Source organism: Rattus norvegicus, chromosome 10 (genome assembly GCF_021556685.1).
Source record: "Rattus norvegicus strain SHRSP/BbbUtx chromosome 10, alternate assembly SHRSP_T2T, whole genome shotgun sequence".
NCBI classification, from domain to species: Eukaryota; Metazoa; Chordata; class Mammalia; order Rodentia; family Muridae; genus Rattus; species Rattus norvegicus.
In genome coordinates this window covers 43612546-43744844 of record NC_141543.1, presented here as the reverse complement: position 1 = coordinate 43744844, position 132299 = coordinate 43612546, and the positions used below count along the sequence as shown (strand labels likewise).

At 47.4% G+C, this 132299-nt stretch overlaps 4 protein-coding genes and 2 long non-coding RNA genes across 45 annotated transcripts; 3 read left to right on the top strand and 3 right to left on the bottom strand.

The window, feature by feature from the left end:
• The first annotated feature begins 16116 nt into the window (after positions 1–16116).
• Il13 (interleukin 13) lies at positions 16117–18678 on the top strand. The gene is made up of 4 exons (NM_053828.1): positions 16117–16260; positions 17493–17546; positions 18117–18221; positions 18539–18678. The coding sequence occupies exons 1-4, from the start codon at positions 16117–16119 to the stop codon at positions 18629–18631; spliced, it is 396 nt and encodes a 131-aa protein (NP_446280.1). The 3' UTR covers positions 18632–18678.
• A 686-nt stretch (positions 18679–19364) lies between these two features.
• Positions 19365–23345, bottom strand: LOC148002867 (uncharacterized). The gene is made up of 3 exons (XR_015631611.1): positions 23223–23345; positions 20528–20625; positions 19365–20382 (listed from the first exon to the last, which is right to left on the bottom strand). It is a non-coding gene; the product is annotated as an uncharacterized LOC148002867 (long non-coding RNA).
• An 8676-nt stretch (positions 23346–32021) lies between these two features.
• Positions 32022–37564, top strand: Il4 (interleukin 4). Its single transcript, NM_201270.1, has 4 exons — positions 32022–32183; positions 32446–32493; positions 36257–36409; positions 37453–37564. Exons 1-4 carry the CDS (start codon positions 32052–32054, stop codon positions 37561–37563), a joined length of 444 nt encoding a protein of 147 aa, NP_958427.1. The 5' UTR covers positions 32022–32051; the 3' UTR covers position 37564.
• Positions 37565–46452: 8888 nt separating this feature from the next.
• Positions 46453–82759, bottom strand: Kif3a (kinesin family member 3a). Of its 3 annotated transcripts, XM_087574678.1 has the most exons (19): positions 82634–82756; positions 79234–79507; positions 70255–70399; positions 70058–70142; positions 69227–69332; positions 66226–66365; positions 65704–65901; positions 65259–65433; positions 63180–63278; positions 61763–61834; positions 57012–57168; positions 56461–56641; positions 56143–56253; positions 55443–55568; positions 52485–52538; positions 52126–52194; positions 51563–51687; positions 47475–49631; positions 46453–47346 (listed from the first exon to the last, which is right to left on the bottom strand). In XM_087574678.1, the coding sequence occupies exons 1-18, from the start codon at positions 82637–82639 to the stop codon at positions 49583–49585; spliced, it is 2172 nt and encodes a 723-aa protein (XP_087430804.1). In that variant the 5' UTR covers positions 82640–82756; the 3' UTR covers positions 46453–47346; positions 47475–49582. The 3 variants fall into 3 exon arrangements, with proteins under 3 accessions (XP_087430804.1, XP_087430805.1, NP_445829.1); XM_087574679.1 differs by lacking the exon at positions 61763–61834; NM_053377.1 differs by lacking the exons at positions 46453–47346; positions 61763–61834 and adding an exon at positions 59806–59814 and having other exon boundaries at positions 49533–49631; positions 82634–82759.
• A 12263-nt stretch (positions 82760–95022) lies between these two features.
• Septin8 (septin 8) lies at positions 95023–123797 on the bottom strand. 38 transcript variants are annotated; one of them, XM_087571668.1, is made up of 13 exons: positions 123644–123797; positions 120739–120827; positions 118413–118477; positions 116181–116338; positions 111707–111827; positions 109933–110128; positions 109424–109610; positions 108317–108478; positions 107718–107814; positions 107125–107293; positions 106835–106967; positions 106524–106714; positions 100249–103039 (listed from the first exon to the last, which is right to left on the bottom strand). In XM_087571668.1, exons 4-13 carry the CDS (start codon positions 116262–116264, stop codon positions 103033–103035), a joined length of 1347 nt encoding a protein of 448 aa, XP_087427794.1. In that variant the 5' UTR covers positions 116265–116338; positions 118413–118477; positions 120739–120827; positions 123644–123797; the 3' UTR covers positions 100249–103032.
• On the top strand, positions 122849–124903 carry LOC148002866 (uncharacterized). The gene is made up of 2 exons (XR_015631610.1): positions 122849–123032; positions 123348–124903. It is a non-coding gene; the product is annotated as an uncharacterized LOC148002866 (long non-coding RNA).
• Positions 124904–132299: the final 7396 nt, after the last annotated feature.

The window sequence follows — 132299 nt, the reverse complement described above, 5'->3', positions numbered from 1 at the left end:
ACTGAAGATAGATCATAAGAAAAATTACTTTAAAATAATTCTTTGGTATATATATACATATATGTATAACATCATTTATTAAAGACAAAAGCAAATATTTGTATATTCATGGCGTGGATGGGCTTGCTTTCCAGAGTTAATCTTCATGGACTATTTGATACTTCAGGGGGATATAAACATCTTCAGTTTTTTCAGAGTTGATTAGTAGTTTAATTTTGTAATCAATTTTAAAGTTGCTTCACATAGCCAGGGATGATATCCCAGCTGAGGAAGGTGTGTCTGTGTAATTCAAGGCCAGCCTTGTATACATAGCCAGACCTTGTCTCAGAAAACAAATTTTTTTCCACAATTATGCAAATGTTAAGGGAAGTTTATGACAATTTTATAAGTTTTTGGAAATTCTGTCACTCCCAAACCAAAATTTATTTACTCTGTGAGAAAGGTCCTCTAGCCCAGACTGGCTGTGAGCTTCTGATCCTCTGCCCCCCAAGTACTTGGATTACGGCGTGTACTACTATGGCTGGTTTATGTAGTGCTGAGAATTAAACCCAAGGTTTCATACATGACAGGCAAGCACTCTACTGACTGAGCCACATTCCAGCCAAAAATCATTTAATGATTGATTCTACTATGAAATTCAAATCAACACTCAGAAATTTTAAAACAAGTCTAACACAGCCCAGCCAAAGCCAATTAATTTGGTATCTGCTGCCTTAGTTATTTTTTCTATTGCTGTGATAGAACACCACCACCAAGGCAACTTAAAAAGCAAGTGACTCGGGTGGGGATTTAGCTCAGTGGTGCTTGCCTAGTAAGCGCAAGGCCCTGGGTTCGGTCCCCAGCTCCGAAAAAAAGAAAAGAGAAGAAAAAAAAAAAAAAAGCAAGTGACTCCAGGAAGTTAGAATTGTGATTTTGGAACAAAGGCAGCAGGAACAGCTGAGAGCTTACATCTCAGGTGGGTGGCAGAGAGCAAGCCCCTGGGAATGGTGGGAGACTTCAGCAGCTGAAGGATGATGGCGGGAACATCTTTATTTTCTGCAGTTCAGACCACACATTCCTAGAAGTTCAACTAGGTAGATCGGGAACGCTGATGTCTTACACGGAGTCGTCTTGGCTTTGAGCCAGAGTATTTTACACAGCATCCGTTGTGTGCAGCTATCCCTTGTACCAAGTGCACATATGTGTTCACAGCCAGGCTGCAGTGAAGTTGAGCGTTCCTTTGTGGGCACGCACTGCCGGGAAAGCCTTGGTTCCATAAGACAACTGGACTTTGAATTTTTGGTGACTCACTCTGGAGTGGTAGCCCGAATTTGACAAGCCGAGGGCTAGACTGCCCTTCTTCCAGTCCTCAAGACCTGCTCAGCCCCATGGTACCCAGATCATCATTACAGCTGAGCTTCCTTGCATGGTAAAGGATGTTCTGAAGCAGTGATGAAAGCTAAATATCTTGACTTAGAGACATTGTCCCAGGAAGGTCCTGGGTGTCATTTTAAGCATCCTAATAAGATGATGGAGGGAAAATGGGATGTGGAGGGAATAGTGCAGTGTTCTTGGAAATGAGAAAGGTTTCCAAGCAGAGTGATACAGATAGACAGCTACTAGAAGCTGAAAAGAGCAAAAGCATTTGTCCCTCAGAGCCTACAGAAGGATTGGGTCCTGACAACACCTGGACTTAGGCCAGCCAGTGTGCTGATCTTGAACTTCAGGCCTGGGTGAGAACAGGCTCAGGAGGGCCACACAGCAAGGCCACAACTCTCTGGGTCCTCTGCACCTTCAAGCCCCTTTGTGACAAAGTTCATCCCTCCAACTCTGTAACACTAACAGGCTTCAAAGGAAAGCACAGCCATCCATTCTCACAGGGAGATTTCACTGAATTCCTGAAGAGTGTATTGATTCTGGTTGAGTGTTAGACTAATTGATGGCCAGACTGTCTATCCCAAGAACACAGAAAATGAAGCCCGCCCATTAACCGCCGCAGCAAAGCTGAAGACACCTAACTGGGCAGACACCTAACACAAATATTTTCTTGTGGAGTCGGAACTTAGAGCAGCAGCATTGTAATGGGACACATAAGCCAGGAGCATCTGCCAGTAAGCTGTAGAGGCCCTGTCTGCAGTGCGGGGAAAAGCAACAGCCAGGTGTGATGCACACCTTTAAATCCCAGTGCTCAGGAGGCAGAGGCAGGTCGGTCTCTGAGCTCAAGGTCAGCCTGGTCTACATAGTTCCAGGACACCCGGGGCTACAGAAAAGAAAAAGGCAGAACAAGCTGAGTGTGTAGTAAGAGCAGCAGCACACACACACCCCCGTTTCAGGTCTACTGCACACACAGGACACAGCTTTCCTTCAAATCCCCGTCCAGCAAGCTTTGAACTGGGATAGGTGGCTTTCTAGTCACCCAGGGGCTTAAATTCCAATGCCATTGCTTGGTGGCTGAACCGCCTGGGGGAAATAGTCACCCTCTGGCCTCTGTCACCCACCGTGAAAGGAAATCTGGCTTGTGTTGCAGGGTTGTTCCAAAGGATCAGTGACTTCATATTTATAAACTCGAACAGTACTTGGTGCCAGCTGAGCATCCGCACACGGAGCCCTCGTCCATCAGTTTGGTCCTGCTACAGTGTTCCTTAGCCTCAGCTTCGGCTCACACCCTCCATCCTGGCTCCCTTTCTGGCTGTGATAAAACACTGACAAAAACCAGCTTGGGGAAGAAAAGGTCATTTGACCTTTTCTCCTACAGAAGCTCATGGCAGGAACTGAGGCAGAGGCCCTGGAAGGACGAACACTACTTAACTGATTCTCGCCCATGGCCTGCTCAGTTTACTTTCTTAAACAGCTCAGGCCCCTCTGCCAAGGATGGCACGAGCCACAGTGAGCCGGATTCTTGAAGATTCCCTCCATCAATGAAGAAAACGCCTCGCAGACTTGCCTGTTCCTTAACTGAGGGTCCGTCTTCATAGACAATTCTGGGTTGTGTTGGAAACACACACAAACCAGCCATAATAAACCTTGTCAATAGGCACTATTAAGCTATAACGTGTCCTTTCTTTTTTTTTTTATTATTCCTAAGACCTCACAGTAATAACACAATATCAATCAGTAGTCTAACTTTTTAAAAGTTCCAGTCGTGGCATCTCCAGTAGTGGCATCTCCAGTATGCTGGAGTCTCCATACAGCCGAGGCCACACCTTCACAGATGACTACCAGGCCACTCTGCAGGTGCTCTCATTTTTCAACAAAGGGTCACGCCTCAGCATCTCTCCACTATCCCTTTAGGCCTCCCAAACCAGCATCGCGTGAGAGTCTCTCACCCATTACCAGACGTGGGTCGCCAGCTTGAGATACAGCCTTGGCCCCTTTGAATCACAGTTGAATCCAGAAGACATTGCAACAGATTCTTTTTTCTTTTTTTTTTTTTTTTTCTTTTCTTTTTTTCGGAGCTGGGGACCAAACCCAGGGCCTTGCGCTTGCTAGGCAAGCGCTCTACCACTGAGCTAAATCCCCAACTCCCCCACAACAGATTCTTAACTCACAGTGTCACACGAACAGCCCCAGTAGTCTTTGCTTCTCTCCGAGACTTCACAAGCCAGACCTCAACCATCTACACCTCTTGATATTTCTATATTCGAAGCTAAGCTCTGCACACTCAATGACTTTTCTGTCCCAGGGTTCCCAATGCCACCACATTCCTCCTCCAAACAACACGGTCAGTTCTGTCACAGCAATACTGTGCCATCAGTACCGACTTCTGTTTTAGCTCGCTTTTCTACTGCTGGGCTAAAACACTAACCAAAAACAACTTGAGGAGGGAAGGGCGTTTGGCTTGACCTTGCCCAGCACTGTCCGTTACCAGGTGAAGCTGGAGGGAGGAGCTTGCGGCAAGACCTGGAGCGAGAACTGAAGCGGAGGGTGGAGGAGTAAGTGCTGCCTCTTGGTTCGCTCCATTCACTTTCTCACACTGCTTAGGGCCACCTGCCCAGCAGTGGCCCCACCCACAGGGGTCTGGACTTTCCCATATCAATCATCAAGAGAATGTCCCATAGGCCAATCAGATGGAGGCAGTTCCTCCACTGTGGCTCCCTCCAGGTTCCAGGTGACTCTTGTTTGTGCAAAGTTGACAAAAAACAAAAACAACAACAACAACAACAACAAATACAAATGAATTAACAAAAAAGAACACACCTTTATGATCATTGAAGAGTTTTGGCTTCCACTTAAATCGCTCCAAACTAACTTTATCATCATGGTGATTTCAGTATACAGGTAGGGATAACATCCAGCTTCCCAGCCCCTGTTCTTCTACCCCACGAGGAGGCTAGCACTGGAGCTAACCACTACCTCAGCATTAAGCTTCATCCCCAGGGAACACTGAGACCCCTGCAGTCCCAGATCCTACTGCAATGCTATTCCACTGAGTCTAATGCCTTCCCACCTTTTGTTTTCCTCGTGCTTTTACTTCACCCCTCACAGTGTATATCCCATGGCCCATTGCCATAGCTCCTAGCTGTGTAGCCTGTCTTCCATGCTCACAGTCTCCTGGCCACCCAGCCCCAGATAAGCTTAACTGTCCCCTCGAGTTCTTTGCTGTTCCCTAGACCTGCTGTTGGAGCCTTCAGCCTGTCTGCACTTTCTCTCCGCACTCATTTATTCCCTGACATTGAGCCTCACAGCTTTAGAATTTAGCCTCTTAGTTTGTGTCCCCAAAGCACAGCCTGAGCTGGCTTCAGATGAAAGCCATCAGGCCAGGGTGAGAGCCAACTGTGCAGTGGGAGCTTGATCCCACAAGGAGCCTCTGAGACATGGTAGGATGCATTTCAATATACTACCCGAAGGCATGGCTCTTCGTGCACTGTTAGTGGGGGAACTGACTGTGTGGGCCCTCAGAGCTACACCCACAGAAAACAAGGGGCTGGAGAGATGGCTCTGTGGGCAGAGCCTCACACGTGAGCAGGCTCAGAACTCCTGCTCCAGTGGCCTATATGCTGATGTCCGTCAGTGTTTGTCTGCAATCCAGATCTCTTCTAAACTGATTCACCCGGCAGCCTGTGGACAGCTGGACATCCAGACACACCCGACTATCTAACGAACATCTGAAACTCACGACTCAGCCCACTTCTCCTCCAGAAACTCCAAACTGTGACAGGACATTCTTCCAATTTCTTCAAGCCCAGCGCCTTATGTTTAAACTCACAGTTCACACCCATTCCCTCGGTTTAAAAGTCAACTTTCAGAAGGTTTCCAAGGCCATCAGGATAGCTCAGCAGGTAAAAGCACTTGCTGCCGAGTCTGACAATCTGAGGTCATTCCCGGGCCCCACGTGGCAGGAAGAGAGAATCAAGTCCTATAAGTTGTCTTCTGACCTCCACATATGCGTATAAATACACGTACGTATGAAATACACAATGGAGGCTGGAGAGATGGCTCAACGGTTAGAGCACTGACTGCGCTTCCAGAGTTCCTGAGTTCAAATCCCAGCAACCACATGGTGGCTCACAACCATCTGTAATGGGATCCGATGCCCTCTTCTGGTGTGTCTGAAGACATTGACAGTGTGCCCACATGCATGAAATAAATAAATTAAAAAAAAAGAAATACACAAAATGTCCTTTTAAAACATTCTTTAAAGTCATCTAGAATCTGGCCACTCTTTACCCATCAAAACCAGCAGGGCTCTGGCCCAGGCATCATCATCATCTCGAACCTGGATAATTTGAGTAACTACATCGCTTCTCACATTCACCGAGCCCTACTCAGGTTGGTTCCGTCAAGGCAGCAGCCAATGATCCTGTAAGTGTGCCCTCGGCTCTGAAATTGTTTTCTATGCAAAATGCCCCTGAACTGATAGCAGCTACAGCCCTCCAAGCACACTGTGAGCTGGTAATAGAAATCAGAGAGGCAACAATGACCCCTGTCCTGCTGGCTGTCCCGCCCGGCAGCACGGCGAAGGTTGTTTCCTCATCTAGACTTGCAGCGTTAGAACATATGGGATAGTGTGACTGGCCTAGGAAAAGTAAGTGTGTAAAAACACAAATCTTAAAAGGACAGGTCGGGCTGGAGAGATGGCTCAGAGGTTAAGAGCACTGACTGCTCTTCCAGAGGTCCTGAGTTCAAATCCCAGCAACCACATGGTGGCTCACAACCATCTGAAATGGAATCTGATGCCCTCTTCTGGTGTGTCTGAAGACAGCTACAGTGTACTCATATATAATAAATAAATTTTTTAAAAAAAAAAAAAAAAAAAAAAAAAGGACAGGTCTACTCCGCACACTCACGGTACTTTTTCACCATCACAAAGTCGAAATCATTTTAAAACCCTGAGTCGGTGCTCAGCGGCCCATGCCAAAGCCAGGCACACTGCGGCGGTAACACGTCATGATGCTAAGCTAGTAGTTAAAGGGCGGGGGTGCAGCTCTGTTGGTAGAGGACTTGCCTGGCATGCATAGAGCCCTGGGTTCCTCCTCAACACCATACATGCATAAGCCAGGCAAGCAGTCTGTTTCTGTAACCCAGGCACTTAGGGAGAGGCAGGAAGATTGGGAATTCAAAGTCAGCCTTGGCTACATAGTAAACTCAAGGACAACCTGGGAAACAAGAGACCCTGTCTCTAAATAGATAGGTAAGTAGATAGGTAGGTAGGTAGAAGGAAGGAAGATAGATAGATAGATAGATAGATAGATAGATAGATAGATAGATAGATAGTTAAATACTTACCACAAAGAAAGGCCCAGGGCCAGTGTCTTCATTAGTGATGTCTGTCTGACATGTAGAGTAACACCAATATTTCTCAAACTCTTTAAAAACAGAAAAGGAGAAAGGAACACAGTCCAGGTCATTCTGCAAGGTCTCTCTTCCGCAGGTAGCAGCCAGGAAACTAGAAAGCAGCCCCTCTTTTTGTTAATACACTGGGCCAGCAAACAGAGTAGCTGGTGTTTCCAGGACCCTTGCCTCTGTACGTGGCATTAGACCTCCCCCTGCCCCTGACCCTCTGGAGGGTCCCCTTCCTTCCCCAGTTACTCCACTCTGCTTCCTTATCTTGTGAATTCCATCACCCTTCCTTCTCCTACAGCGCACTATCTGATGAAAACGTGCTAGCAAGCCAAATATCTCAAAACAGATCTATGCCAGAAGCCGGGGCAGCCAAAGGAAATGCAGATACACGGAGCATGCCAGTGCATGGAAGGACCTGGTCAATGGAGCTGAAAGGAAATGTGTGGCACAGGGAGAAACATCAGCGACTCAGCGACACGATGTGAACTGACAGCCCAAACAAGGAGGGAACCCTTAAAGTGCAGGAACAATGTCTAAAATGAAGTTTTACTTTCTGCACATGACTGTTTGCCTGCGTGTGTGTCTGTACACCGTGTGCATGCAGTGTCCATGGAGGCAGGGAGAGGGCACTGGGTCTACTGGACCTGAAGTTCCAGACCATTGTAATCCTCCATATGGGTGCTGGGTACTGAACCCGGGTCCTCGGCAAGAAGAGCCAGCGTTCTTTCACTCCTAAGTTCTTAGCCATCTTGCCAGCCTCCACAATGTGGCAATTCTTGAAAACTGATTTTATAAAATGAGCAAAGAAGTCGAATATATATTTTATTAAAGGAGGGGAGCAGTGATAAAAGCCAGGATTGGTGGCTCATACACTTGGGAGTAGCAACAGTAGGATCGGTAACTCAGGGACAGCTTGGGCTACATAGTGACTTCGAGGGCAACCTGGGGTACATGAAACCCTATCTAAATAAGCAAATAGACTGATAACCCCACAAGTGATTTCAACATCCTCGAATAATAGGGAAGTGAGAATCAAAGCCACAGCATGGGGCTAGAGAGATGGCTCCGTAGTTAACACGCTGGATGCTCTTCCACAGGACCCAGGTTTGGTTCCCAGCATTCACATGCTGGCTCGTAACTGTCTCTCACTCCAGTTTCGGGATCTGACGCCCTCTTCTGACCTCTTTATGTACCAGGCATTAATGGTGCACATATATATGCTAAGGTACAACACAACACTTTCACAGCCGTTAGGATGACTGTTCTCTCTCTCTCTCTCTCTCTCTCTCTCTTTCTCTCTCTCTCTCACACGCGCACACACACACACACACACACAATGAATGGAGAGGTGTAAACAATGTGAATTCTTATGTGTTGTTAGTAGAATGCAAAACAATTCAGCTTCCTCAAAACAATGAAGACATTTAGAACAATTCTTTTTAAACATTTAATTTTTAATTATGTGTTTTGTGCACGTCTTTGTGTGGGTATGTGCCCTTAAGTCCAGTTCCCTCAGAGACCAGAGGTGTCAGATCATTGGTTGGGAGCCGGAGTTAGAGGTGGTAATTCTTTTTTTTTTTTTTTTTTTGGGGGTTCTTTTTTTCGGAGCTGGGGACTGAACCCAGGGCCTTGTGCTTTCTAGGCAAGCGCTCTACCGCTGAGCTAAGTCCCCAACCCCGAGGCGGTAATTCTTAATTATGTTTTAGTTGCTGGAGACGGCTTGGTGGTGAAGAACCTGTATTGCTTTTCTAGAAGAATCGAGCCTACTTCCCAGCACCCACACGGCAACTCACTGCCACTTGTAATTCTAGCTCCAGAGAACCTGACAGTCTTCTAACCATGGGCACCCACAGGTATGCACCACACAGAGACACAGAAGTACAAATAAATCCTTTTATTAGCGTTTCTGGAATAGACCTAAAGCAACAGAAAGCACTCTCAAAGATCTAGGGTTGGCACAGCAGCCGAGAGGCAGGAGTAGACCACACTCTCACAGATCTTCATCCTGTGAAGTTCTAGTCTTCCTTGCAAAGGAAGGAATTTCCGGTGCCCACGGCAGCGTGGATGAGCTTTGAGGCCTTTAAACCAAGTCACGAAGCCAGTTGCAGAAGGGAAACAACTGTATGAGTCCATGAGCACAGGTACCTGAAAAATCAAGTTTATAAGACCAAAGTAGGGGTTGGGGATTTAGCTCAGTGGTAGAGCGCTTGCCTAGAAAGCGCAAGGCCCTGGGTTCGGTTCCCAGCTCCGAAAAAAAAAGAAAAAAGAAAAAAAGAAAAAAAAAAAGACCAAAGTAATGGGGTTCCAAGAGCCCGGGTGAGGGGGGGATCTGGAAAGCTGAGGGTTGGTTCTCAGGATGGAGAGTTCCCACTTCAGGCACACAGCATGAATGTTTAACAATTCTGAGCTCAACACAAAAAATGGGAGAAGGTAGTGGTTCGGCCTCCCTTTAAGCCCAGCACTTGGGGGTAGAGGCAAGCAGAACTCTGAGTTTGAGGCCAGCCTGGTCCACAGAAGGAGGTCCAGGATGGCCAAGGCTACACAGAGAAACCCTGTCTCAAAAACCAAAAATAAATTAAAAAAATGGGAGAAGGGGAGGCTTATGTGTATGTTGTCAAGAGACGTGGGGCTGTGCTACATGTTGATCTCAAAACTTCCAGAAAACAAGCCAGGCCGCTTGATGAAGCTGATTTGAGGGCAGAGGAAGGACAGTATAGAGAACATAGTGTGAGGCAGTAGACTGTGCCACCAGACAGAAGAACTGGCAAGTTCAGAATGGCAGGAGTTCGAACTGGTCCCTGTCCTGGAGCATGTGACAGCAACCCCCCACTAAGAGGACCGTGACAACAGGTCATGGAGGGGAGAACCTAGAGTTAGTTCTCTGGGCTAATGAGGTATCTAGATAGGCTCTGAGTTTAACCAGTGAGCTTCCCTTCTGTGCATCCCATCCTGCAAATGGCATTTAATCTCTGGTTCTCCCTGAGTAAGACCTATGCACCCTCATCCGCCATGAATAAAACAGTTTGGACAAGCAAAGACCGTCCTTCATCAAGGACTACAGCATCAGGGAGGCCTTTGTCATTCAGAGCCACACCTAAGTCTCCCTTAGAAACCTCTCCACACTCCTAGCACTCATCCGGAGCTAATCTGGATCCCCATCCCCACACCAGGCTCATTGTAGGCCAGTGGCCCCATTCTCAACTCCTTGCCCCAGTGGAGTCTGGGTGCACAGGAGTTTGAGCACCACAGCCTCCGTCCCAGCCCCGGCTGTTTCTCACCCCGAGAGACATAGGCTGGGACTCCTATCTGAGCATCCTGTCAGTGACCCAGCACTCCAGTGGTAAGGAAGAAGTGCAGCCAAGGCCCTGTGTTTTACCTCCCCGAGATGCTTATTGGCAGCGTTCTGAAACCCCAACAGCGAGGAAGAAACACAGACTCACAGCATAGGCAGGACAAGATGGCTTCAGACTCAAGGTCATCCTCCTCAAATCTCTTGAGCAGTGAGATTATATATATGGCTACATTACCTGGTTTGCTGCCAGAAATTTTAAGTAATTTTAAATAAAAAGTGTTCAACTTATCAAAAACAAAAATCATAGGAGTACCACCTTGGGAGTGGTGGCACAGGCCTTCAGTTCTAGTGCACAGGAGGTAGAAGGTGGGAAGTTCTCTGTTGAGTTCAAGGCCAACATAGTCTAAACATTTGAGTTCCAGGCCAGCCAGGATTACAAAGTGAGACTTTGTTTTAAACAAACTAACAACAAAAACAAACAAACAAACAAACAACCACAGGACCTAACCTTTAATTTCTAACATCGAAAATTGGACGTGTGGCTCGATTGGTAAATTAAAGTACTTTCTGGACAAACATAAGGACCTGAGTTCAGATCCACGGCACCCACGTAAAACACCAGCACATCCCTGTGTGGCTCTCATCAAGTTCTGGGGCGGCATAAGCAGGACAACCTCCAGTTAGCTGGCAGCCATTCTAGAGAATCAGCTTAAAGAATAAGGTGGAGAATCCTTGATGAAGACTCCTAACATCAACCTCTGGCCCCCACACACATGTGCATGTACATGTGCGCCCACACATACTCAGAACTGTCTTACACACACACACACACACACACACACACACACACACACACACACACACTCAAACACAAAAGGTGGAACGACTGCAACTGGTAATGCATTCTTACCTACAATCCAAGGGAAGCCTGTTATACAAAAGGACTGGGGTGTGGCTGAGCCCCAGAGTGCTTACCTGGCATGTGTACTGCTTTTGGATCAATTGCCAATACCAGTAAGCAAACAATCAATATTGGAAGAAAAAAGACTAAGTATGGAGAAAAAATAAACAATTCATAAATTCTTGATTGTTAAGAGAAGATCTCACCAAAGAAAACAGGAACACGGTTCTCTCTCTCTCTCTCTCTCTCTCTCTCTCTCTCTCTCTCTCTCTGTCTCTCTGTCTCTCTGTCTCTCTCTCTCTCTCTCTCTCTCTCTCTCTCTCTCTCTCTCTCTCTCTCTCACACACACACACACACACACACACACAAAACCCCAAAGAATAAAATACTCTTGGGACAGAAAAGGAAAGCTAGGGAAATGCAGCAGCAGTGGGAATTTTTCCCAGGGGAAAGAGAAGAGAAATGATAAGAAAAGTTGAAGACCAGACCTCCAGGAAGTGTAAAACACAACCAAACAAACAAACCCACAGCAGTTCAATTAGAAAAGGGGATAGAGGAGGAATGCCATCCACTGTCTCCCCACCCCAGACCAACTCGTGTGTGTGTGTGTGTGTGCACGCGCACACGTGTGTTTATAGGCACATATAATAGCTCTAAAGTATATGCCATGTGAGGGGTGAAAGGAGGGAAAGAAGGGAGGAAGGAAGGAATAAAGGAAAAAAGATAAAGGCATATGGAGTCCTCTGTGTGTGTGTGTGTGTGTGTGTGTGTGCATGCGTGCACAGTTGTGTCTCTAAGGTATATGTTATCTTGTGTGTGTGTGTGCATAGTTGTATCTCTGAGGTGTATGTAGTCCTCTGTGTGTGTGTACTTGAGTGACTTGCTTTCCCTGATCAGGGGCCTTGCTCATGTCTACCACAGCAGATAACATCGGCCACTCCAAAGTACATCACTGAGAATTAGAGCACAAAGACCAAGAAATCCATTCGCTTCCCAGAGAATGGCTGAGGGAGGACATAAATTCAAAAGGACTTGGGCTCTGGAGGCTCAGAAAGACAGACAATTAAAATTCTGAAAGAATTTTTTTTTATTTGAAATGTTATATTTAGCTAAACCGTGTACTTACTTGATATTAATATAAAGATATTTAGATGCACAATTTCTGACAAACCTTACCTCATATACCTTTAAGTAGAAAGCTTCAGAAGGGACTTGGGAGGTGGCTCAGTGTGGGTAAATGCTTACTATGCAAGAGTGAAGGCCTGAGTTCGGATCCTCCACATCCACGGTGGAGCCCGCCTGTAGCCCCAGGGTTTACTGGCCAACCAGACTAGTTAAATCAGCAAGCTCGGGTTTCGGTGAGAGACCCCGTCTCCAAAAAATAATGGAGACCAATAGGAGATAGCTACAGTCAGCCACCAGCTTGTGCATGTGCACCATACATGGAAAGACGTGCACATGCATGCATTCACTACACACACACACACACACACACACACACACACACACACACAGAGAGAGAGACAGAGAGAGAGAGAGAGAGAGAGAGAGAGAGAGAGAACCACCCAGTAACCCATACCTGGAATCCCAGCACTCAAGGCACAGGCAGGGGAACAGCACTGAGTCTGAGGTCAGCCTGGTCTACATAGGGAGACCTTGACCCCAAAACCACAAACAGGGACAATAAGAAACCTTGGAGGACTTGAGTTTTGTATCCTACTTGAAAGCTAAGGAAGCCCACAGCCATAGACTAACAGAAACCAGTAGAGGAGGTTTCTTGGGTCAGAGACAGGTGTCTGCCACAGCCAGGGTGGTAGAATGCCAGTTCTGTCTTTATGTCCTGGATCCCAGTTCTAGCAAGGTGCAGAGCGCCAGACCAATCGGTGCACACGGTGGGCTTTAGCAGGAGAGTGAAAGCCCCAGGGTAGGGACCTGGCCTTTTGTATTGAGAATTAGGCTGCCTGCCTTTTGCTCTGAAGAAGACTGAATGTCTTACTGGATAATGTGTTTTGCAGACACCCTTAAAAGCTAAGCACAAGGGGTTGGGGATTTAGCTCAGTGGTAGAGCGCTTGCCTAGCAACCGCAAGGCCCTGGGTTCGGTCCCCAGCTCCGGAAAAAAAAAAAAAAAAAAGCTAAGCACAAACGGCTCACTCTGGGTTTAAGGGTGGAAGACCCTGTTGAGAACCGAAAGCCACCCTGCTGGGTATCTCTCTTGAAATTCCTGGCAAATAAAACTTCCCTGAAAGTCGAATAAACAGTTGTACTTAAGGAAACAACTCACAGAGTCCGCATTCATACCGATTTATCTCCTTTTCTTTACAAAAGAGACCCTGTGCCTGGGGCAATCCAGAAACACAGCAGAAGCTGTTCTGAAATTACAACTGGTTCCAAGGCGAGCAGAGGGACAGGCAGGAACATTCCCATGACCAAGTTACTTTTGGAAACCCACAAACTGCCCAGCTGCAGGCCATGGACTCACAAGTGTCCTGAGCCCAAGCCACGCCCTCCAGTAGTTTGTGTATATTGGTTTTCCGTGGTGTAATCGGTGATTGGAGCTGACTGGATACGAAACACAATCTTGGCACTTATCCCAGCACTCCAGAGGCAGAGGCAGGAGGATGGCCCCAACTGCAAGGCCATTTTGATGTAAAACACATCCAACCTTTTGACATTGTCATCTACAAAGTTCGCACTCAAGAACAGAAATGAAGGTTTACACACACACACACACACACACACACACACACGAGAGGTGGGGAGAGTCTTATTTTATTTATTTATTTTGTTCTTTTTTTCGGAGCTGGGGACCGAACCCAGGGCCTTGCGCTTGCTAGGCAAGCACTCTACCACTGAGCTAAATCCCCAACCCCTAGAGTCTTATTTTTAAATCTTCACATATCAGTAAGATTGTGTGCTTGGTTGCTTTTGTAGTGGCAAGTTGGACATACTTGCCAAAACTGCAGGCTAGCAAGCTAAGCAAATCTACATTTTGTCTCAAAATAACCAGAAATCAAAAGAGGGGATGGTGGTGGTGGCGGTGGTGAAGCCAGGTAGTGGTGCCTTTAACCCCAGCACTTGGAATGCAGAGGCAGATGGATCTGTGAGTTCAAGACCAGCCTGGTCTACAGAGCGATTTCTAGGATACTCCGGGGTACACAAGGAAACTCTACCTCGGAGGGGGTAAAAAAAGTTCTCAATTCTCCCCACTGCAGCAGGGCGGTGGCCCCTCTCCTGATGGCGTGGTGGTGGCGGCAGCAAGGGGCAGGTGCAGGCGCGCGATGTTCAACAGAGCGCAAAGGCGCTTGGGACACTGATCCAGCGGTCCAGCCGGGACGGTCCCGTTTTGCAAGCGGAGTGGTGGCCGCTTCCCCGCGGGGCAGCTCTGGCCGCGCCTTCCCGGAGACCACGGAGGAGGCGGCGCGGGCGTCCTCTTATCGACCCCATCTCCCGTTACATAAGGCCGCGCCCCTATCTCTGCGGGCCATCGCCGCGCCAGTGCGCCTTCTCCCACGCGCGGGGGGCGCCTACCTGCTGCTCCCCGCACGCCTTCTGTTTGAGGGGCAGGGGCTGTTGACTCACCCAAGCACTGTCCAAGGTGTTTCCCCGAGCCTTTCCCCACCCAAGGAGACCTCCAAGGGATCTGCCACCTGCCCTGTTCTCCAGATTGAGAAACAGAGGCCTCACAGGGGTCACTTGGCTAGCAAGGCACTTCAACTCCCATGAGGGCATAAGGGACAAAGGCAGGTTTCCAGTTCCCAGGTCTGTAGACCTGGGGAAACCTCCACCGTGGACAAAAAGCTGCCATGCAGTTCCCAGTGGGAAGAGAGCTGGGCGAGGCTAGGTCCTGCAGGAACGAAGGCGTTAAGAGTCCCTTGAGGAAATTTGTGAAAAGACAGTGTCTAGCTGAGGAGAAGAAATGGGTGGGGGAGAGTCTGAGAAAGAAGAGGGGCCATGGAGGGGCCGCTGCTGGCCTAAGGGAGGAAGTGGGTGAGGGTGCATCTTGACATCACTACCCAATAGGCAAATGCTGTGGCCGCCGCAGGGGTGGGTTGCTCAGTATGAGGAAAGAGTAGGGAAAAGGCTATGTGCGGGTGTCTGCAGCAGAGGAGCTGCCCCTCCAATCGTTCTCCACATTCTGGGAAATTTGAGGCCCTTGCAAGACCAGCGCAGCTTCTGTGTAGACTGGGGGAGGGGAGGGGGAGAAGGGGATGAGGGATATTGGGGAGGGGGGCAAATGTGGTGGCCACAGACTCGACCATATCAACAGCATTCATGCTCTTTGGCCTAAGCTAGAGTTTGAGGAGCCTGCTGCCTACCCAACCCAGATATAGTGTCCCAGCCAAGAGAAGACACGGGTGGGCCCTTGTCCAAGCTGCATATTGGCAGCATTAGTATCGAGAGTTTTCCTCATTAAAGGTCAGGGGAATACCTGAGCTGGCTGCATCTCAGTGAACCTTCGGGCAGTACAAACCCTCCCGTGAGGCTGAGGAGCAGTGGGGGGGGGGGGGGTCGGAAGTGACTTCTCCTTATTCTCCTTATCCTATTCGGATTTTGTATCCAAACCATGCATCGCTTTGGTGATGTATGAGGTATGTTCACTGAAATTAAGAAAAACAAGGAAAGAAAGAATGAATGAGAGAAAGAGAGAAAGAGAGAGAGAAAGAAAGAAAGAAAGAAAGAAAGAAAGAAAGAAAGAAAAAACAAACTTCCCTAGTTCTCACAGCTAGTAGACTGATACTCACCTGCCCAGAGGCTGACCCGTACTTAGTGACCCAAAGGGGTCAGTATTGGGCTGCTTGCCCAAGAGCTTGGGGCAGTCAGTGGGTGGAATTACTGGGGCGGAAGTTAGCTTTGCTGATGCCCACCGTGGAAATAAGTCACGCAGAACTTGGAAATTCTGTCCCAGACCCTTCTCAATAAATCCACTAAATCAGACTCTTTCCTTTAGAGGGCACTGGATTTTCCAAAAAAGAAAAAAAAAAAATTTAAGATGAGTAAAGATGTGGTTTTCAGATAATGCCCAACAAAGCAGAGCCCAGGGGTGAGGCGTCATCATTTTGGTTTATAAAAGCTGCTTCAACAGGCTAAGGCCACAAGCCAGCAGCCTAGGCCAGCCCACAGTTCTACAGCTCCCTGGTTCTCTCACTGACTCTGGGCTTCATGGCACTCTGGGTGACTGCAGTCCTGGCTCTCGCTTGCCTTGGTGGTCTTGCCACCCCAGGGCCAGTGCGGAGATCCACATCTCCCCCTGTGGCCCTCAGGGAGCTTATCGAGGAGCTGAGCAACATCACACAAGACCAGAAGGTGAGTAGCACACACACACCCCTTCCCCGGAAGAGGTCATGAGCAGGCTGGGTCTGGGCCTGTGTGAACGATGACACAAGCTCCAGTCCCCGGCTCAAAAATGAAGAGCAGCTAACTTGGGGGTGCAGTGGTGAAGAGTCCCCAAAAACAGACCTTCACAACAGGACAGGTTTAATCTAAGAAAACCAGTGGAGGACAGGTCTCTGGATGGGGAAGCCAGACAGCTCTCAGACTGCTCATAGGCTAGGGATAGTTATAGGAAAGGTTGGGGATGTTGGTCCAAAGCTGCTAGGGGTCACCAAAGAATGTCGAGCAAGAGGGACAGGTGATCCTTATCGGATCTGATAATGACTGGCTAGTCAGTATCAGGGTCTGCAGGAGTCAGTGGCCACTGCTTATCCAAAATGGAGGGTTTTCTCAAAATGGCGTGGCCAAGGCTAACCAATGGAACTTGCGTGGGTTGGCAGAGTCACTCGGGGCCTAGCCCCACTTCTACCAGATCAGGACTCTTCCACAGAGGAAAACGGGAAGGTCAGCAGCTTCCTGCAATTTTGGCGTCTGCCAACTAGATTTCCCATGCCACGTCCAACTGGATTTCCTACCCCATGTCCCCATCACGATTTCAGTCAGTGGGACAGGAGGACACTGTAACACCAACTCCTCTCCCTGCCTGCAAAGGAGTTCACAGCATCTGAACATGGATTGCTGAGCCTGGCCCTGGGTGCTGTGTTATCCCTAATCAGACCCCCAGAGGCAGGCGTGGTGGTTTCACTTTGTGAGGTCCAGGGAGGTTAATGTCAGACTCAAGCCTTCCAGGAATCACCTGAGGCCGTGTGTGTGTGTGTGTGTGTGTGTGTGTGTGTGTGTGTGTGTGTGTCCCTAACATAGTGTCCTATTCTGAGAAAAGTGGTACATTAGGCCTCACATCTGACTTGACTAGGTCAACAGCAGCCTCTCTGGCCTTCTCTGTAGACCCCCATCCTCCTGTCCAGACTGTGGCAAGCTTCAAATAAGGCAATTCCCCTGCCAAAAGCCACTCAGTCTCCCTCTCTCAGCTCCAGGACTCTAATTCTTGCCCTAACTCCTCGTGCAGACCAGACCCTGGAGTGTAGGATCTTAAGGGGTTGTCAAGCCAGACTCTACGCGACACTAGGGGTGCTTATGGGCCTGGCCTGGCTGTGCTACCTGTGACACCTGCTACCATTCTACTCATGGTCTTTTTGCTTCCTCAGACTTCCCTGTGCAACAGCAGCATGGTATGGAGCGTGGACCTGACAGCTGGCGGGGTAAGGAACCTGGGCTGAGGAGGGGATGTGGCGGCAGCTCTCGGCTTCTTTTCTCTAAGCCCTACGCATGTAACTAAGGCTTTCCAAAAACACCTTCAAAGATAGGTATGCCTGGCATATCAGGACATTAGAGATTGAGGCAGGAGGATTACCATGAGTTTGAGGCCAGCCGGGACTATATGAGTTCCTGGCTAGCTTAGGCTACAGAAAGATATCCTGCCTCACAGAAATCAATTAAAAAAGCAAAATCTAGAACAGCATGTCTCAACCTTTCTAATGCTGTGACCCTTGAAGACAGTTCCTCATGCCTCGATGACCCCCAACCATAAGCTTGCTTCATTGCTACACCGTAACTGTAATTTTGCTGCTGTTCTGGATCATAAAGTAAATATTATATGCAAGATATTTGATATGTGGTTCTCAAAGGGGTCAAGACCCAACCTCCACTCTAGGAGCTACTCCTGTACTCCCCATAATTTAGGCTCCTCCTGCTACCAGTACCCACCCGGCCAGTTCAATGGCCTTCCTGTGACCTGAGCCAGGCCCGACATCTGCCCTCTTCCCCCACAGTTCTGTGCAGCCCTGGAATCCCTGACCAACATCTCCAGTTGCAATGCCATCCACAGGACCCAGAGGATATTGAATGGCCTCTGTAACCAAAAGGCCTCGGATGTGGTAAGGCCTGTTCCACCCCTAACCCACACCTGCTGGCCTGGATGAGCATCCCAAGTGCATGTTCACCCAGGAGCGGGACCACTGTGGCAGTAGGGACCCAGACTTAGGGTGTTACATGGCTTGGGCTCAAGGGCTCCCAACTTTTACCTGAGCCTCAGTTTCCACATTTGTAAAGTAGAGGCAAAACCAGAACCCACCTGGTAGGGACTTTTGGGAGCATCATAAGGACCAGTCCCTGGAAAGCCCCTGTTGAATGCCAGCTGTCCTTGATCTCGGCGTCGTCCCTCTAATGGATGGGCCTCTTGGTTGTTTTGCAGGCTTCCAGCCCCCCAGATACCAAAATCGAAGTAGCCCAGTTTATATCAAAACTGCTCAATTACTCCAAGCAACTTTTCCGCTATGGCCACTGAGGGGAGACCGGCCCTGGACATCTCAGCTGTGGACCTCAGTTGTGGATTCATTTTCCTTTCTCACATCAGACATTGCTTGGGGGAGACAGGGAGGAGGGTTGGGGAGAGACGAAGTTGCCTCAGCTTTGACCTCAGCCTGCACTGCCTGCCTAGTGCTACAGGTCCCACCCATTCCCCTGCCCCATCCCTATAGCAAACTGACAGTGAGTCCAGCCTGTGGCCTGGTCAGCTGAGGCAGACGGCAGCTTGAGCACATTCGTCTCCATCTTATTTATTATGGTTGTATGTTATTTAAATGAGTCTGTTAGTAGTGGGGTGGGGAAATGGTTTGCTGCCTATGCCCTAGGGGCTCCAGCATTGAAGCAGTGGGCTCTGGGGTCCCTGGTAATATTACTGTACACACAATTCTGCTACCTCACTGGAGCCTCTAGGTCTCATCCCAGGCAGGAGACAGGAGGGAAGGCCAGAGCAACACTCCTGTCTGCCACGGCAGCAACTAGCCCTCAGCCATGAAGTAACTTATTGTTTTGTTCTTATATTTAAAGTATTAAATAGCTTAGCAAAGAGGTAATAATATATGGGAGAATGGCCTGTTACACTCAGTGTGTGGGGAACAGGGGGGAGGACAGCAGGAGGGGGGGGGAGATGGTAGGTTTGTCATTGAACCAGTTTTTCATTGACTGTCAAAACTAGAAACCGGAAATAAAGATGGTGACAGATAGGCCTGCCTGCGTTTGCTGTCTTTTTTTTTTTTTTTTTTTTTTTTTTGGTCCTTGGGGATGCTGCCTTGTGGGCTCCAAACTGAGAAGCCCAGTGTGAGGCAGGCTGCTCAAAGGAGATGAGAGGAGGGAAGGGCAAGCCTGGGCTGAGGGAAAGCAAAGCCTCTGGTCTGTGGCAGACCGAGGAGATACGCCCCCTGTCTACTGTTGGTGAGCAGGGGGAGTTTGGGCCAGGAAATTGGGGTTCAAGGGGATGTCTGGGGCAGGCGGGGAACCTCTTGGGTATCTCCTGACAACTGGCCAGCTTTGTCTGCACCACCCACACAGTCTCGGGTCTCCCTTACCACCCTGGGAGGCACATAGCCTGAGGCACGGGTGGGGACAGGAGACTGGTCCAAGGCACAGGATGGGAGGAAATAAAGGCCACATTCTGCCTCCTCATTCAAACGTCACCTGCCCAAATGCACGGTTCTTCTCCTGTGTACTGCCTGTTTGGATATCCCCTGGTGATGAGACACTCACGACTTAGCTTCTAGGGACAAGCTGTTCAATTTCTGGAGCCCACACATTGCTTTGTAAGCCGGGATGAATCGGTAGACATGTGGAGACTGGGGTAGACAGATAAGACCATGGAGACGGCACCTCAGAGCAGGTGGCCTGCCTCTCCCTTGCTGGCCTGCAAGCTGGAGCGGTGGGAACATCTGCATCAGTAAGCGAGTGCTGGATAACAAGATGCCTCTTGGAGTCCTTGTGAGGTGCAGCCCAAAGCAGAAGAGGCCACCAAGAAGGAGAGGAGGCTTCTGCAGCAGGTGTGAGTGGGGTCAGGGACCAAATTCTGAATGACAGCAGAAACCCTCCTGGGGCAGGCAGAATCTGAGATTCCAATACTCACAGTCTCGAGCCAACCAAACAGCACCAGAGGACATAGCAGGAACTTAGCCAACTCATGGGGAATCAGTCTTCCCTTCTTGCCTCACTGCCAACAAAGAAGAGACAGAAGAGGCCAAGCCATAGCCCTGGGAGTCGGCCACTCTGCACGAAAGAGGGGACATGTATAGCAGGGCAGGACGGGCTCCCAGCTCTGCCAGAGGTCGCACTTTCTGAGGACCATCTGTGCTGGCACAGCACCAGCCACCCAGACTAAGGGCTGCAAGACATGGTACGAGACAGAACTTACGAAGGTAGGGAAGAAGATGCTCTCCTCCATCCCTCTGGGAGCACTGTTGTAGAGACGGGGGGAGCACTGGTCTTCTTGCCTCCTTCTCTACCCATAGTCTAAAATCAAAGATTAGATGGACTTTTTTGTTCTTGTTTTGTTTTTGAGACAAGGTTTTTCTTTCTGGCCCTGCCTATTCTGAAACTTGATATGTAAACCAGGCCAGCCTCAAACTCACGTTCACCTGCCTCTGCCTCCCCAGTGCTGGTATGAAAGGTGTGTGCCACACTGACCAGCTTGGTTTATTGTTTTAAAAAAGGGTGATGTGTGTGTGTGTGCCCATGTATGTACACGTGTGTGCATGTGTATGCATGTGGATGTATGTGTGTGTGACTGTGTGTGCATGTGTGTACATGTGTGTATGAGTGTGTATACATGTGTGAACATGTGTGTGAGCATGTATGCATGTGTATGTCTGTGTGCATGTATGTGTGTGTTGTATAAGAAGCTAGAGGACAACCTTGAGTGTTGTTCCTTGGGAGCAATCCACCGTGTTTCTATGTCTCTCATTCACTGGTCTAGAACGTTCCTTGTTAGGTTATGCTGGCTGGTCAACAATCCCCACAGATTTTTTAGCCTCTACCTCCCCAGCACTGAAGTGTGCACCCTCCTGCCCTCCTCCTCATGCTTGCACGGTAAGCATTTTACCCCCTGAACCCCCCCCCCCGCCAGGTCCCAAGAACAATATCACTTAAAAACAGAATCATTTTCTGTGCATAGATGATAGCTTCATCTTTACCTAGGCCCCCTCTAACTGATGAAGGTTTTGGCCTGTCTGGCTGAACTAAGGGAGATGGTTCAGAGGATAAAAACACTTTCTGTACAGGTCTGATGACCCAAATTCAATCCCTGGTCAGACACAGTGGGAGCAACTAGAATGCCAGCACTCTTACAGTACGGCAGGAGATAAAGACAGAATTGCCCGGAATGCGACGGCTGGCCCTCAAAAAAGAGGGAGAGACAGGGCTGGAGAGATAGTTCAGAGCCTTCTAGTTAAGAGCACTGGCTGATCTTCCAGAGAGCCTAGGTTTAATTCCTAGCCCTCACCCACACGGTAGCTCGAAACTGACTCTAACTCTAGTCCCAGAGGATCTGATGCCCTCTTCTGGCCTCCTCAGGTACTACACACACATGGTGCACAGAGGTATACATGCAAGCAAAACCTAATCATGTAAAATAAGAAAATAAAATCTCAACCGGGCATGGTGGCACACACCTTTAGTGCCAGCACTCAGAAGGCAGAAGCAGTCAGATCTCTGTGAATTTGAGGTGCAGCCTGATCTACAAAGTGAGTTCCAGAACATCCAAGGCTGCTACATACAGAAACCCCGTCTTGAACCCCACCCCAACCATCTCAAAATAAAATAAAGGTCAAAAGAACCAAAAGTTGTCCTTTGACCTCCATCCACATGTACGGTACGGAGTAACACAGGTGCATATACACTTAAACGTTTGTGTACACACAGACACATGCACGGTTTTGTTTTTTTAATGAAGGAGGGCTCTCTTCCAGTCCAGTTCTTAAGGGAGCCTTCACTCTGCAAGGTGCGTGTGGAGTCATTCCAGGTCTCACCACTAGGGGTCCACAGCTAGTCATATCCTCATCCTGTCCACAACTCTAATCCTTCACACTGTGCCTCGGTCAGAGGCGGAGGACCTGTGGTCCTCAATAAGGAGCCCTGGGACCCTCAAGGACAAAGGATGCCTTACATTGTCACAAGGCAATGCTACTAAAGCTGAGAGCAAGGGAGTGACTCAGTGGGGGCAAAAGCAGGAGGAAGAAGCAGGAGAAATTTAACTTTGAAGCATCACCTTGACTCTGGGTCCTAGAGGGACCATAGGACACCTCGAAAGCTCCCGGGTACTTTCTCCCATATGCAAAGGAAACTCTCAGTAAGGCCAGAGACAGGGGAGCTGAGGAGAACTGAGAGCCCCTGGTGAGCAGGAGACAGAGCTGGTCAGGGCGTAGGATGAGCTGCCCCTTTGCACCCCAGGCTCAGGAGGTTTCGCTGAAGGTGAGAGGGATGGGGGCGGGAGGGGGGGGCTCAGGTGAGAAATGAGAATCAGTTTCCGTTGAATGCCACAGCAAACAAACACTTCTGCTACTCAGGCAAGGTGTTGAAAACACAGTCACTTCAGGGGTTTCTCTGAGGCCAGTCCCTGAGGTGCTCAGTATGGAGAGGAGTTGCGCAAAGGACTAGGCCTATGTCTGCCCCACTGTCTGAGGACAACTAGGAGGATGGGGCTAATCAAGTCATCCACTGTAACATTTACGCTACAGCCGCGCTTTCCCCGCGAGTACCACGTCAGTGGGCACCAGGCTCTGCTTTGCTTCTCTCTTCTGAGATGGTGGCAGGTAGCTGGCCATGCACCAGGCCGAGCATCCTGGGTGGGAAACCCTGGTTGTGTGGTCCCGCACTTTAGGCTGGTCAGGCCTAGGGCTGTGTCCACAGTCACCCTCCCCAACACTGCCCTCTGTCACTGTGAAAACTAAAAGTCACGAGGCCTCATTATCTTCATTCAATTCTCGGCTCCACCCAAAAGCGACAGAGCGCATGGCTTGCAACGAACTTTCCCAGATCAACTGATTTCTCGGCAGCCAGGGAGGGCCCCATGACGAAGCCACTCGAAATCCCAGAAGCAATTTTCTACTTACGACCTCACTTTCTGTTGTTCTCTCTTCCTCCCCCTCCATAGTGCCATCTTGAGTGGAAAGTGATCCCCTCACAGAGGACCTAAGAAACGCCCCCAGCCCTGCCCTGTCTGGGCTGCTGTGTGGTCAGAGGTGACGCAGGCAGCAAAATTAAATATAGCAAACGTCGTCATCTCCGCTCTGAGCAGCATAGTGGACCAGTGCGTGGGGGCTGCGCTGCTCTTCCTGCAGCTCTCGTGCCTTCGTGGCCACAGCCTTCGTGGGGCAGCAGCTCTGGTGTCTCCTGCCACCGGCCACCTAGACCTGTAGATCTCTGATCCCCGGCCGTACTTGGACCCACTCTTAAGGAGTTCCAGGAATATCGGGGAAGGAAAAGCAATTTCTCATCTATTTACTCCTCCATGTTCTCATCCCCGCTGCGCACTCTTGTACAGTGAATGTACATCCATCCCCTAGCTTGGCCAGGGCCAAAACCAGACTTAATATAGAAAAGCAGCGCATTCTTGAGGTCCATAGAAGGGACAGATCAGGACTTGGGCTGGAGACAGGACAGCATCTCAGGACCCTCAGCGCTTCCAGGAAAGGATTCAGTCTGGGAAGACACAGTAGTAGCCCAGCCAGAAGCGCCATCTCCTCTCTTGGGCCTCCAGGTCTTCAGATCCTCTGTGGGAAGAAAAGACACAGGTGGAAGATGTGCCAGGGGACCGCTCATCAGCTCTGAGTCTGAGGCTGCAGTGACATACGGCCCTGAGGACAAATGAGAGTAGCTGCTGACTTCAACTGCTATTATCTATCTATCTATCTATCTATCTATCTATCTATCTATCTATCCATCATCTATCTATCATCTATCTATCATCTATCTATCTATCTATCTATCTATCTATCTATCTATCTATCTATCTATCTATCTATCTCTATCTCACACGAGAGCGTCCCTGGCACCTCAGGGAACAGAGGAGCCCAAGGCCACACACTCTCTTCTCTAGTGCACGTACATTGGCGGGGTCCTCTCTATGTCTGTGATCATGGTTTGAAGACATAGGCAGACATGCAGCCAAAGACTCAGGGCACGAACTCACGGTTAAATCAACTCTGGCTTTAAGTCCCATGGCGCTCCTGATTGCAGAACTTGATGCTTGGGCCAAGACTCAGGTGCCGCTCTGAGGCAGAGCTCCATCTATCTATCTATCTATCTATCTATCTATCTATCTATCTATCTATCTATCTATCTATCTATCATCTATCTATCTATCCATCCACCCACCCATCACCCACCCATCTATCCATGCATCCATCCATCAGCAAGGATTCGCTGCAGCCTTACCAGGTACCTCTGATATGGTTCCTGAGCACAGCAAGTCACACAGTGAGACAGCAGAGCAGAGCAATAGCACAGAGGTGTCAGGCACCTGGGAAGCCACAGAGGAGAGAAGCCGGCCAGTGGTTGGGACAGAGCACAGGAAGTCAAGAGCACCTCACTCATGAGATGGGTGAAAGCAGAGGTCTGGCTGACTGGATAGTCTGTGTGAGAACAGCTCACTGCATTAGGAAGAGCAAAGCATCAGATGCGAATACCGGAATGGCCCAAGTCTTGACCAGACAGACGCACATGAGGCCTAACTCTGGCACTCAGGAGGTGGAGGTGGGAGGAACAGGAGTTTGAGGGCTTCGAGAAAGATCCAGGCCATATCTCAATCAAATTTTGGTAGAGCCATTCTAGCAGCTAGAGCCGCAAAGGGCAGAGCCACGGAGACTGCTTTCCAGGCTCCTGTAGACTCAGGAGGGAGAGGATGGCGGTAGAGGGGTGAGAGACGTCTAACTCTGGAGAGGTGTATGTGTGTGCAATATATGTGCAAATTATATATTTACACTTTATATTAAATAAAGTAAACATGGATGAGATATCTACTGCATGTTAATACATACATGCAGTTCTATGATTTCTACGTTTGTGTGGGGGGCGAATGTCTGTGTGCAGCATGTAGAGGTAGATGAGACTGTCACATGTCCCCCTCTTTTGAAGACAGTGTCTTTCACAGAGCCTGGGGCTAGGCTGGCAGCCAGCAAACCCAGTCATTCTCCTGTCCCCATTCTCCACAGTGAGGGGGTTACAGATGCATGTGAGGCCATGTTGGCTTTTTTTTTTTTTTTAAGATTTATTTTATTTATATATGTACACTGTCACTGTCTTCAGACACACCAGAAGAGGGCATCAGATCTCATTACAGATGGTTGTGAGCCATCATGTGGTTGCTGGGAATTGAACCCAGGTCCTCTGGAAGAGCAACCAGTGCTCTTAACCACTGAGCCATCTCTCCAGCCCCCCATGTTGGCTTTTTTTATGTGGGTGCTGGGCTTCTGAACTCAGGTCCTCATGCTTGGTCAGCAAGCTCTCTTACCCTAAAGACATCTTCCCGGCCCTGTATTTAAATTTATTACCTCACACACACACGCTATTCTACGGATCTTCGCTCATAGCCATGTGTTCTACCTCTGAGCACCATATCAACTTTTTTGGTTTTGTTTTGTTTGTTTCTAAGATTGTTTGTTTGTTTTGAGATAATGTAGTCCTGGCTGTCCTGGAGTTTGCTCTGTAGACCAGGCTGGCCTTGAACTCAGAGATCCTCCTACCTCTGCCACCCAGGTACTGGTATTAAAGGTGTGAGCCACCATGCCCTGCCCCCAAAATCAGCCGAAATCAGTTTTGTTTTTTTTTAAATCTTTACATTTTTAAAATGTATGTGTGTGCAATGCTCCCAGGAGGCCAGCAGAGGGCATCAGATTCCCGGAGCTGGAGTTACAGGTGGTGGAACGTCATCTGATGTGGGTGCTGGGAACCTAACTGGGCCCCCGCAAGCACAGAACACACGCTTAACTGCCGAGAAACCTCCCCACCCTCTACGAGATTTATTATAAAAATGTCAAATATCTACAAAAGTGCCCCTGAGGCATCCATTACTCGGCCTCAGTGGTTAGCGTGTGAGGGCCGATTTTGTCTCATCTCTACGCTCCTTACTGACAATGACCAGACCCAGCATCCAGGTGGGCTTGATGCAGCCGGCGAGGTCTGTGTGCACCATGCGTGGGCTCAGAACCTGAACTCCAGGACACCATCAAGGCTGAATTGTGGACTCCATGGTCCTCCCTGGAGCATAGCACAGCCTGGCCTCCCTAAGGCCACAGCACAGGGACTACATCATTGAGGTCCTCTTACCGCCATTCACACTGCACAGAGAAGCCACTTTGCTGATGTCACCATTTTGTCAATTCATCACCCTTATCTCTTGTCACCTCCCACGGGCCACGGTGATCGTGACCCTCACTTCTGCCTCTTGAGACACTCACTCCCTGGGGTTCTGACCCTGCCTGTGCTGGGCTCCTGGTCAGGCCGCCTATCTCTCTCCCAGTATTACTGGTGGGTAGTGGGTCACTTCCCATCCCCCTTGCCTCTCTCAACCCAGTATAACTCTGTCTGTGGAAATGCCTCCATGTTCAGAGCCACAGTGACCCCTCAGCTCACCAATGCTGACCTCCGACTGTATCTCACACCTTCTATCTCCCAGAATGGCCAGAAGCTCCCTGGGCCAGAAACCTGGGTCACCTGCAGCTGAGTCCTCCCTCAGCCCAGGGTGCATTCGACATGAGCAGTGATCTGCTACTGCCACCACTGTTGCTGGTTTTGATCACAGCTCGGTTTGGGGTTGTTTTATGTTTTTCTTTCAAATGTTGAATGCTTAAATTTTTTTTCTAATGCGCCAGATACCACACCAACACTTGACACTTAATACCACACATGACTCTCTCACATTCCTTTTCTACTGTCAGCCAGTTTTACTGGGATACCCAGACAGAATGCCTTTCCCAAAGCCACTCAGAAAGGTGTCTGGAGCAGGTTTAGAGATGGTTGACTCCAAGTCTCTCTTTGCATGTGTGTGCATATGCATGTGAGTATAATATGTGTGCATATGCATGTGTGTATAGATATGTATGCAAATGTATGTGTGTATAAATGTGTGTGCCTATGCATGTGTGTATAGATGTGTGTGCATATGCATGTGCATATAGATGTGTGTGCATATGCATGTGCATATAAATGTGTATATATGTATGCACATATAGATCTATACATACATGCATATATGTAGATATGTGTATAGCTGTGTATATATGCATGTGTACATAGATGCACATGCATATATGCATGTATGTGTAATGTGTGTGCACATGTGTCTGTATAGATGTGTGTGGAAGTCAAAGGAAGGGAGTCAGCTACTCTACCCCTTCCTCTGTGTGGGCCCTGGGGATTAAACTCAGGTCATCAGATTTTGATCGACTGAGTCACCTCACTGGAACCCTGACTCCAGGTCTTAACTCTGACATTGATACTACTAAGCTGCTCAAAGCCATGGGGCTCCTTCCCACCCTCCCACTCTGACCACTCTCAAGAAAACTGCAGATTCTAACTGCCCCTGTCTGTCTGCTCTCCCTTTCTGACACCCTTCACTTTCTCTAGGGCTTCACAGACACCACGCTGGGCCTTCCACATGCTGCCTCTTGCCTGGTTCTGACACAGCCACACAATGCCAACCCCAGCTCCTAGCCTCTGAGGAGCTGGAAGGGAAGGCAAAGACTTGGGCAAGCAGGCTGTGGGGACAGCCAGCCAGGCTTAAGGGCACAGCGGTTTTGCTTGGTTCTCTCTCTCCCTTTATCCTTCAATGGTGCCTGTGGCTCTGTGGCTTGACTCTTTCTAGTGGCATGTCTGAGCATCCGCTGACGTGACTCTGTGTGGAGATGGTTTCTCCAGAGTGCTAGGCCTGGCAGAAGGAAGGTGACGCTGTCCTCTGCGCCCAGTGGGCTGTGAGGATGCCACGCTGTCTTCTGAAATGACTTGGCAGGTTGAAAGGTCATCGCAGCTTCATCTCACCATCGCATCACCCAAGTTCCAGGCCCTCCTCAGAGTCTGAGGCCCAGTGTGCGTCCACTCCTACAGCCCTCTCAACACTCCTGTATCCACCCCCCATTACTGAATAAAGGGCTATGGCACGTCAGAGTCAGCTTCCTCTGCTCTCTGGATCCATAAATCTAGGGATTGAAGACCAGACACTGAAACTCCTCAAAAACAAGTGTGGGGACCAAAGCTCGAATGTACAGACTTGAGTACTATAGTCATTCACCCAACCCAAATGTGACAAATAATAAATTATTCTGGCACAGCACCCACTGTGTGCAGGGTGCTTACCTAAGTACCCGAACTCAGTACTTAGAACAACCTCACAAGACAAGTACAACTGTCATTCCTTAGTTTGGGGACTGTGACTGAGGGTATGCCCAAAGTCATATGAGAGGACACAGAACAGCAAGGTCTGACAAGCAGCGAGGGCTTTCTTTCTTTGTCATATGGCAACCGTGTACCCCGTGGTATACAACCGTATACCATGGAGACACGGGCCATGCGCTCTCCATGGATCTCAGACTTGCCTCTTTCTCTGACCTCATTCAACCATTGAAATAAGCAAGGCAAACCAAACTTTTCTTCTGAGCAGACTTCCCACGCCCTATCCCTTTCTGACACAATATCTTCCCACAAAGCCCGGGGCAGTTAAGGCACTAAGAGGAAAACCTGAATGGTTTATTCTTTGCCCCCGGGACACTGTGGGATTCAGCCCTCCCCTACCTGTCTTTCTGATCTTAGCAGGATTGCTCCAGCTCTGGATGACAAACTCCTTCTGGGTCTCAGTCTCCCAGTGCCCCACCCTGGCTCATACACAAGCTCAACCCCAGCCAAGCTCGACTGAGGCAGAAGAGCCGCTTATCCGAGAGGCAACCTTCCAAATGCTCTTCTGGAGAAGCCCACCCTTCGAGATGACTCCTTAGTTAAGAGCACTGGCTGCTCTACCAGAGGACATTGATTCAGTTCCCAGCACCCACCAGGAAGTTGGCAACCATCTGTAACTTCAGTCTCAGGGCTTTCGACATCCTCAGAGGCACCACATGTACGTTTGCTACACACATGAAAGCAAAATACTCAGACGCGTAAAACATAATAGTTCTAAAAAGCCAAATCAAAACCAAAGACATGGGCTGGAGAGATGGCTCAGTGGTTAGGAGCACTGACTGCTCTTCCAGAGGTCCCGAGTTCAATTCCCAGCAACCACATGTTGGCTCACAACGTTCTATAAATGAGATCTGGTGCCCTCTTCTGGCATGCAGGCATACATGCAGTCAGAATGCTATATTTGTAGTAAATAAATCTTAAAAAAACAAAACAAACAAACAAAAACATCTGCATAGTGAAGGGTCAACCTCAGAGCCAACGAGATGCCCACTAGTAGAACCACACAAAAGTGGAAGGAGAGGGTTAGGGATTTAGCTCAGTGGTAGAGCGCTTGCCTAGCAAGCTCAAGGCCCTGGGTTCGGTCCCCAGCTCCAGAAAAAAAAAAAAAAAAGTGGAAGGAGAAAACCGACCCCAAAGTCATAAGTAAATAACTTACTTATCTATTAATTTTAGGTTTTCAAGACAGAGTTTCTGTTTTAGGTTTTCAAGACAGAGTTTCTCTGTATAGCCCTTGCTGTCCTGGAACTCACTCTATAGACCAGGCTGGCCTGGAACTCAAGCAATCCCCCTGCCTCTGCTTCCCAGTGTTGGAATCAAAGGTATGGGTCACCAATGCCCAGCTTAATTTTTTTGTTTTTTAAATGAATCCCCTTCACCCAAAGAGAGCTCTGGCCTTTCCTGGCTCTTGGCCCAGGGGAACAGACTTGGAAATTGCCTGTTGCTTGTCACCAGTGCCTGGTAGGTAACAGTTTCCCAAGTGTTGACTGTGCTGTAGGCCTACAGAACACAACTGTATCCAACTTTACAACAGTCATAGTTAATATATATATATATATATATATATATATATATATATATATATAACACCTCGGACACCTGTGACCTCTTCCTTCATTGTACAGTTAATATATATATATATATATATATATATATATATATATGTTTGTAAGTAGGGTGTGGTGGCTTATACCTGGGATTTCAACACGTGGGAGGTGGTAGAGGCAGGAGAATGACCATGAGTCTGAGGCCAGCCTTACCTACATGAGTTCCAAGGTAGCCTGGACTTCAGAGTGAGACCCTTCCAACTTTTTTTATTTTAAAAATTAGAAAGCAAGAAAAAAAAAAGAAAAAGAAAGAGGGGCCTGGAGAGATGGCTCAGTGGTTAAGAGCACTGTCTGGTCTTCCAGAGGTCCTGAGTTCAAATCCCAGCAACCACATGGTGGCTCACAACCATCTGTAATGGGATCTGATACCCTCATCTGGTGTGTCCGAAGACAGCTACAGTGTACTTATATATAGTAAATAAATAAGAAAAGTAAAAAAAAAAAGAAAAAGAAAAAAAAGAAAGGAGGAAGGAAAGGAGGAAGGAAGGAAGGTTGGTTTATGTACTATAAACATCTTCAGTGTTTATTAATTCAATGACAAGAATGGAAAAAGTAACAACACAGGAGGACAAGCTGAGCAACAGGTGTTTCTAGATGACCTTCTAGAAACTAGAAGTCAGAACTAGAGGCAGGAACCTGGGGGGAACCCTTTCAACTGAGGAAAATGAAGGGGTCACTGTAAAAAAGACCTTCACTTCCAGAAAGATGGCAGAACAGGGCATTCACTGCTGGTGGGAGGCAGTGAGTGTCTCACCAGGGCCCTCCTGCATTAGATTAAGACAATGGGCGCAAGGCCCTGGGTTCGGTCCCCAGCTCCGAAAAAAAAAAAAAAAAAAAAGACAGTGGATTGGGGGCAGGGTGCAGGCTGAGGACCGCTGGGGAATTAATTGGTGAGAGACAGCTCTGTTTCTTGACCAGTGGAGGGCGTGTTTAAACTCATTTAAATAGCAGCCAGCCATTCTTGGGCCGGTGAGATGGCTCAAGGGGAATAGGTGCTTGCTGCCAAGCCTGAGAACCTGAGTTCAATCCCCAGGATCCACACGGTGCAAGGAGAGACCTGACTCCTGGGGGTTGTCCTCTAACCTCCCCCCTGATGCTGTAGTGTGCAGAGATACACACATCCTCCCATGAAATAAAGTAATCTTTTAAAACTTTTTCTTTTTTAAATCAGCCATTTCTCAGGCTTCCGCCTTGGAAGGAACAATCGTCAACCTTGCCCAGGACCTCCTCATAGGTAAAGGCCTCATTTCATGGTCCTGCCTGCCCAACCCAATGTCATCTCTCTGTCTCCAAAGACCTCAAACTGGTCAGAACAGCCGGGCTGGGCTGGGAAAAGGTCTGTCTCCTTCATCCTTCTATGAGGAAGGAGCCAAGATTCAGCCTTCCCAAGATATCAGAGTTTCCAAGGTGCCCCCCAGAGCAGGAAGCAGCTAGGCCTTGATGCTGTGCAAGGCAGACTTTCTTGATATTACTCTGTCTTTCCCCAGGACGACACCAGCAACCTCGGACACCTGTGACCTCTTCCTTCCCTGCAGAAGCAGAGCCAGCGGCAACCCTACGCTGATAAGATTAATCTGCAGGGCTGATTATGGTGTAATTTCCTATGCTGAAACTTTGTAGACTTTTTTTTTTTTTTAAGGGTTTCATTTTCCAATTGGTCTGATTTCACAGGAAAATTTACCTGTTTCTCTTTTTTCTCCTGGAAGAGAGATGCTGATTGGCCCGAAATAACTGACAATCTGGTGTAATAAAAATTTCCAACGTAAACTCATTTTCCCTTGGTTTCAGCAACTTTAACTCTATATATAGAGATGTCTTTGTCACCATTGCATTGTTAGCATCTCTTGGTAAACTTAGTTGTCTCACGTCACTGACTGTAGAGAGCTATTGATGGGTCTCAGCCCCCACCTTGCTGTCACCCTGTTCTGCTTTCTCATATGTACCGGGAACGGTATCCACGGATGTAACGACAGCCCTCTGAGAGAGATCATCAACACTTTGAACCAGGTCACAGAAAAAGGGGTGAGTACCCTATCTAGCACCATCTCTCCAGACACCCAGGTGATGCTGCGGGCAGGTCTTGGCTCCGAGGGCTGAGCTGCTAGAGACGTGGATGGCAGGTGGTTGGGGCAGGACTGGGGACGAAGCTCGGCTTCAAGAGACCCTGCTGCTTCCACCTCGGAGGCACAGGGAGTCTTCTCGGGGCTGGGGGATGACGGGTGGAGCAATGCTTTCTCTGTCCTGTGTGGATTAACTTTTATCTTCCGCTCTCATTTGTATCAAGACTCCATGCACCGAGATGTTTGTACCAGACGTCCTTACGGCAACAAGGGTAAGTGGACCGGTAGGGTCGGCTTTGACATATTTGGGAGGTGGGAGAGGACGGTCAAACACAAGTGTCTGAATGAGAAATGTCTGTGATAGAAAACCAAGAGGCCCAAAGGGGGTGTTTTTATACTTCGTGGAGGCTGAGTTACTCTCCGGTGTGTTTTACAGTTTCGGATTTCACTAGACTTAGAAGACATGTCACAAAGAAAGCCAGGATTTATTCGTTGTAACAAAGATAGGGGACAGATATCTAGAGTCCTACCCAGCCTTGACACGGTATCTGGATCAAGTCACACAATTTGTGTTGTTGAGTGAGAAGATTCTCTCTCTCTCTCTCTCTCTCTCTCTCTCTCTCTCTCTCTGGCCATGCATTTCTGAAAAAAACCAAATACTCTCTCAGAAACAGATATGAAGATTACAGGCTGAGAGGCTTTTGCTTTGTCTAAGAGACTTCCTATGGTCCCTACAGGTCTCCTCTTTCTGGTCACCTAACAGCCAGCTGGGATGGTGGTCTGCTGCACGGCTCCTCAGATCGCTGTGTCCCACCCCGGTCCCCAGTCCCTTCAGCCTAGGTTGCAACTGTCCTCTGGTGGGAGTCTTGGGCATCTCTCTTCCCTTTCTGCCTCCTGCACGGCCTCGCCCCCGCCCCTCCATCTGTAGTGGGCGGGAACAGATGTGACAGCTGATAGTGCATTTTCTCTGACAAACACATGACTGGCTATGCTGTATCAATAGCTTTGTGCACTTCAGTTCCTGTTTTCATGGAAACACACAACTGAGAATGAAAGGCCCCAAAGCCTTGACTTACCAGTGGTCTCCAGACGCCTGCCTTCCATGTTCGCTGGGCTGAGGTCAGGAACAAAGCCCTGGGCGTGGCTGGGGTCCCAACCCAGCACCTGGGCCGTGGATGGTGTTTGTCCTGCTTCACCAGAGATCTGTCCTTCCGGCTTTATCTGGATGATCTTATTTTATTCAAGATTACTCCAGGAGTCTGATGCAGGATGAGTTTCTGAAGGACAGATGTGTACATATATATATATATATATATATATATATATATATATATATATATATATATATACATTCATGTGCATATATGTCTACATGTGTTTATCTTTTTCCCTCTCTATCAAGATATATATATGTGTGTGTGTATATATATGTGTATATATATGTATATATATATCATTTTAAGTATTTACCGATTCTGAGTCCTTCCAATGTCCTTCTGGTACCTACCAGAAGCTGAGTCTACTGTCCTGCCCTAGCAAAAGCCAGAGCAGGGACCAGCTCTTGGGGATAAGGCCTAGAGGAATTGTAGGGCCTGGGTGAGAACCTTTGGTTTTGGCTGCGATTCTGCCGTTCACAAGCCAAATGGCCTTCCGTAGGTCTTCACAAACCTCGGAGGCTCGGTGTTCACAATCGGAGATACAAAGGTTGATTCTGAAGGTCATATGAGGGCTGGTTGGAGGGCAGTTGTAAGAAGTGTGGCTCTAGGACTCGGCTTTCCTCTTACTCTGCCCCGACACTTACATGTGTTTACATGGGCCTTCCCTGGTTTCCTTCACACTCGTCTGTTTCATGAATCTTCCCCCCAGTTGCTTCTTGGGTTTTGCGCTCCTCCCATTCTATTTGCTTACCTTCACAGTATGGCTTATTATTCTTCACACCCCTTATTTATTTATTTATTTATTTATTTATTTATTTATTTATTTATTTATTTATTTCTGGAGCTGGGGACCGAACCCAGAGCCTTGCGTTTATTAGGCAAGCGCTCTACCACTGAGCTAAATCCCCAATCTCCCTCAAAAGTGACATGAGGAGGACTGCTTCTTTTGGGTTCCCAAAAAAACTACCTTCCCAAAATCTAGTACCTTTAATTCTTTTTTGGAATCAAAAATCCCAGCATCTCCAAGCTGGGTGAGCCTGTTGGTGTTAGAGTGTGTAAATCCTGGGCTTCACACGCAATGCCGCCGCCACCGCCGTGGGCAATGTTGATGGTCATCTGAGGCAAAGCAAGTGGCAAGCGTCAAGCTGGCTGCTTTAGGAAGAGCTTCTGGGTGTTCCATCAGCTGGGTTATTTCCAATTTTAAAAGGAGTTTAAAGACTGAAGCCCTTGAGATGCAGTGTGTGTGTGTGTGTGTGTGTGTGTGTGTGTGTGTGTGTGTGTGTGTTTATGCATCTGTGCTTGTTCACATGCATGCACATCATGAATACATGAGTGCACATGTATGTTCATGCACATAGTAGCACCCTCTACAGGCTGCCTTTTTTTTTTTTTTTTAAGATAGTCCCTAATTGGCCTGGAGCTTGCCAAGTAGGCTAGGCTGGCTGTCCAGTGAGCCTCCTGTCTCTCTGCCTTTCCAGTACTGGGGTTTCTAAGGTGCACAATCACGTCCAGCTGTTTAAAAACAAAAATCCAAGCAGGTTCTAAGAATTGAACTCAGGGGGTTGGGGATTTAGCTCAGCGGTAGAGCTCTTGCCTAGTGAGTGCAAGGCCCTGGGTTCGGTTCCCAGCTCTGACAAAAAAAAAAAAAAAAAAAAGAAGAATTGAACTCAGGCCTCCATGGTTGCAAGGCAAGCACTCTGGCCACTAAGCCATCTCCTCTGGCCCCACTTGGTTTTTTTTAACAGAGTGGTTCATCTGGAGCACTGGCTGATTGGTTTTGAGTCCAGTTAGAGATAAAGAAACGTAGCAGGGACAGGACTAAATTTTCACGGGCCAACGAGGCTGGTGGAGACCCCATGGTGCAGAGGTTGCTCTGTTCTGTTTGTTTGTTTGTTTGCTATATGGAACCCAGGCTCTCACACATGCTAGGCAAGTGTTCTACCACTGAGCTCATCCCCCGTTTTGATAGTAGCGTAAGAGTTATCTCTCGCTGGTGGGATAAGGGAATTCATTTTGTTAAATAAACCTCAATAGTCAGAAAAAGAAAGGCAATTGTGAAAAGTGAAACAGTTTAGAAACTGGTCGGGCCTGAAAGGCTCCCCCTGCTTTCACTACCACACATCCTGGCTCAGTGGGCCCAGGGCGAGCCATGAGAGCTGCTTAGAAGCATAGGCAAGAGGCAGCCTCTCTCAGTGGGATACAGAGACTCACGCTCACACTCAGACACTCTCCATGATCTGTCACGGGTTCCCTACTGGTGCCTTCTGTCTTCTGAGATCTGAGTCCACAGGAAGAACCAGGAGCTCCTATCTCTACCAATGATGGGCAAAGGCTGACCAGGGCTCAGGTCAATGGCAGCCTCTCCCAGGAGCCTTTTCTGACCTCCTAGACCAGGCTCCTGGACGCTTTGCTCACACTGAGCTCCTATCTCTGGCTTTCTTGGGGGCACACCTTAATCCTTCCTCCACTGGGCTCTGAGCGTCTTCAGCTGCTGCTCTCTCCCTTGGGTAGATCCGCATGGAGCAGGTAGTCAGCCGACAGCAAACATGGAGAGGTTCCAGGGCCGTGCAGGAACAAGACCCATTTCTGGCTAAGAGCTCACATGGGCACCTTGAGCTGAAAGAAAAGTCCACCGGGTAGAAAGATGAAGACTGGGGATACAGACAGGTGCTTTTTTCATTGACCTAGGGGGGAAGTGGTCCCCACTCCGCCTTTGACCTAGGGGTGTGATCTTACTGACCTCAAGGTTTTCCTGAGAGGATTTTCAGAAATACTTTCAGATTCAAAGTCGAGGAGATCCACATTCGGGGCAGGAAAACCTCTCAGGCAAGTTCAAAACCAGGTAACCAACAGCCTTCTCTATCATTTCTCTTTGCAGAACACCACGGAGAACGAGCTCATCTGCAGGGCTTCCAGGGTGCTTCGCAAATTTTACTTCCCACGTGATGTACCTCCGTGCTTGAAGAACAAGTCTGGGGTTCTCGGTGAACTGAGGAAACTCTGTAGAGGTGTCAGCGGTCTGAACTCACTGGTAAGTGGAGCGGAGCAACAGGGGACTTGGCACGGCATTAGAGACCAGTAGACAGAGCTCCTGCTCCTCGACGGAATGTTCTAGGGCAGTAGTTAGAAGAGACGAACAGCAATACAATGCCCAGTCATGCTCACGCTGTGAAGAAAGGCATAAGAACAGGAGGGTGGATGGCTGCGCAGATATCTGGATTAAGTGAGGAAGCGGGCCAGATGGCTGACTGCCATCCAAAAGCCTGGAGGAGGGGCATGCCCTCCTGTGTGGCTGGACCAGAGTCAAGAAAGTAGGTTTAGCCGCTGGGTTCACGAGAGCCGTGGATGCTGCCCCACGGAAACACCCAGTTACCTACAGGGTAGAGCCCATGGTGTACACCACGTGCTCTTTGTTTGCACTGACCCCTGGGTGGAGGGGTGCGCGCAGAGAACAAGATGGTCTGACAGAGGGCCATCCTAATATGGCCAGGAGAGAAAAGCAGTGGCTCACCCAGACTTGGGACAAGGGAAGTGGCTAGGTCTTCATTGATGGACAGTGTCAGCGCTCCGTACCACCCCACCGTTGTCCCCAAGGGAAGGGACTAAAGTTTTTGTAAGTGAGGTGACTGGTCTAACCTATGCAGTGAGTAACTGGAGGAGCTGAGACCCAAACTGCAGCATCAGCACAGAGGGTGCGTCCTAGGTCTCTTGTTGCGTCCAATGTCCCCATGCTGAAATGCATCTGCTTCGTGGACAGAAGAGCAGTAAGGCTCTCACCTTGCTCCACAGGCTGGGTGACAAGAGAGCCAGGTCTGAGCCTGTACATTCTGTTACTCCCTCTAGCTGTTTCTGTCCATGACACCCCCCTCTGGAGGCTGGGCCACCCCGATGGCAGACCAGTAGTGACCCTAGCACGTGCTCAGAAAGCAGGTCAAAATTGTCTGGCCTCATGACAGCCAAACTCAAGGCCTACACAGTCTGGAAGCCCTGGTTTGAACACGTTTTGGAGGCTTGACCAAGGTCTGATAGCGAGACCCAAAGACATATTCACACAACGAAACGTTTCTTTTATAGAGAAGCTGCACCGTGAATGAGTCCACGCTCACAACACTGAAAGACTTCCTGGAAAGCCTAAAAAGCATCCTACGAGGGAAATACTTGCAGTCCTGCACTTCCATGTCCTAACTTATGAGTTTTTAATGGTTTTATTTTTTTAATATTTATATATATATTTATAACTCTTAAAATAAAATATTTGTATAATATTTGTATAATGCAACTAATGACGCTTCATTTGGCAATAAGGTCGTAGTTTATACTGTTAGAGAAAGCATTTAATTTACTGTGGCTTCAGTGCTGCGGGTATAGGAGACAGCTAGCTTCCTTTCCAGGAGTTCCCACTCTCCTCAAGAACACAATGTGCAAGATCATTAAGGGACAGATGTGGGCTGGAGAGCTGGCTCAGCAGTTAAGAGAACTTGTTGCCCTTCCAGAGGCCCCAGGTTCAATTCCCAGCACCCACATGGCAGCTTAAAACAATAACTCAAGTTCCAGAGGAGCCGATGCTCTCCTCTGGCCTCCTGTGGGGGGTACACAGACCACATGCGTGCCATGTAGGCAAGACACCCACACACATACAAACAAAATAAAGTAAGGTAGAAAGTCCAGGGAGGAGAATCCAGAGGTAGAAGAGAACTGATTCCCTGGAATTGTCCTCTGACACCCCCTCCAAACTCTCCTCTCTCTCCTCTCTCTCCTCTCTCTCTCTCTCTCTCTCTCTCTCTCTCTCTCTCTCTCTCACATACACACACGCATACACAAATAAGGGGTATATATATAGACACATATACATGTATACACACACACACACACACACACAAGTAAATAAAACAGAGAAGAAGAGAGGCATGGCACCACACCACACCACACCACACCTTCCATGGGGAGGGGTTACTGAGACAACAGAGCCTGTGGCTGGTGAAACAAAAACCAGACATTTAAAAAAAAAAAGATTCAGGGTTGAGGATTTAGCTCAGTGGTAGCGCTTGCCTAGCAAGTGCAAGGTCCTGCCTGGGTTTGGTCCCCAGCTCCAAAAAAAAGAAAAAAGAAAAAAAAGAAAAAAAAAGAAAAAAAGAAAAAAGAAAAAAAAAAGATTCTTTCAAAGGACAAGGAATTTAGCACTTACCTACAATGCAGTTTGAAGCATAACAACATGGATCCCCAGAATCGACGTAAAAGTAGAGGGAGAAAACCAGCTCTACAAAGATGTGCTGACCGCCACATATGCATCATATGCACACACAATCATCATACATATATTAAAGAAGATCAAGAGATTTAAGTGTTTAAAACTGTTAACATAATAGAACGACAAAGCTTGACTACAAAAAATTTCATAGGGGAGCCAGACGTGTGGGTGTGGCCTTAGACCCGTGGGAGACTCTGGTGGATTGAAGGAAAATGGCCCCCATAGGCTCATGTGTTTGAATACTTGGGACCTAGTTGGTGGAACTGTTTGGGAAGGATTAGAAGGTGTGGCCTCATTGGAGGAGGTGTGTCGCTGGGGCAGGCTCTGAGGTTTTAGAAAGTCCAGGCCATAACCAGTGTGCTCTCTCTGCCTCCAGCCTTCAGATCAAGACATGAGCTCTCAGCTGACCTCTCTGTTCTGCCATAATGGACTCTAACCCCCAGAAACCTTAAGCCCCAAATTAAACACTTTCTTTAATAAGCTGCTTTGGTCATGATGCCTTATCACATTAAGAGCAGTAACTGAGACAGCAACTGACAGGGAGATTGTTTAAGGAACAGGAGTGATTGGTTAGGTGTACACCTTTAATCCCAACACTCGGAAAGCACAGGCAGATATCTCTGTGAGTCTGAGGCCAGCCTGGAGTACATATTAAGCTCCAGGCCAGCCTGAGCTACATAGTGAGACCCTGTTTCAAAGAGAAGAGAATGAGTTGTTGGGCAGGAGTGATGGCTCAGTGGTTAAGGTCACCTGCTGCTCCTGCCAAGGGTCCAGGTTGTTGCCGAGCAACCACATATGTCTCATGATTATCTGTAACTCCAGGGGATTTGACACCTCTGGCTTCTGCAGGCCCTGAACTCATATGCACATATCCACATGCAGACACATACATCTACACATAATTTACAAGAAAAAAAAATAGCCAGGTGGTAGTGGCACATGCCTTTAATCCTAGCATTCAGGAAGCAGAGGCAGGTGGATATCTGAGTTCGAGGCTAGCCTGGTCTACAGAACAAGTGCCAGGACAGCCAAGGCTACACAGAGAAGCCCTGTCTTGAAAAACGAAAATAAATAAATATTCAAAAAGGGGGGGGGGGTTGGGGATTTGGCTCAGTAGTAGAGCACTTGCCTAGCAAGCGCAAGGCCTTGGGCTCGGTCCCCAGCTCCAAAAAAAAAAGAATGTGAGTTATGACCAACCTGAATAAATGGAAATTTTGCCTCAACTTTGTGTTCCCGACCTCCACGACAACAACAAAAAAATCTTCATTTTTCAATAAGGAAATCAGTGTGTGTGTGTGTGTGTGTGTGTGTGTGTGTGTGTGTGTGTGTGTATGATAATTAAGAAAATAGCTAATCGTAGTCATGAATTGAGACAGCTCAGCTCAGTGGTTATGAGCATTGACTGCCCTTCCAGAGGACCTGGGTTCAAGTCCCAGCACTACATGGTCACTCACCACCATCTGTAACTCCAATTCTTGGTCATCTGACACCCCTTTCTGACCTCTGTGGGTACTGCGTGCAGGATACACACACAAAACAACGCGACTAAATCTCAGTCTTAATTAATGCTGTTATTAAAAGGGAAGGAAGCGAGAAGAGAAAAACCCACCATGCTCCACGCCCTCAGACTTGCCCGTCAGAAGATGCCCTGTGCGGTATCCTCTACTCCAGGGATCTAGTAATAGTGACTTGGCACTCTTCTGACCCTCAATCACATGTGTGACAAAAATTAACACCAACACTGACATCACACCAAAAATACATACCAACTTTTTTAACCCCTTCACAATAAGAGGGAAAAAAATCAAAAGCTTAAAATCTCACCCTGACCACAGTCAGTTTCACCCTGCCCACATGAAATACCAGCTTGCCAAGGGTAATAGAGGCTTCTAAGGCCAATCAGGGAAGCTATGCAGCGAAAAATTTAATTTCCTCTCTCCTTTGATTGAAACTCATTTGCATGTCCTGGCTAATGTGAGCTGAGTCTGCCACAGGATATGAGTTGTGGGTTTGCACTTGGTATGTGGGGCCAAGATGATAAAGGGACAGCTGTCAAAAAGAAAGACCTAAAATAAATCAAAGGACCCAGGCAGGCTCTAGGTCAGTCAGTCACACCCTAAGCTTGGACGGTCAGGACACACTAACATTTTTGTTTGCATCCAGACAGGGAGCCCCAGACTCTGGATTTAAACATCCAATCGTCAGCCTCTGATTTGGCCAAGGGCTGAAGAGAACACAGGTTAAGGACAACCATAAAACATGTGTGGAGAACCTTGAGGATTAAGTGAAAGTTGTGATTGGAGCAGTTACTGAGGCCACAGCCAATGCATGCTAGTCACTGAAGATGAAGAAGGATGAACTCTTGGCCTCTCTCCCATGATGCACATCACCTCTGCCTTTGCCCTCAGACTGTGGATGGGTTATCTCTTAACGGCATCTGGCAATGGGTAATAATTCTCTCATGGATAAATGCCTAACAAAACCATATATATACATGCATGCAACATTCTTGGGAGGGGGAGGGCATTAAGAAATGGTGGCCTTGGAGCTATGGCTCAGAGGTTAAGAGCACTGACTGCTCTTCCAGAGGTTCTGAGTTCAATTCCCAGCAACCACATGGTGGCTCACAACCATCTGTAACGGGATCTGATGCCCTCTTCTGGTGTGTCTGAAGACAGCTGTGGTGTACTCATATAAATAAATAAATCTTAAAAAAAAGAAATGTTGGCCTCTGATAAAAATGCCACAGGGATATTCCAGCAAGATTAAGAAACTTCCTCCAAGGTTGAAGACCTTAGTTTGGTACCCAGGACCTACAAGGCGAAAGGAGAGAACTGACTCCCACAAACTGTCCTCTAGTCACCACATGTGCGATATTGAGCGCACACATATTCCTGAGTGTGTTTGCTTCTTGTTATGGTCTCTTTGTACTATTGCCTATGACCCCAGTTTTTCTTCACTCCCCTGTACCTGTGCTCTCAGTTGGCATCCCATAATATCAAGATCCTTTCAAGACTGGGCAGCTCAAGGCAAACTGGAGAACACAGCTTCCTCATGGAAGAGGCCCAGTATGGCCCCTCAGCACACAGGCCAGTGTCTCAACTCTGTCGACCTCCACCCAGGGCAAGGCATGAGCTTTCTCTAGTCTTGTCAATTTGCAGGGTTAACTTATTCAAGGCAAGGGAAGGTTCCACTCAGGTACTAGAGCCCCTTAAGTAGCTGTCGTCGCTGATACCTCCTAAACTGGCCTCTCTTGAATTTACCTAGGTCAGGGTTGGCACACACCTTTAATCGCAGCACTCAGGAGGCAGAGGCAGGTGGATCTCTGTAAGTTCAAGACCAGTCTGGTCTACAGAGCTAGTTCCAGGCCAGCCAGGGCTATACGGAGAAACCCGGTCTTGAAAAACCAAAAGCGAGTTTAAAGTAGATTTCCCCCTTCTGCTTTAACCCATGACTGTGCACAGCAGGGACGCACTTAACTATGAGGTTTACCCCTAGCCCTCTTGCTCTCCCACAGAGACTATGATGTTCCCACCTTTGTGCGTGTGCACAAGCATGTATGTATGTGTGCCTTTACACTACCATGTGAAGCCCAGATAATTTCCTGGGTCTTTCTTAATCACTGTTTTGCTTTCTTTTTTTATAAATGTGTTCGCACACTGTGCACGTGTGCACATAATATGTGTATCTGTGTGGCATGGTGCACACATGGGTATCAGAGGTGGAGCTCAGGTCATGATTATGCAGCACATGCCTTTTACCAACTGAGCCATCTCCCTAGCACAAGATCGCTTCCCATCTAATTACCTCTTCCTGCCACTTAGTGGCAACCTGCAGAAGGAAATCCTGTCCCTCCTTGGAGAGAATCTCTTGTGTACTGTGTGTAAGTGCCACCCATCAATAAACGCTGATGGCCTATTAGCTGAGGCAGGAAATAGGGGGTGGAAGTTCCGGTGGGGAGGGAGGAACTCTGGGATAGAGTCAGGCTTGGGAAGGGACTCTTCCAGAACTCTGAGACAAGGTGCACGAAACTGAGGCGAGGTAACTTGCCATGTATGTGGCACTCATAGAATAAATGGTTAATTAGGCTACTGGGTAGTCAAGGGATGAACCAAAGCTGTGGTCTAGGTATTTACTCATAAATAGTAAGTCTCAGAGTCATTATTTTGGGAACTAGGGTGTTGGTGGAAAAGCCTGAAATTAAACCTTCTTGTTCTCCATTAGCCAGTGTCAGAGCAAACAAAGTATGCTTTCGTGCTGTGGGCCCAGTGCATGCCGAGCGCCCATTTGGCATGTGTGTGGAAGACACGTTTGCTCCCTTGGACTAAGAGTGGAAGCTGGCCCTTCTGCCTATTGTCTCTCCAGCCCACAGCTGGCATTTCTGTTCTAAAGGACGCACTACATGCCTCAGGGGGGAAGGTGGTCAGTAGACTCCTGCTGCAACACAGGAGAGACACGTTTAATTTTTATGATTTTTGTGTGTGCATGCGTGCAGCATGTGTGCAAATGTGTGCACTTGCCTGTGTGGGCCCAAGTACACAGTCCAGAGGACAACACTGGGTGTCCTGCTCTACCATTCTGCCATGTGTCTTTTTTTTTTTTTTTTGGTTCTTTTTTTTTCGGAGCTGGGGACCGAACCCAGGGCCTTGCGCTTCCTAGGTAAGCGCTCTACCACTGAGCTAAATCCCCAGCCCCTTGAGCTAAATCCCCAGCCCCTGCCATGTGTCTTTAAGACAGGACCTTTCACTGAAACGTGACTGTGTCTGCCCCCAGCAGTGCTGGGGTTTCGGGCACCGATGGCCATGTTCCACCTTTAAATGGGTCCTGGAGATGTGAAGTTGGGTCCTGATGCTTCCTCAGTAAGTGTCCTTGCCCCACTGATACATCTCCCCAACCCCAAGATACACTTAGGAGGGCACCAGGGCACTTAAACATTGCCGATGGCAAAGCAAGCTGGGGCAGCCACCGTAGGACTGTATGGCGGTCCTTACTTAACCATAGGTGAATCGTATGATTCAGCTGTCAGCCTGATGGATTGACTGCTCTACGGAGATGCCTGTGCAGCTGCAGTCACTGGAGCACTGCCGTCATGAAGACCTGGAGCCGAGGTGTCAACAGATGACTAGATAAAGAGTACGGAATCAGGCTTAGGCGTGAAGACTGAAGTCACGTTTACAGAAAGAATGGAGCTGGAGACTGTGTAAAGCCAAATTGAGAAAGACAACTTCTTCCATTTTATGCAGAACCTGGACTTAAATCTGTATGTTTAGAGCATGTGTACGTGGGTAAAGGGAAAGGGAGTTAAGAGAAGCAGGAGAGGAGCTGGAGAGATGGCTCAGTGGTTAAGAGCAGTGGGTGTTCTTCCCAAGGACCCAGGTTCAAATCCCAGCACCTGCATGGCAGTTCACAACTGTCTATAAATCTAGTTCCAGGGGATCTGACACCCTCACACAGGCAAAACACTAATGCATATAAAAATAAATTTGGGGCCGGGGGGAGACCATCAGGGATAGGATGGTCAGAACAGCATGTGACCTGTGAGAATCAGAAGATGAGACTATTTGGAGGAAAGAAGGGGAAGGAGAGTGGATGAGGGGGGCTAATTAAACACATTATTAATAGTATATGTTACCATTCCTCCTAGACTCCGCCCCCACAGTTACCTGGCAACGGCCTCTCTTCTCTCTCTGACCCCTTTTCCCCTCGCCCTTCCCCTTTCCCCTTTCTTTTCTATACTCTGTCCTTGTATGGCTGGTACCTCAGGGGGAAGGGATGCCTCAGCATGGGCCCACAGAGGGCACCCCTCCCATCTCACCATACCTCGCTCTATCAAACATATCCTTGGCTCTTTCTTTTTATAAAACACCAGTATGTGTGTATGAGGATGCCACAGTGAGCCGTCCTGTATGCCAACCTAAAAGATTATCAGCAAAAGGGAGGCAGTCCCGCCAGTGAAGGGCGAAACTTGCTGGAGATTAGAAGTTGCGGCTAGCATAGGATTTCTGCAGCATCTCTTGTACCAACTCTTAGGTTGAGTTAGGCAATATCCTCTTTGTTAAGATTGATATCGGACTCTGAGAAAATTTTATTCGGCTGTAAAGTCCCAGTTGAGTTCTTAGCTACAACCGGAGAGATGTAGCCTTTGACTAAACTCAAATTTCCCCAGCCCTCCTAAGGGGCTGGGGGAGGGGAGCAGGTGTGGGAGAGCTTCTGATCTGCCCTACTCGAGAGCCATAACCGTGATGGGGTAAGACAACGTGATGTTCTGATAACACTGATAAAAGTAACTTGAAGGTTGGGTCGCAGGAAGCCCAAGATAAATGCTGAGAGGAAACAGGTTGTTTTTGAAGTAGCCCTCTTCACAATCATTTTCCCACACGAGGGCTCAGCTTCCGAAGGAAGCCGGAATACCTCATTTGCTTTGCAAATGAAAAGAGTTAAAGAAGGAACAAGTCTGCTAATCCACTCACACGTTTGTCTGGAGGCTCTTCCCCTCTGCCTGAAGCTCCCGATGTCCTCCCTGGACTTGGCCTGACTGATCACCATTCATTCAGATACTGCCTAGTTTTACAAATGAATTTGAGTGATTCACTGGAAAAGATGAGGACAGGAAACAGTAGGGTGACTTGCCTTGGTGGCCCCAGCCTGTGATCTCAGCACTCAGGAGGGGGTGGAGAGGGAGGGAGAAGCAAGATGATCAGAAACTGAAGGCCATCCTTGGCTACATACAGAGTTGAAGGCCAACCTGGGCTAAATGAATCAGACTCAAAAAAGGACATTCGGGCTGGGATGAAACTGGATTGGGGTAGAGATTGTTCAGAGGTTAAGAGCACATAGTGCTTTTCCGGAAGATTGGAATTCAGCTCCCAGCCCCCATGCTGTGTGGCTCACAACTGTCTGTAATCCCAGTCTGAGGGGATCTGACACCCCCTTCTGGTTTCCATGGGTAATTACACTCACATGTACATAACCTCCCCACCTCACCCCGACTCAACACAAAAATAAAATCTTAACAGTGGGGAAGGGGCATGGCTGGAGAGAACACTCAGCAGGTAAAGTGTGACCCCAGCACTCAGGAAAAGGCTGAATGAAGTGTTGGCAGAGAAAGCAGCAGCCCTGGAACTAACTGGTCCCCTAGCCTAGCATACCCAGCGAGCCCTAGAGCAGTAAGAGACCTGCACCCACATGTGGGCATGTATGTGTGCACCCCAAAACTATTGTTATTAGTCTTAAAGAAGAGAGGGAGTAGGAGGTGGTGACTCAGAGTCCACCAGGCAAGAGTAAGGAGGCAACCATTAGACCTTACAGTTCAATCAATCAAAGAAAAACTTGAGGGCTGGGGAAACACCTCAGAAGTTCAGTGCACTGGCTGATCTTGCAGAGGAGAGGGGTTTGGGTCTCAGGACCCACATGGTGGTTCAACTGTCCCTAAGTTCAGTTCTGAAGGATGGGATGTTCTCTCCTGACTGCTGCAGGCACTGGGTAGGCTCACAGTGCACAAGCATAGATTTGGGCAGAACATGCAAACACATGTTAAAAAGGAAATGGAAAAACATGAGGACACCCTCTTCTCAGAGGACTTTGGGGCTGTCTGGGAGCCTCCTGAGTGTCCAGCCGTTCTTCCCAACCAGCTATATGTAATTCTAACTAATGGTCCTGGGGTCTTTGGTGGAGAAGAACAGAGGGAGATGGTCCCCTCTACACAGCCATGGAGAAGCCATTATCCCAGAACAGCCACACGGCACACATGTGGTGTACACACATGCATGCAGACACTCGCACACAACAAAATAAAAATGAAGAAAGATGTTTTAAAAGACAGTAGGTGTTGGGAAGGCATTTATTTCTCATCTTACCGTGCTGCATGTACACACACACTGATATATACAGCTTGGACAAGTACATATTTATACATAAAACACAACTCAAATGTGGATTTTGTATTAACACAGCAAACTTTCTGTACAGTTTGTATCCTGGTCGGTAACAGCACTACAGTAACGCTACTCAGGGTTTCACTGATTCTAATTAGTCAGACTGCAGGGGCAGCTCAAAGGCACTAGGAAGAACTATGGGTTCTAGTATTTTAAGGAAAAGGAAGAGAGAAAAAATTATATATGTTAAGGGGTGGAGGAGAAGCTGGGCATAGTGGTTCGTCAGGTGGAGGTAGGAGGATTAGGAGTTTAAAGGCTAACCTGGGCTACACAGAGGGTTTGTGGCCAGCCTGAACTATATTGGACTCTATCTCAAAAGGGAAGAGGGGGAAGGGGAAGAAACTGGGCAGACACAGGTGTGTGTAAATGTAAACTCTGCCCATTCCTTAATTCACAGCTCTAAAAGTAAAAAGGTATTCCTTGTTTGTTAATAGTTCAAAGAGAGAAAGGGGGAAGGGCCACAGCAACCTAAAATGGAAATGAAATCGCGGAAACTATAATCATAACTCTAAATCAGGCTGCGGATGAAGTAACGATTCCCCCTCTCCTTCCAAACTAACCTTGGTGTTCTGGCTGCCAGAAACAAAAATTTGAAAATCACCTTTTCCAGAATACAAATGAGACGGCTTACCAGAGGATTCTGGGACACACACTGGCTGCAGAGCCTTCCTCTCAGCCAAGCCTGAAGTGGGGAGGACATTGAGTGGGGAGGGCCTGACTGTTAGGGTATGTAAGTGCAGAGCCTGCTGTAACATCCTATTACAGCTCCTTTCAAATAAATAAACACTACTCTTTTTTTTTTTTTTTTTTTTTTTTTTGGTTCTTTTTTTTCGGAGCTGGGGACCGAACCCAGGGCCTTGTGCTTCCTAGGTAAGCGCTCTACCACTGAGCTAAATCCTCAGCCCCATAAACACTACTCTTAAACCAAGGGAAAAAGGGTGCATCAACAGCCTGTTTATAGATCTGTTCCACTCATTAAAATCTGTACATTTATTTTAAACATTAAGCAAGCAAGTCTATCCATTCATGAAATTAACACTGAAAATACAAATTATTCCACTGTAGATGAGGACACAGTGCAGGAGAAGCAGCCACAGCACGGCTGTGACAGAGTGGGCGTCCTAGCCATCTGCAGCAGACCTCCCCACCTGGCCAGACTTTCGTTTGGTTTTCAGAAGTGAACACTGTCCGCCTGATTGGAGTTTTAACATCAGTGCTTTAATAAGTGCGTGACTTGACATGATGCCATACATCCACAATTCCAGCAACTGAGGCTGAGGCAGAAGGATCAGGAGTCCAGGCCAGCCTGGGCTAACACAGAGAGACCCTGTTTCAACAAAACAAACAAGCAAGCAAACAAAATTACCAAGTCAAGATGCCTAGTCAAGTTTCTAATATTTTTAGTTTATGGAGTTATTTTTGTTACTGTGATGGACTTTAACTAGATTTAATTTCTCTCGTGCTTTAGCCTAATTTACAGCAGCTATTCCTTCTGGGGCAGCTGAGCTGCTAAATAATGGAAACGTGGACTTTAAGACGAAGGCGCACAGAGTCTTCTAATTACTAACAGTTAAACTTACATCACTGCGCTGCGAAATCTGACGCCACCAAGACACTCGGCTCACTTGAGCCTTTGCAAGCGATACACAAGGCTCACCGAGTCACAGCAGGCCACACCTTGAAAATGTCTTGAAAATGCTGCCACAGTGGCCATGCTCACACCAGCACCCGGTACATACAGGATACTCAGTGCTCCAATTCAAGAAAGCTGAAAATGAACCGCCATGCCTTCCTCCACCTCACCAGGGCTGCACCTCTCTGTTGAGCCACCCACAGACACACAGGGCAATGTAATTATAAATCAGTGTTTATCCAAACTTGTTAAAATCGTAGCAATCTGATTAATCCTAACTTGGGAAGTCTCAAAACTTTTGCAATAAATAGCTCAGAGTGGATTGTATAATTCCAAACTTAGGTTTAGGAAGCTCATGACCTTCAAAACATTTGTATAAGTAAACGACGAAACCAAAACCTTCTATTTACTATAACTTATCTCACTATACAATGGACGTAACTTTTTTGTGTAGAAGAATACTATCTAACTGGATTAATCAATACAAGAAATCAGAAGAGAATATATATATATATATATATATATATATATATATATATATATGAAAATTAAAAGGCATTTTTGACTTTGCTTCATTTTCTGAAAAGTGAGTCTGGTCTCGATTTTTATAGTTATTTCCATCAAACTTAAAATGCAGATGGGGAGTGCCTGCAAGCTGTATGTCCAGGGGAATTTTTTAGAATGTGTGTATGACAAAGGTAAATAGCTCCTCCTGGCTTCAGGAGAAGTGGGAGGTCAACTCAGTAACAACAAAGGCTGAGTGTGGAGTCAGAGCGACAGAAGTGGCGGGTGGACAGGTGAAGCGCACGATCAAACTGTATTTAACTGCATTAAAATGTAAACCTGAAAAGCTATCAGATTTTACAATTTCCCACCGGAGATCAATAAAGGCAGTCACTGCACACTTAGATGCAGTTAATATTCCTATAAAGTTGGGCTGCACTTAGGCAGGCCAGGCAGGTGTAGGACCAAGTCTCTGCTCAGATGAGCAGCCCAGCACAGGACACAGGACAAGGAGATCTGCTATATGCTGGGTGCAAACAAGACAGACTGGGTTCTGTTCTGAGACTCTGCTTGTCTAGAGCCACAGGCGTTGAATACAGAGCTAAGAGACGCACAGTCACGAACAACCACAGTGCCCTTACTGCCTGCAGAGCGTGTGACAGACAGTGCACCATGCCCAGCGGTCATGAGCTGCACACTTACATGTTACAGAAACTAAAGAGTCTAAAAAATGTTAGGAAAACTGCTATTCCAGTCTCTCTCCGTCATTGACAGCTTCTATTATGTGAACATACAGGTGTCCTCCGTGTCTTAATTAAGGACTTCTCTCCAGGCATGAGAATATCACTTTTTATTATTATTATTGTAACTTTAATTCTGTAACATTTACTGAAGTAAAGAATCAATTACGGTCTCAGGCTTTGCAGAACGCTTTCTGTTAAGAGAAGAAAAAAATGCAAGGTGAGTGGTTTTCCCTAAGAGACTGAACTGCCAACACTTTTTGTGGTCAGGGTCCAGGAATGGACCAACACTGCCCATGCTTGACATAGCAAGGTTCGCCTGCTACCCATTTTTTCCAGGGTAGGTCACTGAAAGCAAGCACAAGAGCAGGTTGCCACAGCACAGTATTCCAGAGTGGTGAGCAGCTGAGCGTAGGCGGGGTCAGACAAGGTGCAGTCAGGTGGCAGCTAAACTTATCAGGGATGCCCCTTGGTCATCTCCTCCGAGGACGCTAACAGTACAGGCAGCCTCAGAGAAGCAGGAAAAGCAGTCACTTGCCAGGTGCAGGCGCTGAGCCTATAGGAGTCTGTCATGGGCTTTCTTTGTTGCTGTCCAGCACACTCAACTGCAGGCCTCTCAAGAAGCACTGCTCTGTTTTCTTATTTCTTAGGATAACTACGGGGTTTTTCCAGGCCTGGATTCTGTTACAGAGTAGAGTCTGCATCATATGTTGGCCCACAAGTATTTTCTTTACCTTAAGTTAAACAAGAGGCATATATTTTACAGTGGTGCATTATAAAAACTAAATCAAAACAGCTTGCCAAACTATTTGTTATAAGATCTATACAGTTTAAAAAATGTAGTTGAGTAACCTGGGTCCTCTTTTTTTTTTTTTGGTTCTTTTTATCGGAGCTGGGCACCGAACCCAGGGCCTTGCGCTTCCTAGGCAAGTGCTCTACCACTGAGCTAAATCCCCAACCCCACCTGGGTCCTCTTTTAAAAGGCAATAGTCCAGTAATAATGGGGCCTCTGTTCCCACACTAACAAGGGACAGAACCTCTCTCCCAGCTTGCTCCCCTGCCCTGCTCTGCCTGTTTCTCTGTCAAGCCAACTGTCTCATTATGATTCGCCCCATTTGAAGTGCATCTTCATAATAACTGGCGAGCAGAGACGAGCATCTTCCAATGGCAGAACAGTGGGGCTGCAGGGATGTGTGGTGCTCAAGGGCATTTGTTGTTATTCTGAAGACCTGAGCTCACATCCCAACACTCACATGGTGGCTCTCAATCAACCACTCCAGGGGACCTGACGCCTGGTACACATATAAGCATGCAGGGAGACACTCATATATAGATAATACTTATAGATTTAAAGATTCCATGTACAGATTCAGTTAGCATATAAAAATCTTTAAATCATCTACATGTTACAAAATGCAAAACTCTTGTAATATTTTAACAGGCAACTGATTCCTTCAAGCCCTAGTTTAATGATCTCGATTTTTTAGTATTACATTTAAAGACTATGTAACACCAATTAACCACCCTGCATGTAAAACAAAAGTCTTGTAATTGGTTCAAATCAGTTCAATGTAGGAACACAGGGAGCATTAGCCCCAAGCCTCTGCGCTTAGTGATGAAGCACAGACTACACAACTATCAAAACTGGTGCGAGTCACACGCGCTTCTCTTGAGATCTAGGAAATCAGTGTCCTTGGAGCAATGTCTTTTGAGAATCAAACTAGGCAAATTAATTAGTATCTAAGTAGGAGACTTAGTGTAAAAATTAAGACCCTCAACAAGAGAGTAGGTGGTGGGTAAACACTAGGAAAGGTCTTCCCGGGGCAGAAGTCTGAAAGAGCTGCTCTTTTCCTGTTTTGTTTGAGACAGGTCTTACTGTGAAGCCCTGGCCATCTTGAATGTGCAATGCAGATGAGGCTGGCCTGGAACTCAGATCTTCAGTCTGCTGTCACCCACGTCCTGGGAAAAGGTGTTTGCCACCACAACTGTCCCAGAGTGCAATTCTTTATCTCTACTTTGCTTATCAAATTGTAACTGCATAAAGACATAATTTCAAACTGTGCCATTTCAACTAAAGTTTGACTGCCTTTAAGTGTATCTGAATCTACCTTCTCAACCTGCTCACCTTCTACCGGTCTTTGGCCTGGCCTTTCCCTTGGAGGTCCGTGGCCTTTCTAACTTCATCAGAGACTGACGCAAACTCTCCTCTGTATAGGCGAGGTACACGTGGGAAAGGTCTACTTCAAATGGCTACAAGAAAACACATACGCATGTTAAACCAGAATGGGGAAGATTTAAAACTTGTCGGACATGAGGCAGAAGAACCACTAAAGAGAAAATCAAATAACCCTTAAGGTGTTTTCTGTCCCAGTATGCACGCTGTACTCAAAGCTCGAGAATTACAGGTCCCAATGCACCACAAAGTCCCCAGATGTAAAGAACAACTCCGGCTGACCTCAGCCTAAGGGAAGCAAGGCTAGATCCTAGTCCCTGCCATGTCCCCACAGCCCAGAGTGGTGAGAAGGGCACCAGAGTGACAGGCTGTGCTTGTAGAAGAGGAAAAGTGACTTTGCTGAGTGCAGGAGAGCAGGCCTGTCCTAGCAGCCCCACCAAAGAGCCTGGACTTGAAAACAATGAGCCACACTGTGCCCCATCCTACAAAGACAGAAGCAGTCTGTGTGCTCTTACGTCTCTCTCCTTCTTGTCAGGGACTGGAGTTTGTTTCCTCATGTTATTTCCTGTGTAGGCCACACATTTCTGAAAAAGGAAGAGAGACACATGTGAATTAATACTGTGACCTGGGAAGGGTCATGAGATGCCCTGCCCACTCACTAGTGAGCACCAAGGAGCCTAGTCCAGTACCAGGAAGCCCCGGCCCAACCTACTTCCACAAATGGTCTCCACGCTGCTGTGAATCAGAAAAATAGCCTATCGGTGCACTGAGCTCTGATCTGCTCCGTCCTGCACCTGCTCCTCCACCACCCCCCACCCCCGCAGCAGCCAGCACCCTCCACACTATAATTTCACCACGTGTGAGGGATACTCACCAGCTGCCATTCTCCTATGTCTTCATTCCAGTGGACGTAGTTTTCAATCATTTCCTTCAAAAAGAGTAAAAATCAACAATTAAGGCACTGAAAAATACCAATAGGCCTGTGTATACAAAAGCGACACAGCCATGAGTGACAGACGTCTTCCTATATGTATCATGGCATCTTGCTCATAAAAATCCCTTTGACTTCCCCAGGCCTTGAACTAAGTAAGTTCCTTTAAAGGCCTTGCATTTTATCACTACTGTGTGACAGACATGATGGGGTAGGGACATGTCATGGTGTTCAGGTGGAGTCAGTGCTCTCTTTCTATACCTCTATGCGAGTTCCAGGCATTAAACACAGGCTCCCAAGTTCATAACGAGCCTTTACCTGCTGAACAATCTCACTGGCCTAGTAGACCTACAGTTTCAATGTTAAGTGAAAAAAAGGTGTTTCTAAACATTTTGGACTGCAGTTCTGCTTTTGTTTTGAGACAGAGGGTTTCCCTGTGTAACAGCCCAGGCTATCCAGGAACTCACTCTGGAGACCAGGTTGGCCTGGAACTCGGAGATCCGGCACACCTGCCTCCCGAGTGCTGGCATTAAAGCCCTGCACTATTGTTGCCCAGCCCGCATCGAGCATTTATAAATACACACTCTATGGGCTGCAGAGGTGGCTCAATAGTTAAGAGCAATTGCTCTTGCAGAGGACCTAGTTCAGTCCCCAGCACCTACATGGTGGCTCACAACAGTGACTCACAACTCTAATTCCAGGGGCATCTAACACCTCTTCTCTGTGGGCACCAATCCTATACACAGTACACATATATACATATAGGCAAAACATCCATATACATAAAAGTAAATTTAAGTATACACACATTTCTTAGGAACACATGTTCATAATATTCAACTACATAACAAAAGGCTAAAGTTGGGATCCCAGGAATCAGAAGGACAGACAGGCTGGCCCAGGAATCAGAAGGACAGACAGGCTGGGCCAAGAATCAGAAGGACAGACAGGCTGGCCCAGGAATCAGTAGGACAGACAGGCTGGCCCAGGAATCAGTAGGACAGACAGGCTGGGCTGAAGAGGCTAAGAAATAGAAAAGCCGGGAAAGCATCTGGCTAGAAACAGGTTACAGTCTGCATCTCAGCTCTGATTTGGGTAATGAGTTTGTGGAACTAGGGCATCCTGGAGTATACCAGAAACCCAGGAATGACTCTGGGTACTGAGTCAAAAGGGAAAATTTCAGACAAATTTCTCATAGCTTCACTGAGAATCATAACACACACACACACACACACACACACACACACACACACACACACACACACACGTGTATCAAGATATACTAGAAGGTGGGCTGGAGAGATGTCTCTAGGGCTTGAGTGCCCACTGCTCTTGCAGACAACTGGGGCTAAGTTCCCAGCACCCACATCCAGCAGCTCACAACCTCCTGTAACTCCAGTTATAGGGGACCCAATATTCTTCCCTAGACTCTATGCACAAACCCACATTCTCACATAAACACAAACGAAAGACAAAATAAAATTTTTGCTAAGAAAAAGATAAGATTTTAAAGTTATCAACATAACAATTATAATGATAATGATAACAATTACTCATCTGAAAATGATTTCTGATGATGTCAGGTTGTACAAGGAAGTGAATAAATTTAGTGTTATTTTTTTTAATACTTTTTTTTTTTTTTTGGTTCTTTTTTTCAGAGCTTGGGACCGAACCCAGGGCCTTGTGCTTCCTAGGCAAGCGCTCTACCACTGAGCTAAATCCCCAACCCCAAATTTAGTGTTATTGACTGTATGACTAGATGACTAGAGTGAGCAATTTCATGTTCTGTCTATTTACACAGAGAGAGACAGAGAAAGAAAAAGAAGAGAAAGAGAGAAGAGAGACGAGAGAGAGGTGGGGAGAAAGGCGGTGGACAGAGAACATTCATCTTCTGCTTATTTTTTTATTTGAAAGTTATTTACACATGAATTTTGTGTATTTGTGTGTCTCTGAACCACGTGTCTGTCTGATGCCTGCAGAGGAGGGAGTTGGATCTCCTGGGACTGGAATTACAGATGGTTTGTTATGTGGATGCTGGGAATTGAACCTGGGTCCTCTGGAAGGGCCACCAGTGGTCTTAACCATTGACCTACCTCTTAAGCTTCCTCTGTACTTTCTAATAAAGCATGCTAATGAATTAATAGGTCTGTCACCTCCTTAAGCATACATTACATGAACCAAAGTCCTTCCAATGGGCTGACACATTCTTATTTAGATACTTAGATAGTCAAAACGATAATTACATTCTAAAGAAAATTAAGAAAATTAACATCTTTTATGCTGGCTAAATTTATCAACATGATGTGCACTAGAGTTATCTGAAAAAAAGGGACCTCAATTGAAAAAAGTGCCTCCCGGGCTGGGGATTTAGCTCAGTGGTAGAGCGCTTGCCTAGGAAGCGCAAGGCCCTGGGTTCGGTCCCCAGCTCCGAAAAAAAAAAGGAACCAAAAAAGAAAAAAGTGCCTCCCTAAGAACCATGTGCAGGGTGTTTTCTTAGTGACTGGTGGGTGAGGGATCAGCCCATGTGGGCAGTGCCCTACCTGGACAGGTGATCTTGGGTGCTGTAAGAAAGCAGGCTGAGCAAGGCATGAGGAGCAAGCTATTAAGCAGCATCCCTCCATAGCCTCTGCATCAGCTGCTGTGTCCAGGTTCCTGCCCTACCAGGATAAACAGTAATATGGAAGTGTAAGCCAAATCAACACTTTCCTCCCCAAGTTGCTTTGGTCATGGTGCTTGAACACAGCAACAGTAACCGTAACCGGGACAATTTCATATGATGGCATTGGTTCAAACACACTTTACAGAGGACAGTTGAAATGCAAACACTTAACATCCTAGTTACAACGGCTTATTCTCTAGCCTTCGCCAATGACCTAATGTCCAGACTGGAGTCTCCCTCACCTGGTAGTCCTGAGGTATGAAGTTATCAATGATGAGCATCTGAAGTCGGAGCTCACGGCTGAGCTGCCGAATGTTCTCCAGGAGGCCTTCAATTTCCCTCTGATGCTCTTGCTGGAGATCAGCCATCTATCAGAGAACCATGACAGTGTAAAGTAAACAAGACTTGAAGCACAACACACCTGGCCCAGGACATTGAGGCCCAGTAAACACTGGCCCAGTTCAGACAGACTGATACCACTGTTGGCTATTTCAGATCACTTATAACTAGGAACAGGAGGGAAGGTTGGAGAGCTTAATGAGTAGCTTAAAATATATGGAAAGAACTTTAAAACTCAGCTTTAAAACCGTAAGCACGGGGTTGGGGATTTAGCTCAGTGGTAGAGCGCTTGCCTAGCAAGCGGAAGGCCCTGGGTTCGGTCCCCAGCTCCGAAAAAGAAAAAAGAAAAAAACAAAAAAAAAAAAACCAAAACAAAACCGTAAGCACACAAAGCCAGGGCAGAGTGGCACATGCCTTTAGTACTAGCAGAGGCAGGCAGATGTATCTCTGAGTTCAAGGCCAGCTTAGCTACAGAGTTAGTTCTAGAATGGCCAAGGCTACACAGAAAAACCCTGTCTCAAAAAACAACAACAAAAACGAAACAAAACTGCAGGTCACGTTAAGACTCTACACTGCATGATGGGCAATTTTCAAGATACCAACCTCTGACTTTGCAGCCATCAGCATGGTCCAGACTTTCTTTAATTTCTTGGTCTTTCCTTGTGCCTCCTCTTGCAGACTGGTATATTTTTCCTCGATGTCCAAGCGTTCTTGCTATGATAGAAACAGGTTAACTTTAGAGTAATTTCCTTAAGTCACAAACTCAGTGTAACAAACGATCTAGACATTCAGCAGTTGTCGTCTTCGAAATGACCCCTAACTTGCTAGCCATTTAACTTGTGGTATTTAAAGCCAAGCATCTCTCTCTGGAATTTGGGAAAGGTGATCATTCTGCACTCAACACACTCAACATGGCGTCACCTCTTTTTCCTCTAGTTCTTTCCGAAGTTGCTCAGCTCTTTTCCTCCGCTCCTCCAGCTCCATATTGGACTCCTCGAGAAGCTTCTCTTGCTCCTCAGCTTTGGCCAACAAGTCCACACCACCGACAATCACCTTCTTCTCCAGCGCAGACAGTTTTTCCAGCAAAGACTGATGCTCTTGTCTGTAATTAAAAGAACACCCTGAAGTGATGCCATCCGCTCTCCAAGTCTCGCCGCCCCATGTGAGCGGGACTGAAGCCGCACGCTCAGAGAACTCAGCCATGTCATCTCTCCAGATCATAGCCCCACACAGCATTAACTCATCACACTGGTCAATATTATCTCCTACACAGAGAGTAAGTGATCAGAAAGATCCAAGTCTTAGAAACATATCACACTCAGTGGACCCACCATCCACCCCAAAACAGCTATGCTAGAGACGAAAAATCAAGTTTTGGGTTGTTTTTTAATTGATCGATGTCCTGATACACAGTCCCTGAAGAACACTAGTGGCCTGTGGTGAACCCCCAGCGCCCCAGCACGCACACTCACTGGGCTTTCAGAAGGTCCTTCTCCCGTCGCTCCAGCTCAGCTCTAGCCTTGTTTCTTTCTTCTTCCTCCATGTCGAGTTTGGTTTCCAGTGCTTTTCTCTCCTCATCAATTTTCGCTTGCATTTCCATCATCTTATCTGGGGAAACTTTCTTTTTACCTATTTGAGTCATGTAAGTGCAGCAGTCACTAAAACCAGTCGGTGTTTCAGACACAAGATCAGCTTAGTACAGCGGAGCCTGTGCTCCGTCATCAGCACAGAGAGCTAAGCTTCCGCTTCTACTCAGCAGTTCCCAGAATTTTTTAGTTCATTAATAGACTCAAACTGTTGTCCAACTGTGCAGTGATATGTAAAGGAGAAAATGAAGAGGGCAAACAGATGAGCAGAATGGGGGAGACAGTTAACAGAGAGCCAACTAAAAAGCAAAGCCTGGGGGGCCCCAAACAGCACACAGAAGCTAAACAGGAAGATATCTGCACTCGCTTTCACCCTTCACCTGTAAGCTACTCGCTCGAGTCAGGCGTGTCGCCCTGGTAAGCCGCCCTGATCAATCATAAATGAGCCGCCAAGGTAACTTCCTATGTCCAACTGGACCTCACAGGCCCTGACTCAGACCAAACATGCGGGGTATGAGGGCAGCAAAAGCACCACCGCCAACGAGGCTGAAAAGCAGCTTCCGACCGACCGACTGACTGACCGATGGCAGCGTGTTAATGCGCGCAGACATATGCAGCCTGCTCACATCAGTTCGCCAGTGAGCCTCAAGTTCATGCAGTTATATGAAAAAAAATCACCAAGAGAAAACAAGCGCTAACTTATTAAAATGGTTCTGAAACTGAGCCAATGACAATTCATTTGTGGTTGATGCAAGTTCTAAGAAATGTGTTCCTTCAGAACAGCAAGCGTTTCACAGAACTGTCAGCCTAAGGCCCTGAAAGCTTCTCATTCTCAACTTCCTTCCCAAGGACAAGGACAGAGGATTATAGAGTAATACCTCTACCCTAAATTGAGCCCCTCCTGTAAAGAAGGAAAAGGAACTGAAAACCAGTCATGAGGGACCACAGATCTGAGTAGACTCTTGCAGAAGCCATGAAAGGCAGGATCATGCGCAGGTCTTTTCAACTCTTAAGACGAAATCGCATTAGGAATTCGAGAGTTTAACAGCATCCTTCCTGCTTCAGAACCAAAGTCTAAAGCAAAGCCTAAGCACAAAACCAAAGGGGAGCTGAGAGCCGTGATCCAGGCGGCTGGTGTGGTGTGATTCACTGCACTCTGCCCGAGGTGGGCCGGGGCCTGACGGCACGGCCATGTACCCTGAACCTTCTGAATTACACTGCTCAAGAACAGTTTTCACAAATAATTTAATTCCGATTCCCGATGAATGCATGGAAAAACTTCCTATCAGTAATAACTTATTAAAAATTTGAGAACATAAGTCCAAGCTCAGGTTCACAAGGAAGCACATACACATTAAAACATGTGACTTCTGCCTCAGGGTCACACACATTTAGAGAAAAATGGTAAATACGTTAAAAGAAAAACAGCATGTGTAGAAGGCATGGATTAACTAACAGTAGAGATAAAATGCTCAGATCGGTATGTGGATGTATTTTTGGACTCCTAGTGTTTTGTTTTGCCAATAGTTATAATTAACTCCAAAAACCTACCGGGGGCAGTAATACAAGACAGGACTGCATAGAAAAACGTATAGACGCTGTCTCTTGCTCACCTGCCACAGTGACCCCTTCACACTCACGCATTAGATGCAAGTGTCTCACTGTGCTCGAGAGGGCTTCATGAAGACACTGTGCACACAGCGAGGGTCATTCAAAGGTCCACACAGTCAAGTTCCATGTGGCTCTAGCCAGAATCACCATGACAAGTCACATTATTTTTTTCAAGTAACATTTTAAGCTAAATGTGACTCTGTAAAAATTTGGTGACCAAGAATAACTTTTACATAGATCTTTAAAGAATAAATTTTTAGCCTGTGCTCCCCTGGATCCAAGTCTTAGCCTCCAGTGGGCTGCTTTCCACTGGGGTATGCTGAAGGAGCCTGAAGTGGTCTGCCCTCTGTGCCCTCAATGAGCACTTGACCCCTTTGACGGCAGAAGAGCACTTATACTTCTGATGAGATTTTTAAAGGAGACGGGGGCGTAGCTCAGTGCTTGGCCACCATGTGCAAAGCCCTGGGTTCATTCCCAAGACCACGAATAGTTTCACCAACCAAATCAATAAAGCAACAAAACAAAATGAAAGAGCAACCACAAAACCTCTAGAGGGTTCGAAAAGACCCGACCCCAGAGACTTTTCTAGTTCTCACTGACAAAATTAAGCACAAAAAGTTTAAGTAAGTAAATCTAGAAAGGCACATTGATAGTATAAAAAGTATCTAGGTAAGCCAAAGAGAAGTAGGGAGCCGTCCAGGGCCACCAAAGTGAAGGTGACCTGGTGGGGTGGGCAAGGGTGGAGCTGCAGTAAGTGACACCTGGACTAATGCCATACGTGTCACAAGCACCCATGGTGTAGGCACCAAGAACCGACTCTTGGCCTTCAAAAAAGGAGGAACATACCTGGGTAATAAACCAGGTAAGGTGTATTTTCAAAAACTGACTTAATGGATCTTTAAGGATTTAGGGGGGAAAGGTTTTCAAAATAGCTAAAATGGAACTGTTTTAAAAAATAAATACTTACCTTGTAAAAATTATTAAAATAAAAAAATGTCAAGGACTTAAATTAAAGGTCTTGAGAAAATGGGTAACTGCACCAGATGAAGTGCCAGCCAATCACACCAACCTGCTTGGTCTTGCAAAGAAGCAGTAAGCGAGTCGCGGACAGGAAGCATGTGCACAGAGATAAGGAGGGAAGAAGGAAAACATTATTTCCTTGTAAAACAGAGAAAATGTGTAACAGCATTCATTGAGCATGAGCACAGACATGAATCAAATAACCAAAACTGAAATAGAGCGAGCGGAAAGACAAGGGAAGCGCGTTCCATAAGACAGCCACGGATGCTGGGCTCAGTTCCCCTGTGGCTCCCGTGCAGCCTCCGTGCCCACAGTGCCCCACAGTGTACAGCTCAGAGCGGGCGCTCATGCTGATGGATCACAGACATGGAATTGGGAACCTGCTAAGACCTGGAGAACATCTACAAGGGCAAATGAAGTCAATCTTCAAACTTAATAAAGTAAAAGTAGCAAAGCTCTCATTGTCCGTTACCAAAATTTCCCAATTCAATGTTTTTTCACTATAAAAACTCATAACAGGTGTTCCCCATTTAAAGAAAATCTACCAGGTAGGCATGAAGCAACAAAACTAGTTTACAGTAGTTTATACTGATCACATGACTAACAAAAGGGTTAATGAATTTTAAAAGCAGTAAGTTCCTAATATTTTATTTTCCAACTTGATTTGTAACCGGCTCTAATTATGTAAAATGAAGTGCACCTGTATAGTAGCAAACTGACATTCACCTAAGGTAGACTGTCCTGGGTAATTAAATAATGACTAGAGAAGTGAATGGCAGCTGATGATTCAAGCAAGGGACATTAAAAGGCCATTTGTATGTTTTAATGGGAGGGGACATACACACAAGTTACACACAGCAACCACATGCTGGCCAATCATCTCTCCACTGCCCAACATATCCATGTTACAACAACGAAAGGTAAATGTTAAGGATGCAGACAGCAATTAAAGCTTCTTGAATTGGAAAAAACAGGTCTTGAATTGAATAAGGTGCGACTCATTTCACAACCTACTTTCATATAACTACTCTCTAAGAATGGTGAGTTTTAGAACAGAAAAGTAAAGAACAGTGCTTCCTGCTCAGATATTTTCTCCCATCTCACAGTTTATAATAAAACTGTGCTTCTATGTGATGTCTGAACAACGCCGTGTATTTTGTAAATTATCCGGTGAGGTCAGCTGCTCTGGTATCGTGCTTCAACAGTGTCACAGACAGTGTCTTGAGATTCTTGACATAGTCCCTGGTAAAGCTAAAAGCAATGGTCTCTGTCATTAGTCTGGAGAAGGTAAGGATACAGATAATGCTTTAAGAGACAGCAAGCTGAGAGCTGGGGGAAGCAAGCGTCACTTCCATTTTCTTCTGAAAGTAGAAATAGACAAGATTAAATAATGCTTTTCAACTTAATGGTTTACAAAAAAAAAACTAAGCCAGAAGTAAGTCTAGACAGAGTTTATGAACTCTGTGTGACTGAGTTTCCTAATCCCATCTCACAGAGAATCTTAAAAATTGACCTGGTAACGTAGCAGGGGAGCACCCAGCTGGGATGAAACACTGCTCCCATGGTCTTTATCGCCGCAGGCCTCGCACATCTCTTTACTTGGTGCTCATACGGCTTGTTACAATGGGTGCTGCTGCACCAACAAACATTATTTGTACTTGTAGAGATTCAAGATTTGCTGATCATGTCTCTTACACTGACCAGAGTTTAAGGTGTATAATGAGGCATAGAAAAGAACCCTGAGAATGGCCCTCTCACAGCTTACTAGCTCTCTTCACATTATCTCAGCGGCAAAAGCATGATTCTCTCTTTCACTGTCTCAAACATAGGCTCGGCCTATGTTTCAGTTAACTGAAGCCATGGCAGGGTGGGGATCACATGCTTGTTCTACTGGGAGCCCAACATGGACCAGTCATGACAGGGAGTGGGGCAGCATCTCCCAAATGAAGCCCATGAGTGATGGAGAAGCCAGAGCTCTGTTAGAGAAGGTGAGGGCCGCCACTCACGAGGCAAGAACTCATCCAGGGGCTTCTCTATGACAGAACATGTGGAGTCTGAGCTACTGCTGCTGCTACTGCCTGGAAGACAAAGAAACGAGCCCACGACAACCAGAGAGAGGGAACAAGATGTGAGCAAGTACACAGAGAAAACCTGAGTTCCACAGGAGGGACTTAGAGGACACTAAAGCTTCACATTCAAGTGCGACTCCCTCCAGCTTGAAACTAGGTAGTCCCGCCACTGAACTCTTGTCACAAAGCCATGCATTTCTTTTAAGATCTGCGGCAGTGGCAAACCCCACTATTTATCTAAAGTACAATTATTCAGAGGGTTGAAATGACAAAAATGTCACTCGGTGACAGGCAAGTCTACTTAAACTGCTAAGAAAAAGAAACAGCTTTAAAATGTAAAGTCACACAGTTCGCATTATAAAAATAGGCTGTCCTTCATCACAGACAGCACTTCTCCAATTCCCCAGCTTCCCTCAAGACATCAGGCTATCAGACTTTACTTACTTATGTTTAAAGTTTGGGAGTATAACTGACAAGGCTCACTGGAAAAGGTTAGCTTCTCAGTACAGGTTACTCTAAAATATCTTAACATATTAAAGAGTGGCACTTTTTTCTATGTAAAATTTACTTTTAGAAAGTCTACCATCTGCTCTCAGGCCAGAAAACAAACCAGCTATGAAAGCCAGGCCACGTCTTTGCTGTGAAGGGCCAGAGACCTTGCGGAAACAAGCGAGCATGGCTGCTTTCAAACTCTTTATTCACAAAGGCAGGTTCTGGCTGGATCTGGCCAGCACACTGTACTCTGCCAACTTCTGCCCTACAACGGTGCTTTTCCTGTGTTTGGTCGTACAGAATCTTTGGTTTTGATTTGGGTTCCCCGTTAAGCAGTGAGGGGTCTGTTTTCAACAATGTGCAGTAGCTGAGGAGAGCTCTGGGTTTGCAATGAGGCAGGGACATTCTTTTCTACATGCCTGCATATATGTCTATATGTCTGCAGGCTCCAAAACCCAGGTTTAAAGGGTGTGAATGCACACAGTTCACATAGAAAGGAATTCAATGAAACACTGTAATCCTCATTCAAATGTAGCACTGGCACATGGTTTCTAAAAACAACATCGCTTGAAAAGAAATCCTATACTGTCCTAATCTCAAAAGCAGGTAGGTAACTAACAAAGATGTAAACTGCAGGATGCTGTGTCTACACCACAGAGTTTTACAACTTAGAATTTTCCAAGAGCTGATATAGAGCCTAGGTCAGCAAGAGAAACAAGAAAGTTTACAAAGTTAACCACATGTAGCATGCACTCCCTGCTGGAACCACTACCTTAATTAATAGCAAATAAAAAGTAGGCATTGCATCATCAGGGAGCAGCTCTAGCCAGTTCCAACTGGTTAGAACATGAGCAGAACTTACCCCTTCTCTTTTTCCTTTTTTCTCCATCTTCTCCAAGTTCACCCTCCTCGTTGTCATCCTCCTCTGACCCACTGATGTCAGAGCCTGACACTTCTTCCCCTTGGACAGAAATTTAACAATGACTTTTAGTCTGTTACCAAGTCATTATTGGCTATTTAGAAACTGAAAAATCCATTTAAATGTTCATGGATAGTGTGCCTGATATTTAAACTTAGAGATAGTGAAGGGCCGATGGAGACTGCAAGATTCCTGGAGTTTGCTGACAAACTCACCGACTTGGTGGATTCCAGCCCAGTGAGAGATCCTGCCTTCCCCTGGTTCCGCCAAGAGGAACACCTTGCCTCTAAGCCTATGCATGTGCACAGATCACATGCAACCACACACACTATTTACACAGAAGTTTTATTTTAGTTTAGAAACAAAATTAAGACAGGATCTCACTCTGTAACTGGCTGGCCTGGGACTCAGCACTCTGCCTGCATCTGTCTCCTGAGTGCTGGGCACCTTCATGTCTAGCTAGGAATTTCATTTTTACAGTTCTAAAAGAGAAGTTAAAATCTGATCCACTGTGAGGACAGCTGTAAACACACACAAGGATCATTTCTCTAACCCTGACATTTATGTTTTTAAAGAGTCACAAGTCTTTGGAAGCTGTAAGAAATTGAGCCAGGGTTTGAGGCTACCTGTGCCTCTCAGTGAGACTCTGTATCAGAAAGATCAAGTGAACAGTCAGCAAACTGTCCTTTCACACAGGGTCTCAGGAAAAGGGAAGCCAGTCTGGGTAGTCTGCAGGGTGGCGAGTAGTTCTGAATCAGCATTTTCTGGGCTCAGTAACAAGATCCTAGTGTGAATGCTGTCACACATGGGCAGATGGAAACTCTCCATACTACATCAACTTCCACAAGCTTCAAATAACTTTAAAATAGGTTTATAAATTATTCATTTCATGCTTTTGCCTACATTTTACTGTTTATGATCATTCTATTAACTAGATCATAAAAACAAGAGCACAGGGTCAGAAGGATACAATAAAGTGAAACCTGTTCCAAACGTATGCCTGACACCACGCCTGCCTCTGGTACATGCCTGCCTGGCACCATCTGCACAAGGACTTGAACATGTGTGAGCCAATGTGCACAGTCACACCATTCACACGAACCAAGAGGTACAGCAACTCGCACCCCGAACAGAGGAACAGACACTCGAAACAGTGTGCAAGCAGGGTGGGATCCTAGTAATCTAGGATAGAAAGAAATCCGAACAAGGCACAGCACAAAGGGCCCTGAAGCCCTTACACTGTGGAAAAGCCAAACCCAGAAGCACAGATAATGCACAGGTTTTTCCTTATGTGCGGTGCCTAGCACAGTCAAATGTCAACTTCTACGATGTATATTTTATCTACAAAGATGTGAAAAATAAATGAATCAGCAAAATAAAGCCATGTGCTCAGCACTAACTGGGGAGTGAATGATCTCAGAAACAAACTGGCTATAAACGCCACCTAGTGACCATTCACAGATGGCGACTTCATTATCTGTGAGGCAGCTCTCTCCTGCTTTTCTCAGAATCTGGCTTTTCCCCAGATACATGAGTGGCAGGTTGGCACCTCTGAGTTTTTCCCAGAGACTCCAAAGGCTTGGTCCACAGACCCTTCACTTGCGGCTAATACCAATCAGAGCTCTGGTGGACGCAGTGGAACCAACCAGGAAGCTCCTCACCACCACCAAATGGGACTTTATCCTAGAAAGTATTTTCTTAGCAGACACATATTCCTCAGAAATATTACTTTCAATATCAATACCAACAAATGGCTTAGCAGGTAGAATATTTGCCATGCGAGCCTGACATGAATTAGAGTCCTAGAATTAGAGTGCAAGAAGGGAACGGGCTCCCACAGATGTTCTCTGACCCAAGTGCACTGTGGCCCATGGGGGCCTGCACTCACACATGTCCAACACAGAGACACACACACACTTTAAATCAATGTGTGTATCAATGTTAGAGGCTGTTGCCTGACAGGAAGCAAATGCTGTGAGCCCCAGCATGCCTCAGCTGACAGTAATCTTTGTGAGAAGTTACCTTCCTCAAGCTTTTTCTTCAGCTCTTCTATTTCTTTCTGAAACTGGCGAAGCAGAGCGTCCTTTGGGTCTTCGTTAATTCTAGCTTTGTTTTTAATGTTCTTGGCGCGGTTGGCATACCGCAAGGTACTGATGGTTTCATCATAATTATAATCTGCTGGCCCAATATTTGCACACTGTTGAATTAGAAATGTAAATCATTCTACACTTCGAACATCACCGTTACCAAAACATACCCGAAGCACATATGCGATTTGGCCTTCTTTGGCCGATCTTGATTTGGTATCAATCATATAGGTGTGGAAATGATACAACCACGGGCAATTATATAGTGCATTACACAAAGAAAAGGGACTGATGTGTAAAGTGCTACTCACGTCAATTATGGGCATTAATTAGAATCTTAACTCTGCCTTATATGAACTAGCTGCCGTGACTAGTCTTACCATCATGGTTTTTGAGTTCCCTCCTAAGGAATCCTGCAGGAGACGTGTCAGTTTAGAGTTCCGATACGGCACATGAGTGCTTTTTCCATCCACCAAGGCAGAAATGACATTGCCCAAGGTAGACAATGAAAGGTTGATTTTGGTAGCTTCTTTGAGGCGCTGCCCTGTGGCTCCAGTTTTTGCTTGTCTTTCTGACCCCTAGCAATAAACAGACAAAAATTGAACTAATTTTTAAAAATCAAGAATGTGCTTTTTCTAGTCTTTTCTTAAAAGTAATTTAAAATATCGCATATGAAATTCATTTGAAATTCACTTCAGAAGTGAGTTGAGAATAGACAAAGAAGGCTGGCCAGGAGCTCACAGATGTTGATGCTGGGTGGCATACTGATACTATATCCACTTTCAGATATCCCATAATAATAAGCGATTTAAAATGATGTGTAAACCATACCTTTGAGTTTGATTTTTATTAACAGACAAATGGACTTCAGAGAAGAACTTAAGTAGCATCGGGTGACTTACAGCAAGATCCACAAGGTGGAGCTTCCCCATCCTGACGTGCATGTTTCCATCCACGCCTTTCTCGCTGCACTCGATTGTAATTGTGAAGATGGCGTGCGATCGGGAACTGTGCTCGTTCATATTGGTCGCACCAACGGAACCTTTAACAAAGAAAAGAAACGCTTAACGATTTTACACAATGCCTTTATGTTTACTTTGTTCAGACAGGGTGTCCTATAGCCAAGGCTATCCTTAAAGTCTGGGCTCCTATCTCTACCTCTGGACTACTATCATGCTATATATGTGCTAAGTAAGCTTTGTACCAATTGAGCTATCCTCAGCTCAGAGAGTAACATTACTCATTAAATACCCAGGACATTTAAAATGCTTGCTTTCACCACAGTCAAAGCCAGTGACTATGCCTAACTATTAACTACAGGTTGTTTGGCCATTGTATACTTCTTTTATAATTCACACTACAACCAAAGAATCTGTAATGTACTCAACACTGTAACAGAATCACAGCACAAAACTCTGTATTTCACTCCGAACGCTACTACCTAAAGATACAACTATCTATGAAGATGGACATGGTAGTGTCTCCTTAGGAGGCCAAGGCAGGAGGGCATGTCAACTCAGGCGACCCAGGCCAGCCTTGGCAGCACAGCAAGACCTTCTCTCTTGGAAAAAAGAAGAGATTACACCACAAAAAGAAACACACATTAAATAACTGAAAAGAAAAAAAGAGCCTGCTGCTGACTCAACGCTCTCTAAAGGATTATGTTTGGGACTCCGAACTGGAGTGACTGGCAACGCATTGGGTACTGCAGGGAGAATCAGCGCAACACTGTCTGAAACGGTGAGTACCACAGACCCGGCACAAGGCTGCCAATTTACTACAGGAGAGCTAAGGTACTAAGCAGTCACTGAAAACATGAGGTGGATCTACATCCCATAATATCCAAAGATGCCAACACCATGGGGACTTTTCACGACACCAAGAGCTGGGCACAATGGCGCACCCTTGAATCCCAGCGCTCAGCAGACAGAAGCAGGCGCACCTCTGAGAAGCTGCTTCATCTACATATCAAGTTGCAGGCCAGCTAGGTCTACATGCGAGACTGCGTCTAAAACCAAAACTAAACATTTAACACATGCTAAAACAGTGTGGAGGGTCATTTGTGTAATTCTAGTTTATAGAATGCTGAGGCAGGAGGATTACAAGTTTGAGGCCAGTCTGAGCAAAGCAGTTCTGTCTGGCCCAAAACTCCTATGTAGACAAGACTGGCTTCAACCTCAGAGGTCCACCTGCCTCTGCCTCTGCCTCCTTAACACTTGGATTAAAGGTATAAACCATCATACCTGGTAAAACATTTCTTCTCTGGAAGAAAAATCTAAAACAATTACTAGAAAGTGAAAATGTTATTTAATTTTACTTTTCTTTTCTTTTTTTTTTTTTTGGTTCTTTTTTTCGGAGCTGGGGACCGAACCCAGGGCCTTGCGCTTCCTAGGTAAGCGCTCTACCACTGAGCTAAATCCCCAACCCCTTGCTTTTCTTTTCAACAGAAGTAAGGCAGTATAGATTCTGGCTAATTCAGACTAAAAGCCTAGGTTCAATCACCACTTGGCAATTCTATTACCTATTCATGTCTAAACTATGTCTCACTCTCCCAAGTCCCCATGGACTGCAGTGAAGACTAGGCAATCATTCCAATAAAGCACACAGCAGGAGCACCTCTCACTCACTAAGTGTTTGATCAAAATGTTAACCAAAACTTCAACTTGCCTGGTGGTGATTATGGTGGTGTATGCCTTTAATCCTAGCACTCAGAGACAAAGGTAGGCAGATCTCCGAGTTCAAGGCCAGCCTGGTCTACACAGTGAGATCCAGGACAGCTAGAGCTATATACAGAGATACCTGTCTTTTTTTTGTTTTGTTTTCCCTTTTATAAAGCCAATAGAATCTTTATTTAAATGATATTCTAGAAATTGAGATACCTGTCTTGAAAAAACAAAATTAAAAAAAAAATTTAACTAGCAAAACTACTTCAAAGACTGGCAACTGGTCTTGGTGGTGCATATGTTTAATACCAGCACGAAGGAGGTAAAGGCAGGAGGACCTCTGTGAGTTCGAGGCCAACCAAACAGCCCAAGATATTTAGACAAAGCCTGTCTCAAGAAAAAACAAACAAACAAACAACAAAACCCAAACAGGGGCTGGGGATTTAGCTCAGTGGTAGAGCGCTTACCTAGGAAGCGCAAGGCCCTGGGTTCGGTCCCCAGCTCCGAAAAAAAGAACCAAAAAAAAAAAAAAAAAAAAAAAAAAAACAAAACCCAAACAAACGAAACCCAAACAAACAAAGAGGCTGGAGAGATGACTCTGAAGTTACAAAGTGTTGATCGTTCTTCCAGAGGACTTGGGTTTGGTTCTCAGCACCCACATGACTGATCACAATGGTAACTCCAATTCCAGGAGATCTGATGCCCTCTTCTGACCTTTGTGGCACTGCGTACATGTGATGCACTTACATACATGCAGTCAAAACACTCATAAGATTAAATAAAAAAATTTTAAAGATTGGTAGTAATGAAAAGAAACTTTAGTATGAAAAAAATCTGTGCTACTGTTCAGATATATTCCCTAGATAGTAAATAAAATGAGTGGACTTAAAACAAAAAAATTTGCCAGGCAGTGGTGGCCTATGCCTTTAATCCCAGCATTCAGGAAGCAGTAGCAGGTGGGTCTAGGTGAGTTCAAGACCAGACTGATCTACAGAGCAATTTCCAAGATAGGCAAGGCTACACAGAGAAACCCTGCCTCAAAAAACAAAACAACAAAATAAAACCAACAACTAATAATAATACAATAAAAGAAGAAAACTCCAGCCTCTATGGGGAAAGCCATCTTACCTGCTTCTGGACCAGCACTCAAACAAGCACCCAGACGGTAGCATGGCACCCAGACAGTAGCATGGCACCCAGACAGTAGCATGGCACCCAGACAGTAGCATGGCACACTTACGGTTTTTGTGGCCCAGAGTCATGATTCTATCCATGTCGTCAGCATTGTTGACTACATATGCTGATAAATCTTTGATATATACTCCCACGTCAGGCCTTTCTTTAACCTAAAAAACAAAAGCCAAGCCTAAGACTTCAGTCTATAACGGTAAGTGTCCACTTACTCAGAGTATCCACTGTTACACATGGGAAGGTGTTAGGTAGGGTACAGTTATGAGCCACGTCTGCACTCATGGGGGAGATAAGGCATAAGAACAGACAAGGGAATCCTGCACACAAAATTACTTGTGATGGGGCCATGAAGAAAATATGGTCAGTCTAAAAGAATAGTTCGTGGTTCTCTCCTTCCACCGTGTGGTCTCAGGGATCAAACTCAGTGCTCAGGCTCAGTGGCAAGCCCTTTCCCGGCTGAGCGCTTGGGAATGTACTTGGGGACAAGCTAGCAAGAGGGACAGGTCAAGCGTCTGCGAGTGGTAACCTACACTTTCAAAAGCCGAAGGCAGACTGGTTTGAGGCAGGGGATACTGGCAAGGATCTTCAAATGGAAAAAAACAAACTGGGCACTTGCAAAAATAAAAAAAAAATCTAATTCTAACAATGGAAAGCTAATCTTTTCCTGTTTGTTTTGTATCTTAAACTATTTTTAAGACAGTGACATCTATCAATGTTCCCGTCTGACTCTGCGGCTGTGCTTCAGTGACTTAGGCTCAAACGGTGTGCACTTGGAAGTTGTGGCATCTGAAGGTGGTGTTTTAACCTTTTATAGAAAAAGAACCTTAATTTGACAAACATTCTATTTCTACTTTTATTTTAACTCTAATTACATCCATACCTCCAACCTCTGTGTCTGATCTTTACCCAGAAGGTCTCGGACTTCTTCATTATATATCTCTAAGTATGACACTCGAACCAGAAACCTATAAGGACAATGGTGGAACACTCAGGGTCGGAAAGATGGTTATAATTTCCATGACTCTAGGTCTTTCCCGCTTGGAACCTCTCAGTATTAGGAAACTGAAGTGATCTTACCTTGTGTCGCCCTCTGCTTTTGCGATATGACCAAATATGTGAGCAAATGAGTTGGGGATGACCCCTCTGAGCCCCGGCACTGCTCGAACACCTTCCATGGTGAAAGTCTTGCCTGTCCCAGTCTGTCCATATGCAAAAATGGTCCCTGAGAATGGTGTAAGCAGTCTGTTACTTCCAGGGTCTGATGAATCTTAAAATTAAGCCTTTTGATGCTGCTATGTAACATATTCCCTGAACTAAAACTTCATTCTCCACCTGGGCACAGTGGCACACATCTATAATCCCTGCAGTACAAAGGAAGAGGTAGGAGGTCACTGCAAGTTTGAGGGCAGCCTGGGCTACATAGTAAGACTCTGTCTTAAAAAAATGAAACAAAAACATATTCTAGCATATGTTCGACTTTTAGTATCGACATGTATACTAGGTGTTATACCAAATAGCAAGTATTGTTAAAGCATCGTGATCAACAAAACACTCCAATATCTATAAAAAGTATCCTAAAGCTTAAATACAAAACTCTTACACTGGCTGGGCGCAGTGGTGTATGCCTTTAATCCTAACACTCAGGAGGGAGAGGCAAATAGGTCTCTGGGATTCTGAGGCCAGACTGGTCTACGTGAGTTCCAGGCTGGCCAGGGCTACACAGTGAAATCCTGTTTCAAAAAAAAAAAATTCACATTGTAGTTAATTCTAAGAAATTAAATTGGAGGGGGCAGGGCAGACGTAAGAACAGGAACACCTGTCTGAGTCCATCATACCTGGAACTCTTTAGCCATCTGACCTCAGATTAACTTTCCAGAGAAGTCCTCAGGGCCAAAACAAGAGTGAGAGGACTTGGGCTGGAGAGATGGCTTAGTGGTTAAGAGCACTGACTGCTCTTCTAGAGGTCCTGGGTTCAATTCCCAGCAACCACATGGTGGTTCACAACCATCTATAATGGGTGGGATCTGATGAATTCTGAAGATACCTACAGTGTACTTATATAAATAAAATAATAAAATTTTAAAAAAAAGAGAGTGAGAGGACTTGCTCTGTACATTGACAGTAAGAATCAAACGAAGATATTGATATCAAGTGTTCTCAACACATACCTGGTTGAGAATATTGGTAAAATGGTATTTTCTTCTTTTTAATCCTAAAATAATTCACTATTTTAAAAGAAACTGTCTAAGAAACAGTTCTGAAATACTACTAACTAGGAAAGTGATAATTATTTTAGGCAACAGGCGATGAGTCACGTCTTAAATGTACCTACCCATTTAACAAGTATTCCCCACACATACCTAAGCATGACCTGGGAGCTGGGCCCCAAGGACAAAGTGACAAACAGGGCCAATACAAACTCTGGTCTTACGGTGGAGAAACAAATCTAGACAGAAGTATGGACATAAACCAGACAGGGGGTGGCTGGGAAGGAAGACGAGAGGTCAGGAAAGTCTTTCCACAGGCAGTGAGGTGACACTAAGTTTCAGTTAGTGCAAGAACCAGAGGTGGTGAGGAGAATGAAGGGAGCCTCCAGGATGGGAGAAAGAGATGGAAGCGGAGGACAGACCCACAGCGAGCAGAGAGACTCACAGGACCCTGATCACGCCAGCTCACAGAGAAGCCAGAGTGACTGTCCTTCAGAGCTGCAGCCTGCAGATCACTGTGGCTCCGAGTGCCAGGATGCTGTGGAGACACAGTGAGCTAGAGAGCTGGGGTAGTTGGCCAGGACACTGCGGAGTGAACCTGCATGGGAGATGAGGATATGGCCACTTCCATGCATCTGGCTCTGATGGGGACAGCGCACTGAGGAGGCTCTGCACACCCAACACTGGGTTCCATCAGAGCTGCCTATTCTTTGCTGTTGATTTTGCTGGGAACCCAAAACTGCTCTAAAAATACACTCTATCATTATTTCTTGACGTATGGTCTTGCTATGTTCACAGGCCAATCTTGAACTCCTGACTTAGGTGGCCCTCCTACCTCGGCATTCCAAGTAGCTGGCTAGTATAGCCATGGCATCACTGAACCTAGCTAACACTATTTTAAAACAGGTAAAGATCAGCAACTACCTTGAGAATCCTAAACATTACATCAAATTACATTCAGAACTGGAGAATGAACTGACTGTTACATCGTTCCTAAGAATCACCTCTTCCAAACTGTTCTACAGTTAGCAGTTTCCACAGTCAGCATGAGACCATGGAAAAGAGGTACAAGCTCCTGATGGTCAAACACCATCCTTCACAGTATTTACTTTTAAAAATTCATAATTCTGTTACCTCAAAAATTAAAGCAGGAACACTCTTGATTCTAACCAAGATGGAGTATTAAGGACATATTAGCCATCCTGGCTGGAATGGAAAGTAGAAAAAATGAGAGAAAAAGTTTTCAAAACAATTAATTAAAAAAACAATCTAATTCAGGTGTGGTGGCATACACCTGTCTGCACTAGCAGACAGGAGGCAGAGGCAGGTGGATCTCTGTGATTTTTCAAGCCCAGCCTGGTCTATGTAGTGAGTTCTAGGATAGCCAAGGCTATACAGAGAGGAAAACAAACAAAAACCCAAATCCAGGTCTCCATGCTCTAGTGATGCCCTGAGGAAACTTCCTTCTGCTGAAAGCCAGGGTTTATGAGTGAGAGGCTTCTGCGGGTCCTTCAGCCTCACCTGGGACTGAGGCTAGGGCCTCATTCACCCCGGGTTCCTTGTCTACAGCAGCCAGGCAAATGCTTCTTGCATAAGGTCAAACACAGAGCTCGGCAAAGAACAAATCCAAGTCACCGGACAAGATAGGGAGACAAGTAGAGAATAACTGGCTTCCTATGAGAACCCCAAAATGAGACTAGAGTCTGAAGGAGGTAGTGTCCGGGGGAGAGGGCCGCAGAGAAAGCATGGCACTTTGGTGGAGGATCCTCCTTCAAGTACCTAGCTGAGTTGTTGGGAGTGAAGTGTAAAGATTATCCTTGCGTTATTCATATGCAGATTTCTAAAACCAGAAAGAACAACTGCACAATAGAAAAGTCACCAAGATAGCAAAAAATCCTAACCATTTATGCTCCTTCTCACAGCTCCCCAAAATATAGGGGGAAAAATTGGGCAGTCCAGCATGGTAGTCCACATATTTAATAACCCCAGCACTGAGTTCAACGCCAGCCAGGGGTGCATAGTGAAATGCTGTCTAAAAGAGAAAAGGGGGGGGGGAGGGGCTCTGCTCATTGGTTGTGAGCACTGACTGCTCTTCCAGAGGTCCTGAGTTCAATCCCAGCAACCACATGGTGGCTCACAACCATCTGTAATGGGATCTGATGCCCTCTTCTGGTGTGTCTGAAACATACATAAAATAATTTTTAAAAGTTTTTTTAAAAAGGCAAATTCAGAAAATATACTCCCAGATTTCTCAATGGTTGACAGAACAGAAGAGCTGCACACACCAGCAAACCCTGACTGAGGACCTTAGCACCTCTGCCCCAACACAGAACACACGGCCTTCTCAAACATGCACAGAGCACTTAGTGATAAATCACATTCCAAAGAAGACAGGTCTCAATAAACCTGCAAGACTCCAATCACATGAAGTATGTTCCATAGCTAAAATGAAATTAGGCAAGAATCTAAAGAAGACCCTCTGGGAAAACCCCAAAGCATCTCGACTAAACAGCACACATAGGCAGAGTATCAAAGAAGTAATTGGGGGCTAGGGCAAGGATGGTTCAACTGGTAAAGTGCTTACCACACGGGCACGAGGACCAGAGTTCAAACACAGCATGAAAAGCCAGAGGTGGTAGTATGAGCTTGGATTCCAGTGCTGGGCAGGTGTGGACAGAGGGTTCCAGGCTCACTAGCCTGCCCAGCAATCAGAAACCAAGGGGGTCCTCCTGAAGAATGCACTCAAAGTTGACCTCTGGCCTTCAAACACACGTGCATAACACACATGCATGCACACTGGCACACACATGAAGGTAAAAATACATAAACATGCACACACACAGACACACAGACACACACATACACGCACACACAGTGAAATAGAAAGCACTCTGAAATGGGTATAAGTAAAAACATGGTCTGTATGTCCAATTCTTTTTTTTTTTTTTTTTTTTGGTTCTTTTTTTCGGAGCTGGGGACCGAACCCAGGGCCCTGCGCTTCCTAGGCAAGCACTCTACCACTGAGCTAAATCCCCAACCCCCCCATGTCCAATTCTTTTAATTAACACTGAAGCACTGAGCAGGCGGGAGGCAGGGTACATCACTAAACTCCTCTATCAGAAGGATGAAAAGTCTCCAAACACTGACCTCAGTTCCCACCATAAGAAAACAGAGGCTAGGGGCTGGGGATTTAGCTCAGTGGTAGAGTGCTTACCTAGGAAGCGCAAGGCCCTGGGTTCGGTCCCCAGCTCCGGAAAAAAAAAAAGAACCACAAAAAAAAAAAAAAAAAAAAAAGAAAAGAAAACAGAGGCTAGACAGCAGTGTCACATGTCTTTAATCCCAGCGCTTGGGAGGCAAAAGAATCTCTGACTTCCAGGCTAGGCTGGTCTGCATAGCAAGTTGGAGGACAGCCTGGACTACGTAGAGTCACTGTTTCAAATAAACAAACATAAAATAAAACAGAGAAAGAGCAAATCTAAAGTCAGAAAACAAAGCAACTAAAATCAGAACAAAAAAACAGGACAGAAAAGATGAGACAACAAAGGAAAAGTGAAAAATACCCAAAGTATCAATCTCTCGCCAACCAAGCCAGAAAAACAAAGACTCAGATCACCATGAAGGGATGAGAAAGGTTGCTGGAGCCATGAGAACAGAGAAACACTTCTTTTTTTTTTTTTTTTTTTTTTTGGTTCTTTTTTTCGGAGCTGGGGACCAAACCCAGGGCCTTGCGCTTCCTAGGTAAGCGCTCTACCACTGAGCTAAATCCCCAGCCCGAGAAACACTTCTTGATTAAAATGACAACTGTTGCTTTAATTACAGCATGCAGAAGCAAGGCAGGTACATCTCTGTTGAGTTTGAGGCCAGCCTGGTCTACAGAGCAAGTTCCAGGACAGCCAGAAAATGGAGTCCTTGTTTCAAACAAACAAACAAACAAACAAACAAACAAACAAACAAACAAACAGAAAATAAAACAGAGAAAGAGCAAAAGAGAAATGACAGAGAAACCCTGTCTCAAAAATCAAAAGAGAAAAAAAGAAAACAAACTAGCATTATTCTGAAACTAGAAAAACACATTTCCAGAAAACTGTGTTTTATATCCCTCATGAAAACAAAAATTTTAAATAAAACTTTGGCAAATCACAAAAAAAAAAAAAAAAAAAAAAAAAAAAAGAAACCTTTAGGGGTTGGGGATTTAGCTCAGTGGTAGAGCGCTTGCCTAGGAAGCGCAAGGCCCTGGGTTCGGTCCCCAGCTCCGGAAAAAAGAACCAAAAAAAACCAAAAAAACAAAAAAACAAAAAAACAAAAAAACAAAAAAAAAACTTTGGCAAATCGCAACAAGATTTGGAAAGAACAATAATTCACGTCTAAGTGACAAAGCTAGTTTCACTTATAAAAACCTAATGACAAACTTCGAAAGAACTACATTTGAAAACGTGTGATATTACATCCCTGCAAGAAAGAAAAGACAGACAGACAGATAAGCAAACCAAACACCTGTGAACAAACTGAACCAGAGGAGAGGCGCTCCTCAGTCTGGCTGACAGGTCTGTGGAAAACCTACAGTTAACATGAGGGTCACCAGTCAGCTCAGGAGCAGGACAACGATGTCCACTCTCTCCGACTGTGCTCTACATTTATTGATATTTCTGCCCAGAGTTTCAGGTAACAAAAGCAAATTAAAGGCAAAAGACTGCAAAGAAAAGTAAAAACTGTCTTTACCGGCAGACAATATAATTATTTGTACATATAGAAAATCCTAGACGATTTTTTTAAAAGTGTAAAGGTCTAGATTTTGATCTCCACCCCCTAACCCAGGGGAAAACACTAAAGTGTAACAAGAATTATTAAGTTTAGCAAGGTTGCAGAATACAAGGTCAATGTGAGACAGCACTTTGTGCCATTATGATGATGCTACCAAGATGACAATAACAGATGCTGGAAACTGGACCGCTCGCATTGCTGCCAGGAATGTGAAATGATGATGTCACTGTGAAATACCCTTTGGTAGTTCTTCAAAAGGTCAAAGAAAGTAACCCCATGACTCAGCAACTCCACTCCTAGGTGTTCAGGAAAGTTAAAAGCTTGCACAAGAATATGCTAAAGAACATTATTCCTAACAGCTAGCTACAAAGTGACAACAGCCCAAATACTCAATGGATGGATGTACAAACAAAAAGTATCTATACAAGGGGATACTATTTGGTGATAGCGTGAATGAATGGATACTGATACACTCTACCATAAGAATGAGCACAGATAACACTGTGCTTAATGAAAGAAGCCAGGGAAAAGACTATGCCCACGGTGAGCCTCTTTTATGAAATGGCAGAGCAGGAAACTCCAACAGAGCAGTGGTGTTGAGCGGACTGAGGTGGCTGAAACTGAGATCTGTTCCCTCTTGGGTTGCTGGAAACAGTCTGACAACAGCGGGTGGTGACAGTTTGCACACTGTGATCCACTGAAAACATATTAATCCTATACTGTGAATGATGAGTGGATTTACGTCACTTAAAATTTATCTTAATAAAAATTAGTTAAAAATCAGACGTATTTCTGCATACTAATAACAATACGTAATTCCAGCATGAACTTATGCAAATAATTCTACTCACAACAGAATGCTGCAAAGTCAGTAAGAAAGATGACAAAGTAGGCAAGACACTTGCTACCAAACCTGATACCTGAGTTTGATTCCAGGAATCTCTATGGTGGAAGGCAAGAAATGACTCCCCCAAGTTGTCTTCTGACTGCTATATGAATGCTGTGGCACACATGACCTCATACAGGTAATTTTTTAAGTTCTTAGGAATAATATAAAAAGTACTAAAGAAGTGAGAGAGTTTAAGTGAGCAAAACATTGTTATCTTAGTGAGACAGAAGACTTAACACTGCCAATAGAGGATTTAAACACAATTGTGATCAATATCCCAAAAGATATTTTAAGGAAACTGCTAAGGTGGTTATAAAATCTATAGGAAAATACCAAGGGCAAAACCAACCATGGAAACAGACAGGCAAAAAAGCCAGCCAAGTTGGAGAATGGGTGTTATCTCATTGACACTACCTAAGTTCAACAGCACCTCACAGGTACACTATCAGGGTGGACTAGGCATGGAATAGAACACATGGTCCAAAAGTCAGCAAGGGCACACATTTAGGTCAACTGATTTTTGACAACCCCCACCCCACAAAAACCATTTCAATATCAAAAGAAGGAACTTGTTATTCTGTGGATTTTTTCTTTTTCTCCCCCACCCCCTGACAAGGCTCTTCTCCACGGCTCTCTTAGAACTCGATTTGCCGACCAGGCTGGCCTCATACTCAGAGATCTGCCTGCCTCTGCTCCCAAGTGCTGAGATCCAAAATTGCTGGAGCAACTGGAGACAAACACACACACACACACACACACACACACACACACACACACACACACACCCCATTTGACAATCCAATTTCTAGGCAGCTATCCAAGACAAACTTTACATCTTTACAAAGGCATACAGCAGCACTGTCTATCTAACAAAAACCCTAGACGTCAATCAACCAGTAAATGGACAGTATGTTACATACATACAATGGAATTCAATTCAGAAGTGGAGGCTGGAAAAGCAGGAAGAAGTTCAAGAGTTCAAGGCTGGGCTCAACTACTAACAGGATTAAGGTCAACCTGGAATATACGAGACCCTGTCTCAATAAAGCAACACAATTCAGCAGTAAAACAGACACACAGACACACAGACACAAAGACACACACACACACACACACTATACTAGGTGTGGTGGCACAAGCCTTTAATCCCTCCCTGCACTAGGGAGGCAGAGGAAGGAAGATAGGAAGACCTCTTGATGTCAGCCTGATCTACAGAAGACAGCCAGAGCTATAGGGAGAAACCATCTTAAAAAACCAAAACTAAACCAGCCATCCAAAATAAAATACAATACAATAAAATAGAAAGGGGCTGAAGAGATGGATTGGCAATTAAAAGCCTTTAAGCTCTTCCAGAGGACCTAGATACAGTTCCTAGGACAAACCTACATGGTGGCTCACACAAATCCAAAGCCCCCTTGTGGCCTCTGAGGGCACCAGGGATGTACATGGTCCACATACTTACAGGCAAACACTCACTCATGCATATAAATAAGAACAAATAAATCTTTTTTTTCTTAAGTCACAAAGTTACTGATGACCTTAGAAAACATTACACAAAGAGAAAGAAAACTGCTTTTTTTTTTTTTTTTTTTTGGAGCTGGGGACCGAAACCAGGGCCTCAAGCGCTCTACCACTGAGCTAAATCCCCAACCCCAGAAAACCGCTTTTTAAGGTAGCGTTTTATGGGCTGGAGAGGTGGCTCAGGAGTAAAGAGCACTGGCTGCTCTCCTGAGGCCCCAGGTTGGATTCTCAGCACCTTCACGGTGGCTCAAAACCCTGCAAATCCAGACCAGGATCATCTTCAGACGTCCTCGAGCACTATAAGCATGTGGAGCAAACACAGACCTACACGAAGGCGATACACTCCAATGCATAAAATAAAGGTAAATCTTTAATGATAACAAGATGGCATTTTATGATGTCATTTAAATGAATTTTCAGAAGGACAAAACTATTGTGCTGTGATGGCGGGTCAATGGATGCAGGTTGAGAGGCTGCAAAAGGGGCAAAAGGGACGCTGGAGGATGACACTGGCATTCTAGACCATAACTCGTCAGGCTACAGTCGAGATGCAGAAACTGCCTCTTTTACTGGGCATTCAGCATACAACAATAAAATCGCGTGTGTGATTGTGTGTGTGTGTGTGTGTGTGTGTGTGTGTGTGTGTGTGTGTTTAAAGCAAGCTGCATAGGCACTTACCATTGTAGCCTTCCAGGACAGAATCAATAATTGGTCTTGCAGTCAAGTTATATACATCAAGTTGTTTACTCTCTGGTCCAAAAACAGTATCGAAAGTAAATGTCTTCGGAGGTTCGTTGGAAGAGTCGGTCTTATGGACGGTGATAGTCCCCCGCATTTCATCCACGCTGACGGCCTGTCTGTAGCACATTGATTTCTCTCTCTCGTTGAGAGGTCGGCACCTGACAACTACCTTCACGTTGTCGCAGCTTTCTGGCTTCTCTGATTTATTGATCTGGTGGAGATAGTATTTGCAAAGAATGAAAAGAGTGTTCATTTTGCCCTACATATAGTTGGAAAAGACTACTTTTTCAACTCAGCACCCTGAATATGCTAAGACTTAATTAATTAATTTTTTAATGATTTTTTATTTATTTTATGTATGAGTACACAGTTGCTGTCTTCAGGCACACCAGAAGAGGGTATTAGATCCGATTACAGATGGCCATGAGCCACCATGTGGTTGCTGGGAATTGAACTCAGGACCTTTGAAGAGCAATCAGTGCTCTTAACCACTGAGCCATCTCTCCAGCCCCAGCAAATACTTAATACTTTAAATGCAGAAAATGAACTAGTATACAAGACATTAGCTCAACGGTCCACAACATCTGAATTTGCAAAAAAAAAAAAAAAAGAACATGTGAACGTGGTTGTTGTCAAGCTTTATTAAGAATTATGAGGTCAAGCCCAGCGCTGTGGCACACATCTTTGATCCCAGAACTCCAGGAGGCAGAGGCAAGTGGATCTCTGTGGGTTTGTGAACAGTCTATAGAATAGAGAGACCCTGCCTCAAAACAAACCAGCAAGGTCCGAGGTCCTTTGCTCTCCCATGACACCTAGTTTCATCTAGAATGCATTTGTAAAATTTTTACTGTGTGATAACTTCCACACATAGCTTACCTCACTACACAAGTTAAGGACAGAGAAGGCCAATGACATACAGAGAAAAATGTCTTCTGAATGTTTATATAAACCTTTGATTTTCAAAATTTTACATGACAAAGAAACGAAGTCCAATTCTACTACTAATATGCTTCTCTCCAGTTTGGCCTTCATCACCCCTCAGCTAGGTAACATCGCCTGGGCCCTACATTAGGCTCCTGGTTGTGTATGCTCCTGAATCTAATTGAATTGCCCCTCGGTCTGCCCTCTTACATCATGGTGTAAACAGAAATCAAATCTCATTATTCTCCAATGTAAAAATCTCCCCAGATGACAAGCCAAAAAATGTTAAGGCGGTACAGAAAAGCTTCCCCAAGCACTCGTCCTCCTCTCAGCAGAGTTCCGTGATCTTTTCTTCACTGCTGGTTTTCCTGGAGTCCTTCTGCCTAGAACATTCCTTATGCCCTTCTTCACTTAGATAACATCTATTTATCCTCCAGTTTTCAGCTCAGCAGCCACTTCCTATGGGAACACTTCTCTGACTAGGTCAAACGCTTTTTCACTTAATAGACTCTGAGAGAGAGCATACTGGGCTTCTAAAGGCTACAGTTTTACTCTGGTTTGCTCCTTGACTGATGTCTGTCATTCTGTCTTCATCTGAGACCCAAATAAGGAGTCAAGGGTCTGAATTCAGCCCATAAAATTCTCTTGTTTGCCTCAAAGTATTTTGTTTTGTACTGGTACTGGGTCTCAGTGAAGCACAGGTCAGCCTAGAATTCATTATGAAGCCAAGAACAGCTTTGAACTTGAAACAGGATTTCTATGTGTAGCCTTGGCTCTCCTGGAACTGACTCCAGAGACCATGCTAGCCTCAGACTCACAAAGATCTGTCAGCATCTGCCTCCAGAGAGCTGGGTTTAAAGGTGCCACCACTGCCCGGCCCAGCCTTAAACTCTAAATCCTTTTCCTCCCCTGTCAACATTTCAAAATGTTGGCCAGGTGGCTTGTGGTAGTTTTAAATATTTTAATCAGCTGCTAAAATTGAGAAATTTCACAAATAGAGCTATTTAAGTCTTTTGAAAACAAAAGTAGTTCTGGTATGTGTAGGCTAGCCTTCCTTAATGGAAACATTTTCCAATTCACCAGAGCCTATTTCTACCATATGTAGCTTAACTGCTTCATCCAGTAAGGCTGACTTTTCTCTGTTTGGTATACAGTTTTCACCTCAGCCTCAAAAGGCAAGCTTCTCTTCTCCAAAGTCAAAACCTTGGCACCCGAGGCTGGAGAGATGGGTCCGTGGCCCACGCTGGGTTTCCAGCACCCACACGACAGCTTACCACTGCTTTTAAGTAAAGTTTCAAATAGTCCCATGCCCTCTTCTTCCTTCCCCTGGCACGTGGTGCACATACATACATGCAGACAAACACATTAAAAATACACATTAAAAATATACATAATGGGGGTTGGGGATTTAGCTCAGCAAGCGCAAGGCCCTGGGTTCGGTCCCCAGCTCTGAAAAAAAAGAAAAGGAAAAAAAAATATATATATACATAATGGGGTTGGGAATTTAGCTCAGTGGTAGAGCGCTTGCCTAGCAAGCGCAAGGCCCTGGGTTCGGTCCCCAGCTCCGAAAAAAAGAAAAAATATATACATAAAATAAAAATTAAATTAATATCTGGCAAGTTTTGCTCAACCAACCTTACCACCTGCATAGCTAACAAATATGCAGTTAGTGTCTAATATTTATTGAATGAATACCCTGAAAGCAACACATATAAACAGACATTGAGCATTTTGTGCTAAATGTCAAGACCTGTCCTTCAAGTGTCCTATACATTAATTTATTTTGCCTTGATAAAAAGCCCAAGAAGGAAAGTTTAATTGTGTAGGAATTAAGGGCCCAGACAATGTAAATAACCGTCGGAGGCCCCATAACCAATAAATAACCTACCATGGCTCAAGTCTTCTCCAATGGGATTTACAACCACCCCCTTATTATGGCACGATAACAATCCGTGAAATCCTAGGAGGTAACCAAATCGCCACCGCTTATTCGCACAAAGACACCTACGGGTTACATTCTGTATCATAAGCTAAGGTGTCCGCTCGGAATAACAGTTTATACCCGGGGAAGTAGGGGGCCAGAGCGTGGACTCTGGGGTCGCGAGCATCCGCAGGACCCTGGTGGCCGCGCGCAGCCACCAAGTCCCTGCTGGCCGCGAGGTGCTTTTTCTGTCCGGCTGCGCAGGCCTGGCGGGATGCAGCGCGTTCCGGGTAGACAGGGCGGGTCCCGGGCCGCCCCCAAGATGCGCCCTGGACCCGAGCCCTACCGCCCCACCACCGCCCTTCCCCTCCAAGGCCTGGCGGCCGGACCGCCCTGCCCCGCCCGCCCGCCTTGCGCTTCTATGGCAACGGCCGCGCCCCCGAGCAGGGCCGCCACACGGAGCCGGAGGCCCTGTGGCCGACTGCCCATCCTCACCGGCATGGTGGCCGCGTCTGGTGGTCCGCCAATGTCCCCGCTCCGGATGCAGTCCAACAACACCGGGTTTGGAGGCGAGGCTGGCCGCAAGCGACCGAAACACCTTAGCGCTCTGGAGACTACGGCTCACAAACCGCAGTGCGCAGGCGCACTCTGAGCTCGCCCCGCCCAAAGTAGGGTGCCCTCGACTTCTCAAAGTACGCTTGCGCAAGGGGTTTCCGCGTCCATCTCCATGGACGCCAGACTGGGGCAACGCCTACGGGGTGCTGCCATTCCTCTGCTCAGTAAAGCTGGTTCATGTTGAGGCCACTGGGACATCTGACCCGCTCAGATTACCAGGAGCTCCTGGCGCTGGCAACGTCCCAAATATTATAAACGGCAGTGGACAATAGCGCACCAGATTCTGAGGAATTCTTATTTTATGAGGACTATCAGAGACTGGGTTCTGTTTATCTCTACTATCTGCCTGCACCAACAGTGTGAGACTTTGAATAAAAAGTTGTGATACATGAACTTTGTGTGTATGCATCTGTGCAAACTTCAACCATTAAACTGAGCGCTCCATTAGACAGGAGAGGGCTTTTGTTTTGGTGGGGCGGGGGGTAATGGGGGGATGGATTGTACCTCAGGCCTCAGGAGTGCTGGGCAATGATCATGTTCTTGTTTAAAACTGAGCTCTTTGAAGAACATAGATTTATTTCTGGCCTGAGGTATCTGAATTAAAAAAAAAAAAAGGAGAAAGAGGGGGGGGGAGATTGCTCCAAGGTATAGAGAAGAAGAAAGTCTATTGTACATAAAAGGGAGAGCATAGCTAGAGGAAGAGACAAAGGCATCTGAGAGGGTTCAGAGTGAAGAGGACCCTGAGCCAGCCTTATGAGGAGAGTGTCTGGGGGGAGAGAGGAGAGAGAGGATACCTACAGGCCAGGAAGCTAAAGGGTAAAAAAAAAAAAGTAAAAAAATACCATAGTAAAAATGGCTGGATTATATAGGGAAGAACCCCAGAAGGGCAGCCCAGCACCTGGGCTGGAGGGTTCATGGGGTGGAATATGCCAGTCAAACCCTGTAACAGGAAGGGGCTGAGGGATGCTGGGAGAACCTGGCAGCCAGCTCGCTGGGAGAACCTGGCAGCCAGCTCTGCTTGTTGTAGACAATTCAGTCACTTGTTGGGAGTTTGAGACCTAACAATGCCCAGTCCAGAAACTAGCTCAAAGCAGAAGCTCCATCTAGATAGCCATTTGCTCAGCAGAACTGGTTTGGATTTCTCAATTAAAGGAGAGTTTGTTTTGGATTTGGTTTGACTTGGGGTTGGGGGAGTGTCTCACTGGATGAACCAGGCTGATCTTGAACTCACAGAGATCTTTTGACTCACCAGAGCTGGCATTAAAGGCATCTTCATCACTCCCAGAAGATATAGGAGAATTTAAGTTGCAAATAATTATAAGGTGTGTTTTGTGTTAATATTTAAAATGTTCGCCTTGGGGCTGAAGAAATGGCTCAGCGGTTAAGAGTACATACTGCTCTTGCAGAGGGCCCGGAGTTAGGGCCCCAACAGCAGGTCAAGCATTCACAACTCCAGCTCTGGGGGAATCATAAGCCCTCTTCTGGTCTCTGTGGGAACTGTACTCACATGCATATACTCACTCACAGGGGCACACATATACTTAATTTTTTTTTTTTTTTTTTTTTTTTTTTTTTTTGGAGCTGAGGACCGAACCCAGGGCCTTGGGCTTGCTAGGCAAGCGCTCTACCACTGAGCTAAATCCCCAACCCTACTTAATTTTTAAAAAGTCTTTTTAAAAAAAGTTCCTCTTCAATGCACCACACAGTTGGTCTTGGATATTAGTAAAATGTTCTGTATTATTTCTCAAAGACGCTGAGTAGAAGGTAAAATACCCATCTCTTATGATCCAGACCACATAGCACGGCTATTGCTAATAAACAATAATCCCCTGTCCTCTTATTAAAGTTTTATACTTATTTATGTAACTGTATGCTCCAATACTCATATGCCACGACTCTTATGTGTGGAGGTCAGAGAACACCTTTCAGGAGTTGGTCTCTTCTTTCCCTATGTGGATCTCACCGATGGAGCTAAGGTAGTGAGGCTTAGTGGCAAGCTCTCTACCCACTGAGCTATCTTGCTGGACACTGAAGTTTTTTTTTGTTTTTTTTTTAAAGATGCCTTTATTCTAAATGAATCTTGAAGTGGAAACTACTGGTTTCTTTGGAAAGTTATGTCCAACGATGTTTTGCTGGGGCATGAAGTAAAAGGATGTCTTGCTAAAGCAAGCTCATGAAAGAATGTTTTCCTGAAGCAGACACAGGTGAAAGGATGTTTTGATCTAGCAAACACATGACAGGACCCGTGATGAAGGAGTATAAACATGACCCCACAGACAGTGGGAGACCAGCACTGAGCCTTAATTTGGTTTGCTCTGCCTCACTATTCTTCACTAACAACATGCATGTATCGTTTTGCCCTACACAGCGTTGTTGAGCTCAACTTGTGATAACTCCAACACAGAGGGAAACTTGACAAAGAACTGCTCCTGAGGTTCCCGTGGCAGCTTGCTGCTTCCTCGACCTCACCTCAGGCCAGTTTGGTGACCCTGGTGGCTTCTTTAGGATTGAAATGCAGTTGCTGGTTTGTGCCTGGTGTCTGCTTGCTGAAAGGACTGGACTGTAGCTGCAGGTTTGTGCCTGGAGTCTGACTGCCCAGAGGACTGACCTGTAGCTGCTGAATCATATTTGGTGTTTGCTACAGGACTGAACTGCTGCCCAAGAAGATCAAGCTGTCCCCCAGAGAACTACTGCTGAACAGGTCCACTTCCCCCATACCCTAATAACTTTTCTCTTACAGTCCCTCTGCTGGGCTAGGGAAGTTGAACCCTTATTAAAAGTAGGTTGCAAAGAATTTCTGCCTGCAGAATCCAGGTTCCTAGCTTTGCCTATTTTACCTTGTATAATCCTGCATTCGAATGCACGTTATATTACATCATACTATCCTACATGAAGATAGGCTACCACAAGGCTAGACATTTGAGATGCTTTTTCTTCTTGTGTTACATCTCTGGAATAGTATTAAGATGTTTGCTAAGAGAATGAAATTATGTTGGGGATTTAGCTCAGCGGTAGAGCGCTTGCCTAGCGAGCGCAAGGCTCTGGGTTCGGTCCCCAGCTCCGAAAAAAAGAAAAAAAAAAAAAGAGAATGAAATTATTCCATTTTGAGTGTATGGCTTTACATTCAAATACCTTCTACTAATGTAAAGGTTTTTAGTTGTGTAAAAAAATTTAAAAAAGGGGTTGGGGATTTAGCTCAGTGGTAGAGCGCTTGCCTAGGAAGCGCAAGGCCCTGGGTTCAGTCCCCAGCTCCGAAAAAAAAAAAATAAATAAATAAATAAATAAATAAATAAATAAATAAAAAAAATCAAACTATTACTACTATACAAAAGTAAAAATAAAAGAAAAATGGTCATCATATATCATGTCCCACATGGGGAGCAGAAGACCTTTCAGAACAGCCATGCTCGTTAGTATTTCCTCTACCACCAACAGAAAGAGCGCTCCTCTGGAATTAGCCCAGAGTCTCACCTGTCTTACCACAGCCTCGCACAGAACCTGGCCCAGAAGAACCAATGATCCACCCTCCTTCTACCCAACCTCTCCCCTGAGCCTCAGTCCACTTGGATGTGGAACAGATATTTTAAGTTTATTGTGTCAAAGTTTAAATCCCATTCCCCAGTCCTCTTAGCCTCCCTTCCTCCACACTGCCCCTGTCACGTATACACAGAAAGGCTCCACCCAGGCTTCCTCAACTCAAAAAATAGAAGCAGAATTCCGACAAGGGCTCCGCTCAAATCCCAGTCTCTTTCTTCCACCCCAATCCCAATCCTTCAACACAGACCATTTAAGGGGCTGTAAAAGCAGATTCTTACCACTGTCACCACCAATGTGGTACACTCTCCCAGGCATTGCTATACTCAGAGCTGGTTTCCATAACAACATCCCTGCGGGGTAACAGCTGTGCCTCGGTTAGCTGATTCCTTGCCTAGCAAATCTGAATGCCTTGGTTCCATTCTAAGCATCTCATCAAGCTGGTACAAATGAGCGGAGGCAGGAGAATCGGAAATTCAAGGTCATCGTCAGTGACATGCTATGTCTGAGACAATCTGAGATCCAGCAGGCAAAGGAAGCCAGGTGTGGTAAACCCAGCCCTCAGGAGATGCAGAGGCAGGTAGACATATGTGAGTTCAAGCCTGGTGTGCATAGTGAGTCCCAAGTCAGAGCTGTATAATAAGACCCATCTGAAACAAAAACAAAAAGCAAAACAAAACAAACAAAACACAATGAGGGGCTGGACAGACAACTCAGTGGGTAAGAGCACTGACTGCTCTCCCAGAGTTCCTGGCTTCAATCCCCATTCCCACATGGCAACACGCACTGTCTGTAACTCCAGGTCCAAGGGATGCAATGCTCGCTTCACCAGGTATCAGGTATCCACATGACACACGTGCAGACAAAACACTTATACATATAAAATAATAATAATTTTTTTAAAACGAGGAGGAAGAGAAGCAGGAGAAAAAGTGGAGCAGGGGAAGAAGTGGAAATTTCTGGTTTCTTTAGAGACTCAGTTGTGTCACGGGATGTTTTCCGGAAACTATCTTATGAGAGGACGTTTTGCTGACAACAGACATATTCTGGAAGCTGCCTGGTGAAAAGGCATGTGATGTTTTACTGGAGCTGATGCTCAAGCGAACACGTGATGGTTGGAAAGGGTTTAACTAGAACCCAACAGACAGTGGACAATGCTCTGGTATTGGTTTGCCTTGTCACCCTTTGCTGGTCTTCGCTGGGCTTTGCTGACACTGGTCTTCACTGATGACACTGTAGCGTTGGTTTGCCTTGGTTTCTTCACTCATGATCACTTGTCGTGACTTCATAGAGAGACACGCGGGGTTGGGGATTTAGCTCAGTGGTAGAGCGCTTGCCTAGCAAGCTCAAGGCCCTGGGTTCGGTCCTCAGCTCCGATTAAAAAAAAAAAAAAAAAAAAAAGAAAGTGTGCATAGAGAGACACGCACCACAGAACTTCTTGTGAAAGTCTGGTGGCTTCTCTTGCTGCTTTTGCAGACTCAGTCCAGTTGGAGAGCCTCACAGTTTCTTCTGGCTCGAACTGCGGTGGCTGATTTGTGAATGGTGTTTGGAAGTGGGTCGAGCTAATGCTGCTGATGCGTGTGAACTGAACTGCTGATATCCTCACAATGAAGATCGCAATCGCCCCCAAAGAACTATTTCTAGACAGGTCCACATCTCCCTTTCTCCTGTTATACTTTCCGCTGCCTCTGGTGGGTGGTGGGCTGGAAGGGAGGTTAAAGCATTAAAGAACCCTTACTAAAGTAGGTTTTGAAAAGGCTCAGCCTTCCAGGGGAGAGACTCGGCAGGCACAGATTAGGGCCTAGGAGGACCCTGGATCCAGTCTCCCATGCGTGTGGAGAAAGGACTGTGTTTTCAGCATTGTACCTATGGGGATGGTGTTAAAACATGGAGCAGATCTTTTCCCTGCCCTAACCCCCTGCCACCTCGCAGTGTATAAGCCACAGCCATCCCTCTGCCTCTCCGTTCTCCCTCTGGGTTTGTCTGAGACAGCCCCAGTTGGCCTCCTTGTTTCCTCCAACATCCCAGATATGATTTCATCTTAGCAAGCAAGGCTTATGTGCTTGTAGATAGGCACTAACAAACACAACTGAAGAACTTTAGCTCGTACATGCAATCCCAGTATTCAGGAGACTGAAGCAAGAGGACCGTCTATGTGTTCAAGAACGATCCTGGAGTCCAGAAGGAATTCCAGGATGGCAAGGGCTAAAGAATGAGACCCTCATCTCAAGAAAACCAACAGAATTTTCCTTGATATGTTGTGCTGTTTTGTTTTTCCTTTTGATTATGAAAGTAGCTTTTTTGGCATTTATTTTATTTCATGTGTATGAGTGTTTTTCCTGTATGTATGTTTGTATGTGCAGCATGTGCCTTTGGTGGTCAGAAAAAGGTATCGAATCCCCTGGAACTGATAGTTATCACCTGCCATGTGGGCGTTAGACACCAAAGTCTTCTGGAAGAACAGCCAGTGCTCTTAACCGCTAAACATTCTCTCTGACCTTTACTTTCTTTTAAAAATCATTTGATCTAGATGGACAAGATTAGTTAGTACATAAAGACACTTAACCCCAAGTCTGACAATCTGAGTTTGATCCCTGGGACCATACAGAGGAGAGAACAGACTCCCAAAAGTTTTCCTCTGACTTCCAGATGCACATGGTGGCCCACGCTAGCACTCACGAGGGCACATACACACATTTACAAATAAGTGAAGAAATGTAATAAAAACATTTTGAAATACCACCTGGGGGCGGGACTGGAGAGATGGCTCAGTGGCTAAGAACACTGACTGCTCTTCCAGAGGTCCTGAGTTCAATTCCCAGCAACCACATGATGGCTCTCAACCATCTGTAATGGGATCTGATGCCCTCTTCTGGTGTGTCTGAAGACAGAGAGTGACCTTGTACTCGCATGTATAAAATAAACATTAAAAAAAATATCATCTGGGATCTGAGCAAGATGGTACAAGACTTTTTAATCCTGTCTCTAGGGAGACAGAGGAAGGCATGTTTCTGTGAGTTTGAGGCCAGCCTGGTCTACATAGTGAGTTCCAAGATAGCCAGAGCTATGTAAAAAAAACCATGTCTCAAAAAAGTTTAAAAAGTCCTTTGATCCACACATTAACCTTTTGAAATAGGTAGTAACTGTTGTTTTTGGTTTATAAATAAAGAAAATGAGGGATGAGGCCATCATATAACTTTTTCAAAGTCGTATACACCGACAATGAAGCCCATATACAAACCCAGGCTCACTAACAAGCTCTCCCTGAGGTGTCCACCTGACTCACCCCCCACCTCTCCTTCAGAGTCTTTGTTTGGGAGACATCTCAGTGAGCCCTAACAGCATCCTAATTGAAAGCTCCCCACTCTTGGCTCTTCGTATCTCTTCTCCCTACCTTATATATCCCTAGAGTTCATCTGGTGGTATACATACAGACTTTTAAAAATGGCATTCACTTACTTATTTTGCTGGGAGTACTACTTTGTACACGGGGAGGTTAGAGGACCACTTGGGGAAGTTAATTCCCTTCTTCTACCACACTGAGACTGGAGATCAAATTCAGGTCACCAGGCAAAGCAGATTGGCCTCTACCTACTGAGTCATCTTGCTCATCCTACATACAAACTTTACTAAGCTGCACAATTCATTGGGTTTAGCTAACATGGGTGGAACTTTATGACTATAAACACAGTCAGCTCACAATATTTCCTTCACCCCAAAAAGATATTCTGTTCTTACAGTATTATTAGGGCCCCAGATTTAGTAGGCCCTCAGACCTTAGCATAACCGACTCCATGATGGAAGCCCCATTCAGGCTGTAAAACTCAGCACACGGACAGAGCATCATCTGCCAAAAATGAAAGCAAAACTCTGTAGTTCTGAGAAAGTCTCTAAGTGCACTAACCTTGCTTTTAGCTTCCATAGCTGCGCTTCCGGCTAACTGTCCTTGTTAATTGAAGTGTGTCAATCCCGGACGTGGCCAGCTAATAACATTTTCCATTGGCTCACGCCCATGTCCGAGTAGTCTTCTCTGGTAAATACCCCACAACATTTCATTCCATTTCCTTCAGGACCCATATTGTCCCAGTGCCCTGAGTCCTAGACAGTCATTTTATGTCTCCGTGTCTTTGCATATTTTGGACATTTCATGCAAGTGGAACCATATCATAGGTGACTTTTGTGAATGAGTGCTTCCATATTTTTAGCATGGTTCATGTTATACATATTGTGTTTGCTTGTATATGCATATATGAGCACCATGTGAATGCCTGGTGGTCATGAAGACTGGAAAGGGAGAAAAGAAAAACAAAACAAAACCAAAAAATCCACCCAAAGTATTGCCAACCCAAGGTGAGTATTGTAGTTCAGTTGGGAGAGAGCTCACCCAGCATGCATGAGGCCCTGGGTTCAATCTCCTGGTAATGTCGCTAACCCAGCCCTTGGGAAGTAGAGAAGATCAGAACATTCAAAAAAATTACCAGCTCCCTACAAATACCCCGTTCCATTATTATTCAACATCCCAAAGCTACTGTGGTAGTTTGAATAAGAATGGTTCCTGTAGGCTCATAGATTTGAATGCTTGGTCACCAGAGAGTGGCACTATCAGAAGGAAGTGTATCACTAGGGGGTGGGCTTTGAGGTTTCAAATACTCAAGCCAGGCCCAGTGTCTCTCTCTTCTTGATGCTTGTTGATCTGGATGTAGGATTCTCAACTATTTCTCCAGCACCGTGTCTGTCTGTGTAACTCCATGCTTCCCACCATGATGATAATGGACTAAACCTTGGAAACTGTAAGCCAGCCTCAATTATTTTCCTATTTTCCTATATCAGAGTTGCCCTGGTCATGGTGTCCCTTCTTAGCAATAGAGCATTGACTAAGACAGCTACTTTGTAAATGGATAAACACAGAAAAGACTGACCTCCCCTTAGAGGGAGGGATGACCAATTTTTCTTTGAAACAGGGTCTTGTGTAGCCCAGGACTTCCTTGTGAGATCCAAATTGGACCTCTTCCAAGACCTCTTGAATGAGACTCACGGAGGCTGTGATGGATGCAAAAGCAAGAGGAGTTTAGTTCTGACATGCTGGGGTCATCCCACTTCGAGGGGAGACGACCCAGAGCAGACTCTAACAGGAGTTTTATACCTGGCAAACAATTGGGACAGAATTCAAACAATTGGGGCAGAATTTGCACAGTGGTAACTAGGCAGGGTACTCTGCGCATTTGATGGAGGGAATCAACTTTCAGATCGGACTCAGGTCCTGCAGCACAGGTCTGTGTAGGGAAGAGATGTGAAGCATGGGTAAAAGATAGGAAGAGGTGAAGTCTCTCGCTTACTAGTGGGTTTAGACTTTCACAATCCTAGGTGCCTACCACCCACTATCACAGCGAGGGCTCAGAAGCAGCCACCCAGCAGCGGGGCAATTAAGCCCACCAAGCCCACCCCGTCCTCGTAGGTGCCCCAATTGTAGGGTCACAACAACACACAGCTATGAGAAACCAGCCTGGATCTAGACTCCACCCTGCTGGTGCCTAAGGTGAGAGATATGAGCCATCTCTGAGTCTTGGATAGGCTTGGCTCTCTCTCTGGTGGCCTTGTGATGAACAGCACGGGTTCTGAAAGCCTTGGCCAGGCTCCTACCGCCAGTGGCCTAGGCTGGGTCTCCACTGGCTGCTTCCGTAGTGCTGGCTGCTCGCCTTCTTGATTCGAGTCCCACGCAGAGACGTGTACCTGTGGCTTGGCAACAATCTGTTACCTCCTCTGCGGTACTCAGACCCTGTGCTGCCTGATGTGGTTTCCCTCACCTAACTAGCAGGCGTTTCTGCCTTAAAACAGACCACCAAGGGCCACTTAATTGCATCCGGGTTTAGGATCTTGTAGCCCCTTTGGTTACCTTAATCAGGAGGTCCCTGCCACTGCTGGACTAAACTACCTCAAAACATGGAACTCCCCTCTTTGGTTCTTTTCCTAGCAAGTCCAGATGTGCCACATCTTGTGGGAAATCTTTTCCAGGTTCCTAAAGCTAAGAACAGCTTCCATTTTTCTTTTGGAGATGTGTGTGTGTGTGTGTGTGTGTGTGTGTGTGTGTGTGTGTGTGTTAAATTATGTGGCTGTGTGTCTGAGCGTGAGTTGGTACATGTAAGTGTAGGTGCCTGTAAAGGTTAGAGATGTTGGATCCCCTAGGAGCTTAAAGTTATAGGCAACTGTAAATGTATAGCCACCCCATATGAGCACCACCACTGAACTCTGATCCTCCATGAGAGCAATGTGCTCTCTTTACCGCTGAAGCCTCTCTCCAGGCGTTCTTTACTGGTCACCTGCCTATCTTCCTTTCCCCATTTTCCTACAGTTTCAGTAAAGGTAAGGAGGCCTCTGTGGGATGGTGACAGTCACTGGGACAAATGACTTCAAATCTCCTCCCAGAAACTTGACTTGGTTGTGTCCATGAACTGAGACCCTTCTCTGGGGCAGCAGCTCCGGATGAGCTGCAAGTTAGAGTGGCATCTGAGTTTTACTGTGGCTTTCTTTCAGGAGATGGTTTCTCAGTCAGCTTCCCAGCCCTTTACCCTGTCCTCCGACCCCTTCCACTGTGAGGGTAGGGACACCACAGCCATCTCTCCAGTGTCTTCCCAAGGCACTTCCCAAGTCTCCAAGGAAAGAAAATATGGCGTGTGTGTCCAGTTCTAAGTCTTCAATACAAATGTTTATTAAAACAAAATTTGCAGGCTGGAGAGATGGCTCGGTGCTTAAGAACACATTCTGTTCTTGCAGAGGACCTGGGTTTCTTTCCCAGAGACCACATGGTAGCTCACAAAAAAATATTAACTCCAGTTAAAGGGAATCTGTCACCCTCCTCTGGTTTCCTCATCTGCACAAACCCCCACATAACCCCCCACCACACACACACACACACACACACACACACACACACACACACACACACACACACACACACAATTTTAAAAAATCTTTTTTAAAGATACACTTTACGCCCTCTAAAATTTGTTTTTGACAAACAAAACCTCAAATGAACGACCTTTAAAATAAATACTTTTGGAGGTTATGGTAGTATTTGTTTCTCTAAAAATGTAGGACTACGTCATTAATGCACTTGGTATTTGGAAGTTTGCAAAGGCTTCTGAGGATAAAGCGTTGTTCTTTTGCTTTTGGTTTGGTTTTGGTTTTGACTTTCAGAGACAGAATCCTGTATAGCCAGGCTAGACTCAAATTCACTAGATAGCCAGAGCTGGCCTTGAACTTCTGATCCCCCTACATCCCCTTCCCAGTGTTGGGAACTAACATACCTGACAGAAGCAGAGTTTTCTCAGAGCGGAACCATCTCCAATGAAGGCTGAAGGAAGTGGGTGGGGCTTAGGATCAGATGGTAAAGTGCTGGCTGTGATGTGAAGACCCCAGGTAGATTCTCCATACCCATGTTTTAAAAGAAAGGTGGGTGTGGCGGAATCACTAGGGATTGATAGCCTCACTACTTGGCAAGTTCCAGGCCAAGAAGAGATAAAAGACTCTGTCTTAAAATACAAAAGGTGGTTGATGCCTAAAGAATGACGTCCGGGGTTGGGGATTTAGCTCAGTGGTAGAGCGCTTGCCTAGGAAGCGCAAGGCCCTGGGTTCGGTCCCCAGCTCCGAAAAAAAGAACCAAAAAAAAAAAAAAAAAAGAATGACGTCCAAGGGTATCCTCCGGCTTCCACATGTATGTACACATACACACACATACAAAATACACACATACATACTCATACACACATATACACATGCACACATACATACACATACACACTTATACACATACCATACACACATACACACACATATATACATACATACACATATACACAGACATACACACATACATATACATACATACACATACACACATACAAAATACACACATACATACACATACACACATACAGAATACACACACATACACACATACATACACATACACACATACAGAATACACACATACATACACATATATACATACATACACATATATACACACATACATACATACATACACATACATACACATACACACATACATACACATATACATACACATACACACATACATAATACACACACATACACACATACACAATACACACATATACACTACATACACACATATATATACACATACACATACATAATACATACATACACATACACATACACATACCCACATACACACATACATACACACATACATACACATACACACATACACACATACACATACACACACACACACATACACACACACACAAAGGGAAAATAAGGTTGAAGGAAGATATGAAACTGCAGGGCTGTGAAGGCCATAGGCAGTTTGTCAAATGCATATCTAGGAAGTTGGAAGGCGTCTTTCTTCTTTCTCCAAGTAGCCATGCTGGAATTGGGAGGAGGTGAGCAGACCCCACAGCTCCCAGGAAACTTGGGGAGACCTCTTGCAGCTGAACACACATGACCCAGACCAACCTCTGAAGCACCTTGGAGTCTGAGCTGGCGGGCAGCGGGGTCTCCAAACCTTTTGCAAAGGGGATTCATGTGATGCACATTACAGCATTACCACTTCCTAGCGACTTGCCAAACAGGAAGATGTGGCTTGGTTTTTCTCCCAGAAGTCTTTTCAGTGGTAGGCCGCTAGAAGACAAGTCTACTGTTTGTGGATGCCCGGGTCCCCACGGCTAAGGAAACAAAAGCTACTGTGGCATGGTGGAAGGCTTTGGCCTCTTTATTTATTTATTTTTTTACAGTCAATTCCACGTGTAAAAGACCTCATAAAGCGTGTGGCTCTAGCTGTACCCCGAATGAGCTGCTGAGGATGGGGTTGGCTAATCTGGACAGACTTCATTAGAACCTCCACGTGGGAACGTCGCTGGATTTCTTGATTATAATGAGCATGAGTTTATAGAGTCTCCCTGAGACTCGTCTGTGCCTTTGGAACAGCTGTTTACAACACAGAACAGGCAAGGCACAGGCGTGCAACACGTCCTTGCACATGCACCACGGCGAGGTGATCCACAAAGGCTCACAACATACAGAAGAGTGGAAAAAAATGTTATCTTTATACCCCACACCCTTCCACCAAATTCTCACGTCTAAAGGACACAGAGTTCACTTGACAAAGACATTTGAACGGCACTATTATGGTCAGTTTCTCTCTTAGATACACACTGCAAAAATATTTAACTTTCCATTCTATGAATATCGTATATAAATATCTGTCTGCCTTTGCTATACTTTACACACATTCACTCAGCTGTCTTTATTCACCTACACACAATCCTTATTGAGGCGTTAGACCGCACTGATCTGGCACTTAAAAAATATCAGGTATCGGTTGGTTTTAGTTGGGGGAATAGGGGCCGTCTTTCAGGATGTGCTTGTTAGTAAGGCAAAATTATGCAAATGAGGAAATGTCATGGCGTTTTGGTCTGTTACAAAGCATGAAGGTTAAATCACTAAGGGCAGTTTCATTATGGAAAACTGGTGCTGTTGACAAAGTTCCTGGTTTCTTCTCAGGTCAAGCGGTTACACGTAACTCCTCTGCTCCCTTTAACAGTAGATTCGCATGTCTCAGAATCCAAACATGGCCATCTATACACTTTAGCCTCAGAGTACCATGTCACAAATCAGACTGTCTGGGAATGAAAAGGGTTGGGCCACACCAGATGCTCCCTGATGGAAATCGGAAACCGTTTGCACTTTTGGTCGTTGATATGTGAAAACTAGGGGAGGGGCCTCTGTCCTAACATTAAAAAAACATGGTCTCCAGTTCCACGCCCTGATGGTCCGGAGCCGGCCCCCGTGTGGAGGAACTGTTGCCTCAGAGGAATCCTTCCCTCCACGTCGCGTCCCTGACCAGGCAGCTACAGCACTGGATGGCAGGCCACCAGCTGCTGCAGTTCAAGGGTTCCACATTTGCTTTGGTCATCATCACCTTAGAGCTGGAGAGGCTCATGCCCGACTGCTGTGCTCCTATATCTGATCTGCTAAAGAAAGCACAGGTAGACATCAACTTGGCCCTTCTAGCTGACCCAGGACCCTTCTTGTTCCTTTATGAGTTCCAGAAGATGCTTGGAGCATGATGGCTATGGCAAGCGCTTTCTGGATGTGGCCATGCTGTGCTCCCCAAGATGGCAGACCCTGAACTCATTGGGAAGGCTTTTGGCAGTGAGGAACAAGAATACAGGCAGTCCATTGGCCAAGAGGATCGGGAATGGGCAGAGGACTCAGAAGCCTAATACCGAGGATTATGATGAATAATGTAACAATAAATGAAAGATTACAGACTTTTCATCTACAGGAGTATATGGTGACAGACACAGAGCGGGGGATGTCATGTCAGCAGCCCTCAGGACAGATTAGAATGAGATGGCAGAGTGATGATAGTTATTGAGGTTGGAGGTGGAGTTTCCCAGGTCGGAAGAGTTAATGGTATGAGGCAGGGTAGTTGTACCGAGCTCATAACGTCTCATGTTATCGTGCTGACCCTTGGCTGCCCATTCCTGTGTCTGAGATGACTCTGTTTCAAGGTTACCGCTCTGTGTCGACCCATGTTGGTGCTGAGCAACACGGGGGCACACTTGAGAAGTTTTGGTGACCTTCCTGCACCACCAATTTGCCTTTGCCTGCCAGCCAGCTTCTCTGCCACCACCATCTCAAGGCCTACAAGACCTGTTGGAACCCACCATGCTTGGATGCTGATAAAGTCTTTGGCTTTCTGAGTCTCATGATGAGACTGGGAGAAGGCTCTACAGCAGTGGTTCTCAGCCTTCCTAATGCTGTGACCCTTTACTACAGTTCCTCATGGTATGGTGACACCCCCCTCAAAAAGAAACCATAACTTTTTTTTGTTGCTACGTCATGTCATAACTATAATTCTACTACTGTTATGAATCTAATGTAAATATCTGATAAGTAAGACATCATATATGCAATCCCTGTGAAAGGCTGTGTTGACTGTCCCTGCAAAGGGTTGTGACCCACAAGTTGAGAACCACTGTTCTAGAAGAAGCTCTGGGGAAGTTCTTCAGTCCTCAGAAAAAAAATTAGGAGAGATAAGGACCAGCAGAGGTAAGGTGGCCTGAAGCTGTGACCCTGCCTTTCCTCTCTGTCCCTGGAGGCCAGGAAGCCAGGGAGAAGGCTATATTCTTACTCTTTCCTTCCTCAGCAAGGGCTGGTTCTGCCCCCTCAGAGCTATGTAAGAACTAGTGAACCCTTCTCAGCCCAAAGCACAGGACTGGTCCTCAGGCATTTTGTTTTGTTTTGTTTTGTTTTGTTTTGTTTTGTTTTGTTTTGTTTTGTTTTTTAGACAGGCTGTCACTATGAAAGGCTGGCTCAGAACTATCAGATTCACCTGCTTCTGCAGGCCCAAAGCTGGGGTTAAAGGCCAGGGTACCTGGCTCCCTCACAGACCAATTCTTGCTATTCTACCTGCCAGTCCTGGCCAGGTTGTTCCAGTCTTAGACTTGTCCCAAACGTAGGGGCAGCATCCTCTAAAGGACGGAGCCTCTCTGGACCCGAGGCTCCCGGTGTGGTGATTACTTACACCATCTCCTAAGGCCCAGATCGGAGAGTAGCACACTTGCCCTGTGGACTCTGAAGCCCCACAGTTGCCTCATCCAGAGGACTTCATGCTAAGATGCTCCTGTGACACGTATGGAGGGGATATAAAGGCTGGGGTGGCTGAGTATGTTGAGCCCAGCTTGCCCTGGCTGTCATACTGCCAGGAGGAGGAGGAGGAGACTTGCAGGGAAGAAGCTGCCTCTCTGAAGCTATGCTACTGTCATTCTCAAAGCTGTGGAGCCCAGCTGTCCAAGATGCCAGCTGGAGCTGTGTCAGTTTCCAAGTTAGGGACTTGAATGACTAGTTAGAGCTGGTCCGTGAAGCTCTGTCACTGCGAACGGTTCTTTTATGAATGTGCTAAGCCATGAGGGGGTTGGGTATAGTCTGTTGCCAGATGCTCACTGTGGTTAGGAACCAGACAGGCCACATTGTGAGGCCAGGGTATCATTTTATATTTTCTTTGATTTTGCTTATGGGAGCTCCCCTCTCCTGTTTATTTATTTGTGTGTGTATAGACGTGGGGGTCAGAGGTCAGTTTGTGGAAGTTCTCTCCTTCTATTACATGGGTCTCAAGGATCAGACTCAGGTTGGTGTGCTTAGCAGCAAGCTCCTTTACCTAATGAGCCATTTCGCCAGCCCTTGCTTTTTTGTTTTTACTGTTATTATTTTCCGAGCACAAGTATTGCAACCCAGGCTGACCTCAAACCTAAAATCTTCCTGCTTCAGCCTTTGGAGTACTGGGGCCAAGGGCTCATGGCATTACACCCGGCAGTTGGGAGTTTCTGTAAAAACGCCTCGGATGCTTCTCAGTGCTGTTGGAGATCTACTTCCCACTAATGGAACCCTGTGCATCTCTCACTAGTCATGTATTCCTGGAACCCTATTGTTCGGATCTTCTACAATAACCATCTACCAGGTAGGTAGGTCCTGGAGGGATAAGAGTAGGGGAGTAGGAACCTGGCATTCAGACATTTCTCGTTACCTAGAGCAAGCAGGCAAGGTAGACTTGCTGACTGGCGTCCTGTGTTCCATCCAGGGGACAACATACAGGAGTGGACACTGTGTGGATGGATTGCACCAGGGTGGGTACCCTGTGGCATTGGGTGTCTGCTACACAGCACGTCAACCTGTGGTCCAGGTGGCTCTAGCTGTAACCTGTCCCCAGGCTGATGTTATTCTCAAGCAGAGGGCAGTCCTGAGAGCCCCATACAAGTAAGGACATGGCCTGTTGCTTTGTATATCTACAAAGGGAATAACTCTTCGTTTTTTTGTTTTTTTTTTTCATTTTGTTTTATTTTGTTTTTGTTTTCGAGACAGACTTTCCCTATGTAGTCCTGGCTGTCCTGGAACTAGCTCTGTAGATGAGGCTGACCTCACACTCAAAGCGATCCCTCTGCCTCTGCCTACCGAGTGCTGGAATTAAAGGCATGTGCCACTACCACCTGGCTACCATGAAGTGATTCTTCTAGGGCAGCTCCCACTCCTACTGCCAACACACCACTGTGCACTGTTAGAGACCAAGACTGTGAGGGGCAGGGGTCTCTTCTCCGTGCCTTAGTTTTCAATCACTGACAGCCCTCACTCCAACCTACAAATGGGAGTGCCTATAGTTGGTAATGCAAACACAGTCCACTTTCCTTCTGTCTCAACCTGGGAAGATCAGGGACCAGTGAAGGACTGGGGCCACAAGAAATGGAGGTGTGAGTCAACCCAGAGGTGGCTTGATCTTTCCAACCACCAGAACTCCCAGGCTTCCACCTCCGCAAAGCCACCGCAGGGCCACTCGCGGCCCACACCGTCACACCTTATTTTAACAATGAGCACATTTCCACTCTTCTCCCGTGATCCTGCTGGGATGCCAAGCTTAAGCTCAGGAATTAAGGACACAGATAACTAAGGTTCAAATCCCAGCTCTTCCCATTACTTCCTGTGTTGCCTTAGGTAATTATGAAACCTCTCTGGGTCTCTCCCGTAAAATGGGGGCAGTAATAGTTCGGACGGTGAGGCTGATATAGCTGTTAGAGCATGTTATTACAGGAGCTGAGAACACATAGTGAGCTGTCTCAAGCCAACCTTCCTTAATAACGCTGTAAACTCCCTGGGGGTAGTCGCTTTACCCCAGTCTTGGACCTTATAACTCAAGAGCCACAGACTGCAGTTTCTCTTTCCCGTGATTGCTCCAGCCCACAAGCATTCAAGCACAAGTGAATGCAGCAGGATTCACTGGGAAAATGGCTTTCAGGTCTGCCTCCACAAAGGCCACAGCGGAAGTAGGCTGCTTACTGACACAGCTACAGGATATTAATAGGCTCAAGAAACTCGAAAGCAGAAAAGCCACTGCCCAAAAATGACACCATTAAAAAAACTCAAAATAAATGCAAAATTTAATGAAAACAAATGAGTACAAAGTGGATGGAAAGGAACAGAAACAAGTCCGTGGATGGAGGCGTAAACGGATCGACAGCTGGAGTGGTTTTAGACATGCATGGGAACGTAACAGACAAGCAAGCTGGCTTTCCTGGGCCTCTTACCCAGGGGAGTCCACACAAACGTACAAACACACAAACATATGCAGGGTCAGTCTGCACAGTCACAGGGTGCCATAATTCACGCCACCCAGCACAAGGGAGAACACACATCCTGGTTGGCCTGGGATATATCTGCTTGATGGCTGTTGACTTGTTTTCTTAGTGCTGGGGAGAGAACCTGGTCCCCAATCACGCTAAATACATTTGCTAGCCATGAGTCACATGTCCGGCATTTTTTTTTTTTTTAAATTTTGACATGGGGTTTTGTTAAGTGACTTACTATGGCCTTGAACTTCTGGTTCTCCTGCCTCAGCCTCCTCAGTGCCTAAGTAGCTGACAGGATCATCAACATCAAAAGTACGGGTTTAGACCATAACTTACATGGTGATTCTACCACAAAACAAAATGACTGAAGGAAGACACATAACGGTAAATGTCAATGGGGTCCAATGGCAGTCCTCCTGAAGCCAACAGATGACTGGAGAAACAGGCGTAAATCCCAGCTGCGCATGGGGTCACATCCCTCAAGGGGCAAGCCTCATGTTTGTCTTGCATGACAAAGATTAATTTAACCTCAGCTAAATAAAGATAACAAAATTCCACACAGGGGTAGAGCTTGCCACACTGAGGGATCCATGGAGGGAACTTAGATCCTAGAAAATTCCAGTCAGGTTTCCCCGGGATGCGGGCAAGCTTTAGGCCAAAGGTGGGCACTGAGCATAGCAGCCTTCCAATACGCCCATGTTTGGTGAGCTGCAGGGGATGGTAGTAGAATTTGCTGGCTTCGGAGTTCTCTGCATGGACCATGAGCCTGCAACTCTGTCTTTTATGCAGCCAGAATCCAGCCTGGTCATGGGGAATTTTTCCTCAGAGCATCAACAGATCTTATTCCCCTGCTGTGAGTCACCTCTCACAGGTGCCATCGGCCTTTGGGGAGTTGTGCCTCAGGGAACTCACAACCACCTTCCCCTCCAGCTCACTCTGAATGAACCACCATATCAGAAGGACAGGAAGGAGTCAGACTGGTCCTGGGGGAAGTGAAACAGGCCTGGCAGAAAGGGGAAAATGGTGGTGGAGAGGGAGACGAGGGTCAAAAATTGAATGCAGCACGGACCAGTGTGGCCCCCTCTTGTTCCAGAATGAAGTGTATCTTCTCAGGGAGCCCAGAGCCCAGGCTGGAGCTGGGCCAACACTAAGGACGCTAGTCTTTAACCCCAGTTTCGACTCTGAGGCTTGCCAGAAAAAAATGGCTGCTAGTACTTTTCCTGTTCTCACTTTGTTTTAGCCCAAGCTGGCCTCTGCCTCACTGTGTAATTGAGGCCGGCCTCTGGCTTCCTACCTCCTAAGCGCTGGCACTACAGGACTGCACCATCACACCTGGCAGCCATTTTCTTAAAAGTGTCCATCTGGGAAATATAGCTGGAGGGGACAGTCTTAGTCTCTACTATTTTGTCTTTCTTCTCTCTTTCCTTCTCTCTCAGATTGTCCTAATGCTTCAGACACCTTTATTTCCCTGCCCTGTGACAGCCAGGAAAGAAGTAACAATGACCTTAACGAACAGCCTTCTCCCCTGAGCACACTGCTGGGTGTAGGTGGCTGTTTGGAGTCAAACACTGAACACACATGCAATTGGTCCCTGTCACAGGCAGCACCTCTAGGGTCTGGGGCTGTTGTTCCATTTACATTCACCGTAAAAACGCCGGGCGTGGTCTCGTTCGGGGTCCACTTCTGTCCATAAAGAAGTCCCAAACACTGGCAGAATAGGAACTTTATTCCCCACCTCTCCCTGTGTACTAGAGGGGTGCTCTCAATGTAAGAAGGTTTAGAGATCTCTTTAGTTTAAAAAACAAAAATCAGGGAAATCTGTGTTACTTATGAAAATAACAGGAGAGATAGGTTATTATTTGTCTTTAGGACTGGTGCCAAAATGAAAATTTAGAACTGTTGAAAAGTTATTAAAATTAAGCTCTAGGTTAGAAAAATTAAAACAAAGAGGAACCAGGCAAATTCTGCAGCATGTATCTACCAGACCGCAGGCCAGGCCTAGGGCACCACATGAGTCGCCGGCTTGACGAAGAGTAATGAGGCCTAGCATCACTGGCTGGGGCCATCACCAGAGCGGCACATAGCTGCTCCGTCAAGGAATAGTGACACTGTAAATGGAAGACCAGCCACCGACTCTGGAAAAAATAAACCTTGTCAGTTTTGAATTCCAGCATTCATGGCTTTGACGCATTTGCATAGAGAAGGGTAGCTGGTCAGGCCCAGGCAGCCTGAGGCCATCAGGGAGGGACAAGGCAAGGCTGTAAACACTGGAGTCTGTACGGGCTCCCAGTCCATCCTCACACCATGTTATGGGAGAAGGGTCACAAGGTGTAACTCAAGCAGTTTAACCCATGAAAGCCTAAAGTCCGCTCTTGACATGTAAGTCTGTGCGTGCTTTAACTGAAAAATAAAAATAAAACAGAACAGAACAAAACAAAGACACATTAAAAGACACGCAGACCAAATCGAACAGAAGCAAAAAGACAGCACTGGGCACTGGGAAAGAGCAGTCAGTTTGGCATTTGTGACGAGCAAAGCAGGGAACTCGCTTCAGTTTGTGGCGTCCCGGGCTGAGGGTCAAAATCTGATTGGGAAGTAATTTCGCAAAAAATTGATTAAAATTTAAAGAATATGAGTATAAACCAACCAAAGCCGTTTAACTAAATGGCCGCGAAAGCATCCACTCCCCAAATGCATGCCTGGCCCACCCTATCCCAGTGAGCCAGTGCAAGAGGAAGTGAGCCCTAAACCCTGAAACCCCAACTCTAGCCCCTTAGGTACAGATGCCTGGGAACCAGCATGTGCTACCCACCACACCTACCTGGTCCTGGGGCTTCTCTCAGTTTCTCATTTGGGGATACTGACTGCCAACCTCTACTTCCCCAAGATAGCCTGAACCAAGCTGGCAGGGAGTGGGGCAAAGTCATTGGAGTGTACAGACTCGGTCCTCTGTTCCCCCAAGAAAGAGGGGCATCTCTGAACTGCCAGCTTAAAGCCCACAATAGTTGCACCTCAACCTCCAAACTCATCGAACCAAGCGTTGAGCATGGGACCAACTGTAAAACTTTCCTGACTGAGGGGAGCTAGGCCTGGGGTCCTTCCTGGGATCAGGTGAGCTGCCAGGCATCCAGATGGGCAAGATTACAAAAAGGGGGAACTCTTGTCCCAAAGCAGCCAGCAAACCTTGGGAACCCCCATGTACATCTAGTCCTGAGTGCTTTGTCTGCCCCAGTGGGAGGTTTGAGAGAGAGAGAGAGAGAGAGAGAGAGAGAGAGAGAGAGAGAGAGAGAGATCGTGTCTATGCTTGTGCATCAGGGAATTCCACCTAAAAGTGAGGCAGGACATGAGAGAGTTCGTGCACGAAGATGTATCTCAGGCCACAGCTGACAAGCCACTGTGTGGTTCTGAGACCACTAGAGTCCACTGCCCCCAAGAATGGAAGGCCTGGGTACATGCCTCCTTAAACAATACAGGGGAAACAGGAGCCCAGGGTGAGAATGGATGGGCCTGCTTATTTTACGGGTTGGCAAGAAAACAGTGAGAGCAATGCAGGCCAAGGCCCAGGGAAACTGAGGTTCATAGGAACACCAGGGTATGATGTGGCCTGAGTTTCTGAATGAAGGAAATGGGAGGCCGAGAGCCGCTGGAGTCAGGTACCAGACTCCAGATAAGGACATGGGAAAGTGCTGCGCAGAACGCCAACATGGCTGCAGATGTAGGTAAGTGGTAGAGACCCTAGCTGGCATGTGCGAGGCCCGGTTCAAGCCCCAGAACCACAAAAATAAAAAATAAATAGCTTTAAAAAAAAGGCAAAGAAAAGAAGGAGGCAGCCGGGGTGAGTTGGAGTAAGCAAAGAAAATACTAAGGTAGCCTGACTAGGAGTCCTTCTGTCTGTCTGTCTGTCTGTCTGGTGAGCTGACATACCCAGGAAGAGCCTCCTTCCTTGCCATCTGCCACTCTCTACAAGAATTGTTCCAGCTCCTACAAGAGGGGCAGCCCTGCTCCCTGACACAGCCCCAGAGCTCTGCCAGGAGCCGCCATGCTTTCAGCCCTGTAGGCCTTCCAAAGTAGCTGAGTAGAGATGACAGTGACTGGGATGGCGGGACCGGCCCAGTGTTATGAGCCACTTCCTGTATGAGTCCCTCTTGTTATGGGTCACCATGTACCAGTCAACGAGTTTCACAAACCCAGCCTCAGAGGCCAAGGGGGCCACATGCCACAGCCACTCAAGCAGAAGCACGGGGTCTGTGGAATCTGGCAGGAAAGGACAGTCCTGGCCTGACAGACTTGTCCCAGCCTCCTGTCGCTATACCCGCTTGGCTTCCTTGCTATTCACTGCCCATGTTGACCCAGCCTCCTTCACCACAGCAGCGAAGAGGCCCCACATGTTGAGGGTGCTATGGGAGAACGAGGGAGGAGAGAGAGCAAAGACAGAGGGTAAGTATAGGGTGTGGGGCTGGATGGAGAGTAGACAGCTGAGACAGAGATCCAGGGGACAGACACTGAGACACTAGTGCAAGAGCAAGATGGAGGTGCAAACAGGTAACAAGCAAGTGAGGAGGTGAGGGCAAACTGCAGTGAGCTGGGGGGGAGGGGGAGCAGTGAGTGTGAAGTTGAGGGGGGTGAGCAGTAGTGTGAGGCTGGGGGTGAGCAGTGAGTGTGAGGCTGGGGGTGAGCAGTAGTGTGAGGCTGGGGGTGAGCAGTGAGTGTGAGGCTGGGGGTGAGCAGTGAGTGTGAAGTTGAGGGGGGTGAGCAGTGAGTGTGAGGCTGGGGGTGAGCAGTAGTGTGAGGCTGGGGGTGAGCAGTGAGTGTGAGGCTGGGGGTGAGCAGTGAGTGTGAAGTTGAGGGGGGTGAGCAGTGAGTGTGAGGCTGGGGGTGAGCAGTGAGTGTGAGGCTGGGGGTGAGCAGTGAGTGTGAAGTTGAGGGGGGTGAGCAGTGAGTGTGAGGTTGAGGGGTGAGCAGTGAGTGTGAGGCTGGGGGTGAGCAGTGAGTGTGAGGCTGAGGGGTGAGCAGTAGTGTGAGGCTGGGGGTGAGCAGTGAGTGTGAGGCTGGGGGTGAGCAGTGAGTGTGAGGCTGGGGGTGAGCAGTGAGTGTGAGGCTGAGGGGTGGTGAGCAGTGAGTGTGAAGCTGAGGGGTGGTGAGCAGTGAGTGTGAAGCTGAGGGGTGGTGAGCAGTGAGTGTGAAGCTGAGGGGTGGCGAGCAGTGAGTGTGAGGCTGGGGGTGAGCAGTGAGTGTGAGGCTGGGGGTGAGCAGTGAGTGTGAGGCTGGGGGTGAGCAGTGAGTGTGAGGCTGGGGGTGAGCAGTGAGTGTGAAGTTGAGGGGTGAGCAGTGAGTGTGAGGGTGAGGGGTGAGCAGTGAGTGTGAGGTTGAGGGGTGAGCAGTGAGTGTGAAGTTGAGGGGTGAGCAGTGAGTGTGAGGCTGAGGGGTGAGCAGTAGTGTGAGGCTGGGGGTGAGCAGTGAGTGTGAGGCTGGGGGTGAGCAGTAAGTGTGAGGCTGAGGGGGAGTGAGCAGTGAGTGTGAGGCTGGGGGTGAGCAGTGAGTGTGAGGCTGGGGGTGAGCAGTGAGTGTGAGGCTGAGGGGTGGTGAGCAGTGAGTGTGAAGCTGAGGGGTGATGAGCAGTGAGTGTGAAGCTGAGGGGTGGTGAGGAGTGAGTGTGAGGGTGAGGGGTGGTGAGCAGTGAGTGTGAGGCTGGGGGTGAGCAGTGAGTGTGAGGTTGGGGGTGAGCAGTGAGTGTGAGGCTGGGGGTGAGCAGTGAGTGTGAAGCTGAGGGTGAGCAGTGAGTGTGAGGCTGGGGGTGAGCAGTGAGTGTGAGGCTGGGGGTGAGCAGTGAGTGTGAAGCTGAGGGGTGGTGAGCAGTGAGTGTGAGGGTGAGGGGTGGTGAGCAGTGAGTGTGAGGCTGGGGGTGAGCAGTGAGTGTGAGGCTGGTGGTGAGCAGTGAGTGTGAGGCTGGGGGTGAGCAGTGAGTGTGAAGCTGAGGGGTGGTGAGCAGGGAGAGGGACAGCGAAGTCGAGAGAGGCCTGACGGAGCCCTGGGGTAAGAGCCAGCCCTAGGAGGGAGATGCCACTTACTTCTTCTTGTCCTTGTCTTTCCTCAGAGGCTGCTGTGAAGTGGCATGTAAGGCCTGTGACTGCAGGGCCTCCATGGCTGCCTTCCGGCAGTTGAAGGCGTTGGTCTCCTCTTCCAGCTCCCTGCGCTTCTCCTCTACCTTGCGCTTCTCCTCCTGGTGGATCCGCTTCAGGTGCTCAAACTTCTCATGGAGCTGGGGGAAAAGGGAGGCCCCTGGGTATGGGCAGGACAGGACAGGTCCCCCCACCCCACCCCAGCCAGCCTGCCCGCTGACATTTCCTCCCCTCAGCCATGCTCCAGGCCTGGCACACACCTCCCGTTCCTTCTCCTTCAATTCAAGCTCTGTCTCCTTCACTTTGTTGACAAACATCTGCCTCATCTCTTCCTCCTTCCTCTGTAGCTCGCTCAGGAACTCCTTCCTCTTTGCCTCGTACGTCTCTTGGAGGCTGCGGAGACCCAAAGGAGAGACCAAAGGTAGAACTGAGGCAGTCACAGCAGTCAGGTAAGACGCTGAGGCCAGAGGACTCGGGGCTCCCACCAGCCTCTGCCTGAAGGCTCACAGGCCTGAGACAGCAAGCGCTGGTGTGACAGAGTGGCTCTCACCTGAAGGGCTGGCTGTCACCATCACTGTCCTGGAAGCCCATCTCCTCCAACTTGCAGCGCCGGTAGAGCTCGTAGTGCCGACTGTGGGTCTGCTCACGCAGGTCCTCCATGTTCACCCGGATCAACATCTCCCGCAACTTCACGAAGTCACAGTGGTTCTCGTTCTCCACTAGAAGCAGGGGTGTAAGAGGCATGAGACAGTCATGCAGACAGGCATGTGGGGGCCGGGGGAGTGGGCAGCAGGGCAGTAGTCGGGTGCCTTGGTGGCTCCACAGCATCAGGAGGTAGGTGTGCAGATAGGTGTGGGATGGTAAGACAGGGGGCCTCGGGCCTTCCACAGAGCAGAGCAAGCAGGCAGATGGTTGGGGGTACAGCAGACAATGTTGGGGGCCTCGTGGCTCCACTGCATGAGGTAGGCATGGAGCTGGGCAGAGGAACAACAGCACAAGAGTGGCTGGATGCCTCAGGGAGCTCCACGGAGTGAGGTGGCCATGCAGATGGGCAGAGAGATGGCAAGACAGTGGCCTCAGCTTGCAGGACAAGAAGAGACTGAGCCAAGGCCCCAGTTGGGGATGTGCTTGCCCAACACTCACCCTGCACCACGCCCCAGGGGTACTGTCGTGCTCGAACCAGCTTGTTCCCCACCTTCACCTCCTCTGTGCTGCCCACCACGGCAAAAGGCAAGTGTGCCTGAAAGGGGATCCAGTTCTGTGTGAGCCCTCTGCTGGAGCCAGGGTACAGACTCTCTCGCTACCCCTGCACTCTAGAGAGGGCCTACCGGTCTTTTGCAAGGCTCTGGGGTCAGAGGTTGACTTCCTGTATCTTTCAGAGAACTGTTTTATGAGAACAGAGACCTGGGCGTGCCTGTCTGTGAGGCGTTCTTCTCAGGAGCAAGAGAGATCAAAGACTGTGAGCCTGGTTCCTTCCAAATTCCCAAACCCCGCCATGCAACACATTCCCACCCAGAGTAGGACTCGAGACACTCAGATCTAGGGAACCCTTAGTGCAAACCCAACAAACACGTCCTCTAATCCCATGCCCACAGAACCTCTGGGAGGGCTGTGACGCCCACTCTCTGTGCTGAAGATGCTAAGGATAACATCCTGGGGATAGGGCTCCCAGGGTATGTGCTTCAGATTGGTGTCTCCAAACCCTCTGGCTCTGGAGCCCTAAGGCCCCGCCCCTCACTCACATTCATGACCGCATTAATCTCGGCGACAGCCTCATCGTCGGTGGGAAACTGGTAGATCTGGACTCCATTGCTGACCAGCTCACCCATGATCTTGATCTTGAACTTGTGGAGCTCGCTCTTGGAGATGGTGTCAGCCTTGGCAATGATGGGGATTATGTTCACCTGTGAAGGTCAGGGGGGCGGGGCAGCAGGTTGGTTGGTTCTTCTAAGTTATGGTCACTGACTGTGGACAAGCACTAGGAGCAGGACACCAGGAAGAGAGCTGCTCCTGATAAGCCAGAGCCACCCGTGACCACTGTGATGACCGGAACTGTAACAATGGCAATGTTTCCAAAGGCCCCACGGTTTGGTCACCCTGGGCATGCTCAACTTGGACCGAGGATGCTCTGAGGGTCTTACTTAAGTGGCCTGAGGCCTGATAGAAACAGTAGTGGTGACCAAGCCACCTAGTAAGCAGGTGAGGTGATGTAGGAGTAGCAGCTATGGAAAGGACTTAAACTCTCCCAGGCCAAGGTTACCCCTTTTTTTTTTTTTTTTTTTTGGTTCTTTTTTTCGGAGCTGGGGACCGAACCCCGAGCCTTGCGCTTCCTAGGTAAGCGCTCTACCACTGAGCTAAATCCCCAGCCCCGGTTACCCCATTTTTCATGGTGATAATTGACCCCTGGAATAGAAAGGCAGTCACAGCGGCTGAGAGATCACTAGGAGGGGCGCTTGTCCTCCAGGACCCCAACCTTCCTTGACCTCCCGTGAAACTGCACACTGCCCTCATTCGGAATCTAATTCTGAGACAGCATTCTCCTCTCCTAGTGAGTTCAGAAGAGAGCCGAGGGGAAGCCATGTCAGAAAACAAAGAAGGAAGCAGAAATGGAAGGGGATACTGTGCAGAGGGTCACCAGGAGGGGGCAGTCATTTCACAAGGAACAGGCTCCAAATGAGAAGGAAAGGGCTTAGGGCCAGTCTGGAAAAGCGCTCTGAATAGTTCAGTGAGGACCACAGAAAGCCAAGACTCCAGAGAATACCAAGCCAACCATAGCATAGCCAAATGCAGCCAGAGGAAGATGGCAGAGGTCAGGTGAAGGGGGTACGGGGCGGGGGGGGGGGGTGTACCTTGCTATCTAGTTTCTTCATGGTCACCAGATCCAGGGACTTCAGGGAGTGCCCGGTGGGTGTGATAAAGTAGAGGCAAACGTGGATCCTCGTGTCATGGTAGTCAAAGAGGGAACGGCGAATCTTCAACTCCTCCTGTAGATAGTTTTCAAACTGCGTGTCGATGTAATCAACTATGGGCCTGTAACTACAGACAGCTTTATCACCTGGGAGGCAGACACTGGCTGCAGCGAGGGCAGCCCTGCAGAGCCCGAGCCAGGCTGTTCCCACTCTCCTCCCTGGGAACAGTTTTGCCCTATCAGGTATAGAAGGCTGGTTGACCCCTTCTCCTGTAGCCTCCCAGAGGAAGAACGGGTCTGCTAATGGCCCAAGCCCTCAGCCCTCCCCTAGTAGCCTTCCTAGGTCACTTTAGGGCTATACAGAGAGAGCTGTTTGAGGTATAAAGTGCTCGAGAAGTGTTAGGACAGTACTGAGGAGGCTAGGTGGGGCCCGCCCTTCCCGCCTCTTGCCTGTCATCCTTATTGATCTGATCCCCAAAGCCCACAGCATCCACGATGGTCAGTTTGAGATGAACGTTACTCTCTTGGAGGTCATAGGTCTGAGGCCGCAGGCGTACACACTCTTCATGGTGACTGGCTTCTTCAGTCTCAAAGGTCGTGTTGAAGAGCGTGTTCATTAGTGTGGACTTGCCAATCCCAGTTTCCCCTGGAGTGGGGGAGGGGTGAAGGGAAGTGGGGAGGGGGGTCAGCAAGGAGAGAAGTGAATACTAAAGCTAGAACAGGGCTGTCTCTAGCTGGCAACTAGGTGAGGTGGGCTCTAAGACCCTTAGCTCCTGAACGAGAGAAGGGAAGCCGCCTACTCCACCCTTGGTCTCTGGCAGTTGCTCAGTTGTAGAGAACTTGCCTGGCATGTATAAGGCCCTGGGGTTCTATCCCAGCACACACACACACACCCCGAACAAAAACAGGTCTGTGAGATGGCTCAGAGGGTAAAGACACTTGCTGCTAGGCCTGGTAACTGAAGTTTGATCCAGGGGACCCACATGATAGGACAGAAGCAACTGCTCAACTTGCCCCATCATGGACTCCTCAAATAAAATGAATAAATGTGTTTAAAAAAAATAGAAGGGAGAAAAGGAAGGGAAAGATAAAAACAGTATTCAGAAGAGTCATGGAGGAAGCTTTTGATGTACGACACAGCTGGGCAGGACATGTGACATTTCCCCAGGGTGTGGGGAAAAGTATTAGGCTATGGAGATCCCACTGTATGCTGGCTTCAGTCACAAAACATCCTGAGCATCATCCTTAGGCCAAGGCTACAGGAACAGGACCTGAAACCATCAGTTGCTGGTCCCTGCAGCCTGGGCAGCCTCAGGTCCACGTGGTCTCCTTCCCAGGGGATACCTGCACAGGGCCTTGCAGAGTCTTTGTGCCTTGGACACATGGAGCCCTGCTCCCACCCCCATCACATTGTGTTTGTTCCAAAGTGTGTTAGAGATGATGGTGTCAGAGCAGGGTCTGACTCACCACTGTATCCTTGTCGCACAGTAAGGAGACATTTTTTTAAAAGATTTATTTTTATTTATGTGTGCATGTGCAGTTACCCATGGAAGCCAGAAAGAGCCGTCAGGTTCCTTGGAACTTGGGCCATGAGTAGTTGTAAGGCACCTGACATCGGTGCTAGGAACAGATGTCCGGTCCTCTGGACAGCAGCAAGTGCTCTTGACCACTGGGTCATCTCTGTAGCCTTACGGATTTTTAAAATTTGTTTACTTCTTATTAAGATTTATTTATTTTATGTGTGTGGGTATTTTGCCTGCATGCACAGAGATATGTGTACCCATGTATGCCTGCTACACTGGAACCTCCAGCACCGAAGTTAAAGACAGGTGTGAGACGCCATAGACGCGCTGAGAATGGAACCCAGGTCCTCTGGAGGAGCAGCCCGTGCTCTTACCTCTGAGCCATCTCTCCAGCCCTGATTTTTTTTTTTTTAAAGAAATGAGTGAACTAGTGACTGTGACTCTCAAATGATAAACACCCATCTTTAGTGTTTAGACAGCACTTTTCACGGGACCACTTCTGTTTCCTCTTTGTGCCAACTCTGAGACAGATCCTGTATCTTAATCCCATTCTTGACCCTGGCAGAGGCAAAACTAAATCCCGGACCCAAGATCTCTCTCCACTTGGGAGCCCCTCAGCCCAGCTTCGTAGGAGGCCAGCACAACAGAGCACTGGCTCCAAAGAGTCTCGTCCATCTTCTGCCACTGACCAAGTCACTTACCCACACAGAGAATGTTGAAGCTGAAGCCCTGAGTGACTGACTTGCTGACCAGCTGGTCAGGGAGGCTGTCGAAGCCCACATGGCCACCCAGGGACAGGCTCCGGGGCTCAGGCTCTGCGTTCTGCCAAGAAAAGCACAGCAAGACAGTGAGCCCCCAGGAAAAGATGTGTCTGTGTGAGACTAGCCCTGACCTCAGTGCCTGTGTTCTTGGCACAGCCCAGGACATACCTTGAAGGCACCAGGATTCCAACCCCACGCCCCATTCTCACAGAGGAGTCTCTGAGTCCCCCCACACTTTGGAGACAGGCTAGCCTTGAACTTGCTATCCCACGGTCTGGTCTCCAAAGTGTTCAGATGACAAGCGTGTGCCCCCACACCCAGCTCCTTGGTCTTTCTCGTTAAAAAGGAACTCCTGTGGTCCAAAACAGTCTTGAATTTGCTGCATAGGCAAGAACGACATTCAGCTTCCTACCTCTGCTTCTGCCACCCGCGTGCTGATATTACAGACATGCTCCTCGGGCCTGGTTGGTGTGGTGCTGAGGACCCCAGGGCTTTATGCATGTTAGGTAAGCGCTCTGCCACTTGAGCTAGATCCCCAGCCCTCCTCTGGATCTTAAAAAGCCCAAGAGGCCCAGGTTGGAGGCTATATTTCAGCAGGCAGTTCTGAGGAAGGTGGGAATGTTGCCACTCCCTCCTAGGCCTCTCTTTCCCAGGCCCTCCTAATTGAGCGCATCAGAGGTCCCTCCTGTCAGGCTGGGCTGGTGATCCTCTGCCCCTGCTTTCCACTGCTCAAGACTCCAACAGAGTTCCCGCAGGGACCTTGCTAGCAGAACCAAGACTCCCAAGGACAGACGGAGCCAGAACCGGGGCTCGAGGAAGGCTTCTGCTTCCTTCTCAGTGGTCGTCTCTGGAGACATCAGGCTCTGGGGGCTCCATCCTTGCCAAAGCCATGGCTGTTTAAAAAGAAGGTTCTGGGAGAGAATGTGGAGGCATGACCTTGTGGGCAGCAGGCCCTAAGGGTGCAGGAGCCACTGCATTTGGTCTGCAGCACTACTGAGAAAAACAACAAGGCCCAAAGACAGAGTCACGGCTGGACTCAACTGTGTAGACACCTCTCTGGCTTCCCTGGGAGTAGATTTACCCTGAGAGCGGGTTCCCAGGGTCACATGGCTCCATGTTGGGCAGAACCGTGCCTCCCCCCCCCCCTTTCTTCCTCAGTGCCTACGCCTTAACCACCACCAAGGACAAGAAGATGCACTGGGGTTCAGTCTCCCATGTCCACAGTCCCAAAGCGGTGCTCTCGGCAGTGTCATGGCAACACCTTTGTAAATGTGGACGCAACACAGTGGGCAAAGAGTCAGGGGCTCATAGGAGGTCCTGCGGCTTCCACTACCCAAGAGACTCCTCAGCACCCGGACACCTGCCCTCTGCAGTCACAACCTGCTGCCTTTGGCCTGTCCCTCTCTCGCCAGTCTGGCCTCTGGCACAAAAACCCAACCTGCCTTAGGGTGCTTGCACCTGTACCAATCATGTCTAACTGCGTGTACAGGCGTCCTAGATTTTATGTGACCTTTCTACCCGTTCCAAATAGCCAGGTTTGCCCTAAACCTGCTTTCCCCAAAGAGACTTTTTCACAATGACCCTTTCTCCTTACTGCCATACCCAGGGCACTATGCCTCAATCTACCCACTCAGGACAAGTCCCCTTAGGGCTGTATATGTAACCTGACAAAGGGCCACCAGGCAGTCTTCTTTGCTTGGTGCCAACATCAGAAACAACACAGATACACCCAACCTTCCCCCGACCCTTTTGCCTGGCAATAAGATCCCCCCACCAGGCTCAGTTCCAGCCCCACTGGTTACTTCTAAATTCCTCTGTGTGTGTGTGTGTGTGTGTGTGTGTGTGTGTGTGTGTGTGTGTGTGTGTGTTGGGGGGTTGGGAAGGTGTTTGGTTTGGTTTTGAGACAGGCTGTAGCTGGTTTCGAACTTGCTGTGCCAAGAATGACTTTGAACTTCTACTTCTCTTATACCCATCTCCCAGTGCTGGACTCACAGGCACTTACTGCTGTACCTAGGTGCTGGAGATCAAACCTAGGGCTTTGCACATGCTGGGTGAGCATACTGCCAACTGAGCGGCACCTATGTTCCCCCTTCTTTTGCATTCATTCCATTCACTCATTTATCTACTTACTTACTTACTTACTGATTGAGTGTGGAGTTCAACAAAGCTCCTGTAGTGGTAACAGGACAGCTTGTGGGCTGGAGAGATGGCTCAGTGGTTAAGAGCACTGTCTGTTCTTCCAGAGGTCCTGAGTTCAAGTCCCAGCAACCACATGGTGGCTCACAACCATCTGTAGTGAGATCTGGTGCCCTCTTCTGGCCTGCAGGCATACGTGCAGGCAGAAAGCTGTCTGATGTATACATGATAAATAAATATTTAAAAAAACAAACTAAAACAGGACAGCTTGTGGTTTTCTCCTTCCACCATGTGGATTCCGGGGACTGAATTTAGGTCAGCAGTCTTTACCCACTGAGCCATCTCTCAGCCCCAAAGTCCGCCTTTTCAGCTCAGCTGCTTCCCTGAACTCCTGGGCTCTGGGTGGGGGTGGGAGTGGGGGGTGTGGTTCAGACTCTGTCTTCTTGCTGGCACCTGCTTCTAGCTGGTCCCCCACACTGAACAGCAGGCTGTCCCAGACAGTGGTCCTGTTTCCTGGCACCAATCCTTAACATTTTATGCATCCTGGTTGGCCACCTTCAGAAAGATTGCCACGAACTGGGCCAGCCATGTTCCCTATGCTTTCCCCTGCTTGCCAGCCACGACACCACTGCTCATTTTTAAGTTCATAAACACCATCTTCAACTCCTGCCACACAGGACTTCATTATTCAGTCTTCCTTCCTGCTTGTGGCAGCCTGCGGATCAAATGCAGGACAGAACAGTCTGAAGCTTATTTTTAGGTGAGAATGAAAACCTCTAAAATTGAAGGCGTGCTGTGCTTGCCGAGAAGGCTGCATATTTATTCATGCTCTCCTTCCAAGGGTGACACAATCAGGATGCAATCCAGCATCCTGTAGTCTGCCGCCAAAACTGACCAAGTCAGCTGTGTCTGGACACACACACACACACACACACACACACACACACACTCTCTCTCTCCTCAGCAGAGGACATGAAAGAGCGAGAGAGAGGAGAGAGAGCGAGAGAGAGCGAGAGCGAGAGCGAGAGAGAGAGAGAGAGAGAGAGCGAGGGAGAGAGCAGGCCAGCCTATGTCTTACAATTCTGGGTCCCAGAGGCTAAAAGCAGCAATGAGGGCCACAGAAGCCTACCCACCAAGGCTTTAGCAGCCTTGTCTGACCTCCCCTCACACACAGTGGCTCTCTCTATAGAAAGTGCAGAGGACAAGGAGATCATCACCCCCAAGTTGTTGCTGAAGCTGCACCATGTCCTCCCAAGACCATCAAGGACCAGAACGGGTGTCATCTCTGGTGCACCCATGTAGAGAGAGAAATGGTGTCCTTCTCTGTTCTTAGACTGATGTGACCTTCTGGCTTCCCTGAGGGATGACTCTCACTAATGCCCGCTCTCCTGATCACACATTTGGCATCAATAACTCGTGACCCAAAATGTCCTACTTACTGCAAAGTGTCACCCTCCCCTCAGAGGCTCGCCAGCCTGAGCAGTCAGAGCACAGGAAGGACTCTTAGCAACCAGGGTGTCCCCTTCATGATGCAGTGACCAGGGTTCAGATAGAAGAGCAGGTCTCCTGCTGGGTAACAGCCCTGACGTTTTGGTGGTATGATGCCGAAGAAGGTGACTCAGGGAGGCCTTTATGAACATCTGGGGAGCTAGCCTGAGATGAAGGCCCCCTCAGGATGAAGGCCTCCTCATGTCAGAGCAGTCATGGAGCTCCTGTGGGCCCTACCTCTCTACGTGTCTGGCCTATATCCCTAGCAGAGTAGAACCTTAGCCCTGCAGTTGAGGATGCCTTGACTGCTAGTCTCCATAGTACAACGCATGACAGGGACAGGAGAGAGTGGGGAGACTCAGGAAACTTCAAGAAGGGGCGAAGAAAGCCAGGCATTGAGTTTACAGCCTCAGAGAAGAAGGGAGGTCACTCAGAACCACTGTGTATGAGCCAAACCAAAAGCGCTACAGTCTCTCGGCATTTCCCTCCCTGGGCAGCACTAGCCAGTCCGGCAGGGATGGAGAGCAGCAATCCCTTAGCCAATGCACTCTGCTTCTGTTGCACTTGGAAGGCTCCCAATCTATCACAGTCAGTCATCACCGGACACATCTGCTGTGTGGCAGGCACTGGGGCATCGAGAAGGCGAGGGCACTACATCCCCAGGCTTCCCAAGTGTCACAGAGACCAGGGAAGCACATACATGCCAAAGAGGATCGATACAGCGATGCTGGTGACCACCATAGTTACGGCCGATGCACGTTCTGAAAGGTACAGTTCCCATCTTACTTACTCCGCACAGCAGCTCCATGAGGTTGGCTGCAGTATGGTGTCCACTGGTACGGATGAGACCACTGGGGCACTGTGAGACAGCCATACACAGGAGGCCACACTACTCAGGATCTGACTGGAGGCAGCGTGATTGGGAAACACACTTCTGGCCACATTACTCTGGTTGAAAGACGGCAAGTTCCAGAAAGAGGTAGAAATGGCAGAGCCCATGTGAACATGGCCCCCAGGGTTGCCACAGGCTTGGGGCTGCAGTCAACTGTGAGAATACAACAGTGGGAGGGCCGTAGCAACACAGACATGCAATCCCAAAGTCAGGGAGGCTAAGGCAGAAGGATCAGGGGTTCAAAGTTAGCCTGAACCGCATAGAGAGACCCTGTCTCAAAACACAAACAAGCCAGGTGCTGGTAGCTCACGCCTTTAATCCCAGCATTTGGAAGGCAGAGGCGGTTGGATCTCTGTAAATTGAGAACAGTCTGGTCTTTGTAGACTTTATAATGAGTTCCAGGACAGCCAGGGCTATACAGAGAAACCATGTCTGAAAATAACAACAACATCAACAACAACAAAACCTACAAACAAGTCAGCTTTGGCGGCATGGGCCAGTAGCAAATGCTGAAGAGACTATGGCAAAAGGACCATAGTTCAAGGCTTACCAAGGGCTATGGATGTAGCTCAATGGTAGAGCACTTTCCTAAGTAAGTAGGGCCCTAATCTCTATCCTTAGTGCCTCCCTCAAACAAAACCAAGTGAGAAGAAAAGAAAGATGTGGATGCTAAGCATGAACTAGGGATGGTGGTACACACCTGTAATCTCAGCACTAAGATGCACAGGAGAATCAGAAATTCAAGGCTATCCTTAGGTACGTAGCAACCTTGAGGACAGCCTGGACTACATGAGATCCTGTCTCAAAAAGGAAAATGTGAAAAGGAAAGAGAAAAATAAAAACAAATGAAAAAAGAGAATATCAGGCCCAACAATGGGTTTGGCATTTTGGAGAATGTATCTGGACCAGAGACATTACTGTCTGGCAGACTGGTAGACAGATCTGGGGAAATGATGTGTCCACTGCATTGGCTTGGTTGACTCTTCCTTTAGGCTGGCAGGCCCTAGACAGGGGTAGATCTTGCTGATTCTGGCCCTTTTCATATCTAGCAACCAAGGGTGCTCACTAGGGGCTCTAAACATCTTCAAAGACCGCCCCGTGGACAGAGAAAGTTGGCACCTTGGAGATCTGCACACAATATGAAACTCCAAGGCCAAGGTCCCCTCTTTAATCACTAACCAGCTCTTGGATCCTGAGCAAAGCCAAGGGTTTCTACGTCACCCTGTCTTTGGCACATCAGGGAAAGCAACCAAACTAAGGAAGCACAATCCTGCATGCCTGGCCATGCAGAACAAAGCGGAGGACCTGTTTATTACACAGCCCAGTGGGCAACCAGGACATCCCTGTCCTGGTCCGGAACTGCTCTTTCTGAACCCTCGGGATCAGCCCTAATTGACAGACACAGGGAGCTACGTGTTTTACCGAGAATCGAGGTGGCATCTAGGGAGAAATCGGGGCTCACTGTTTACTTCCTCATGAAAACAGATTATCTTCAGAGACTGGGATCTGCTGTAGTACCCACACCAACAAGACGGATGCAAGAACCCCCAAACTATGCTGGTGGCTGGGAGGGAATCAAAGCAGACACCCAGTATAAGAAACATGGTTCCTGCGTCCTGGATGCTGACAGCTCCCTGAGGCCAGGTCTTCCACATGCTTCTCCAGCGCTGTGGTCTCTGGCTCCTGTGCCTAGCATTGGCTGGCCTCCTAGACTATCTCAGGGCTTAAAATTCAGAACGTTTTACCCTCTTCTTCATCTCAAGGCATCCTCGGGTACACCCTGCCAGGCAGACAGGAAGCCCACTCCCCAGGAATCACTGTAACACGGGGAGCCTTCTCCACCCATGTTCCTGGCACAAAGTGACTTCAGCTACTCCCAAGCAGCCTAGGCCTTAAAAATAGCCAGAGCAGAGGCCTCAGGCCAGAACTGTGTTAAGCACAACTGTCCTTGAGCCTAAGAGGAATCCTAGGAATGTTCCCAGGAAAGGCTGAGGCTCTGGTCCCAGGATTCCAAGCAAGCCTGTAGACCCAGGTCAGAGGTCACGGGAAATAACTGGAAGGTTGTGTGTGAGAGGGCAAAGCCAGAGAAGCTGTCATCCCGGGCCTGAGGAGAACAGAAGCAAGACACACCTGTCCTCAATCCGGAGGACACCTGGCCACAGCGTCTCTCTTCTACAGAAGCGGCAACAGAACACCTGGGAGGAAGATTCAAACCCTGATCAGCCTTCGCAGTGCCACCACGGTGCACACATGGTTAAAACTGGGAGGCTGCTGGGCCAGCAGTCATTCTCCCTGGGCTGGTCATTACCCACCCTCTTGAAGGAAGACAGGTTCTCCCTGGCCCAGGACTTGGCCCTGTGCTTCTCTGTCCAGGACACTTTCTCTGTCTTCCTACAGCCAGGCTGGAGCCCACAACTAGGGATGGTTTGATTGACATGGTCTCCCAAAATCGGGTTTCCAAGAATCAAAGGAGCAGAGTTCCTGAGCCCATGGCTGTCCCTGCCACCTGCCACCGAGGCCTGGGACACAGACTTTCTCAGGCTTTGATGTGTTGCTGGAGGAGGAGGAGATGTTTCATCCTGCCACTGCACATATGGGGCTCTCTGCTGCAGAAGGCATAGCGACTCCAGTTTCCCACTTGGCTAGGGACTGACTCTAGGGGTGGCCTGCCAAAGGGCTGAGCCACAAGTGGTTCAACCATTCAAAGGAGGGGGCAGCAGCATTTCCTTGTGAATGAAACCCCAGCCTTAGAAGGGGGGATGTGGGTTCCAAAATCTCCCTGCCTTGTTTACCACCACAGGATGGATGATGGCACTGGCGAGCTGCAGAGGATGCCCTAGCACCAACACGGCCAGAGGCAGCTATGAAGGCACAGCTATGCATCTCTGCTTTCCATTTACCCTAACGGCAGACAGAAGGGTCTTCTTTGTGCCTGAGAAGTCTGGCTCCATCCCACAGTTCCCCTAAAGCTCAGGTTCCCAGTGGCCCACACCCAGAAGGCCCTGCAGACAACAGCCAGAGAGCATGATCAGAGGCAGACACACTCTTCCTCTGATTCTGTCCCTCTCACCTGACTCATAAAGTCTTCTATGTACCCGGAAGCTACCCATTCTAAGAATCCCCAACTCACTCCACAGCAAACAAGGCAACTGGAGTCACTGCCAAGAAGCTCCCTGCCCTGTCCTCTCCTGCCTCTTCCCAGCTAGGCTTCCTCACATGGCACCCCGAGGATGCGCGCAACTCCCACTAGAGCGTTCTGACTCTTGGAGACATCCCTTTCCTCAAGCAGATGCGGCTCCCCCACTGCCTAGCCAGCCTCACATCTGGCTATCCACAAATCTAGTGCATTTTAAGATGGGGCTTGGGACTAGGGTGTTGGGGAATCCCAAAAGCCTAAAGGAAGCACAGAAGCAGGAAGCTGAACAGGCCCTGAGAGACACCGGGAGGCCATCTGGTCCTTGCTCCTTTGCTCTGGGACATGGCCCCAAGGAAGCTGAGCTTTGGTCATAAAGACATCCGGGAGTTACTGTCCCAAACACAGACCACTCCCTAGTTCATCCTAGGGCTCAAAAGTCAATCACCCCAAGGGGCCCTCTGGTGGAAGCTAATATCTGGGTATTGGGCCATCTTTGAATGGTCAGCAACCAGAATCTGCCTCCTCACCCAATCTCAGCCTGCTGACGTCAAAAAGACAAAGAGCACAAAACCTCCACTGCCCATCCAAAGCTTTTGGACAAGCCCTGAGTTCTCCTCTGCTTATCCTCCTTGGCTCTGCCGTCAGTCTCTCGCAAGTCTTTCTTTCTTCCTGTCTCAAACAGTCCAGTCAGATGCTCCCTTGGGTCATCAACACCTCATCAGACTCAGCTCTGATCCATTTCATAAGGCCCCAGTAAGGTTGGTTCCTAGTGTGTTAGGGAGGAAAGGGAGGAAGGAAGGAGGGAGGGAGGGAGGGAGGGAGGGAAGAAGGGAGGAAAGAAGGAAGGAGGGAGGGAGGGAGAGAGGAAGGAAGGAAGGAAAAGGCAACCCTACCTCCTGGAGAAGGATGTGGAGCTGTGGCTTTGCCTATGGCATTCGCATGTGACCCCTCAATGCTAGGCACTGGGGGCTACACAGACACCTTTTTCTCAGCTATCATTGCTGCCCAGAAAGACTCACCAAGGTCATTTTCACAGGACAGTGAGCTCTCAGGGGACAGGGCCCTTGAGCCACACTGGGGTGAGAAGGCTGCTTCTTATATCTAGCTTCAGGACAAAATAGGCGCTCCTTGGATAGCATGCTTTTTGGGGATGTGTCAAGATTACAGGGTGACAACGGATGTAACAGATGGTGCTGAGGATAAAGCGGAGATGGGGGGCGAGTGCCTGGCTGGGAAAAATGCCAAGTATGAGGCTGTTTCACGTTTCTTCCCTCTCCCACTCACATCTTTGCTTTGCCCAAGACCCACAGGGTCCCTTACCTAGGAGTCTGAACTTTGTTCCATCAGATGCAGACAGGAGTCACAGGAGCTGGTCAGAGTTGGAGAAGAGTGAGCCTCAGAGTCAGAGTCTAAGAAGAGAGGGACCCCAAAAGTGTGCCAGGAGTCTGATGGCCCGAGGAAGAGATGACAGAACCTGCTGAGGGCTGACCCTGCATACATATGCATACATATGCAACAGCCATCAACCTAAGCCTCTGAGCTGAGCTAAGGCTGAGCATGACCCGCTCAGAGGTCAGAGATGTGGGGTCAGCAAGATGGCACCTGCTGTCAAAACTGAGAGCTAAAATTCCATTCCCAGGACCCACATGATGAAAGACTTGAAAGTTGTCCTGTGACCTCCACACGTACGCCATCACACAAGGACGCCCACATACATACATACATACATACTCAAGATACACACAACAAATAAGTAAAATATAAGAAAGATAGGCCTATGGTATGTGCATCATGCTGGTAAGGGTAAGTCAAAATACCAACATGCCGTCAGGCCTGGTGGTGCACACCTTTAGTCCCAGCACTTGAGACACAGAGGTGGGTGGATCTCTGTGAATTCAAGGTCAGCTTCGTTTACATAGTAGGTTCTAAGACACCCAGGACTGTGTGGAGAGATCCCCAACTCAAAAACAAAAAAGATACCAACACACCTCCATCTCAAAGAACATTGCTGTGTGAGTTCATTTGAAATTCTAGGCAGCATGGGTGGTTGAACCCAGGGCTTCCTATATAAGTTAAGTAAGCTCTCCACCCCAAGCTACAATCCAAACCTGTCTGTGTAATCTTGCAGACTCCAGACTAAGACAGTTTGCAGGTTGTCAGGGGCCCGTCTGACCATCTTTGCACAAGCCAGAGGGGCAGGGGACACCTGCCAAACGTGCCACCAAACCTCGCAGCTGGCAAAATATCCAGTATGTTTCCAATGAGCCAAAAACCTCTTGTAGGAATCAGCATGGTTACCCATGGGATAAGGAAGGAAATCACCTTCCCGGATGAGAAGGAGGGGAAGAAAGAGAGCAGACTTCTAAATTCCAGCCAAACTCCACCCAGGCCCAGAGTGCAGAAGGCAGGGAAGGCATCCACCCCTCTGGCATAGCCACCATACTAAGCAAGGCCCCAAGATTCCAGCATTAGCAGAACTTGAGTCCCCGCTCTGTGCTTTGGCTCACTATGGGATTACTATGAAGACTTCCCACAGAAATGATCCAAAAGCAAACAGAGTCAAGGCCTTCCCAAGCCCCAGCTGTACAATGTGGGCGCTCAGCTGGCCCTTTGAGGATGTCTCTGGCCACCGAGCGAGCGAAACAAACATATTTTCTGCAGCCCTTACTGAGCCCTTACCATGTTCTGACACTATCCACTCAGCTCGGTGAGGGAGATACACTTTTCTCTTACTGTGTAGATGAGTACACGGAGGGTTAACCAGCTTGCCAGAGGTCCCATGACCAACAAGTGGTATCTCTAAGGAATCCTCTCAGGCCACTGATGCTTTACACATACTCTCATCTGGGCAAGATCAACTGTTAGACAAACCTCTGACCTCAGTACAAACAGACATAACCTTCTGGTCAGCTAAGCACAGAAATGCAGCGCTCAGACACACACACACACACACACACACACACACACACACACACACACACACACACCCCTCTTTTGGTCTCCATCCACTAGGCAGGTTTATAAGGACTCTGCTGTTTTTCTGCAATACAAAAATTCCAATTTACAGCCATGGGAGTGAAGTGGACCTTGGTTAGGCCCAGCTTCTGCATCTGTTCCCGTGTAGACAAACTTACTTAGCAGACACACAGCCCCCTCTCCAGGGGGCACAGAACACACCAGTCTACACATTATGAAACCAAGAGCTTTGTTATGCATATTTGCAAAGACCAACAAATGTATTTTCAGATTAAAGAAGAAATTTGCATATATAAATTCAGACGACAGTATTTATAGCAAAATTACATAAGTTCTGGCTCCCTTATTTAGCCCCAGAACCAATTCGTTATCGGTCACACATTCAAAATTCTCCCTCCTTCCAACAGCCCCGGGCCCTCCTCCACCTCCTCCCCCCTTCCCCTCCTCCCCTTCCAGTCGACCAGGGCCTCACAGGCTGGCAAGAGGACACAGCTTCCTTCACCGTCACAGCCTAGCCTCTCAGACACACCCAAATCCAGCCTTAGACACCAAGAGAGTGCAGACAACCCCCAAAAGGCCTCCCTCCGCATGCCATGGTCTGGCTCAAGTCCACAGACTCCCCTCTTAGGACCACCAAGGTACGTCAGCCCAGAGAGAGGCAGACTCAGACTGGGGCCCAAACAAACACTCAATGGTCTGGATCTGGAATCACTTCAGCTCCTGGGAATGGCTGCCGCAGAGCCAGAGCCTACCACTGAGGCCCTGGACCTGTCTGGAGTCGCACCCAGGATCCAGGTTCCTGGGAGGGCAGTGGAGGAGGTGAACAGCGGGCCTGGGTTCTTCCGACCCAAAGTCTGCAACTCCCCTGAGCTCTTTCGGGAATGTGTGTGTATGTGCTGGGGGAAGAAAAACTCCTGGATCCCTGGGGCTCCATCCTCATTCCTTGCACCCAGATAACAGCACCTGCGCGGCAAAGGCAAGTCCCCAGAGGTGCAGGAACACCCTGGGGGAGAAGAGTCGGGGGCGTCCGGGATCCTCCCCTCTGGACAGGAGTCTGTCTTCACACCTACCCAGATCAGCCCAGATCTTGGCTTCTTCCCGCAAAAGGAGCTTACGTCGCGCGAAGCCCAACACTCCGAGACACCCTCCCGGGGTTGGCTCCCAGGTCCCGGGGTTCGAGACCCCGCCGCGCAGTGCTGACAGCCCTCCTCGCGCCCCCTCCCGTGTCCCTGAGCGCCGCAGGCCTCACCGAGATGCGTTCCAGGTCGGTGGCCGCCATGGCGAGCTGCGCACCGGGCGGGCGGGTTGCGGGGAGCGCCGGGGCCGCGGGAGGGACGAGCCGGCTGCGGGACGCGCTCCGCCGGGGCGGCTGCGGCTGAATGGATCCAATATGGCCACTTCCTGGAAACTCCCCTTGGCGGCGGCGGCGGGAGAAGCCGCGGAGCCGGCCCCGCCCCCGCCCGCGGGACCGGCCTCCCTACCGCTCGGCCCCGCGCAGCGCGCTTCCCGAGGCTGGGACCGACCGGGGGTCTCCGCGGCTTGGCAGGAGGTACTAGCTGCGAGTGCTGCTGGGACTTGTAGTCTGCGAGGGGGGGGGCGAATTGCCACGTCTGGGGGACCCGGGCCGCTCTCCGAGGCCTGCTGCGTGTCCCTGAGAAGCTGGATTAGTGCATAGCACAGAGGGGTGCTACGTGTGCCCTGGGGGTTCTGCCTCCAAGCTGACTGTCCCTACTGGAACCTGCAAACGCAGGTCTGAGAGAGATCCTTCAGCCTCTTCTGCCTGTGCCATAGGTCCCACCTGATGCTCTAAGCAGGAGCTAGGGCGGGAGCCCTGGGCTGGACCGGTGCATCCTGCCAGGCAGCCTTTGATTCCTTGCGCAATGATGAACCGGAGAAAGATGCACAGCTTGGGAAACGGAGCTCGACCATCTACGTAGCATATTGCTAGTGATCCTCATCCTGCTTGTCATACGAGTTTGGAGTTATGTCACTATGCAGAGAGGACCTTGGTACTCATAGCACGCGCATCTTCTTCGCCAACCATACCACTGAAAGCAACCTGCACAAACGTCTCAAGGGGCTCCGTAATTTTTTCATTGACTACAAGATCCAGCTTGTCCTATCTTCCTTTCCCTAACTTTCTCTCTAGTCTCCCTGATATAAGGCAGACTTTGTCTCTGTCTCTCCACTACCCAGGAATGTGCACCCCACCCCCAATATCTTCTTGAGAAACAACCCTGTCCTCACACTCAGTGGAAATATATGCCTTCTAGAGGTATCTGGAGACCACATCTGGACTTGGCACACCCTATACTGTGGCACCCTTCCTGTCCCCTCCACCCCTCCATAGCTTCGGGCTTCTCTCTCTCTCTCTCTCTCTCTCTCTCTCTCTCTCTCTCTCTCTCTCTCTCTCTCTCTCTCTCTGAAGGGGCTTTTCCCTTCTTTCTTTACAAACCATATCTTGCCTCCAAGGTACCCAGCTGGAGTGCCTTGGAGTACTTAACAGTATTTTTATTCTGTTGTATGCCCCACCATGCCATTATTCCTTGGACATTTTTCTGACAAGAAATGGGGCCCCATGCAGCTCAGTTTGGTAGAGTGTCTGCTTGCTAGCATGCAGGAAACCCTGAGTTCTGTCCCCAGCACTGCATGAGCCAAGATGTAAGGGGCCCATTTATAACCCTAGTATTTGGAAGTTAGATGCAAGACGATACAGAGTTCAAGGTCATCCTCCACTATAAAACAAATTCGAGGGGTTGGGGAAATTTAGCTCAGTGGTAGAGCACTTGCCTAGCAAGCACAAGGCCCTGGGTTCTGTCCCCAGCTCTGAAAAAAAGAAAAAGAAAAAAAAACAAAAAACAAAAAACAAAAAACAAATTCGAAGCCAGCCCAGGGTCAGAAGAGAGACTGTCTCAAAAACAAAAAGCGAAAACAAAACAAACAAAACTCAAACAAACAAAAACCTGGAGGTGGAGGTGGTCACAGCATAATGGTTAGAGTGGAGAGGTGGACCAGTGGCACACTTTCCCTTTTGAACCACATCCCCATCACTTAGTATAGCTATGAAAACTACTCTTCTGATTGTATGTATCCATGGGCCAGCAAGATTGCCACCAACTCTGATGGCCTGAGTTCAGTCCCTGGGATCTGCATAATGGAAGGAACTGAGTCCCTCGAGTTGTTCTCTGAAAATAAAGAATAAATAAGCAAGGGGCTTTAAATTGTGGTTGAAATCCATTGTTCATTGGTATCTCCTTTAGCTCGCAACAGCCCTGATGTCTGACCCTGAGGAGCATATGTGTAGTTGAGGATTTCATCATCTGAAACATTTGCTGTAAGGCAAGATGTTTCTCCTCATTGCCTTTCCCTTTCTCACCCCTCCTTGGCCTTAAACTACCTTTCCAATGGCCTTTCATTTCCACTGAGCATTACCTCAAAACATCCACTTAGTTCGGCATGGTGGCACTCACTCCCAGCACTCAGAAGGCAAAGGCAAGTGGATCTCTGTGAGTTAGGGCAAACCTGTTCTACGGATAAGTTCTAGGCCAGCCAGGACTACACAGAGAGATCCTGTGTCAAAGCAAAGGAGAAAGGGATGGGAGATGGCTCAGCAGTCTTTTGGAAGACCCATGTTTGGTTTCCAGCATCCAAATCGTGGGGCAGCTTAAAACAGACTGTAACTCTAGATCCAGGGGTGTCTAAAGCCTCTTGGGCGCGCGCACATACACACACACACACACACACACACACACACACACACACACACACCAGGGAGACAGGTGACTTCCCTCTCTTGAGATATGTCCACTCTCCTAGGAAAACTTTCTCATCTCCGAGCCTCCAATTTCTCATATTGTGGGTGTTGCTCTCTCTCTGTTCATGCAGCTGTGGGTTTGCACTTGTGACGGAATAAGGACTGTCTGTGGGAGGTGAGTAGACCGATCTTTTCACGTGTAGCAAAGGATTTCCTACAGCAGTTGTCCATGTGGTCCTTATACACACCCAAGGATACAGCTGGGGCAGACTGGTCCCAAAGTCACATGATCAAAGGCTAAGAAGTCCCTGAGGAAGTCCTCAGAGCTTTTGGTTGCCTGAGGAACATTGTCCCAGAGAAAGCAAACCAAACCACTTTCTACCCCACCCTGCCCTGACCCCATCCCTCCCCACCCTATATGCAAAGCCAGCAGGAATCTAAACAAGGCAGACTTCACTGCAGGAAACAGGGCCTTCCTGGCCTCTTGCTTCTCTTGTGTCTGTTGATAGTTTGTCATTTCTTTTGTTGCATAGAGGTTCCGATATTTCTCATGGTTCTCCTGTTATTTTTGTTATGACTTTCATTTTTCTTCTTTAATAAAAAGCCTGGAATGTATCTCTGGAGAGGGTTGCCTGACTCACAGGAATGAGGCCCCTGGGCTGGCTCCCCAGTACTGGTGGGGAGGGGTTGTAAAAGAAGATCTTGATCTTTATCTCACGTTCAAAAAACGTTCAGATGGTGGGAGGCTGGGGTGTGGCTAAGTAGTAGGGAACTTGGGTAGCAGGAGCAAGGACCTGTGTACCATCCCCAGCACCAGCTACCACCAGCTCTACTCTAGTTCCTGATGGACCCACAGACCTCTTGAGGTGGATTTACTAGTTGGTTTTTATAAGGTTCTGTTCATATTGTTTTGTTGCTGTTGTGGTTGTTTTAATTATATATTGGTGAGGGGGTGGAGTGAGACTGTGTCTCACCATGTTGTCCTGGCTTTTGTAGAATAATCGAGGCTTAAACTAGTGATCCCCCTGCCTCTGTCTCTTAAGTGCTTTGATTTCAGGGGCAACCATTGCTGGCTTCGAACCCCCTCCGTGTGTGTGTGTGTGTGTGTGTGTGTGTGTGTGTGTGTGTGTGTGTATTTGTGTGTGTATGTGTGTGTTTGTGTTTGTGTGTGTGTTTGTGTGTTATGTGTGTGTGTTTGTGTGTGTGTGTTTGTGTGTGTTTGTGTGTGTGTGTTGGAGATATAAATGTACATGTATGTACAGGTGCACTCTAGAAATTCTATCTCTTCCCCACTTTTTTTTTTTGAACACGGAGCTCCCTTTCCCACCAGACATGACCATCCAGTGAACCTCTGGGATCCACCTGCCCCCATGCTTTTCATATAGGTGCTGGGGATCTGAACACAGGTCCTCATGTTTGTACGGATGCGCCATCTCCCTGACCGTTTTTCTTTTCCAGGCTGGCCTCACACTTGCCATCCTGTGCCTCAGCTTCTCAAGTGCTGGATTATAGGAGGGATCTCCCCTACTCCTTGCATGCTCAACTTTATAGATGATGTAGCTAAGGGTATGCCAAGCCAGTCGCTTCATATCCTGCGCTGACACACAGTGTAAATCGAATTATAAACTATATTTCCGTATGTGTATAAGTCACTCACATTACCAGTTACAATTAGATCAGTCACTTCAACGACATTAAAGTTTTCTTCCTTCCCCCTCTCTTCTTTCCTATGCTGTCCAGGATAGCCTAGTGCTTAGCTGACTCTTCTACACTGTTGTTGGTATCCATGGCTTTGCCCTTGTGGCCCAGTGTGGTGCTCACACTGTGTCTGTGAACCAGATAGCAAAAAGGAATGGAGAAGGTACAAGGGAAACACTTTCAAATGATTCCTGGGGATGACACGGGATACTTCCGGTACTACTGCTTGCATTCCATTAGCCAGAGCTGGGAAATGAGGGCTTTATTCTGCCCTACATGTGTATAGCTAAAGATTTCAGGAAATACTAGAAAAGGGACTGGGAACAGGCCCAGTGTACCAAGTGCCTGCTGTGCAAACGTGGGGACCAGAGTTCAGATTCTCAGCACCCATGTAAAAAGCCCAGTGTGGTAGCACACATCTGTAACTCAGTTCTGTGGCGGTCAACCTGCTAGACTGTATAAAAACAATTCGTACACTTTAAATAACTAGGCAGTGCAGTTAAATTTAAACAACCCCAATGTCACCACCTGGAAATGACCAGCACAAGTGTCACTTTACATTATTCTAGAAAGCTCTATGGGACTGTTTACAGACAGAAGGGAAGATAACAGATATTGTATAGAAGTGTCCCCTGTGGGCCAGCGAGATGGCTTAGCAAGTAAAGGTGACAGTCCACCAGTCTGATGATTCCTGGAACTCCCATTGTGAAAGAGGGAAATGACTCTGTTCTCTGACCTCCATGGCTCTGTGGTCTGAACAAACATACACATACATACAAGAAATAAAATAAACAACAGTAAAACTGGCATGGTGGTACACACATTTAAGCCCAGCACTTGGGAAGCAGAAGCAGGTGGATCTCTATGAGTTCAAGGCCCACCAATCTGGCTCACATCAATGAGATCTTATCTCAAAAAGTAAACAAATAAATATTTGATCTGTAATACTGATGCTGCTAAAATGAAGCACGTTACTTAATGCTCCTTAAACTTAATAGAAAAGAGCGTTGGAGTGGAGTTTTAAGAAAGAGTTGAACCTCAAAGAATGTTTCCTGATTGCAGAGGGCTTTACTTCCTAAAGACACCTTTGAGGTTAAACACAAAGTTGCAACACCATTCAGAGACTTGTTTACATTTCTAGTGTGCGAGTGACCTTGGTTTCTCCCGCCTTCTCAGCATTGTCAATTGTTACTTTTACAGTGTCTGGACTAGGAACAATCACATTCTATTCTGGAGACAGAATTCCACAATTACTCAGAATACAGTTTAATTAATTTGATGCTCATCAACTGTCCTTTCACAGTATGTTTCCATTTGCAATAAAAAAAAAAAAACTCAGTTCAGCTCTTAATAGGAGAAATCTATTTAGTTGTTTTTCCAAGAAGGGTTAGGATATTTAAAAATGTCAATCTTGCAGGGCATAGTGGCACTTGGGAAGCCAAGAGAAAAACAATTTAGACAAGTTAGCCTCAGACCTCCACAGGCGTTCTTCCCTCTTCCTCCCCTCCCCCCTTCTCTCTCACACACCCAGACCTGAATTTTTTTTTTAAAGTTGTTTTAAAGAATGTCAATCAGCCAGTAACTGTGGCTGTGCATTTATTCCCAGCCCCCTAGAGGCAGAGGCAGGAAGATCTTTGTGAGTTTGAGACCAATAGTGAGCCCGGCCAACCAGAGACGCACAGGGTGATCTTTTCTGAGAAAGTAAACAAACTTGAGTGTCAATTGCCTGTACCTAGAAACCAGGTGTGAGCTGGGAACCGTCACTACTGCTATTTTGCTCTGCTGGGGATTGAACCAAGGGCCCTGTGCACACTAGTCCTCTCTCTCTACCCCTGAGCCTCATTCCCAATCCTGCCTCTAATACTTTTAAAATCATTACTCCTTTCTTACAGAATATGGTAGGTTTGCCTTTTTTTTTTCCCTAGGAAGATATCTAATGCCAGCCTCAGCTTTTTCCCTCAGGAGAGATGCTTTTCTCTTTGGAAGAAAAAAAAAACAGTTTTCACCTTATTTATTGATTTGTTTGTTTGTTTGTTTGTTTAAGACATGGTCTGTCTACATAGTCCTGCTTGTCCTGGAACTTATGTAGATCAGACTGGCACAAAATTTAAAGAGATAAACCTGCCCTTGTCTCCTGAGTGCTGGGATTCATGATGTGCACCACCATGCATGGCCCATTTTTAAAAAATGATAATTGTGGGGTTGGGGATTTAGCTCAGTGGTAGAGCGCTTGCCTAGCAAGTGCAAGGCCCTGGGTTCGGTCCCCAACTCCGGAAAAAAGAAAAAAAGAAAAAAAATGTTAAGTGTGAAATGTCTTAGTATTCACTCTTCCCAGTTTCCTTTTCTGGAACATTGTATGTCCTGAGTCAGCAGCAATGGGAGGTTTTTGCTTTGTCTTGTATACTTGGGTTTTCTGCGTTAGAGGAATCCTGCCTGGGCCCTGGCTTTTCTTCTAGAACATCAGCCATGTCATCTCTGTTATCCTTCATTTCTCAAGAAGTGCTTTGATCTCTTCATCTTTAAATACTTTAGCTTTCTGTCCTCAGCAGACACCCTTTTGCTTTTAGTTCTAATTGACCATTCTGTTCTGTAATGATTTTTTTGTCTTCAGCTTGTATCTTTTTCCTCTCATTTTACCTTCTTTGAGCATTCTATTTATTAAATAAATTTATGTATTCACATCTGAGTGTTTTTATTATTAGTGTGTGTGCATGCATGTGCACAGTGTGTGTGTGTGTGTGTGTGTGTGTGTGTGTGTGTGTGTGTGAAAGGAGGTCAGAGGACAACTGCTGTCAGGAGTCAGTTCTCTTCCTTCCACCTTGGGTCCTGGGGATTGAACTCAGATCTTCAGGCTTAGAGGTAAGCTGCTCCTTACCTGCTGAGCCATCTTGCCAGCCTGTGTGTTCTTATTAACTTTATAACATGAGGCCGTTATAAGGACCTCCTTCCTTTAGGATCTTTTAGGAACGCAAAGAGGAACATATATCTTCTTTTCCCTAGTATTTTGCTCTCTGCTGCATAAACTCTTTTTTGTTTGGTAGTTCTCTCTCTCTCTCTCTCTCTCTTTCTCTCTCTCTCTCTCTCTTTCTCTGTGTGTGTGTGTGTGTGTGTGTGTGTGTGTGTGTGTGTGTGTGTGTGTTTTGAGATAGGATCTCTCATGTGACCCAGGTTCTCTATGTACCCAAAAGTGACCTTGAACTCCTGATCCTCCTGCCTCCTGAGGGCTGGGATATGGGGGATAAGGAAAGACAGGCGTGCACCACCAGCCTAGCTTTGTCCACTTCTCTATGCTTCTGACAGACGTTCTGACCACTGTCCCACTGCCTTCCAGTCCGGTTTTCCCTCTGAGGGCAGTACCAAATCTCTCTTTAAAGCTGTGAGAGAGTTTAGCAGTAACAAACTTCACGCTCTGTTGTAATCTTTGTGTAAAATTTAAGTCTGGTTTGAAGCTCTGTTTAACAAATTGTTTGGGGACACACAGACACACATAAAGACAAAGTAGATATGGATATGAAGTTAGCTACTTACTTAGAATATATATATATCATGATCCAGAAGGGACACCTTCCTGTGAGAAGCCTGGAACTAGAAGTCTCTTTGTTTTTCTGAGGCCCAGAGAGCCTCAGTAAAGGAACCCCAAAGACACTCCCAGACCTCCAGTCCCAGAGGATCCCTGATGCATCCCTATGGTCCACAGTGGCTCACTAGGGAGGAAACACCACTCCAAGCCTGTCGAGAAGAAGCCTTCAACTTTGTAAGGAGTATGTAATTTTGCTATATCCTCTGCCTGTGGCTTGCCCAGATCTCAGGCTCACTAGAACTCTGGTCTACCACAGGGTGAAAGCTTTCTCTTGCTTTATCTATGGCCCAAAAGAACTTTTGGGATGGACTAGGGGATGGGCTCGGGCGAAGGAAACAGAATCTACAGCACAGAAGACTTTATGTTTGAGTGTGGATTCCAAGCATGCATTTATGAACAGTGAGATATAAGCTGGAGGCAGGTTACCTGGCCAGGATGATAAAATTAAAAAAAAAATCTCTCTCTTTCTCTCTCTCTCTCTCTCTCTCTCTCTCTCTCTCTCTCCCTTCCTTTCTTCCCTTTTCTTTCTCTACTTCGTTCATTTATTCACTTTACAACTTTACATCACGATTGCATCCCTCCTCCCTCCTCTCCTCCAAGATCCACCCTTATAAATCCCTTCCCCCATCACTCCCTACCTTCTCCCCAGAGAAGGGAAGTCCCCACCTTGGTACCAGCCTGCCCTGGGATATCTAGCATCTCCTCTCCCACTGAGGCCCAACCAGGCAGTTCATTTAGGGGAAGGGAGTCCAGTGGCAGCAACAGAGTCCAAGACAGCGTCCACTCTCATTGTTAGTGGACCCACATGAAGGCCAGGCTGCACATCTACAAATGTGTAGGGGGCCTAGGTCCAGCCCCTGCCCTTTGGTTCAG

What these genes read in the sequence shown, in the direction of transcription:
- Il13 (NM_053828.1), top strand. Translation starts at nt 16,117, where the DNA reads ATGGCACTCTGGGTGACTGCAGTCCTGGCTCTCGCTTGCCTTGGTGGT. An exon ending in ACATCACACAAGACCAGAAG is followed by an intron (nt 16,261 to 17,492) that starts GTGAGTAGCACA and finishes TTGCTTCCTCAG; the next exon opens with ACTTCCCTGTGCAACAGCAG. An exon ending in TGGACCTGACAGCTGGCGGG is followed by an intron (nt 17,547 to 18,116) that starts GTAAGGAACCTG and finishes CTTCCCCCACAG; the next exon opens with TTCTGTGCAGCCCTGGAATC.
- Il4 (NM_201270.1), top strand. Translation starts at nt 32,052, where the DNA reads ATGGGTCTCAGCCCCCACCTTGCTGTCACCCTGTTCTGCTTTCTCATA. An exon ending in ACCAGGTCACAGAAAAAGGG is followed by an intron (nt 32,184 to 32,445) that starts GTGAGTACCCTA and finishes ATTTGTATCAAG; the next exon opens with ACTCCATGCACCGAGATGTT. An exon ending in TCAGCGGTCTGAACTCACTG is followed by an intron (nt 36,410 to 37,452) that starts GTAAGTGGAGCG and finishes TTTCTTTTATAG; the next exon opens with AGAAGCTGCACCGTGAATGA.
- Kif3a (XM_087574678.1), bottom strand. An exon ending in AAGGACCTTCTGAAAGCCCA is followed by an intron (nt 56,642 to 57,011) that starts GTGAGTGTGCGT and finishes TTTTAATTACAG; the next exon opens with ACAAGAGCATCAGTCTTTGC. An exon ending in TGATGGCTGCAAAGTCAGAG is followed by an intron (nt 55,569 to 56,142) that starts GTTGGTATCTTG and finishes GTTCTCTGATAG; the next exon opens with ATGGCTGATCTCCAGCAAGA.
- Septin8 (XM_087571658.1), bottom strand. Translation starts at nt 116,264, where the DNA reads ATGGCTGTCTCACAGTGCCCCAGTGGTCTCATCCGTACCAGTGGACAC. An exon ending in TCATGGAGCTGCTGTGCGGA is followed by an intron (nt 111,828 to 116,180) that starts GTAAGTAAGATG and finishes TTTTCTTGGCAG; the next exon opens with AACGCAGAGCCTGAGCCCCG. An exon ending in TGAAGGAGAAGGAACGGGAG is followed by an intron (nt 106,715 to 106,834) that starts GTGTGTGCCAGG and finishes CTTTTCCCCCAG; the next exon opens with CTCCATGAGAAGTTTGAGCA.